This window comes from Polypterus senegalus, chromosome 6 (genome assembly GCF_016835505.1).
Source record: "Polypterus senegalus isolate Bchr_013 chromosome 6, ASM1683550v1, whole genome shotgun sequence".
Classification (NCBI taxonomy): domain Eukaryota; kingdom Metazoa; phylum Chordata; class Cladistia; order Polypteriformes; family Polypteridae; genus Polypterus; species Polypterus senegalus.
Window position 1 is genome coordinate 115,780,162 of NC_053159.1, and position 106,846 is coordinate 115,887,007.

General features: G+C 39.6%; 2 protein-coding genes and 1 long non-coding RNA gene across 4 annotated transcripts in view; 2 read left to right on the top strand and 1 right to left on the bottom strand.

The window, feature by feature from the left end:
• The window catches only part of LOC120531435 (aryl hydrocarbon receptor-like), a 124,994-nt gene extending 117,488 nt beyond the window's left edge, over nt 1–7,506 (bottom strand). For both annotated transcript variants that reach the window (XM_039756856.1, XM_039756855.1), the window contains exon 1: nt 7,200–7,506. In XM_039756856.1, coding sequence (XP_039612790.1) covers nt 7,200–7,258 — 59 coding nt within the window. In that variant the 5' untranslated portion in view covers nt 7,259–7,506. The remainder of the gene's footprint in view (nt 1–7,199) is intronic.
• LOC120531436 overlaps nt 1–9,644 on the top strand; it is a 45,102-nt gene extending 35,458 nt beyond the window's left edge. The window contains exon 3 of the long non-coding RNA XR_005634105.1: nt 9,363–9,644. This is a non-coding gene — a long non-coding RNA (uncharacterized LOC120531436). The remainder of the gene's footprint in view (nt 1–9,362) is intronic.
• Nucleotides 9,645–49,618: 39,974 nt separating this feature from the next.
• ndufa10 (NADH:ubiquinone oxidoreductase subunit A10) lies at nt 49,619–98,830 on the top strand. Its single transcript, XM_039756857.1, has 10 exons — nt 49,619–49,767; nt 52,617–52,785; nt 53,617–53,832; nt 57,061–57,147; nt 68,723–68,844; nt 79,938–80,017; nt 82,796–82,850; nt 91,021–91,106; nt 96,681–96,789; nt 98,586–98,830. Exons 1-10 carry the CDS (start codon nt 49,699–49,701, stop codon nt 98,652–98,654), a joined length of 1,062 nt encoding a protein of 353 aa, XP_039612791.1. The 5' UTR covers nt 49,619–49,698; the 3' UTR covers nt 98,655–98,830.
• Nucleotides 98,831–106,846: the final 8,016 nt, after the last annotated feature.

The following is a 106,846-nucleotide window of genomic DNA, read 5'->3' on the forward strand; positions in this document are numbered from 1 at the left end:
TAATGGCACTTTTTTTTTTCAAAAAACAAAAAAATGTAGACTTTCATTCAATGTGGTAAAAATGTTGCCTGAAATTAAAATTACATTAAAGGGTAATGAGTTGGCATGAGACAACACACTTTGTTCATGATGCAATTCATATTGCAATTTTGCCTTCATGATACAGTATTCTAGCAACACGAGATTTTCATTAAAAAGGTACTATATGTTTAGTGTTACTTATTATTAGACATTCACTAATCAAAACACTGTAAATTAACTATAAATACACAGATTTTAATGTATGGTTTGTAAACCTTTCCTCTATTGTAATAAAATAATACTAATTATTAACATAAAATATTTGCACTGTAGTAGCATAAGATGTGTTAAATGTTAGCACATGCGAGGAAGAATTTCACTGTATTTAATCTGTATACATTACAATAATGAGCTTATAAACCTATAACATTCAGTCAGTGTAGTGCAAAACCATCCAAATTTAAGTTAACATCAAACTTTGCTCCAATAATGACTGTGCTTTTGCCGTACTGACCCTATGCAGTAGGTCCTGATTGGATCTATGAAGAACTTACATTTGCATGCGTTAACTACTAAATACAGGGCTGTTATTAATGGCACGATTATTCAGTAGTGATGAACAAACCCTGCAGAGTTCACTTCATCGTTAGCTTGGCAAAATCTCTGAAATGTTCAGGAACTTTGCAGAACTCTGCGAAATGCATTGAAGTCAATGGAGAAGGCGGTACCTAAACCAGTTTTGAATGGATCATAATGGTGCAATGGTGTTTTACTGTAAGTATCCCAAAGGGCTATGGAAGTATCTGCCAACTATGCTGGACCAATTATTGTAGCCAAAAATGCTATTTGTGCTATGAGGCAGCAGTGCTAACCACTCCACCACTGTGCCTCAAACAACAAAAGGAATGATAACCACAAAAAAAAAAATACAACAAATTGCCACAAACTAGCAATACATATGAATATAAATATTGTTGCAGTAATAGAGTTTCAATCTTTGGACACACTGGCCATGCCACAAAGCAGCTTTGAAGGAGCTACACATTCCACAATTCAGGGTATAGCAAAAAACTATTTTTTGTTTTCACTCTACCTGTGCACATACTTTGTAGTTTTTTCATCCATGAACAATATAAAAGTGCCCAGTGAACAGTAATCAATTTTTTGTTGTTATTTTATGGGATCTCATTCTGACAAGACCCCTTTAAGGCTTGTTTGTCAGTAGCTGCATGTGGCTAATTATGCATGCAAATTAGTCACATAGCGTTGTTGAGCTAGCTCACAAAGGTCAGTGTCATACTGTATGTCTGGTGGCATTACTTATACTATTCTCATTATGGTCAGCTAATGTACCCCTCAAATTAAAAATCTGCAAGGTTTTTTTTTCAGTAATGTGCAATGACCTTATAGTACATATGGAAGTTCTGTGCATGGCTGCTGCAGCTCTGTGATGTATCAGCCAGCTTTGTAAAGCATCATGGGGAGCTGAGAAAAAAATGTTTGTCTCAGCTGGGGAACAAGGTCAGATTTCACTGGTCAACACTATTCTTTAGTTATGACTCTTTCAAACAACTCCCTTTAGTGAATCTATAAAGCAAGCTGTTTTCAAAAACAACTGTTAAAAATACTTCCTCATTAATATTTCACTACTTCCACATTTCTCGAAAGCTTGTTTATTTAAATGCCTTTTATTATCCCTTTACTTGAACTAATTGAAGACACAGAAAACATATACAGGAACTTGTTCCATCTGGGACAATGTATACTGTGAACTAAATATTCATACAACTGGGAGAATCACACACAGAACACATGCATACCCTATATGAAGTGAATAAAAAAATTGGAGCCATCTTAAGGACCATAACAAATGGAAATACCAATCATTTTCTGTCTGTTTAATTCACCACTTGATGAGGAGTTGAATGGGAAAGATTGCTTTCGGAGTCTCAAACCAAATGATCCGGTTCAACTAAAAGACCTGTAATACTAAACACTGTAGAAGTATGTATCCACTGTAATGGGCACACTTGAAAAATGTGTCACAGATGTACACAACTGAGTTTAAAGGACAACACCACTTTCTTTATAATGGTGGCTGAGAAAAACTTTCAATCTTATGTTTTCATGAATGTGGAGAAAAAATGTTTATGATATAATAGAACCCAATAGTGACCAATGCTGTGAAAACAGAAATAGCTATGAAAAATATTCATGAAAAAAGAAAAAAAAAATCTCACATCACTCGTGTCACATAAACCTCATGTCAGTTATCCAGTCATATGCATAAAACGTGTAAAACGCATGCTTTTTGCTAAAATATTATTAAATCTATACTTCTGGAAAAATCAGCACACATCATAAACAGGAAACTAAAACCTAATTTGAGTCGGTTTTTGAATTGAGGACAGTATTCTTGACCAATGAATGAGAGGGGGAGGTAGATCTTCAATTCAGAAAGTCCATTCTAATCCCAACATGATGCTGGAATCTGTAACTAGTATCCACTATTTGAGTGCTATGATGATTAATTAACCCTAAGGATGAAACATTTTCTGCAAGGGTGTTTTCTTACTCGTAAAAATGGTGCTGCACACAAAAGAGAGAACAAAGTAAGCTGCTTATACAGTTAAACTCGGCTGAAAAAAAATATTTATTTGCTTCAGATGACTTCAGAATATCTCAAATGCTGTCCAGCTGTATTCTGCTACATTGCTTCATTAAATAAGAACAGAGATTAGGGACATAACGTACTTGCCCCACTGTTAATTCCCATTGGGAAGATTGAGTTGTTTTCATTTGTTGTTTTTTTTAAAAAAGGTGTACATTGAAAATTAACTCCATATTAGTCTAATAACCCCTTAAAGAAAATTGTACCCAAATGTATAGTAACAAAGATTTCTGGCAACAACAATAACAATAACTGAGGTCAGATGTAAAATATGCCATTTTTTAATCCTATTATTAGAAAATCCCTCACATTGTGCAATGACATTTTTGAGTTCTTCTATCCTAGATATTGCAATGCATGTGCTCATATTATAAAATGGCTTTTTAGAAACAAAAGCATTAATAGTTGAATGTCCTCAAACTTGACAATCTGTCTGAATTGTATCACTCTCGATGCACTGATAATATCAATTTATAATTTTTCTTTAAAAGCCCCCTTCATACACTTTTTACCTTATGCAAGCCACAGAAAAGGATGTATCATAAAATTTGTCATGGTGTTGGAAAGGAGAGCTTGTTATTCAACCAATACTGATTCCACTTTGCAAAATGTGACAGTACAAATTCTGTTTACAATGAAAGAATTTCAGTCATTGCAATAATGTTTTTAAACATTGAACAATCAAGGCAAAGTTAGAGCAAAATCATTTACTGTATGCCCAGCTTCACTCAGTTTGTCTTTTAAAAGAGGAGGCATTTTACACTTCAAGCCATCTCAACATCATGTGAAGTACATTCCATAATCTCTCTTGTGTACTTTAAGTACTGAACAAAACTCCCCACCACTCCCTTATACTACAAAAAGCCTGCCCCACCCCCACCCAGAAATATTCTGCATACCTGTTTATAAACTCAGTAAGTCACATCTGCTTTAGGCCTTCAGCATAGCAATACCTTTTTTGCATTAAAATCAATTTCTCAAGCAAAGCCAAACCAGCATTTGTAAATTTACAAAAAGTTATTTGTTCTGCATGAATAAAAACTTCACCACCTGCAACCCTGTGTTAATGCAATAGCACTTGGTTTCTTATAATTAAGTCATCTGATCTTTCTTTACCTTACAAGTACAAAGAGGTAAGTGCTACAGGTTCCTGATGCAGGAGAAGCTGAGAAAGGGAATCTGTGTCTTAGAAACAAAGGGTTTCATCAAACAAGAGTAAATACTGTAAAACTGAATTGAACATGAGGTAAACTGGAACCATGACAGCATCATAACCACTAGATCAGAATCATTATCATCAAAAATGGAGATAGTCACTCTGTCATAATATGTTGAAATACAGAACTGTGTTTCAACTCATCCAGGTGGAATGCTCTACAATGAGAAAAATTTTAATGAATGCAACATGAATAAAGCCATCCTTGCATTATTGTGCACCACCAATTATCCAAATAGAAACATAGAATACTGGTAAATAAAGGGGTAACGTCATAAGTTTTTAGAGTCATTATTGTCACTTGCATGTGCTGATTAACATCAAACACATTGGAAAAAGACTAAAAATACCACAAGTCTCTAAATGCCAGGGGTCTTTAGATCAATCACTTTACTGTACATTCTTAATTCTGCTCTTGTGTATTAGCATGACACATCTTTACTGTCTTTACTGTTTAGTACTATATTAGACCCCAAAACCAATTCCAAATCCATTTCACAATCCATTCACATCCCATTCTGGTGCAGACTTGTTGAACTGACAGTTACTGGACCGAAGCACAAGTTTTTTAAATAAATATACTCTAGAGTTTTGAATGCTTTAAATGTTTCACTGGCCAGAGAATAGTGGAATTATGTGAATAGTTGATAAAAAATTAAGCACATGACACAGATTATTATAAACACCATAATTTACTCCAGGTCTTGCTTACAGATACCTCACAAATATTCAAATTCTATCAAGTTCTATTAAGAACCCCATATCTGACATATATTTTCAGTGAAACCTTGAAGCTAGAAAACCTAGAAACTTCAATTAGAAGTTCTCAAACACTTACTTTGGGCAACACCATATACAAGGTGCCTGCTGCTCTAATGCTGCTCCTTACTTCTTTCTTTTCGGTAGTCTTTGCAGTATACTAGCTAAGCCATTGGACCGTACAAGGCTCACAGGTCTGTTTCCATATGTACCTTACTATGTAGCCTTGAGCAAGTATCTTAGTCTGCTTTTGCTCCAGATGTAAAAAATATCTGTAAACAGGTTTAAAGTATTCTGATCTTGTAAGTAACCTTAAATAATAAACCAAATGTACAATGATAACATCACTTCCAAGGAGATTTTGATGATGTTATTTTCAAAAACAAGTGTAACTCTTTTCTAGACCATACAACTTTTCTCACATCTATAAGATTATTTTCATTGTGAATGCATCACATTCAAATCATGGCAGAACATTTAACCTTATTCGAATTATTATTATGGTACATTTGGGCAACTTATAAGATCAGTACTGATTACAATGGTTTTTACAATAGGCTTATTGGCAGATATGTAACTTGCAAAGGTCACCTGTAGAATCAAAAGCAGGGAATTAATTGGTAACCTTGCAATTTTTGGTCCAATGCCTGTTAAAGCAAAGCCTAAGCAAAGCTTAAAGGACTGAGTGATTTCTTGTCTGTCAATCTTCAAGTGTTTCCTGTGTTCTATTGTAAAAGATGACCAAACTGCACACCTTTCAATAGAAAGAATAATTAGAATGAGAAGCTGGCACCATGCAGAAATTGTGAAACTAGCATGTATGACCTGGAAGCAGATGGTCATATGTATAATATCTTTTCCTTGCACCTACATGTCTTTCAAAGGTTGTGAGTTTCATTGAACTGGCACATGGTTCAAGTCCCTGTCCTTTGTATGATGCTCCCTAAATTTGCTACATTCACAATGAATGAAAGTTTGCGTCACTGAACCTGCATTTGGTCAAAATATGGATCTCCTAGTATTTTGCGGATTTTTTGGTGTTGCATTGTGACATTATATATTGTATTTTATGGTCAGAAATGAATGTAATTTACTGTACTTTAATGAATGCCTATCTTGTATTTGGTACAAGACAACTGCTATTACTCATCCATTTTGGTGTACATTACAGTGTTATTTCCTCTGTATCCGTTTATATATGTGGTATACTGAAGGTATATTTTGATATCTTATGATTTTGGTCTTTTACTGTGAAGGTTTTCCTGTTTATGGTTCACCATGAAAGATGCTGTACAATATGAAGATTGACTCTAGTATTCCTAAATCACTTGCCCCCAAAGTCAAGTCTGAGGCACACTATCAAATACCATATTTTGAAACTCCTGTTGTTATTCTGTATTAAAGCGTGTGATTTCTGAAAGATCTGTATTTCATCATAGTTCTCATTAAACAGATCATTGTTTGCCGTTTTTTTTTTTTTTGGTAATACACCTCAACCTTACCCAAAAGTGTTTGCTCTCTTAAGTACATTAGAATAGTTGCAATTGAGAGCTGGCATTCGCACAAATGACAATAGGTAAAAATAACCTCATTTCTACTCATTTTCATCTCTTTGCTCTCAAATAAGCTGCTGCTTAAATAAAGATAATGAAAGTGCGAAGAAAATCCGGCTCGCGGGCACCTTAATGGAAATAAATATTAGCTCAATTACGACATGTAATGGGCATGTGAATAAGGAACTGTTTGGAATGAAACTCGACACAATAGTCTCCATGGACCGCTCGTTTTAGGGGCTCCTTTAATTGCAAGCCCCCTACTGGCCAGAGCTCGATTCACACGTTTTTGAATGAGGTCTTTTGGGACGCTCACACGCAATCTCGAGTGATCACTAATGAACAGCAAGAATCTTTAGATGTGCCCAAGACGATCGGATGGCATAATCTCATTCGCCCTTAAAAGCGCCACATTGACGTACGATGTCTGCCTGTATGGACCTTAAATTGATTAATCGGGTTTACTAAATTGGTGGGAAGTCTTTGGCTTTGCCACTTTCAATAGCCGGGCAGCTTAATTCTCGTCCAAAGTACACAGTCCTGACTTTATGTGCAAATAAGATATGCGATCACTAGCATTAGCATTATCTGGGGTGTTTTCGCAAAACAGACTTCCTTGTATCATTCTGCCCGTACACTTTAGATCAAGACAGCGCCGGAGGGCGTGAGTCACGCGTGACCTTGCATAACGGGGACGAGTGGAAAAGTTGGAGTTGACCGCAGGTGAACCTCGAAAGGGTGCCAGTGGGAACGGGAGGGCACGTGGGCACAACGAACAAACAACGCAGAATGAGAAACCGGTTAGACCCCAAGCAGACACCCGCCCCTGCGTAAACACAGTGACGCCCTGCGACGAAGTACAGTCCGTATAAGAACTTTGGTGATTTTAATATTGAAACGCATTGCGCGCTACAAGACACGAGCAAAATACACGCACATACACAACCACGCACACAGCACTCCAAATCGTCTCTCTTACGTTTTCGGCAAGGGCTTCTTCCGCTTCTTGCTGGCGTAAACACCTCCGCTTCCCAACATCGTGCCCTTCTGCACTGTAAGCGTGTCCCACTGGGCGCTGGATCCAAAAAATAATCCGAAAAGATTAGACACGAGACGAATGACACTCGGCAATTCCGTGGGTGGCAAGTATAGGGCGAGACGAAACTCGACTCAGGCTAAAGCTCTGTCTGGCGCCCCAGACTCGCGTGAATCTTACAGTTAATTTCTCTTTGCCCGAGCCAATCCTAAGTGCTGTCTCACAGCCGCGCTCCCCACTGCAGAGCTGCCTGCCTGCTATTGGCTCTGTGTGTCAGGAAATCACTGAGTCACACACATGCACACACACACACACACACGTTATTAAGGTGGAGCGACGCTGAGTTGGCACACAAGGGGCACTGGTAAAGCTAGTAAAGTCCAGAGGTAAGGAAATCTATGGTGTTCCTCTCCAAACGACAGTGAACACAATAAGTCACGACAGCCTCTGTGCTAAAAGCAGAAAGTAAGCAACGAAATTTGAACCAAGACAGTAAAAAGATGATACAGGCAGCATAGGGAACAAAAGCAAAGACCCCGCAGAAAACCTTTTGTATATAAAGTGTCAAACTGGGAAGCCAAGAAGGGAAGACACTTTGTCTTCGCCTAAACAGGTACGCAGCGTATTACCAGCCCAATTCCCATTTTCCCTCCTCACATTTCACTAGCATTTGACATAAAAGTGGTGATTCCAACAGAAATGGAAGTACCGTGCTTTACTTCCTATTTATGTGTACAGAGCACATATTGTCCATTGCACAACTATACACTATTGCACAACTTCTCAGAACACTCGGCAAAAGTTCAATACCATACATTATCCATCCATCCATTATCCAACCCGCTATATCTTAACTACAGAGTCACGGGGTCTGCTGGAGCCAATTCCACCCAACACAGGCCGCAAGGCAGGAAACAAACCCCAGGCAGGGCGCACAGCAGAAGTACAATACCAAAAAAGAAAATGAAAGGTATACATAGCATGCAAGACACACACATATCTATCTATGCAGTGTGTGTATATATATATATATATATATAAATATATATATATAGTTGTATTACGATATTTGCTCCAATGACTTATTGTTCACCAACTCAGTTCTTTATATAAGCTGTAGATTTAGGTTTTCAACTGTAAAGAGCAACATATTTAAAAACTCTTTAATTCCCAAAGCTGTAAGCATTTTAAATCCTCGTACTTGCAGGAATGCTTATGAATTGTAAATTATTGTTGTGTGTACTGTTAAAGGTAATTATTCGTCATACAAATCTTGATTGTGTATATATGTTAACACTGGTTATCCATTTTTGTGTCTTGGGTAATTTCCTTGTATCTCTGTAACAGTGTTTTATGTTTTGTACTTACCTGCTTCAAATTTCAATCTGGGATAATAAATGTCTACCTACCTTCCTACCTACCTTCTTTACAAGTTGTGGGTAGAAGCTGTCTCTGTATCTACTGCTTTGAGTGCCAGTGGTCCTGTAATGTTTGCTAGAAGGAATGCATTAGTAAAACAATTATACAGGATGGCAGTGGTCTTTAATAATCTTATTTGCCTATGTTAGGCAGCAAGTGTAGCATATATCCTACACATGATGCAGTGTGATTTCTGTCATTTTCTGAGCCGCCTTCACAACATTCCACAGGTTTCTTGTGAAACTAGCAGGTACTGTACCAGTATGTGATGTAGCCAGTGAGAAAGGACTCTTCTGCATCTGCGAAAGTTCCCAGGAAAGATGGAGAGATGTGAGCTGTCTTCAGACATCTGAGTATGTAGGGGTGCTAGGGCACCATTTAGACAAGAGCTGAAGTGAGCTGTGCCCATTTCAATTCATTAGTGATAGTCTTTCCAGGAAATGTAAAGCTGCTCACCCTTTAATAAGCCCCTACATTTAAATGGAAGTGTGGTCTGCTGGCTACTTTCCTAAGTCTATGACCAGATCATTAGTTTTGCTGAAAGTAATAGAGATTATTATCCTGGCACCACTGAGTCAGAAGGTAAACCTTCTGTCTGGAAACTGCCTAATTAATGTTGATGCTTTAGCCTATTTTTATTTATTTAATTGTTTTGTTTATTAGCATATTTGTGTTTTTTAAACACAGATGAATACCTGCCTTGCAAATCAAACCTGATTGAGTGATTCAGAGGAAGAGAGTGATGCCCAAGGATTAAAAGAAAAATGACAGGCAAAGCAACACGCCATGGAGCTAAAAGGAAGCCCCAAGTACAAATGTAAAAAAGATTAAAATATCTGTTCATGTGAAGACAGGATTGTCTGCAATGGAGGACAGTGATGTTGGTCATAAATGTGAGAACAGGGGAGGACACACCAAGGTTGTGTATAACAGAGATGAGGGTTATGAGGCCATAAGAGAAATGGATGAAGATCACATTGATAAGAAAAAAAATATAAAGAGGAAATGGCTCCTTGTGGAGAGTTAAATGCAAGGAGGACTGCAGTCTCGGTAGTAATGCATAAAGATGATTACCCTAGTTGTTGATACAGAGAATCAAGAACAAACTCGGTCATGTTTTTGTTAGCATAAAATACAACTTGGACAAATGTATGTACATATGCAATATTATACTCTATTTAAATAGGTCCCTGAATTGTAGCAGAGAGGGAGAAAGATAAAGGAGAAGGAATTGCATCTTAGAAATAAAAATGGACATTTGAAAACTGTGTCACCATCCATGCAAGGCTCCATCCAGTTACAGTTTTATAGATGTACAGTACATTTTTACAGTTTTCTGAGGGTGAATGCATTAAGCAAAGATTGAAAAAGAAATAGTGTAGGTTATATTTTGTCCAACTTGTATAAATGCACCCAGTGGAACCTGTAAATAAATACATATTGTATAAAGGTGAGGGACAAAATCTGACAAAAGTATTTTATAGCATATTTAGGGCATTATAGATGCAGAGACTATGTAACATTGATTTATTACATTGTGGTAATTCTGTCAGGACTTTAAACTGGTTTTCTCTCACAGTTAGAATTGGCCCAGAATGTCACAGTTAGAGTTCATACTATATTTAAATTACATCTATACTTTACAAATAGCATTGGATTCCCTTCAGATATCTCACAGATTATAAGATTTCTCATATGAATCAAATTATATAATTATGCTACTATTTACAGAATATCAGTCAAAATATACCCTTCCATGTACCCAATAAGCATTTAATATCTGATTCCAAAGGTCCTCCAATCTCATTTGTTCTCTGTACTCTATAGGTGACAGGCATTTTCATGTGTAGATCGCCATCTTTGGAATGTGCTTACTGTATACAGTATATAAGGTCCACTGTCATGATAAAGTGTTTCCAATCTGTTTATGAAATGTTTTAAGGCCTTTTTAATAAAACTGCTTGTTTGACTTTGTATTCCTTATTTTAAGCTTATTATTTTGCTTTGAACAAATAATTGTGCTTTTACATGTTATTCTGAATGTGTACTCTCCTTTGGACAATTAGCTGCTGCAAGTTTGGTAGTTGCATGGATGCCAGGAGTTGAGGTTCTGGGAATATATCTCTCAGAATTCCATCATTATTTAGCGTTGGCTGCAGTTGTTTTATAATTTTTCAAAGTGCTTCAAGATGTGGGTTATAGTTGACAATAAGGGAATGCTGTTCTTGTCGTCCTTGCTTTTATATTCCAGAAGGCTATCTCTCAGTATGGCAATAGCTCTTCTCATTTGATTGTGTGTTGTTTTGGGAGCATATCCTTGTCTAATGAAATCTTGTCTAAGCTCCTGCAGCTGTTTATCCCAGTATGTGAATTTTATCATTTGTATAACTGACTTCATGAGTAAATCATGTTGTGTTAGGTACTTTTCACATGCCAATATTCCATCATCATGGATGATGTTTGTACAATGTGCCTCAACATCCATTGTGGTCAGTAAGCTTCCCTTGGGTAAAGGATCTATAGCAGACAGGTTTTTAAGGAAGTCCATGGTGTCTTAGATGTAGCTGGTTATATTGTGGGCAGGGGGTTTAAGGAAGTGATCCACCCATATTGAAACATTTTCTATAAGTGAACCAGTTCCTGAGATTACAGGCCTTCCTCTGTTCCTTTTTGTGGATCTTAGGAAGCATGTAGAAGTAAGTTTTGATGTTCTTAGGAATTAAACTGCTTACATGACCCCTGATGTCAAGAGGGAAGCTACTTACTACCTTTCTTATAGAGATCTGTGGGGTCTTCCTATAGTTTGTAGTAATGCGTAGTATTGGACAATTGCCTTTGTGCCTCCTATATATATATTCAGATGTGTTCATGATAATTAACACACCCTCCTTTGTCTGCTGATTTAACAATGATCTCTGTATTTTCCCTTATTTAGTGTATGGCTCTCCACTTGTGAATAGTGATGTTTTTAATCTGACTTTGCTGTCTGTTTAGGATCTCCATTTTGACTCTCTGTCAGAAGAAATCAAATAGAATTGTCCAGAGTGGAGTTTCTGCCGAGTTCTGGTGTCCATGTAGATTTATTAGTTGGATTGTTGTAATAGCTTGTTGTTGTTGGTCCATCTGTGTCACCATTTTACCTCTTGTGGAAAAATTCTTTAAGTTTGAGTTTTCTGAAAAATACTTCCATATCACTGCAGAGTCTGATTTTGTCAATGGGATTTGAAGGCCAGTTCCTTTGTAAGTACTGAAATGTCTGCTTCATTTGGTGTGTTTGAGGAGAGATTAACAATATATGCTCTTTGTTTTTTTGCTATTAAGTGTCCAGTTTTTTCTTTTTGTTGACAATAAGGAGTTTCTGGAGTCTTTTGTAATATACATGTATCTCCTTTACCATATCCTGCATGTCATTTCCAAGGAGCAGGATGAGGCCTTGGATCTCTTCCTGTGTGTTCTTTTTAATGTTATAGAAAATGTTGATTAGGTGGTTTCTTATCCTTGCAGATGTCCTAGTGCAAAGTTACTCTGCAAACTGTGCATTATAAGTGTTGTAAAAGATGGAGAAGGACACAACATAAAGGTTTGGGGTTTTCCGGCCCCGTATATTGCAGACGATCCATAATAAATTCAAAAGGAAAAAGCAGGTCAAAACATAAACTAAACAGTTCATATACGCGACGCCGAAACATGGCGAAGGGAGGATGGGATCGATGACGTCAGGACAAGATGAGGGAGGAAGGGCGGAAGTAACGTACTGCGGGCAAACCCGGCTTATGGTGGCGGAGCGTCTTTTTTCCTACAAGAAAGCAGAGGGAGAAAGTTAGTACCCCGCCATTCCCTGCCGGCGAATGTCTTCCCAGGTGTGTTAAGATCCGTCCGCGGTCTCCTACTTGCGCGTGCGTGACACAATCCCCCCCTTAGCCCAAGACCGTCAGGTCGGGCGGACCTAACCGAGAGGTTGTGGATACGAGAGAGGGCATCGGCATTGGCCTGAAGGGTGCCTCGACGATAAGTGATGGTGAACTTATACGGTTGTAAATCCAGAAACCACCTGGTGACCCGCGGATTCAACTCTTTATGTAGGGACATCCACTGAAGTGCAGCGTGATCAGCCACCAGAGTGAATTCACGACCCAGCAGGTAATAACGGAGATGAGTCACCGCCCACTTAATGGCCAAGGCCTACCTCTCCACTGCCGCATACTGGGTCTCTCGGTCTAACAGTTTCTGGCTTAAGTACATTACGGGATGTTCGACACCGTCGACGCTTTGGCTCAACACGGCGCCCAGGCCTGTGTCCGAACCGTCGGTCTGGAGAATAAAAGGGAGCCCAAAATCGGGCATCCTTAATACAGGTGCCGATGTAAGGGCCTTCTTTAGGTCACTGAATGCGTGCTCCGCCTTGTCATTCCACACCACGTATAAGGGAGCGCCCTTCTTTGTTAAATTGGTCAAGGGTGTGGCCCTTTCGGAGAAACGGGGTACGAACCGGCAGTAGTACCCCGCTAACCCCAAGAAAGCTTGCACCTGCCTCTTGGTATTCGGACGGGGCCATTCCAAGATGTCTTTAGTTTTTGAACACTGTGGTCTCACCTGTCTCCGTCCCACGAGGTAGCCTAAATACTTGGCCTCCTTCAAGCCAAAAAAACACTTCCGAGGGTTTATGCAGAGGCCGGCTTTAGCTAGTATCGTGAGGACAGCAGAGACCTGCAATAGATGTTCCTCCCAGGTGCCGGAATAGATGACAACGTCATCCAGGTAGGCGGCACTATAGGACTGGTGGGGTTTCAGCACACCATCCACCAGACGTTGAAAGGTTGCGGGGGCCCCGTGCAGCCTGAATGGGAGGACCTTGTATTGCCAGTGTCCACTAGGGGTGCTAAAGGCCGTTTTTTCTTTTGCGGATGCCGTTAAGGGAATTTGCCAATACCCTTTCGTCATGTCAAGAGTAGTCAGGTATCGAGCCGTACCTAGCCGCTCAAGCAGGTCGTCAATGCGGGGCATCGGGTAGGCATCGAATTTGGAGACCTGGTTCAGACGTCTAAAATCGTTACAAAATCTCCAGGAGCCGTCTGGCTTGGAAACGAGGACGATAGGGCTGGACCAGGGGCTATGGCTCTCCTCAATAATGTCTATGTCCAACATTCGTTGCACCTCTAATTCCACTTCAGCGCGTTTTGCCTCCGGGAGTCTATAGGGTCTCTCCCGGACGATTACGCCGGGGTCTGTGACTATGTCATGTGCAGTCAGCGAGGTCTGGCCAGGTGACTCGCTCACTACTTCGGGGATGGCTCGGATTACATGCGTTAACTCCTGCCGCTGTTTGGCAGCTCATCACAGAGGTTAAGGGCAGTCGTGCATGAGAAGAGGGGGAGAGAGACCTTTGGGAGTCGGAAAGCTCCTCCCGATCTTTCCAGGGTTTCAATAAATTTACATGGTAGATCCTCTCAGTCGGTCGACGATTGGGTTTTTTCACCAAATAGTCGACCAGTCCTTTTCTCTCCTTAACCTCGTAAGGCCCTTGCCAGTGAGCGAGCAACTTGGAGTGGGAGGTAGGAACGAGCACCATAACTCGGTCCCCCGGATGGAACTCCCGAAGGACAGAGTTGCGGTTGTAACACCGGACCTGCGCTGCCTGCGCCCGAGTCACGTGGTCCTTTAGGAGGGGTCTGATTTTTGTGAGCCTGTCACACAGTTGCGCCACATACTCCAATATGTTAGAGGAGGGAAGGGCCTCGGTTTCCCAGCCCTCTTTTAGTATATCCAAAATGCCTCGGGGTTGTCGCCCATACAACAACTCGAAAGGGGAGAAGCCCGTAGACGCCTGAGGTACCTCCCGGTAGGCAAAAAGCACGAGCGGGAGGAGCTGATCCCAGTTCCTACCGTCTGCGCTGACTACTTTGCGAATCATCTGCTTAAGCGTCTGGTTAAATCTTTCCACCAGCCCGTCTGTCTGAGGGTGATAGACAGACGCTTTCAGGTGCTTTATTCTGAGTAACTTGGCCACCTCCCTGAACTTATCCAAGGTAAAGGGTGTACCCTGGTCCGTGAGGACTTCTTTGGGTATACTCACTCTGGAAAACAAATTAACTAATTCCCGTGCAATGTTTTTTGTGTTAGTGGAGCGCAGGGGAACCGCCTCTGGGTATCGGGTGGCGTAATCCACCATAACCAATATATATTTATAGCCATGGGTTGAGGGCTCCAAGGGTCCTACTAAGTCGACCCCTATTCTGTCGAAGGGGACGTCGATCAGGGGTATAGGGACAAGAGGAGCACGGTCCCTTCTGGGAATCTGGTGGGTCTGACACTCCGGACAGGATTGGCAGAAGCGCCGGACCTCCTCGTTAATCCCAGGCCAGTAAAAACGGAGCTTAATCCTCTCCAAGGTCTTTTCGGCCCCGAGGTGGGCGCCAAGGAGGTGAGCGTGAGCTAATTCGCATACCTCCCGCCGGAAGGTACGCGGGACTAGCAGCAACTTCCACACCTCGCCCTCGTGGGTCGCCACCCGATACAGCAGATAATTTTCCAGCACAAAAAAGGGCTTGCGTGGTGTGGAACCGTCGGCTTGTGAGCTGTTAGGCAGAACCACCGCATTCCAGGCAAACCGCAGGGAATCATCGTTCCACTGCTTCCTCTTAAATGAGGCTGGCGTGGACCGAAATTGGTGATCCAAGCTTCCTAGAGGGTCTTGTGACCTGGACAGCGGGAGAGTTCCCTGGCTTGTCCCTTCCCCGGCGGATTCTTCCATGTCAGGGTCCGTCGCCGAGGAAGTATTCCCCGAGGTGCCAGCGCCACTCGGGCCTGCCCTAGAGCATGGCGTGGAGACCACAGGAGGGGAGCCTTGCCCCCTCATAACCAGATCCAACGAGGCCCCGGGAGCGGTGTGTGTCTTACCGCAATTTGTTTTTGACCAGCCATGTCCCAAAATCACCGGATAGGGGGGTTCGGGCAACACAGCGACCATCAACTTAGTTAAGTCCCCCTTCCAGGTGATATAGCATTGTGTGGAACGATACGACTTGGTCCCTCCATGCACACAAGTGACTTGTAGGTGTTGCTTCAGCCACTGTCGCGGTAACACATAACGGCGAGCCACAATGGTTATGTTGCTGCCGGAATCAAACAAAGCCACCACCGCGTGCCCATTTAATAACAACACTCCCGTGTTTGGACTCGCCAAGGGATGCGACGGGGTACAGTGCCTCTCCATTGATGCCCACGTGCAGTCCATTGGCTCCGCGGTGACGTTGAGCGGGCAGGTTGGCAGCAGATGGCCGGTCTCACCACACTTGTAACAGTGCGGAGAGGCCGGCTTTTCTTTATACTTTTGCGGCGCTTCTGCAGCATGTCGAGGGGGCTCAGGGGTGGCCGCCCGTCCCTGTCGGTTCCCACGAACTGGCCTTTCTGACCCCCTGACTTAGAGGACCGCGAGCTGACGCTCCAGGACTTCCAGGAGACCTGGCATGTCCTTATATGGATGCCGCCGGACCTGCTGGGCGAGGGAACTGGGCATAGCGTTGACTAAGCCCTCACAGGCCACCTGCTCCACTACTCTCCGGGCCTGGGGTCCCTCTGGCCGTAGCCAGCGCCCCATCTTGCCCCAGAATTCGAAGGCCTGTGCATGGGCAGGTTTTTCAGGGTCGAACTGCCAGTTCCGTCACTCTGCCGCCTGATGGCCCGGCGTGATGCCGTAGCGGGCCAGGATCTCCGGTTTGAGGAGGTCGTAGTTCGCAACCTCCTCCTCGGGGAGGTCATAATAGGCCCGCTGCGCGGGTCCCTTCAGGTAGGGCACTAAAATGGACGCCCACTCGTTCCGGGTGGCCGTCCATTCGAATATGCCCAAATACGATTCGACGTCATCCGCGTCGGTCATAGGTACCAGAGAGGGAGGCGTCGGTCTAGGCGGGTCTGGTCTTGCTCGCTGGGCCTCTGCCTACCTGGCCTTCGTAGCCTCCAACTCCCGGGTGGTAGCGGCTTGCGCTTGCTGCAGGGCTTGCAGTTGGGCGTTCATCCCCTGCAGCACGGTGTTTAGGTCCTGTCCTTCGGTCATGGTTAAGGATCTTCAATCCTGCCGGCTACGCCACTGCAAAAGATGGAGAAGGACACAACATAAAGGTTTGGGGTTTTCCGGCCCCGTATATTGCAGACGATCCACAATAAATTCAAAAGGAAAAAGCAGGTCAAAACATAAACTAAACAGTTCATATGCGCGACGCCGAAACATGGCGTCGGTGGCCATTTTATGAGGGAGGAGCCGGAAGTGGAGGAATGCTGGGAAGGAACTGTGAGGGAGGATGGGATCGATGACGTCAGGACAAGATGGAGGAGGAAGGGCGGAAGTAACGTACTGCGGGCAAACCCTGGCTTATGGTGGCGGAGCGTCTTTTTTCCTACAAGAAAGCAGAGGGAGAAAGTTAGTACCCCGCCATTCCCTGCCGGCAAATGTCTTCCCAGGTGTGTTAAGATCCGTCTGCGGTCTCCTACTCGCGCGTGCGTGACAGTGTGTATGGTTGTATGCCTTATTAAGATCCCTTTCAGGGTAAGATTTTCCAGTTTTGTTAAGAAGGTGTCACTGTCCAGGCGTGCCAGTTTCTTCCACATGGTCTTCAATTTCATGTAGTAGCAGTACATTTCAGTGTCTTGTATGTCTGTGGTGGTTGGGTTTTGTACCGTATTAACCATTATGGATGCAATGAGACGTCAAGCAAAATGACACCTTTTATTGGCTAACTGGATAACTGAACAGATTACAATATGCAATAGAAAATACTTTGTTAGACAAGGATATACTGCCAAAACAACAGACACTCAAATAAGAAGAGCTACTCCCATACCCAGAGACAACCTTCTGGAATATAAAAACAAAGACAACAAGGACCACATCCCCCTTGTTGTCACCTATAACCCACATCTTAAAGCCCTTCAAAAGATTATAAAATAACTTTAGCCAATACTAAATAATTATGAAATGCTGAGAGATGTATTGCCAGAACCAACCCACCTGGCATACAGACAACCACAAAACCTGCATCAACTAATTGTCCGAAGTTCCCTGAGTGAACCAACAGATAATGGTACATCTCTCTGTCTAAAAAAAGAATTAAAATGTATATTCACATTTATAATACCGATTATACAGTTATACCACACAGCCAATAAGAACATGTCATAAAGGGATCATTTTCCTGCAGATCACCCAATGTGGTCTACCTAATTCTGTGCATGAAGTGTCCCAACACTACATTCTATGTGGGAGCTACTGGACAAACACTCCACATGGCATCAGGGATGTTCTTGTAGGAGCTCATTTCAGCAGCAATGAACACTGTGAGGAGGATTGTTTACATCTCTCTGACTGACTCAGACAACCTGACTACAGACTCACATTGTATGTAAAGCTCATTAAAATCTTCAAATACTTTGTTGGACAGTTATCATCAAAAGATCTTGACTATACATTGTTCTCCTCTCCTTCTAAAATTCAGCAAGCTAAATGAATCTTAGGCTAGATAGATCTGTTAATTTATACCTTGAAGGTGACCCACTTAAAGGTTTTCCAATGCTGTCTCTGTCCTAGTGTCTATATAAACAGATATGCATCCATAATGGCTAACGCAGTACAACACAATACAACATTGGGAGGTCTGAAACTTGAAAGTACGCTTTATGAGAAGGACCTCGGAGTCATGGTGGATTCATCACTATCAACATTCAAACAGTTTTCAGAAGCTATTAAGAAGGCTAACAGAATGTTAGGTTATTTAGCAGGATATGCAGAGTACAAATCAAAGGAGGCTATGCTAAAGCTTAAGCAGAGACCTGTTCTGGAGTACAGCATACAGTTTTGGTCTCTGGGCTACAGTAAAATGACAGGAGAAAAAGTCCAGAGAAGAAAAATTAGGCTGATTCCAAGATTTCAGAGTGTGAATTATGGGGAAGGAGTAAATGAGGTGAATCTTTTCATTTTAGCAAACAAAGAGGGGATGATTGAATTCAATGTTTTAAATTTCAAAATGAATTAGTACAGTAGGTCCAGGTCATTACTTTAAAATGAGTTTAACAAGAATACGGGGACACAGCTGAAAACCTGTTAAGGTTAAATTTCACACCAACACTAGAAAGTTCTCCATCACACAGATGACTGTAGACACAAGGAATAAAATACCAAGTAGTGTGGTAATAAGCTGGATTATAGAGGCATTCAAAACTCAACTCGGTGTTATTTGGAGAAATTAGATGGATAGGATTGGCGAGCATTTTTGGGCTGAATGGTCTGTTCTCATGAAATCTTTTCTAACGTTTTAATGTTCTGATGTTCCCAGACAGTAATCAGAATTTGATCACAGGACTCTGGAGTTGGGAAACAGCAGGATAAACAACTAGAACACTCTGCTGCTCTGTAAAATATCCTATGTTTATTAATATTATTATGTACTACAACAAAAGGTTGCACACCCAAAAATGTACCACTCTTGGTACATAGAAAAAATGGAAAGTTGGATCCACAATTTTAAATAGTAAACAATATGAGGGCTATTTTTACATTTAATCAAATTAAGTATATGCAGTTATATGAAAAAGACACCCAGTTAAATAACAAGAAATGTAAAATGAAGTTAGCAGATGAAGCCAGGAACAGAGATGAACCAACGCCCTTATTAATGAAAATGTATGTATGTGGTTTTTATTCATACTGTAATTTCTTTGGACAGTGCAAAAAATAAGGAATGATGAAACAATATTGTGTTTTAAATTGCAGAAAATTTCCATCTTAAATTGTTTGGAGTATAAGTCCCTCCCCTCTTTGAAACTACATGACACAAGTTTCTGCAATGTGAGTGACTGGAAGAGAGTGAGCCAAAGTATTTGTCATGCCTGGTTAAGAAGCACATGATACGTTAGGCAGACTGAAATGCATGGTTTTCCTCCTGCATGTAAGATTCTTCAGATGTATTAACAAGGCTAATAATTTTACTTTGAATCAGACAAGTGGAGCCAAAGCTGTGATGGCAGTTGAATTTAAATGAACAATGCATTTTTCTGGCAAAAGAGAAATACTACAGATAAAACTAAGAAACTAAGTGTTCTGTGATGTCACAATAAGTTGCTTTTTTCCATTTCTTTCATAAAAGTCATTGCTCTTGTTTCACACTAAAGTTATATTTACTTCTAAGACTTTATAATAAAATAATCTTTGCAAAAATATATTTTACTGTTTTTAGAGAAACTCCTTATAAAAGGTTTGTCCAAAACCTTTGTAAGTTAAAAAAGCGACATAAAGCACACATATGTAACTTGAATTTCTCTGTGAATCATAAAATATACATTATTGGTTCTAATCTGTCTCATGATATAAATAAGCCAGTAGTTATCTACTAAGCCATCTAGAAGGTGCATTATCCACGATTTCACAACTGGTAACAATGTGCACAATTAAGAAAATGTTTACAGATATATAAACAATGGCACTGTAATTTTATGTATTACTTTTAGAGAGTTAAATGCTTGAAAAATGTTAACTTTATAAATTGCTACTAAACCTCCTTTGCTATTTTTTAACAAAATATAATTTAAAAAATCATGTCTCTGAAAAATGAAGTACAGTATTGGACTAATTAGGGAATCCATTCCTGGGTGGGTTTATCCATTCCCCGGAATTCGGGAATCCCGGGCTCCCGGGGATCACACAGTGCACAGGCATCTCACACGTGAACGGTTTTAGAACGACCGACACTTATTTTTAATAACACTACTGAAATATGTTGACACCAATAAAAGACTAACCTTATCTACAAGCAGTTCATGCTGTCATACAAGTACATGTATCTAGTTCAGGGGTGCCCAATGCGTCGACCTGTAGATCGCAAAGGTAGTGCAGGTAGATCGCGTTGAATTCAAAACGTTAAGTCTATCATATATCCTCCCTATGGCATTTGCCACTTGATTGACATACTGGTCATCCTGCACGCACGATCAAACGTGCAAGCTACTGCAAAACTCCGGCTGTGATCTAGTTACCCTTCCAATTTATATCGACTAAAGAAGGGATTTTTAAAAAAAAATGTTTGGGGAGTGTATGAACTGGATGTGAAATTGGAAGAGTTTTTTTTTTCTCACAATGTCACAGTGGAAGTGCGTTTGTCTGCTCTGTCAATCTATCATTGCTATTCCAAAGAAGGAAAATGTGGAACACTTTCGAAGTGTTCATAAAAACTACGAAATTGACTTCCTTCCGAAAAGCGATCTGAGAAAGAGAAAGGAGAGGGAACTAAAATCACAGTTAATCGGACAGCTGTCATTTTTCAGCGCCTTGATTTGGGGAACATCCAAAACCTCGCATCAGAGCTGGAGACGCAATGGAAGACGTGTGCGCAACATGATAGCATACTCTACATAGAGCAGATTAAAAATTGTCCGTACGTTTAAGTGCTATCCATTTAGGGAAGATGTTGAGGGTGATTCACACACATCAGAAATGGCAACGCTGTTTCACTGTGGGCCAAAAACCATGCCACTTAATTATTTTCAACTATAACTCTGCTATGTCTTGATCGATTTTTATACTTTTACATGCTATATATGCAAGCTTGGCCGTTGCCGGTTTCCCGGGAATTACAGCAGTTTAATTCCCGGGAATGCGGGAATGAAAAATGTCCCGGGAATCCTAGGCTCCCGGTAATCGGGAGCCCGGGAATGGATTCCCTAGTTTTAATGCTAGGGTGGGCACTCTTGGTATAAATACATATGCTTCTTGGGTCTATGTGGGACTTTCCCAGGGCACTGGGCTTATGAAAGTGACTGTGAGTGTGTCTGTGTGATGAGAATTTCTAGTGATGGATTTATATAAGATGGTTGCACTTGAACTCATAATGCCGGAATTGAGTGAGACAGCAGCATTAACACTTGTGAGCTGGCCGAGGACAGATCTAAACAGAACCGGTACAAACAAGGAATATTTGGGACACCATCCGGGTAGTCTCATTTAATTCCCTGAATTTCTTCTATAAACTTAAATAAGTGCCTTCTGGCAGTAGCTAACATAACCCCACAGGGTACAAAACAGAAAAGAAAATTCAGCTTTTAACTTTAGCTGTAGCAGAAAACCAAGTTCTGTAGAGCTCTCACTCATCTGGAACCGCTCTCAATAAGACAACTTAGTGGAGGTAGCCGGGCTTTTTATAATAGGAGGACCGGAAAAGGCAGAGCTAATTTCCCTCATTGTGAGGTTTCTGGAAGCTGTGGGGAAAAAAGGAGACACAGTTAGTGACAGCACACCCTCTCTTCCCGATGGGCTACCATCTACCTCAAATGAGCCAACAAGGAGATCCTCGGATGCACATGCGTGATACAATGTAGCTACACCAACTTGCATTCCTGTAAATATGAATCAAATACATATATGTTTTCATAAAACTTGTTTATACACATTAACTTTTTCTAAGCATTAATGGTAAAGGTTATTTTAGACAATAAGATATTGAGCAAATTTTGAAAATTATACTGATAAACAAAAGAGTTAATGCCATAATAAAGCTGAGAAATTTATATATGCCCACTTAATATGACAACTGCTTATTTCTGAAAACAGAGGATTTAATCTGGTAATGTAGTTTACCCTCTTTTACTTAGAGGAGCTACAGATACCCTTTAGATTTGATTATTCCCAAATTCCACTGCCATGATCTTTGCACCAATCCAACTTAAAAGTAATTCTCATTGTGCTGAGACTGAATTAGTATCAGGTATTGTATGCTCAGTTGGTCTATACCATATAGTTATTGTAATGTATTCCCATAAAACTAAACAATGAAAAAAATATTATTTTGATATCATTCTTACACATATTACAGTATCTTAACAACATACTGATTCTAGTGCAGGCAATATTCAGAAGGGGACAAGTAACCTCTGAAAAGACACCTAGTTTTGTATTATTATTCCTATTTTGTAATACTTGTACAACATTCATACATCATGCTAAACTTTCTATTTAGACCTATGACTAAAAGTATCCTATTAAAAATAAATGATAATACAAGTTAATTATTGCAATTTGCAATTTGTTTTCTTGGCCAGATTCTTTCTTTGACTTCCTGAGCTTTCATCTGTTTTTCTCCCTCATACAGAAGACATGTGATGGAGTGTTGCCCCATTCTAAGTTAGTTCCCACCTTAAATAAGACATTGCCAAGATTCACTCTGGGTCCTCAAAACCGTAAGCAGAGGGTCAGGAAATGAACAGATGAATCTTTTTGAAAAAACATGCCCGACAATACAGCCAAGACTAGCTAAAGAGAAATGCAACAATAGCAGTATTTTAGTTTTGAAAAGCCAGCCTGAAGACTATTGTCACGATGATCAGCTGTCATATTTTTCCATTGTTAAATGTCTCTGTTATAGTGTTCAAATGACTAAAATGATATTGTACTCAGAGAGCATAATGCATATACTCTATGATGTTGCCATGGAGGCATGCATGTTTCGTTATCAACATTGCTACCAAACCAAAGTGTTAATTATAAAATGTAGAGCACTGTAAGTATGCATTTCTATTGAAATAAAAATACACTGAGGGAGAGAAAGAGAGCGTAGGTAAAAGCCAAAAACAAAACTCGGTGGAAAAAAAGCATGGATAAAAAGTGCAACAACAGACAGGAATAGAAAGGCCCTGACAGTAAAACGGACCATTAAAACTACTGCTGGGATAGGCTTTCCCTGTAACCCAGAATTATAGTATGCAAGTTCAAAAAATAGATGAATGGATTGGTGGAATGACAGTCAACAAGCAAATGAAAAGCAATTAAAGTCAAATTAAAATCAATAAGGTTGCTGGTCCACTTTACTAATTTAAAGAGGACACTTTCCACTGCATTGAAAGTTGCCCATATGAGCAGCAAGACTAAAAAGCACTAAATAATATCACCATTGATTCAGTTCAGCACAAATACTCTGAGTGTCAAGATCATGTACTGTATGTCTGACCCTTCAAGAAATGTTGTGAGGTGTGGTGGTTAAGGCTTTGGACCTCAAACCATGAGGTTATAATTTCAGATGCTGATCCTAATATCGCATGGCCATGAGCAAGTCACTTTACATGTTTGTGCTCCAATTGGAAAAACAAAAGGAAGGTAATCGATTGTGTCTCAAAAGTGGTAAGTCGTCTTGGATAAAACTGTCAGTCAAAAAGGTCAAGTTAAATGTAGAGCCATATGCTTTTGCTTCCTTTTCAAAAAAAAATAATTAATAGCCAAACACATATTCAAATGGTAGTTTCTTTCTCTTTTAAATAGAATTGTTTACAGCAATCACTCTCACATGACACTTTACAAACCAAATGAGACTACAATAAAAATCAATGCAACAGTACAAGGTGGCCTATAAGATCATTTCAAATCTAAGATATATGAGGCAGCAGACACAGTGTGGAGTAGGCAAATGTGTTTAACTCAGAATTGAATATGAAAAATAAACTAAATGCACATGTGAGATTATTGATAGTATAAAACACAGACTACAAAAATAGTACATTTTAAAAGAATTGCATACAAGATCCATCCATCCATCCAGCATCCAACCCGCTATATCCTAACTACAGGGTCACAGGGGTCTGCTGGAGCCAATCCCAGCCAACACAGGGCACAAGGCAGGAAACAAACCCCAGGCAGGGCGCCAGCCCACCGCAGGGCACGCACACACACACCCACACATCAAGCACACGGGAATCAAAGCATTAAAATCCAAGACTGAAAAGCTTAGATTAAAAGGAAAGTCTGAGTGTTCTTATTTGTGGGGTTTCATGGCCAGACTTTGATAGGGAAAAAAGGGAACATTTTGCAGGATATTACATTCAAATTATTGAATTATGCCAAAGGTTCAAAAGGAATCTGTTGTATTTTGTTTATATCCTTTTGAAATTAGAAAGAGGCACCTTTTAACCAGTAACAAACAGACAATAAATGTGTAAATGAATGAACAAATGGACACATGAATGGATAATAGCAGAAACTGATTGACTAAACATCTGATTGGAAAAAGTGCAGCCATGGAGTTAGGTTTGGAAGCCCCTTATACAGTATGTAGAAATATACAGAGCTCCAGATGTAAAAATGAAATTTTAAAATGCATGGTTCATCCTTATTGAGCACAAGCATCAGTTTAGCTCTTGTGCACTTATCATAAACGTGGAATATTTTCCTCATGTAGTGTAAAAGCATGTGCAAGCTGTTCTACTGGGTATATACAGACTGTTCTAAATATGCACATAGAATTATATCACTGTCAATCTCATTAAAATACTTGCTGTAATATTACTAACACCAATTGTTAAAAAAAACAGCAGAGTATATTTTAAATAACTAAACAACATATTTGTCAAGAACTAACAAAGCAAACAATACATTTGAGCCATGGATCTTCCAGTATTGAACCCCCAGGGGTCTCATTGCATTTTGAGGATGTAACAATTATAATGGATGGCATACAATGAGTGGCATACTGGCCAGAAGTGAACAAGGATCCTTACTTAGCCGGGAGGCCAGCACGATGGAAGGACAGGAGAAGATAACTTATTTGGGTTATTTGTTCTCCCAAAACGTTCGGTGACAGCATCTCTCTGGGTTATGGTATCTCTACAGATACCCACAAAGCATGTTGGGAACTGTAGTCACATGGAACAGCCCTTTTGGGTTCCATGGATGCCACAATGGGGTGCTGAATTTATGACAGTATTTTATGAGACTCCCAGCTAATCTGAAAGTGCTTCTGAGAGACAGTCTTCCAGGTCCAGGCTAAAGGAAGTAGCTTTACTTCGGCATATTCGAGTCAAAGTTGGTAGAGGAGCTGGACAACACTCACATGGAGAAAGAAAGGAAGAGAGAAAAGTAAGAATTTGTTCTATGCTTGTGATTTTGAATGCTCTGTGAAGGTAGTTTATGCAATAGGGCGGAGTGGTGGCTCTGAGGCTAAGGATCTGTGCTGGTATCCGAAGGTTGCCAGTTCGAATCCCCATCACTGCCAAAAGAGATCCTAATCTGCTGGGCGCTTGAGCAAGGCCCTTAACCTTCAATTGCTCCAGGGGCGCTGTACAATGGCTGACCCTGTGCTCTGACCCCAAGGGTTATGCGAAAACTAACAAATTCCTAATACAAGAAATTGTATAAAGCGAAATAAAGAACCAAAACAAAAATCATTTGGTTGAACCCTGGAGTTGTGTTTCTGAGATTGTGTTTGGGGTTTGGGGTGGTGCAATGTAATCCTACAAATATATACATTTAAAAATATGAAGCTAGATATTAAAAGGGAACTGTTTCTGAAAAGGCATCCAGTCATTAGTATCCAATCAAGGCTTCTTCAGCCAATGTTTTCGGAATTTGCTTTCCTTCTTTAGGGCCAGGAACACAAACATCCTTTAAAGGCAATTAAAGCATAACCAACCTGTTGACACTTACAGTTGTGCTTGAAAGTTTGTGAACTCTTTAGAATTTTCTATATTTCTGCATAAATATGACCTAAAACATCATCAGATTTTCACTCAAGTCCTAAAAGTAGAAAAAGAGAAACCAGTTAAACAAATGAGACAAAAATATTATACTTGGTCATTTATTTATTAAGGAAAATGATCGAATATTACATATTTGTGAGTGGTAAAAGTATGTGAACCTTTGCTTTCAGTATCTGGTGTGACCCCCCTTTGCAGCAATAACTGCAACTAAACGTTTCCGGTAACTTTTGATCATTCCTGCAGACCAGCTTGGAGGAATTTTAGCCCATTCCTGCGTACAGAACAGCTTCAACTCTGGGATGTTAGTGGGTTTCCTCACATTAACTGCTCGCTTCAGGTCCTTCCACAACATTTCGAATTGGATTAAGGTCAGGACTTTGACTTGGCCATTCCAAAACATTAACTTTATTCTTCTTTGACCATTCTTTGATAGAACGACTTGTGAGCTTAGTGTCGTTGTCTTACTGCATGATCCACCTTCTCTTGAGATTCAGTTCATGGACAGATGTCCTGACATTTTCCTTTAGAATTCTCTGATATAATTCAGAATTCATTGTTCCATCAATGAGGGCAAGCCGTCCTGGCCTAGATGCAGCAAAACAGCACCAAACCATGATACTACCACCACCACCACCATGTTTCACAGATGGGATGAGGTTCTTATGCTGGAATGCAGTGTTTTCCTTTCTCCAAACCTAACACTTTTCATTTAAACCAAAAAGTTCTATTTTGGTCTCATCCGTCCACAAAACATTCTTCCAATAGCCTTCTGGTTTGTCCACATGATCTTTAGCAAACTGCAGACGAGCAGCAATGTTGTTTTTGGAGAGCAGTGGCTTTCTCCTTGCAACCCTGCCATGCACACCATTGTTGTTCAGTGTTTTGCTGATGGTGGACTCATGAACATGAACATTAGCCAATGCGAGAGAGGCCTTCAGTTGCTTAGAAGTTACCCTGGGGTCCTTTGTGACTATTACACGCCTTGTTCTTGGAGTGATCTTTGTTGGTCGACCACTCCTGGGGAGGGTAACAATGGTCTTGAATTTCCTCCATTTGTACACAGTCTGTCTGACTGTGGATTGGTGGAGTCCAAACTCTTTAGAGATAGTTTTGCAACCTTTTCCAGCTTGATGAGCATCAACAACTCATCCCATTGATTGAAAACACTTGGCTCTAATTTCACCTTCAAACTAACTGCTAATCCTAGAGGTTCACATACTTTCACAAATATGTAATATTCTATCATTTTCCTTAATAAATAAATGACCAAGTATAATATTTTTGTCTCATTTGTTTAACTGGCTTCTGATGATGTTTAGGTCATATTTATGCAGAAATATAGAAAATTCTAAAGGGTTCACAAACTTTCAAGCACAACTGTATCTACAAATTCAAAGTACAGTAAATACTCTTCTGGGGTACTCACAATAACAAGACAAAAATTCAACGCAGATGGTATCTTCAGTCCTGGTGTGCCTAATTAGAATTTTGGCTTGGGTCCTATGTATTCCCTGCTTCATTAAGTTCACCTCATCACATTACTTACTCACTTAAGATCAGTTAAATACCTTAAGGCATCTGAGGCAATTTATACCAATTAATGTCATAATATTCCAGTTGAACCATAATAAAACAGGTGTGACAACCCTCAAAAGGATCCCCAGTCCAGATAATATTATCAGGTCCCAATAAGCTGTAATATAAAAAGCAACAATTACAGGACAGCTATACAAGTAGAACAACATTAATATACCACTATCCATCTCATTAAAGAAACCACAACACCAATTTCAAAAAAATAAATAAATAAAAAAACAGGACTCGACAATATTTAAACATAGGAAGCTAGATGATAAAACATATTAATAAAAGATGCATTTATAGATTCAGTTCCCTGTTAATATCTAGCTTCATATGTTTAAATGTATATACTTGGTAGACAGTCTTGTACTGTTATGTCCGCAAAACACAACAAGAAGCTTGAGGGCTCCATATTGGAAGCTGTATAACTAAATGTATTGTTTGCTTTATTTGTTCTTGATGAATGTGTTATTAACTAATTTAAAAAATATAATCTTTTTTTTTCTGCAGTTAGTATTTATAAACGGTTCCTAAAAGTGTGGCCAGTGTGTTAGAGATACACTAAATTATTATGAAAGAATCCACAAGCAAAATAAAGGGCTACAGCTCCTGCTAGGCAGAATCTATGGAAATTATTCAACTTTTAAAACATTTTGAACTGAACTGCAAAGGACAAAAAGAGAAGGAAGTCTGCACCCCATTTGAAAACAACTGAGTACCAATCAGGTGATATGAAGGTTTCTAAAGGTTTTATCTTTTCTCTACTTCTTTTCATCATTTGTATATTCACTCCACAGAACAACTATGTCTTCTAAGAATGCTCTTCCTAAAATTCAATTCTGGATACACCTCTGTATGTTTGGACAGAAGAAAATATTTGTAAAATGAGGTCACAGGAATGTGCACACCTTAACAAGCCAGACTCTTCACCCTCTAAATCATCCTTAGTAAGAGTTTCACTGAAATGAGCGTTTACATTTCTAACTCACTCTTGCCTGTCTTGCAATTCCAGTTTTGGAGTGTGTGTCCTTGCCTCTTCCTGTGAAGGAAATAAATTAAACCACTAGTGACACATATTTCTTTCATGGTTAGTGATCCATTTGTGCTCAGTCCATCCTCAAGATATAGATAGTTGTGTCACAACTTTCAAAACTTTACACTGAACACTGTAACTTCCAAGTTATTCTGATTAATCAATCAATTTAATACAAAATTAACATTTTATATAATGCATTATTTCTTTATTAACAGAATGATAAAATAATAAAATAATTTACACTGGTGGCTCACAGCTTTAGTCACCTTGGACCTAATTTCCAGTTTGAAGTTTCTCTCTGAAAAAAAGAGTGTGATACAAAAAGACCACAGGATCCTCTGCTCCTGGCCACAGATCAATAGTAACATTAATGGACAGATCCTTGTATTCTTATTAGCTTGAAATAGTTTTGATTTACAGTATTTTTAAACAAATCTATATTTTTACATGTATTGTTTTGTCATGGAATCTGGATGTATAGTCCTAAGTTAATATGCACCCTTGCTTTAAAGTCAGAAAGCTTACTAAAGATTAGCAGCAAGTGAGACACTGGTATCAAACCCCTGGTGGCCTGTTTAAATTCAGCTGCTCTGTGAATGACATTTTCAAAGTCCTGGTGAATGGATTTTCTCCAATGGAATGGTAGCTTCCCTCTGATGTCTCTCTTGCTCTCTCTGCTGTCTCTTCTGGTTTGTCTTTCTCTCTGAAGTTGCACTCCACCTTCTGTGCAGCACTGCCATTCCACCTATCGACAGTGCAGATCCTCCCGGCTATGGCACAAGTGTTTATTGTGGAATCACATCATGATCATTCCCAGTTTGCACATCTACACTGTGGCCAGTCGCAAACCCACAACATCAGGATTGCAAGGTCCCTGGACTCACTTAAGCAGTTCCTCTATATGCACAAGTATGTGCATTATGTAATTAATTGTGGAGTTGTGTTTTACCTGTCAGTTTGTTACAGCACTCAGTGAAGACCACTATGCAAAAATAAAAGTGAATTGTATTGAAATTCAAGACAGGTGAGCTTACAAAAATGTATCATCACAATGGTCCATATGATCATATCAGATTCCCAAATAATCCATTCACTCCGTCTTAATAGTTACTGATAAGCAGGCCTTGTATTAAAAACAACTGTTCAAATAGGTATTTCCTTAAAAAAATTAATTCATGTAGTGAGTGTTACCTTGTAATGATTTACCGGGCATAGTCCTCCTTTATGATATGCCACCAATAAGCATTCTGATGATCCTCAAATAGGCCTTTCTTACTTGGCAATATTTCACCTGGGTGAAATTCCACCTTATTTGCTCCAGTTCTGGTCTCTACATATACAGTGTGAACGCTGGCCCCGGCACAGACAGACGGACATCATATTTTGCACCCAACACACTTTATTTACTCTATTTACAACAATATAAACAGTCACGTGCACTCACAAAACCCCAGTGCCTTCTGCACTGATTCCCCCAAGTCCAGGGCCCACAGTCCTGTGCCTTGGATGAGCCTTGGGTGACCACGGGCCCCTACAGGGAAGGGCTTCCATGCCCTCAACCCGTGGCCCCCAACAGAACCAGGATGGACGCCCCCTCGCGGTCTGGAGGAGGCACAAGCCCTCCTCACGTCCTCCTGGGCGTCCCGGCCGGGCTCCAGCCCGCCCGGGGCCAGTGCCCCACCGCTAGCGAGGACACGGGGTCCAACGGCACAACCCGAAAGGGCAGCACGTCCCCAGCGAGGGTCCTACTATGTCCCCAGGGTCCAACACGGCACCCTGGGACATCTGTTCGGCACCCTCGCGGCGCAAACGTCCCCTGTGGTCTGCGCCGCTCTCGCCCCCGCTGTTCCCCCCAGCGGGGTCACTGTAGGCCTCCCGGCGTGGAGCACTCCCGCGGAGCGGCCCGTTCCAGGCGGGCAGGTCCCGTCGACGCCGGCCTCAGCGCCGCCGGGCTTCGGCCTGAAAATAAAGGAAAAGAGGGCCAGAAGCACAGCCAGGACACTCATCCCGGCGCCCGTCCGGTCTCCGTATCGACCGTGCTCCTGCCCCCCTCCGACAGCCCCCAACTTGCCTGCTGAAGTCCTCCGCCGCAGGTTCCATGCCCGTCCGCTCGTCGGCCTCGGCACCGCTCTCGCAGGCAGCTCGCCCATCCGCCCAGGGGATCTCCTCTGCCCGCACAGAGGACGGCCCTTCTCCGGACGCGCGCACCCAGCGCCGCGTCCTCTCCTATCGGAGGAACCGGCATTCACCCTTCGGTTCCTCCTTCTTTTCTTGGACGCGCTGACGGTCTGGGTCTGAGCACAGCAAAGCTCAAATCCAGCCCGTCTGCGTCCAGGCAGAGCGACAGGAGACAGCTGCAGGCTTGGAGCGCAGGGCGCTAGGACCCAGGGCACTCAGCAGCCCCGATCCTACCAGCCCCTGCATATTCGAGCTCCTCGCCGCGCTAGCCGTCTGCACCGCGGCGTCTGCTGTCGGAGGTTGCTTACTTGAGCTGATCGTCCGTAAACGGTCACAGCCATGTTCGGCAAACCTCCCCACTTGCTCTACGGGAACGGCAACACTCACCACTCCCGCCGTGTTCTGCCTGCCTCCGTTCCAGCGCCGCGCCCGATCCTCCGTCTCACTCGGTGTCTTTCTCGACGCGACCGCCATCTCCATCAGCTGCTCACACTGGCGGCGAGAACACGTAGCAGCTCCTCTAAGGACGGCTCGGCGGGCGAAGGACTCCTCCGGCGCACGCCGAGCGCTGGTGGAGAGAGAGACAGACGTCGGTGGGCTTACCTGTCCATCAGCTCCACGCGACGCCTGTCTCCTCTGGGCCACTCCCTCTGGCCCAATCGGGTCTCGGTTTGGCACGAGATTGGCATTCCTTGGGCCCGCCTCTATCCAATCATCGGCGGGGACGCCAGACACACCGGCCAATCCCGTGCCTGTCAGCGGCGGGACATCCGCCCGCGCCATCTTGCCTCCCCTGCTCCGAGTGCGGAGGCGTGCCTCTTCGCCGCGTTGTGACTGCGGCGATTCCTTGAGCCGCAGCGGCTCAATCCGCAGCCCTCTTCGCTGCCTCCGTCTCGCGCTGCCGACAGCCCGTGGCCCGGCGTGCCTCGGCCACGGACGCGGATCCGGTTCGTCCCTCCCTGTCGAAACAAAGGTAAGTCCGACCCCGAAGGGCCGATGATTGCAGGGCAGGGCACTCACCTCCCGAATCCCGTCATGCCTCGGCGTGGCCTTCAGCGAAGCAACGCCGGCCTGGCTGTCCGTCCCGACAGCGCGACTTTCGGAGCCCGCTGCGCTCCGGCGATGTCGGGTCCTCCTCCGCACCCGGGGAAAGCCATTCCGCTGTCCGGTGGCGGTTTCTGAGCGAACGCCCCGCTGGTTGTGCACGGCGCTCCCGCTGCCAGTGTGTGGGTCCGCTGCTGCGCGGGCCGTTCACAGAAATTGATTGTTTGAACCCAGGTCCCCGCCTTGTCCAAGGCGGAGCATCCTGCCGACTACGCCACTGTGAACGCTGGCCCCGGCACAGACAGACGGACATCATATTTTGCACCCAACACACTTTATTTACTCTATTTACAACAATATAAACAGTCACGTGCACTCACAAAACCCCAGTGCCTTCTGCACTGATTCCCCCAAGTCCAGGGCCCACAGTCCTGTGCCTTGCTTCCTGGCCGCCTCCTGTCCTCGCTCTCCAGCTCAGTCCTTCTGCCTCCCGACTTCCACCAATGACTGGAGGGAGGCGGCCCCTTAAATAAGGCTCCCGGATGAGCCCCAGGTGCTTCCGCCATCTGTTCCTTGGCCACGCCCCAGCGTGGCGGAAGTGTCGGCTGCCTTCCTGGCAGCTCTCCGGGCGCCACACAAAGTCTTCCCCCCGGCACTTCCTGGTGTGGCGGAAGTGCCGGGCTCCCGGGATAATTAGGCACCTTCAAAGCCCTGTACCCGAGGCCCCTTGCCTAACCAGGACGGACGCCCCCACTCTGTCTGGAGGAGGCACTCGCCCTCCTCCGGTCCTCCAAGGCGTCCCGGCCGGGCTCCTGCCCGACCGGCCACCGCACGGGATAAACCGGCATCGGCGCCGCCTGGCGGTGACCACGGGCCCCTACAGGGAAGGGCTTCCATGCCCTCAACCCGTGGCCCCCAACAGAACCAGGACGGACGCCCCCTCGCGGTCCACAACAGGTACATCACATAACAATTAATATGCAGTTTAAGTTTAAGGAGTAACGAAAAAAAAATATTTACGAAACAATCAGACATAGGAGTAGAATTACAAAGTCCCCACTGATAAATTAAAAACAAGCTTGTGCCTGATTTAACACTATTCAGCTGGCCTAAAGTTAACACAATGATAAGAAAGTAAAATAACAATAAACATTTTCTTTAAAATGGTGAGACAACACATGTAATGCAGAAGAAAATACATTTTCTATTAAGTAAAAACTTACTTGACAAATGCACAAGTGAGTTTCAGATTATTTCCACATGTCTTACAATATCTTATTAAATATAGCAATGTCATAGCAGGAAAAGGGTTGCAAAAGTACAATTGTATATGAATGTTTTAGAAACCTCAAAAACACTGGCTACTATGAAGTGTCTATTTTTAACAAAACCATTTTGTTAGGCGCGTCCTATGTAATAACACTTCCCACCCATGCTGCCCAAAGTCTTGGCAGGTATTGGCAAAATGACTTTTCCTACAGTCATCATGATTTCAATTAAAACACAAAAACAACTTGAAGTTAACTGCAGAATGTATTCAATAATTGTATGTAAAGCATGTAAACTTCTTTCAGACAGGTTGTTGATTGTAGCTGTTGTTGCTATGGAAATGGTAAAAACACTCTTTTGGTGTGCAATGAAGCCTCCATGCTTCTAACAAAACCTGCATGTACAAATACAAACTTTGGCACAGGATGTGAAAATCTGTGGATGCCCAAGGGCTAATATGAAAATCTTGGCAACAAGACCCAGTAATCGTGCTTGCTGAACTTGCTTGGCATACCAACATAGACAAAGTTTGTAAGCTATTGTCATTTAATGATAATTTATACAATTATGCTACAGATCACAAATGAATTACTTGCAGAATGCATTTTTCTATCTGCTGCAAAAAGGAAGTCATAGCAGCAAAAAATGAACTGCTTTTGTTTTCTATGAGTTGAATTAAGTGGCTTAGTCACTGTTATATTATTATTTATGTCCCTTTTATTCAAATTGCAAATAAACAGAAATAGATCTATTTATCTACATTAACAACCAAAACTGACATTAAAATTAATTATTGAGCATTTAATTGATTCAGAGGCCGAGGTGTTTCCATGTTCTCCTCATTTTTATTGGGATTTCTTGTAAGGGCTGGCTCCCTAATACTGTTGTAAAAGGAAATGTCAAAGGTTTAGGGACCAGCTGAGATTTTGTTTAATGTGCACAAAAGTAAAAATAATTGAAAAGAAAAGGTATTGCAGAAGTGGGTGTCCATCAGTGCTTCATTCTCAAGCTAGCGATTTCAATTGCTCTCTGCTTCGGAGTTCTGTTTGGTTCTGTCTTAAGTCCAGAAATGAACACCAATTTCTGGGGCCTCATGTATAAACGGTGCGTACGCACAAAAATGTTAGGTAAGAACGTTTCCACATTCAAATCGCGCTGTATAAAACCTAAACTTGGCGTAAAGCCACGCACATTTCCACGGTACATCATACCCTGTCGTACACAAGTTCTCTGCTCGGTTTTGCAGACTGGTGGCACCGAGCGTCAAAGCAGTGCTACTGTTCCTGTGTGGTTATCCTTTCTTTTCCTGACGCGGCTTTATAAATACACTGAAATTAACCGCATATTATTTATTACTTTAATGCATCTGATTGCAATTAACCTGTAACAATATAATGGTCCACAGAATGGTCAAACTATTCCAAATACCATAGTTGCTTTAGCGTTGTTACTCTCACTGCACCTTCTTTTTCTTCTTTCAACTGTTCCCGTTAGGTGTTGCCACAGCAGATCATCTTTTTCCATATTACTCTCACTGCACCACTCGGAGCAGCTGATCGGAAAGAGAATTATTGGTATACAGCATCAAAGCACACGCTGCCTCAGCCATGCTTCCTATTTGAACTGCTTCTTATATGACAAACTCTTCAAAACCTTTCCTGTACGGACCTCGCAGTTCAGAAAGACTTTCATCCCAAGAGCTCTAAGCGCAATCAATCACTCCCTCCATCTACTGCTCCTTGTAGAACTGTTTGTACTTATTTGTACAATCACCTCACTGTAAACTTGCACTATAGTTATAATATTGCACAACCTGAGCCACTTTATAAAGCGCGTATTTACATATGATGACAATATCATTTTTAAGATGAAATTCAGCAAAATATGTTTATTATATTATACAGATAAAACTTTAACTTCATTTAAATAATCTATATTGTTAATAATTAAAGGTTGTTCCTGCCTTACACTGTATGCTTCACTGGGACTGGCGTGAAGGATAGAATAATTAAACATGTACTACGAAGATATTTCAATGTTCCCTAAAAGTTTTGAAGAATCGGCGTTATAAGCTTACAAATGGCTTAACGTCTATTACAGAGCTGATAGTGTGGTGATAGGGTATTTGGAGAAAGAAAAGTCAGGACAGGAACTGGAGGTTAGTACGTTTGAAACAGACAGTACTGCAGGGGCGGCTATGCAGTGTCCGCATCTGACGTGGCCATCTGCCATGCATAAGATACCATATTGACATTGGCGGGCGAAGGAGCCACCGATTTTTTCTCTGCCCAGGGCTGCCACGAGCCTAGAGCCGCCCCGGAGTACTGCTGCAATAAATTATTTCATCGAAGGTCGCGCACAATCACTGCGCCACCGTGTTTCCATGTTTAATAACGTGCTTAACTCCTATCATCATGAAGATGATATCACGTATACATCTCAGTATTTTAGTTATTCAGAGAGCTGTAATATCACGAATGTAATGGATTCTGTGTCCTGTCGGAGGAAGAGAGCCGGTTTAAGAAGCAAGTAGTGATTCACACACACAGAGCACATAGAAGATCAAATACAACACAAAGCATTTAACGTGCTACTTTACTTACGATGTGATTTGAGAAACTAGTTAATTAAATGATTTTAAGATGAAGTTTATGATGTTCTACTTTAATGACAAAATAAACTACATGATTAAAGTGGACTTTTCGAGACTGAAGTTGACATTTCGTGCTTTTTCCCACTGTGTGCCTTTTTTTTCTCTGTACCCTAATAAGCTTTCATATGACACTCAGACGGTGAGCTACGACTTGCCTTTTCACGGCGATTTCGATATCTGACATCTTTTTTATTTCGGGCACTGTGCGACTTTGTGAACTTGAGCTTTCGAGTTTCTCCAACACACTATGTCACTCGATCAACTTCCTTTTGTTGATTATACCACTGTTTAAACCAACAAATAGTATGTTTTTCCTTCCCTCCACTTGGTGTATGCTGAAATTCTTACATTTTTCCCTGTGCTTTTCCCATTGTCTTTTCATAGAATGCTGAGCTCTCTTTATATTAATTTGCATATTCAAAGAGGCATAATTCTGGGAGGAGTTGGGGCGGGACAGAAGGCGCGTGCACGTGCGTTACTTTTCACGCTGACTGGGATTTATGTAGTGGAAGAACACAGAAGTTGGCGAACGCACAGATTCCTGTATCTGGATTTTTCTGTGCATAAGCACATTTCGGCTTTTGTGCTTACATCATGTTATAGTGCGAATTCTACACACGGCGTTATGCATGGGGCCCCTGTTGATGCTGTCCTTTAAACAGCCTGCATCTTAAAGCTATAAATTACATCAGAGTTCATCTTGGGAGCTGTCGCTGGTGTTGTTGTGCCTACCTTAACAGCAACATATAGCTGCTCCTGATGCATGCAGCAATGTGTACTAGAAAAAGTGGGTATAAAAAAGGTGCGAATGCATAACATCCCCTTTACTTTCAGGAAATAACCAATCTCTGTTGGCTTTGCCAAAAAACATCTATGCAGAATGTCAAGTTTGCTATATCTACAGTGGCATGCAGCATTATTTAATCCCCTTGAAAGTCATCACAGTTTTCTGCATGACAAAAGATCTGTACACATATTTATCCATTCAGTATTTTTAATGTGAACTCTTATTTTGTAACAATAAATTTCAAAAGTCAAAATAAACAATTTTCTGTAGATATTTAACTGAAGAAAAAACTCAGAAGTTAGTGTTTTTTTTTAAGTATTTAATCCTCTGTGCTCTGGAAGCTCCAGGTTCATACAAATGACAAATTAATCACAAACAGCACAAAGCTGACAGTCATTTGACCCTAATTAAGCATAGTTAGGTTCTACTTGTGAGTCCCTTATATCTTTCTGGATATTAAAAGCACCCTTTGAAAAGGCCATAGTCTTTGTTGGACAATTAATGCAAAAATGAAAACAAAGGAGAATTCTACCGATGTGAGACACACAGTCATTGAAACGCACAAGGCAGGAAAGGGCTGCAAAAAATATCAGAATTAGAATGACCTATTAAGCACTGTTGGATCCATCATCAGAAAGTGGAAGGTTCATCACAACACTGACTCTTACTAGAACAGGCCATCCCTCAAAACTAAACATCAGAACAAGACGTCAACTGGTGAAAGAGGCTACTAAAAATCCAACTGTTACTCAGAAGTCTGTAATGCTCTTTGGCTGAAACTGGAGTGAAAGTGCATGGCTCCATGATTTCAAGAGCTCTCCATAAAACAGACCTGTACAGGAGGGTAGCAAGAAAGAAGCCATTCCTAAGGTTTCACAAAAAAACACATATTGGATTAGCTATAAAGTATTAGAAAGACACAGTTAAGATGTGGGAGAAGGTTTTATGGTCAGTTGAGACCAAATTAGAACTTTTTTGCCAGATTTCAAAGAGGTATGTGTGGCTTAAAACTAATGCCTCAAGAAACACCATACCAACAGTGAAATATGGTACTGGCAGCATCATGCTATGGGCGTGCTTTTCATGTACTGGGACTGGAAATCTTGTCAGAGTTGAAGAGACAATGGATGGACACAAATACTGCACAATATTGCAGGACAACTTGTTCCAGTCTGCTGTGAACATTCGGCTTGGGAGAAGATGCATCTTTCAACATGACAGTGAACCTAGGTATTAGGTAAAAGCAACACTGGAATGGCTCAAAAACAGAAATATTTTGGAATGGCCAAGTTAAATCCCTGATCTTAACTCTATTGAGAATAGAGGCACTATTTGAAATCTGCTGTCCAGAGGTGTCATCCCACCAACCTAGAGGATCTCTATAAATTCTGCCAAGAAGAATGGATAAGAATCACTCCTAAAAAAACTGGCATATACTTACCCCAAAAGAATTGAGGCTGTTATTGCAACAAAAGTGTTTTCGACAAAGTATTAATGTGTAGTGCTTGAATACTTATGCAAACACTAACTTTTGATTTTTTCTTCTTCAGGTAAATATCTACAGTTTTGTTAATTTTGACTTTGGAAATGTATTGTTACATCATAAGAGTTCACATTAAAATACTGAATGGATAAATATGTATTGTATATAAACCTTTTCTCATGCAGAAAAATATAACTTTCAAGGGGTTACATTTGCGCACTTCTGTATAATTAAGATCTCACTTCCTATCTTACTGCTGCAAGTATAAAAGCTGAAACAGTGGATTACATGAGAGGAAGAACTCTTCTAACCTTTGCCTGCCACATGGACAAAACAACTACTTTCATCCGTTTTTCTTTTGGACCATCGGGGCGTGTACAGCCGGCCTGACTTGAAACAGAAAGGCAGAGACATGAGTTTGCACATACATCACACATTTTATTCACAGCTGGGAAGTGCTTTTCCTTGCTCCCCACAGCACAATACAGTCCAAAGTGCCAATACCAAAAGACAGTCCTTCTCCTTTCCTCCTTCTCCTTCATCCTCTCCTCTCCTCTCCTCTCCTCTCCTCTCCTGGCAAACTTCATCCACCTCCTCCCAGCTCTCCAAATGGAGTGAGGCAGCTCCTTTTATTCAGCACTAGGGAGTGCTCCAGGTGGTTCATCAGGATTACCTGGAATCACTCCTAGATGTGGTGGAAATCCATTGAATGGCTCTGCAGCTCCCCCTGGCGGCCCCCAAGGAACCCAATAGGGCTGCATCAAAGTCCAGCTCCCAGCGTGCCCTGCAGGAATCCATGGTGCCACAGCCACCCAAGATGGCTGCCTTCTAGCATCCCAGTGAGGTATTGCCTCAGCGATGCTCTCTCTCCCAGTCCTTCCATTCCATTGGGATCCTGGCCAGGTAATGGCTTAAGGCCGCCCGTCACACTTACAATATACAATATATACTGTACACCACTTTTTTTAAATAATCTATCCTCTTTCACCTCTTCTGCTGCTTATTAATTTGTTACACTTTTCTTTTGCTATGAAAGCATTTCTACATGCCATGTTCATCTTACACAAAATGGATAAAGAGGTCTTAAATATTAAAATTACATGTTCATTTCTCCACAAGATTTAAAATAAACAAGAGAATCACTTGAAGGAAAGAAATAATATGCTCTTCAACAGGGCCACATGGACACACATTGTTTTCCTTTAGTAAATAAAATGGGTTCTCTTTCTTATTTAAGAGGGCTGATTAAATAGTAGCAAGACTGTCCCTGTTTCTCTTTCATAGAGGTAGACATGGGAATGCTCTCCAGGTGTTTATGAACAGCATGCATGGATGTGTGTGAACCTGCAGTTGGACCACCGTATTCTTTAACGTTCTGTCACAGCAAGCGCAAGCACCTCATACGTATCATCATGGCAGATGAAGAAGACATTCCTGTGCCAGTACGACAGAGGTGTCTGATTGAATTTTGCGTTATGCTTGGGAATTTAGCACCGTGTGATTTCTGGGCATTCCCAAAGCTGAAATAACAACTATGAGGAAAGAAGTTCTCCTCATAATATGAACTGAAAAACACCACTGCCGCATAACTAACAGCCTGTTACTTGTCTTTGAATCATTTATGAAGCAATGTAGAAAACATATTCAATGTGAATGATGCTACTTTGAAAAAGAAAAGTGTTCCAAGCCTGTGCAGTCATCTGATTCTGAATAAAAAAAAATCAAATTACTTTGCAATCTGCCCTCATATTTGTCTTCTCTCGTGATATTTCCAATAAGAAATTCTGCTACCTGAAACATAAATTAGTTACACCAATTCGAATAAATCATGTTGTCACACAAAACAGAAAATATTAATTACAGTAGTAGTATATCACTAAAAACATGCACTTTACATTCAGTACTTTTGTCATTTCCAAAAGAGGCATGGTGGCAAAGTCTTGTTATCATTGTATAAGTGGCTGGTGCTTTTAATTATGTCAACATACAAGATTACAATATATTACAATTTTTTTTACATTATTCTAATTTGTTTTACAATTGGAGTAGAGTTTAGATTAAGTATATTGCTCATGGTCACACAGCAAGTAGGAAGCAACCTGGCAATTTAACTTAGAGTTGCCTTTTTATAATCAGTATTGTAAGTATGATATCAGTACTGATTAAAATAAATCAGTTTTAGATCTGGTACTTAATCAATGGCAAAACCTGTTAGAACAATATGTCAGTGGTGTAGGAATCAGGTAAGCTGCTTTATGGACCTAGACCTGGGTTCAACTCTTAGCCTGATAGCTATCAGCAGGAGGTGTGAACATTCTCCTTTTATCTTCATGGGTTATGTTAAATGACAACTAAACTGACAAAACATAAAGTACACGACTGTCCCCTGTGATGGATTCATGATGGTAAGATAAAATCTAGCTCCCTAAAACCCAGAAATGGGAAAAAAAAAGATTTGGAAAATGGAAAGGCTAATGTCAGGTGCAAGTTCTTTTCATTTAAGTCAATTGCTAACCAAATATTGTCATTGTCAACACTGGAATTAAATTAGTTAATTTACACATGCCAATGTAAAAACACTTTATAATTAAATCTTGCCGACGTGCAGCCTTGTTTTAATGTAACTTGACAATGAAAATAGCAAAAACTGTAGTGTGGCATAATGATGTAGAAATCTATTTCAAGTGTAATTTTCTGTTCAATATAGGAAGGGTGAAATTATGAAAAAACCAAGTACACACTTTACAAAAAAAGTGCAGAAATGGTCAGGAACTGAATTAATTAAATTAAACTGCTTTTAGATTTTACTAGGCTAATATATTGCATTCATCCATTTTTATAACCTGATTGGTCCATCAAATGCAAAGCATTAAGTAACCCTAATATCAAGTCTATTCCTGAGCACACACTAGCACTCGTATCAAGCTAATGTAAAGATACCAGTACATCTAAAACAATAATAATAATAATAATACATTTTATTTATACAAGGCGCCTTTCAGAGAACTCAAGGACACTGAACAAACAATAAATAAATAAATAAATACAAAACACAATTATAAACAACTTAAAACATCAAAAAATCTAAAAATTAAAACCAAACAAAACCACTATAATTAGGAGGAAGAAGAAAAAGCCATTTTAAACAAATGTGTTTTAAGTTTACATTTGAAAGATGAATATGATTTGATATTTCGGAGATCCGCAGGTAATGAGTTCCAGTGCTTGGGAGCAGAACGGCTGAAAGCTCTGCTCCTCATGGCGGTTAGACGGGAGGGAGGAACAGTCAGATGGGTGGAGGAAGAGGATCTAAGGTTACGGGATGGAATGGCAACATGTAGAAGGTCAGACAGATATGGAGGTGCGAGGTTATGGATGGCCTTAAAAGTTAGTAGCAGAATCTTAAAATCAATACGAAACTTGATGGGGAGCCAATGAAGCTGCTGCAAGACCGGAGTAATATGGTGAAAAGATGGGATTCCAGTGATGATACGTGCTGCAGAATTCTGGACTAACTGAAGCTTGTGAAGAGATTTATTAGGGAGACCAAAGAGGAGTGAATTGTAGTAGTCCAGCCGAGAAGTGACAAGACTATGAACAAGAATGGCAGTAGTATGAGGAGTGAGGGAGGGACGAATGCGATTAATATTACGTAAGTGGAAGTAAGCAGACCGGGTGATGTTATTAATGTGACATTGGAAAGATAGAGTACTGTCGAGGATGACACCCAGACTCTTGACCTGAGATGATGGGGAAACAACAGAGTTATCAATAATAAAAGAAAGATTATTGGTTTTGGATAATGATGATTTTGAACCAATGAGGAGAACCTCAGTTTTGTCACTGTTTAATTTAAGAAAATTTGAAGAGAATCAGGATTTAATTTCAGAAATGCAATCAATAAGTGAGGGTGGTGGAAAAGAGGAGGTGGGTTTACCAGCAAGGTAGAGGTGGGTGTCATCAGCATAACAGTGAAAATTCTTAGGTATATGGGAGGAAATCATAGTACCCTGAGAACACACAGAGAGACAAGGAGCTAACATGCAAACACCAGAGCAGCATCGAGAACTCTACCGTTATGATATGTCCTCTCATTTCTCAAGTCCTGATATGTTAATTTCCTATTATATACTGCAAATATCACCTCAATAATATTGACATTTTGCATGAAAACAAATCAAGCTTCATTAGCTCAACTGTGCAAAACGTTTGACAGTCTGACATTTTTCCATAATCTCACCATTAAAATTTCATTTTCTATTTGAATACTTTTTTGGACTTAATCAAATTTTATTTTACTTATCTTGTGAATGAATGAATTAGGCTTTGCTTTATGGTTACATTTTTATCCCTACCTATTTTCCATATTTACTGATTGAAAAAAAGAAAAGAAACAAAACATTTTCTGGAATCAAACCATTATACTCATAGTCTGTGTATTTTCGTAAAAAGTTGTTAATTTCTTTTTGCCAAACACACAAAAGCTAGTCAGATGGATTTTTACCCAGTGATGTCCGGGGGAACAATGCCTGATCATGTCACTATAAAAAAAGGCCTTAATTTAAAGCTTAGTTCACATGAAGACAAAGGCCACAATTACTCAGTTTTCTGTGCAGTCCATAATGGTTTCAACAGCTGGTCTGACATGCAAATAAGAATTTCCCTGCATTCTATACATGAAACAGTACTGCTACTATTACTATTGCCAGAAGCAAGGAAGCAAAAGGAAGAAATTAGCATGCCACTGTCACTGTTAGCATTGCCAGACATTATGGATTACACTGTTCTACTGTGTCCTTACCAAAGGCTGTTATGAATATGAGACACAAGACTTCCAATAATAATGATAATGCTAGGCAAGAATTGTGGTAAAGGGGAACCCAGATCAGAGCTGAAAATATCAAACGATCAAGCAACCAAAACACAAGTGCAAAATGAGAATCAGAAGTCAAGAGCAGAAAGAAGTTCAATAAACTGAAAACAAAAGCTGACATTAGGGCCTACTTGTTATCTTGTATCCACCGAAGGATAATTTGCAGTGGAACTGCTGCCCTATTTATACACTTATATCTTGTGATGTTAATGTAGCGGTGATCATAATCACGTGACACCACTTATCACATTGCATAAACAAAGATAAAACAGAATGGAAACAAAACAAAACTTTGTAAAAAGAAATCAAAAAGAATAAAAAGAAAACAAAAAACATATTCTATACAATTGAACATAAAATAAACTGAATTGCATATATAGAACGTGTTAATTGTTAGGCAGGCAGGGTTTCAGCAGGCTGGCAGGACATATGACTGCCCAAGATCTCATCTTCCTCAAATGACCATGCTACAGCAGACAATTCTGCCTGAGGTATTGCTTCAGGAGTTGGTACAACTGAAAGCTTAAGGATACCGATCAGGCTTGTGAGCTTCGGGAGAAACTTAGTAAAGGCCTGAAGAGCATTGATGATTCAGTGCTGCCTGGCAAGCAAAAAATTTGGTGCTTATAGTTTGGGTTACTACCTCGTCTGCTGTGGCCATTAACCATGTATGACATAACCCTCAAGAGTTGAGAAGATGGAAAGGATGATAAGCTCTTACGTGAGGAAGTGGTTAGGCCTCCCTCGACGCCTGAGCAATGTAGCTCTGTATGGCCAGGGGCTACTTCATTTGCCCCTTTCCAGCCTCACTGAAGAATTTAAATGCGCTAAAGTGAGACTTGAGATGATGCTTTCAGAGTCAAAAGATACGTGATTAGAGCTGCCGCACCAACTCAGGAAGCTGGACGGAAATGGAAAGCTAAGAATGCAGTCCAGCAGGCAAAATTTGCACTCTAACACAGCGACATTGTCTGCCAAGTCCAACATGGAAGAAGTGGGTTGGGGTTTGGCAAAGGGCGACCCTACTGGAGTAAGGCAACCACAGCAGACCGGAGGAAAATGGTCGTGCCTGAAGTCCGTCGGCATGAATAGGAGAGAAGGTGGGCCAAGGCTGTGCCACAGGCTAAACAGGGCCAATGGACGAGGTGGGAGAATTTGGAAAAGAGAAAGATCAGCTGGAAAGACATGTGGATGATGGAAGCGGGTAGGATATGTTTCCTCATTCGAGCTACCTATGATGTCCTCCCTACTCCTCAAAACTTCAACCAATGGCTAGGCGAAGAGCCATCATGCCCCCTCTGCTCAACACCAGGTACAATGCGGCACATCCTCACAGGATGCAAAGTAAGCCTCTCTCAAGGACGATATACCTGGAGACACGACCAAGTGCTTAAATGTCTTTCAGCTACTCTGAAAAGCAAGAGAACTGCCATCAATGGCCTGGCATCCAGAGAGACCAACTTAAATGTGCCTTTGTTGTTTGTTCGGGAATGGGAACAAAGACAACACAAGTTTTCCCTGAAGACCAGATTGGTGAGATGGAGACAAAGCAGGACTGGCAAATGCTGGTGGACATGGGCCAACGACTCACAGTCCCACCAGAAATAGCAGTCATCAACCGGAGGCCTGACCTGGTTTTGTGGTCAAGCACACAGCACTAGGTACTGTACCATTGAGGGACTTTTCTTTTAAATCAAATGGTCACTTTATTTTAACAAGCAATGTAAATAACCTGTTTACTCTTTACCCTATTTTCATTTTCTACACAATACTGTAATAACTGTACAGTTCAGCAGGCTAAAATAACACAGTTAGCCACACAAACACACAAACTATACATACAGGTGCTGTCATTGGTTCCTCTGTGGATTGGACTGTTGAATCGACACAATGGCTGTACATGCTGGGGTCTTTGGCACATGTCGTCCCAGTAAAATGCGAGGTGTCACCAATGGTTTACCTTGCTCCTCAGGAAGGCTCTGTCTCCTTCTCCCTGTTCCAGTCTCAGTTCAAGGTGGCCGAGATAACAAAAGTATTTTTTTCTGAGATGTTCAATATGTTGAAAAAATTGTGTGCGGCCAGCATCCAGCGTAATGTTTTTTCTAAATTCTCCACTCCTCTTTTTGTAGCATTATAGTCAGTGGCGGCTGGCCAATAGAGGGCGCTAGGGCGCCGCCCTCCCTGAACCACACACACAAAATAATAATTATATAAATTATTTAAATGTATAATTATATGATGTGATATATTAGAAAATCTTCTGTAAAAAATAAATGTTTTCACCATCACCATATAACTTCTCTGCCTGTCAGCACGTCTCAATTTCAGCTGAGGGGCGATCGAGATATCGCCCAAAGGAGGCGGGTCTTTGTAGAATTTAGTCAAATGCTGATTCAAGATATAAATATATTCAAGATGTGACATAAAATTTAGCCAATCAGCGTCCTCAAATCTTAACTGAAATGGGCGATTTTTCTGTCGCCCCAAGCAGCTAAAATCAAGGATGGTCTGTAGTGGCGCAATTTTCAATTAACATTACGTGACAATGGTGGACTCAGGTGTTGTTAATTCCGGACACGAACCCAACTCTGTTCAATCTCTACTCCAATATCCGTTTGAGAAGAGAACTTTGGCAGAAAAACTGAAGGTAAAGGAGCTGGGTCCAGATCAGCCTAACCTCTTAATCAGACAGCAGATAAGCGAAAAAGGGAAGAAGTACACGCGAAGCTACTCTTCCAGTTGGTACACCAAAAGGCCTGGCTATGTGGATGCGTTTCTGCTAATGCCTTATTTTGTTTCCGTGCTTGTTGTTTAAAGCAACTGGGACAGATCCTGCTTGGACAGTTACGGGAGTGAGAGATATGAAGCACCTGTCCGAGAAAGTAAGAAAACATGAGAACACCAGGACACACATGGATAATTCCGTCAAACTAGCCATTTTGGGAAGAGTAAACATCGCTACTCAGTTAGACGACGGTCACAGGATTGCGATAAGAAAACACAACGAGGAGGTAGATAAAAATCGGTATATTTTATCCAAGATAATTGATTGTGTTAAATTTTGTGGGGCTTTTGAGTTGGCCTTGCGTGGCACGATGAGACTGACTCGTCAGACAACCCTGGCATTTTTAAGGGTTTAGTGGATTTTGTTGCCTCGCTAGACAGTGTGCTAGACAGTGTGTTCCTGTACAAATAAGTAAAAAAAAAGATGCAGTTTTTTTTTCCCACCACAGTTATTTTCCTGTACATGGTTGTCCTCACATTTGTCGTGTGTGTATATATATATATATATATATATATATATATATATATATATATGTATATATATATATATATATACTGAAATAATTGATCAGACATGATTTAATAATGTTCTTTAACTTTGTCTGCATTGCAATAAATCATATTGCTTTGATTTGTGAAGAATTGTTTGAGAAATTGTTTGCTGTACCACAGCCCCACCTCAAAACATTTTCACCAGCCGCCACTGATTATAGTCCATTATCATTTCTAGCCATGGAATCTCCTATCCCTGTGCAGGTCACCTTGTGCACCAAGGATGTGTCATTTGTTTAGATAAACGTGAAGGTTTTCACTGGCCTATTCTGTGTGGCCAGCAGTTGAGATGAGAGCTCTGGCTTATGTTTCCTTATTGTGCTAACCATTGTTACCTTCCTCTTGAGGAGCTACTGTCCCAGCTTGTGTAAAAGTAAAAGTTATTGCATATGGCGTTGTGGCCATGCAGCTTATGTCATGTCCAGGGCAACCCTCATGCCTTAATTTCTCACAGGAGTTCCTCCATCTGACTTCCCTTTGTTAATGGGATGACATCATCTGCTCTTCTGTATCTCTATGCTTCCCCTTGAGCTTGTTATTCATAGCTTTGGACTGGCTTATCATTTTTATGCAGATGATGCTTAGATATATTTCAGTGTTAAAAGTGACACTTCATCACAGCTTACTCAGCTCACAACTTGCCTCAGTGAAATTAAATTAAAATTAAAGCCTGAACAGAGCAAAACTTTTTAAAATTAAATTGCAACATAACTGAACTCCAGCAAAGTGGCACTAAAGTGTAACTTAAGAAAACAAACTCCTCTTCAACCATTCTGGGTGATGATCTCATCAGACTTTCTTTTACTGCAAAGAATCTTGGTGTTACTTTGATTCTTCCTTTCTTATTTCACCCATGTAAGCCACATTAAGAAACTTCCACGTGTGTCACATTTCTTATGCTTGCTCATTCCTCTCCTTTTCTAACGCTCAGAATCTTGTCCCTGCTTTTATCACATCTCACATTGATTATTGTAAGTCACTACTGGCAGGTGTCACATCTAATCTTATATCACAGCTCCAGTTGATTCAAAACTCAATTGCAAGAGTCCTGACACGAACCACCAACAGCGAGCACATCACAGCCATCCTGCTGCACCTTCACTGCTCCCTGTGTCTTATGATATCAAATTCTGTTATTGACCTGCCCACTAAGGTCCTCTCATTCTGTGCCCCTCACTAACCTGCACTCTGTGTGTGACAGCAGGGCCTTCAGCTCTATATGGGGCCCAGACTGTGGACTGACCTCTCAAAATTAATGACATCAGCTGACTCCATTCTTTTTTTTTAACTCATTAGTTTAGAAAGAAATTAAACAGACTTGACATTCCAGCTGAGTCAATAAATATTAGTTGGAGCTGCTTTGAGCATTCCATGTCAAAGTACCTAAACTAATACAGCCGTTGCAGTTTACCGTATATCAAACTGGCTCATTCGCCTTGTGATCGTCTTCTCCGATACACCATATAGATCTGCAATCTGTCGTACTTTTAAACCGCATAACAGAAGGTGTTCTATTGACTCAGCTGGAATGTCAAAGGATGGACGTCCAGAGCAGGGAACTGAGTCACCTGAACTGGAGTGTAGTAGAGTCCGTTCCACCTGTTCTTTGATAATTTCAAAAATAGTTTAATCTATATCGGAGTCTAAAAGGGCCGCCAACATTGTCATTTCTTCCGATAAATCTTCAATTCTCTCTCTGAAATACGTAATATCTTCGGCAGAATCCATTTCATCGGCAGTAGTAAGCATTTTTCTAATTCATTCTTGTGCTATCGATTCACCAATCAGTAACTAGAGGGCGTGTTAGAGCCCACCCTCTCAACTTTGACGAGTGAAAGTGACAGTTTTATTTCAAGCCGTATTTCATGACGGTTTGCAGGAATGTTACGGACAAAATGAAATAAATAAATAAGCAACGAAAAACATATTTCGTGACACATTTATTTATTTATGCTCTCATTTCATGACATATTTATTTATTAAGGCTTTCATTTCATGACACATTTATTTATTTATGCTCACATTTCACAGTACTGTTATTTATTTACGCATTTATTTATTTATTTAATTTTGTCCGAAATATTCCTCCATACCCACAGACCCGAACACAATGTAAATGTTAATATTAATATTTCACAGAAACGATCCGCATTGTTTAGTTTGATGAATGACACGACGTGATGGCAGAGACAATCTGAACTTCACAGTGATGCGTATTATTTGGTTTGATGTTCAGTTTTTCCCTTCTTATTTTTATTGCTTAATTTCTGAACGGGTCCTTGACCCGACGTTACTTTCCGGGCTTTGCCGAGACCCGCCGAAACCTTCCAAAAGTAATTTTAATAAGCCAGGCCTGAAAGGAAAGGTGACGTCACTTACGGGTCTGTAACTGCGGGTCTACAACTGCGGTGACGTATGGTGCTGTGGCTCTGCAAATGGATAGTATTGGATCTTCTTCGTCTTGTTTGACAACTGACGAAACCATCATAAGAAGGAGCACTTTGATCAAAATAGCGGGGACATTGGAGCCATTTGGAAATATGCCCCACGGAAAAGTCACTTTGTTAAATACAATTATCTTTAAAAATACGGCTATTAAAACGTAATACCGATAAAAGCGACAACATAGTATTCCATAATATTTAGATGACTTATTTAATTATGTATTTTTCATATTTTTGACTGATTCATATACAGTATATCGCTGCTTTTGGACAAATGGTGTTCAACAGGATTGAGGGTACACCAATAGAAATTCCTACCGACTTTGTTGCGTGGCAATAAAAATAAAGGTAAATGTGAAATCAATGGGATAACTAATACATTGCGATAATCTTTTCCCGATTAAACAAAAGTAGTTAAAGAGTTATTCTCCGATCAAATGTGTTCTTTTGCGACGCTTCCCGGAGATGATTGGCTGAGTAATAATAAACTGACACTTGTTTTGCTTCACCCACTTTTCCATGTCCGAGCGTCCATCTCTGTCACCCTCTTGTTGCATTTCCGTTGTCTCTGTTTCAAAACCAAGTCTTCTACAGTTGGTTTACGCTTTTAAACAGGTTGCCTTATGACATTTTAGAACCAAAAACACAACTCATTTTATTTTATTTAAATCAAAAGTGTCTCTATTGCATGTGATGAAAATTCCATTTAAACATGATGCACTGCTTGGAGGACACTCCTGTGACGTCACAAAACGGCGCCGGCGCGTCCTTTAGGCCCATAGATTGTAAAAGAGCTGTGAGGGTCATAAGAGAAAACAGATCAGAGGACGTATTGAAATGGCTTTTCGATCTGGAACGCTACTCGTTTTACGTAGCAGCGTTGGTTCCAGGATCACGACACCTGTGGTAAGGCGACAGGGGAAGATGTTAACGTGGTAGACCTGTGTTGACCGACTTGACTTTGGCTGGGGCTGTAATGTTTTTTACGGGATCAGTTGGAGGCATTGAAAACATAGCCGACAAATTCACTCCCGTCACATTAATGAATACTTAAGCAAATTTTATTGTAAGGGATTTTCTAGGTTCTCGGCGCCTGTATTGAATGGAATGCATGTTTCCGTCACTTGAACGTGACTGCCAATCTTATCGCACATGAGTAAATGAAAAGTGCAGCTTGAGTTTAGGTTGATACATTTGTTTCCTTATTGGTTTGATGTATACCTTTACGTAGGAGAGGTAAAAGTTAGTTCACTCCTAGCCAAGTGGGATATTTCCTTGATTTGAATAAACACGCATACTATAATAACTCCTCAAGACGTTATGCATGCTGTCTGCAATCATGGGGTTATTTCAAACATGAAAACAAAGTTAACTGACACGGACAAGATAGTCTGAAAAAGAGGTGGAAATGATTCTAGCCTGGTATTTCCTACGGAAGCGCATTAGGGCCATAGAGAAGAAAAACAATTGGGACACAGTGGAAAAAGTCAATTTCGAGATTAAGGTCGACATTTCCACTTTAATCTCGTCGTTTAAATGAATGTCTACTTTAACCTCAAAATTTCCACTTTAATCCATAGTTTGTGTCATTAAAGTAGAACTTCGTAAACTTCACCATAAATTCGATGCAGAATTTAGTAGTTTCACAAACCCCGTCGTAGCTAAAGTAGTGCGTTAAATGCATTGTATTCTAAAGTGTTCCCCAATTAAATGGGCTTTCTCTTGCACTGAGAGGAGCCGCAGGCAGCGATTGCCACACAGAATTATATTAACTTCATGATTTTGCAGCTTTCTGAACATTTAGAATACAAAGATATCTACTTTATATAATTTTCATGATGAAATGCATTAAAGCATGTATTAAACATGTGAGGAAACCCACCAGGAAAATTTGCAAACTCCAGGCAGGGAATACCCGGGACATGACCCTCATACTGCGAGGCTACAGCTGTGCCCCCAACTCCTCCCCACCCATGCATAATTCTGTTATTAACTGAATACGTTTTTTAAATGAACTTAACAATTTATGTGTAAAATGTGATAAACATGGGGGGCACTTAGAATACAAAAAATTTAACGTGCTACTCTAGTTAGATGGGGTTTGAGAAACAATAAAAAAAATATGAATAAACATCGATTTTAAGATGACGTTCAAGACATTCTATTTTAATGACAAATTACAAGATTAAAAAGTGGAAAGGTTGAAATTTCTAGATTAAAGTTGAAATTTCATCTTTAATCACAGCATAAACGGCAAGATTAGTCAATATGTCGACTTTAATCTCGACACACAATTTATTCTTCTGTGTTGCTTTTTTTTTTTTTTTCCTGTGACCCTAATACGCTTCTGCAATTTCCACTATACTGGTCTGCAAAAAAAACTAAAAAAAAAAAAAATGTCCCCATTAAAACATGTAGGTGTTTGTTAGAGTTAAGGATGCTGAATCCATATCTGGCAACATAATTCCTGTATCATATTTAATTTTTGTGAGATAAAAGTTTGAAAAAATATATAAATTGCACAAATGCTGTAATTGATTTAAAGATAATTATTACTTACCAAAAGTAATCACTTGGCAGTTTTTTCCTCTCATAATCCACTGAAGGTGTTTAATGGCAAAAGAACCAACAGATGTCTGCTAGCATTAACTCCGTTTTCCACTGTAACATCTCACCATTTGAGTGTTGATCTGGTGAAAACTTTCTCCATATTAGTCAGAGAAGTTTTTTTGGGGGAGAAAAAAATCTAAATGAGTCTGTAGGAAATGGATTTTTAAAGACATGTTATACCCAACTGCTAGGCAGGAAGAGAGAAGCTCCTTAACTAGTCTCTTGTAGTTTTCCACATTTTTTTTTTATTCCCAAGAAAACTGAGGCATACACTTTGTATTTTTAATAAAGGCAGGGTATGTATTTGTTTACTGTTTGTACTTATTGGACATGAAAATGGATAGATCAACCCTAACAGCTGCATATGTTTGTAAAAATCTATTTAAACAGCAGCCTTCTTATCCTCTCTTCTCCTATTATACTCCAATATCCCCAAGGAGGTACTGGTTAGGTATTGAGTGAGGGTGTGTTGTATGTTGTACTGCTTTCCCACTTTCTGTGTTATGCAGCCAGGGCAGGCAATGGGTCCTTCTTGATGTACCAAATCTTAAAATAAGGAAAAGAAATTGTTGAATTCCCACTTGTTGGCATATTTTTGTCCGTAACTCTGGATGTTTTAATGTGTTTGTGGACAAAAGTGCTTTTCACTGTACCATTGATATGCAGTATATTCGTTGTTTACACTGCAAAATCATTATGCTGAAATCATTAGTAATTCATCTTAAAATCATCAAAGCAGATGATATTTCAAAATGACCTATTTGCCTGAAAGGATGTCCCCAACCCATAAATTACATGTAAAGGTGCTTATTATAAAATACATTTTAAAGGCACTCTCCATGAAAAGTATAATATAGCAATGATAGTTGATTGAGAAGATCAGACCTGCACTGTGGCATAGTGAGTTATACAGTTCATGTTTTACAGGCAGACTTTTAGGATACATTTCTGGATAAAACATTGTGTGCACTTTGCATGGTCTCCCAAAAACATTCAGTTCAGTTGCAAATCCGGTTTACTAGTGTGTATTTGTCTGTACCCTGTGATGGACTGGATGGTTCACTGTTACAAATGCTGAAGTCCATACGGTTATCTGGACAGGTCTTCCTTTATAATCTATTATTGTTTTTTGTTGCCTTTTTAAGGCCCGGTTTCATCTGAGCTCTCAAAGGAATCTTCAGTATGGGTGGTTGGCTTACATTCTTGGGGAACGAACCACTCCACGGTTCAAGGAGTACAGCAAGATCATCACAGTTGATGGAAACTTAGCCTCTGGAAAAGGGATGCTGGCTCAGAAGTTGGCAGAGAAGCTTGGTAATTTATTTATTTATTTATTTATTGGTGATCACTGTTTTCTTTCTTGTTTCTATGTGACTGTGCTGTACTCCTTTTATACTCAAGTATCCTAAAGACGTGCTGGTTAGGTTATGGGTGAGTGAGGGTGTGTTGTATGTTGTACTACTTGCCCATTTTCTGTGTTATTTAGCCAGGACAGGCAGTGGGTCCCTGTGCCCATAAAATAGATAGGTTGCATTGAAAGTGGATGAATGGTTGGTTGGTTTGTTATATGCGCAAAACTTAAGTAGATTTTTTATTTTTTTTACGAAAAACATTGCTTTGCTCGATTTTTCTTTTTTACTACTGCAACAACATAATACAAGTACTGTTTAATTCTAAAGAGTGGTGCAGTGGTTAGCTCTGCATTCTGATAGCTACTGAAGACCAAGTTTGAGTTCTTTGTGGAATTTGCTTGTTTTTCCCTGTGCTATTTCCCGATTGGATACTCTGCTTTTCCTTCCAGATACCAAAGAAGCACATTTTTATGTTATTTGGTAACCCTGGCTTGACACAGTCAATATGAGTATAGATGTGTACATGACTATGCTCTGCAATCTACTGGTGTCACATTCATGGTGGTTGCACATAGCACTGCCAGGATTAGCTGTGGCTTCAGCAGTTCTTAAACTGGATTAATCAGTTTTGAAAATGGACAGTTGGAGGAATCTATAGAGTACATTTAAGGACACAACTATTAGTGCACGAGAGTGAGATTGTTGCCTTTAAGCACATACACAGCAGTTAAAGAGGGAGTTTACTCAAGTGTAGCAATTATAACTTGTTTCTAATGCTGTGGTTTGTTTTTAGGCATGTTGTACATGCCAGAGCCAGATATATATTACTGGAATAAAAAGACAGGAGGAAACGAGCATCTAAATTTGAAATTTACTGGAAACTGCAGTCTGGAGAAGTTTTACAAGGACCCAAAATGCTTGGATGGAAACTCTTACCGTCTGCAGTCGTGGATGTATGCCATTAGACTCCTGCAATATTCTGATGCTCTAGAACATCTAATCACAACAGGTACATATGTTCTAAATACCTTGCTTACTATAATATCGTGTATCCTAAAGTTTTAAGTTCAGAAACATAAGCACTGTTGTTTGAGTGTAAAGTACTTTTTTATTTTGGCAGTTTCATCCTCTAGCCAACATTCTGTTACCAAGATATATGTATGTCTTTCTAAATCATTAGCAATGCAATATTTCGCTTGTTGGTATTTGCAGGTAGAGCTTTACAATGTGAATGTTTCTTTTCCTCAACTGCTTTATGGGGGAAGATATTAAGATGTCTGCCTTTATTTAAATAAATCAAGTTTTTATTGTCTTTATATATTGCCTGTCTTTCAACCACTCTGCAATATTTATTATGCTGAGGGGGATTTTTGCTGTAATTATGAATTATAATGACCATATGAAGCCTTACATTTGGGTTAATTTATTTCTTGAATTAATTCTTTATGTATTACTAGCTGTCCCGTGTGGCTTCACCCGTGTAGAAGTGAAATAGGACAGTGAGGAGGGCCAGGCCAAGCTCTCTACTCCTGACGTCACTCTTCCTCCTCCCCTCGGCCCACAGCCTCTGTCTCGGATTAGAGTGAATATATCGCTCCAGCAAGCAAACTATGATTCTTAGCGCAATGAGACAAGCCGCAAAATCACCCGGAATGTTCAAGCAAATTCTAGAAAAAAGCCTGATCAAAATTCATTAAGTAGTTCTCTCGTTCACTAGCTAATCAGAGGCAAGGAACGGCCCGAGGCAGACGCGTCAGTGAGGAGGGCCTCTGCCCACTGCGTGTCTCTCAAATTCGCACAAATAAATTGGTACGGCAAGTGAATTGTGATACATGGCGCAATGAGAGAAGTTGCAGAATCGACTGGAATGTTCAAGCAAATTCTAGAAAAACAACAGATCTAAATCCATTAAGTAGTTCTCTCCTGAAAAGCAGAGAGACGTTGGATTATATATATATATATATATATATATATATATATATATATATATAATGTATGTGTGGCAGAAAAGTAATGAGACTGGCAACACTGCAAGCGATCTGGTAACGCTGCGCTGTTGTCCTTGATAGAGCACGTGTATCAGTACCCTCCCATAGCTCAGTGCGAGTTTCAACTCCTTCCGTTAACTACGTGATTTGTGACTGCTATTAGCGAAGTTGTGTTTTTGGTTGTGCGTCACGCAAAATGGAACAGCGGAATTTGGAGCAACGTTGTGCCATTAAATTTTGTGTTAAGCTTGGAGAATCGGCAAGTGTGACGTTTGAAAAGTTAAAACAGGCCTATGGGGAACATTCTTTATCCTGAGCTCAAGTTTTCAGGGAGGCCTTCAACTTCGAAAACCAATGAAAACATCGAACGTGTGAACACTCTTGTGAGATCAGACCGTCGTTTAACATTAAGAATGTTGAGTGAACAATTAAATTTGAACAGATTTACCGTTCATCAAATTTTGACTGAACATTTGCACATGCGAAAGGTCTGTGCCAAAATGGTGCCGAAAAACTGCCCTCTCTATAACAGAAGTTTTGACCTCAAAAGGCATTTCTGTGGTTCCCCAGCCCCCTTATTCACCTGACCTCAGTCCGTGTGATTTTTTCCTTTTTCCTAAACTGAAAAATGTCCTCAAAGGACGTCATTTCGGGACTTTAGAAAACATCCAAAAGAGTGTAACAGACATGCTGAAGACCATACCGGTTGAAGACTTCCAGCGCTGCTACCAACAGTGGGAACAACGTCTCCATCGGTGTGTAGCTGCCCAAGGGAACTACTTTGAAGGGGATAACATTGATGTTTGAAAAAAATAAAAACTTTGGTAAATAAAAATCAGTCTCATTACTTTTCTGCCACACCTCGTGTGTGTGTGTGTGTGTATATATATATATATATAATAGAGAGAGAGAGACAATGCCACAAGACAAATAATGTCAGATAGAATATTTTCATCATATGTTGTTTTACTTTCATATTATTATATCTTCTATTATGAAATTCTTAAAAAGTATTAAGTAATGCTTGTGTAAAGAAGGATAAGTCACCAGTAGAGCATTTATCTACCTAATCTATAAAAGTTGCTGATCAAAGATTAAATCAATGGGGTTTCAGGAGAACACAAAATACATTAATAATTGTAGTGTGTCACAGCATTCCCTTAAATTTAAAGTGCATCACCTCTTGTATATTTTAGGTTTAGGTTTTATTTAGCACATTTAAAACAACTAAAAGTTGACCAAAGTGCTTTACATAGAGTAAAGGCTAACATTAAGAAATAAATGCCAAATAAGGAATTAATAAAAAGAAAAAAAAATGTGTACATGAACAAACATACCAACATACAAACATAAATAGCTTATGTAAAATTATTAAAAAATAAAATGAACACAGTATAAACAATATAAATAGAAAGATTTAAACACTCAAGCTCATAAGCTAATAAGCAAGTGAAATAAAAGTGCTTTTTTTAAAAAGTATGGGAGCTGACCTTATTACGAGGAGCAAACATTTCACAATTTATGAATAGCCATCACATCGGCACGATCGCTACTCCACTTCAACCATGCATGGTAAGCAACAGCCGATTTAAAGACCTCCGCTGCCTGGCTGACGAATATGGAACAAGAAGATCAGCTAAGTAAGGTGGAGCTGACCCGTGTAGAGCTTTTAAAACAAACACCAAAATCTTAAAATTCCCCCTGTAACTAATAGGGAGCCAATGAAAAAAGGCCAGCACTGCAGCGATGTGATCCCTTTTTTGCTGCATTCTGCACCAGCTGTAAGACCGCAATCAGCTGAGTTTACCACAGGTGGACTCCAGTTAAGCTGCAGAAACATCTCAAGGATGATCAGGGGAAACAGGATACACCTGAGCTCAATTTTGAGCTTCATGGCAAAGGCTGTGAATACTTATGTACATGTGCTTTCTCAGTTTTTTTTATTTTTAATACATTTGCAAAAATCTGAAGTAATCTTTTTTCACGTTGTCATTATGGGGTGTTGTGTGTAGAATTCTGAGGAAAACAATAAATTTAATCCATTTTGGAAAAAGGCTGTAACATAACAAAATGAGGAAAAAGTGATGCGCTGTGAATACTTTCCGGATGCACTGTATATATTTTTTTAATAACAAGGGCAAAGATGGATATTAACAAACATTTTGATTCGTTAGACTTGTCACCTCATTTTCTTTCTCCTTCTTCTAATCTTGTTTGTTTATTCATTTTTATTTGCTTTTAACTTTCAGGTCAAGGTGTCATTTTGGAGCGTTCTCCTTATAGTGACATGGTATTCCTTGAGGCAATGCTGAAGGAAGGCTATATCAGAAAACAGTGTAAGTTCACAGAAACACAATCCTTAATACTTCCTGATGGCCTTGATACTAATAATTAAGTTATAGTAGAAAACCAGTTGTTGGTGTGCTCATGTCTTGAATGGAGAAGGATCAAGGAACAGAATCGTCCATTATAACTTGGCATTGTCTTTGTCTGATTCTGCCTTGTAGAATTAGCAGATTTATTCAATGCAGCTCTGTGTCGTTAAATACTTTTCTGCTTAATGTTACTTTATATTGTGCAAAAGTTACATTACTTGCATAATGCCTCACTGTGATTGTAGCACCAAAATCGGAAGTTTTCTTTCTTTTCAACTTTCTTGCTTTTTTTGTCATTCTGGTGTGCAATGCTGTTTTTGTATAAAAAAGGTACTGGTACACATACATTACATTCGGATCAACTTTGCGGTACTGTAAAGGTATATGGAGGCTCAGAGTCCTAGTGCTATGTTTTATTTCTTGAAACATAATGTTTAAAATTTGAATTTGACTAATCGTCAAGTGTACTGTATAATATAGTGCTTGCTTGACAGTTTAAAATGACAGAGAATTTCTGAAACTGAAGAATATAATCCGTAAGTCCACACAGGTGGCACAGTTGTAGTCCTGCTGCTGCTTTGCCCTAAGGAGAACATGGGTTCACTTCCCGGGTCCTCCCTGCGTGGAGTTGGCAAAGCCCTTTGAATAATGAGAAATGTGCTATATAAATGTAATTCTTCTTATTATTAAGTTTATAACAAGCGCTACATTCTGCAAAAAAGTTATGTAGTCCTGCAAAGCAGTCAGTGCTTAATTTAAGTTTTCATCAAATGCAGTCTTCCTAATTTGCTCTTTGCTTTGAGCATCAATGGTTGATCATCATCCTCATATCAGCCATGAATTAACGTATCTTGTAGGATTGAAGTGTGCGAGTGGAGGGCCAGCCAGTCGTATGAAGATAAGTGCAGAGACTGCGCTTGTCAGTAATGTGGCTGTCATTGGAATAACAGAGATTAATTTGCAAAATCCTTAATTTGCAAACTCGGTACAATTAAGAGCATGCAATAGAGGCTGCGGTTTTTCAGAATGTTTTTCAATGAGGTACTGGCAGAGTCCGTGAATTGTATCTCTTTTAGATAACTGTATGTACTAGCTGATGACATGACCAGTTCTTGCAGCCGAGCTGGTGTGTGTTCAGTTCATTGTGTGTGTGTTGTCATATAATTATTTATGTATTTAACTATGTATTTAAAAGCTTTTGTAAAAAAAAAAATCCAAAATAAAGCTCTGCCTCTCTGTCTATCTATAATAATATAGATTTCACACAGCCTGAAAAGTAAAATTAATGTAAGAAGTAATTATATCTGCTTGTATGAGTTAGCTTATTAGGGGCACATTTTTACTGCTAAATATGCACATCATAGTGATTTTTTTTTTTTAATTAAAAGTACTTAGAGCCTCAGTATGCACCCATCCAATTCCACATGCCATCTTAGCCTTTGCAGTGTAAGAAGGGCTAAGATTTTTGCCGATTACAGGGCTGTGAACTGCTGGCTCCTCCAGTGCTTGAAGGTGGTGGTAGTCTATAGTAAATCTTCTCAAACCTGCCTGTGTTTGAAAAAATGAAGGGGGAACTTTGTATCTGAACAAATGGCACTCTGTTTCATTGATGACAATAGTAACTATCCAAAACGAAATGTGAATAAGCTGTTCCTGTATGTGATGCGAGAATTCAAGATGGTAAAATGAAGAATTACGCAGGTTACAGAGTGATGACCAGGGTAATTTAACACTTATTGGAGATGTTTACAATTTTCAGTTTAGTTTTAAAACTTTAAGTTGTAATACACATTGAAATTTATTTGAAACCTGAAGACGAATCAGATGGTTTTAATCTTCTATGGTCACTTGTTTAGACTAGCGACCAAAAAAATATATGCTGTTGATGCTAGTAGTTAAAATGAGATTTGTGTTCAAGTTTGCATTCTGCTTGATACAGTGAGGAATGTGGCAAGTGCACATCTTGTCTCCAATGGGAAAGAACTGGAAACTGTTGTTGAGGAAAGAAAAGTCTGGTCTGTCTTGCTTGGTTTGTTTCCAACACTCGTCTTTGGGACAAAGCAATCTAGGAGATGGTAGAAGGCTTGAAAAGTTAATTTCTTACAGATGTTGTGTCAATATGCTCTACTGGCTCTGAAGCCTGATTTATGCCAGTTATAGAAGCAGAGCTTTTCAGTAGTTCCATTTATTTCAAAAAAGTGATGAAATGGAATATAAGCCATGTATATTATTAATGTTATAATAAAGAAACACATTTAGTTATTTGGCTGCCATTAATCTGTACCCTCTGTTTCTGCTTTAACTACTACAAATTATTCTAGTGAGAACTTCTATGATAAAGAAAGCATTAGATCATAATGAAATTGTTATGAGAATATCTTTGCCTCTGTTGATTTGTAATAGTTTCCACTTTTAACTAATTCATTTATGTTATTATAAAGAACATTTATCAATAAACTCCTTTTTAATATTGCTACAATTTATAGCATAAAACAAACTGGCGACTCTACTGTTGGTACAAAGGCCTTAGTCTTGGAACGGTAATCTATATAATGCCAGGGAAATGACCAAGAAGATATTATATCAGTAATTTATTTACTCAAGCTTAGCAAAGTGGGAAAGTGTTCTTTCATTTACCATGGATAACTGTGGTAAATAGTTTTTCTGACTATTAAAATAACCCACTTTGATATATTTTAGGCAAGAATAAAGATTACAGTGAAGATCTAGGGAGAACTTATTTAAGGAAGTTAAACTCAAGTTTTGTTTAAATTGTTCTTCCACTTTATGTGATGTTACATAGCAACATGGTATAATTGCACAATGTGGAGGAACAGTGAGGTGTGCTGGAGCCAGACACACGATTTTGAAAGCCTTCAAAGAGCAGCAGAGACTAGAAACAGACATTTGCATGTACAGACTGGGCTAAAATAGTTAAATTATGAAATATCAACTGCAATTTGTGTGTATAAGTTTAGGTGTGTGCACTTCATGACTGCTTAAACATGTGAGAATCCTTGCCATTAATAGGCTGTATACCCAACTGAACCCCTAGCATTTCAGTATATTCCTCCTGTCTTGTTCAGAGAAAGTATATCTCTTCCACTGCTCATGTGTGGTTTATGTCCTTCTTAACTGATTAACTGAAAGTTAGCGCCTGATTCACAGGGGGTTATTTGTAGTTTTTTGCTTGATTTTTATTTTGATGTGGATGTCACTATGATGTCGTATTTCAGTATTAAAGGAGAATACTCATCGGTGTGCCTTGTAGAAATTAAATACTGCATGTTGTATAACTTGATAATGAAATTGCAACAAAACATAACTTGTGCCAATTGACACAATCCCATTTTAAGAAAATTCATCCTTTTCATTTATTTTGGGAAATATTATACTTTCATTTTTTAGAAACCTTGGCATAATTTCTTATTCTTCCCTTTCTTATTCAACTCACAACTTGTATATCATATAAAGTGACTTACTTCCTGTGTAATATATCCCGTGTCCACTCATTCCTTACCTAATACTGTGAAACTTATCCATACTTTAATTTCATTCAACACTGACTTCTCTAACACTTTATTGGCAGTCTCTAGAAATATTAGCAAAAGGTTTGTGTGTTCAATAATTTTCATTTTTTCTGTGTCCCTAATAACTAAACATTAAAATGTGTCAATTTCAGGGCTCATAGGCCCAGGACACGTGAATGTGGATTTAGAGGAAAGTCCCTGATGTTGCTTAGCAACTTGTTCTTTATAATCCGAAGGTGGATTTAACAATTTAACACTTGTGCAGAATGGTTGATATATAAATGAAGGTACAAAAGAGAAGACCCTTAGTCAAAATTGACATTTGGTGCGTGATCAAAGTCTTAGAAGAAATATTAATTATCAGAATCTGGCCTCTGGATCTACCCTTGTGAGCATCTGACCTTGTATAATAGGTCGTGCAATATTTTTGAATTGTATTGTTTCATGTGCACATTGGGATTCTTTTACTTGTTTAGCATTTGGTTATATTATTTACTTCTCAATTCTTTTACTTGTTTAGTATTTGGTTATATTATTTATTTCTCACTTGGTTGCTGTGCCCTGAAGAAGAGGTGAATCCTTGAAACGCATCAGCCAAATTTACACATGTCTTTGAGTCTCAGGAATTCAGTATATTCCTGATGTTATATGGTTGTAAGCTTTATGATACAGTATCTACTGTTGTGGACTGATTAGATCTTTTATTGGCTCACATTGTTCTTGTCTATGTTTCTTTTATGGTGATCTTCTAGGTCACTTTTTTATGTTTATAATGTATTGATTTTCTATTGATCATTTTTATGATTTCCTATTGATCATTTTCATTTTAATGTACTCCATCTTTCATTTTCCTGTTTTATGTAACTGTTATAATTTTTATATTGGGTGTTTTATATGATGTGTAATATTTATACATGGCTAATACTTATCTTTTACAGACCATGGGAAAAAAATATGTAATATGATGTAATGTTTGTACCCTATCGGGAGTACATGTAATAAATTGAATGAATCCTCTATCAATTTTGTGCAATTGTTACATTTGATTAATTGAATATTTAGTACCTAGTATATCATTTAAGTGTCTGCTTACCCTTGTTTTGTGAAATTGTATTCTAGTAAGCAGGTGTATCTATTTAATTTAATCTTTAGATTATTATGATAACTATTGGTGCTATCATAATAACCGATATCTATGCAAAGGGACAAAGGTTCAAGTCTTTAGAGTCTTGGTGCTTCCTGTCTTGCTATATGGTTGTGAAACATAGGCGATATCCAGTGACCTGAGACTGAGACTCCTTTGGTACTGTGTCTCTCTGGAAAATCCTTGGGTACTGTTGGTTTGACTTTGTGTTGAATGAGTGGTTGCTCATGGAGTCCCAAATGAGGCACATTACCTGCATTGTGAGGGAGCGTCAGTTATGGCACTACGGCCATGTGGCGCGCTTCCCCAAGGATGATCCGGCTCCTAAGATCCTCATTGTTGGGGAACCGAGTGGCTGAACCAGGCCAAGGGGACACCCACATAACACCTGGCTGCGGCAGATGGAGGGTCATTTCCGGAGGGTAGGACTGGACCACGTGTCTGCCTGGGGGGTTGCCAACCGGGATCCCGAGTTGTTTCGCCGTGTAGTGGGTGCGGAAATGCACTGTACCAGTACATGCTCCCCATCTTGATTGAACTTGATTTAGATTATTATGATAACCTTGGGTGTAACAATTTAGCACATTTATGCTGCTAAATCTGTGTTAAACTGCTCACTTGAAGTTGGAGGCAACATCACCTGCACTCATTTTGCCAAAAGCTTTAAGCCAGGGTCCTTTCTGAGACCCCCTTGTGGCCACATATCCAGGCCATTTGATTTAAGCAGAGGAACAGGTCTTGTAATTTGTGCACTTTAAGTACTTAATATTCTCCTTCTCTCTGTCTAATGCAAAGAATGTGCATTAGTGTGTGTGTGTTTGTAAGTCTTCTCAGGATAGCTCCACCCCTTCCACCAACATCTCTCTCTCTCTCTCCCCCAGGTCTTCTCTCCCTAAGTGCATTAAACACATTTTAATAACGTAAAGGGGCAATGTGTCACTAACCAGTAAAAAAAAAATTCTTGCAGTGTAAAAAGTTTTTTTTCGAGGGCGGGGGCTTTTTATTTTACATTTTTTTCTAAGTTATTTAGCAGTGTTTCTCTTTAGTAAATTTGATTTAATGATGGTTATTAATTGATCAAGGGAGCGATTGATAGTCAATTATGAAATGCAATAAAACTTGGCAGCCATGGTATGGATTAAACTGTGGAGGTCTCAGTAGTACTTATTCTTCATTTCAATTCGATCCATCTATTTCTCAGATTTATATTGGTCCATTTACATTATTATCTCTCCACTTATGTAATGCTAACTTCCAAATTAAGTATTAAACAGAACATATAACAAAAATAATAAAATGAAGTTCTAAGCATTGCTTAAAGATCATATAGTCATACACATGGGTGCAATCAGTAGTTTTGACGCAGAGATGCCTTTTCCCCAAGCAAAATTCCTAAAAGAATTGGCCATAGATTATACTAAGCAAAAATCGGGCACACAATCACTCTTATATTGGACTGATTTTGAATGTAGGAGGAAGCCGTCAAAAAAAATGGTAGGGGACATGCAAAGTTCACAAAATAGTCACCTGAACTAGGAAACAAATCAGACATCAAACATCTGGCTACTGCGAAACCTGGTGAAAATACAAAAGACAATATCACAACCACCAACACAATGGCCCGTAAGCATTAACAGGGGCAATCCACCAGCCATTGACATATGAAACTTGCATTGGCTTGAAATAGCAAAGCATGCTAATAAAATGCCTGAAATGTATTGAAAGTCTGCAAAAACATATGGCTTTTTTGGTACCAGTCGACCAAGCAGCACATAAGGTGAGAGTCATTCTCTCTGATGATATATTATCAATCACTTATTTCAGTAGCTAGCAAGACTCCTAATATTATCCAAAACATTATGTTAGCAAACAAGGTTGGAGGGTTGTGTCAGTATATAGACTGCAAGGTGACAGTTATTGAATTAGAAAAAAAAATCAAATTGCTCAGATATGTGTCTGGTACATAACGTTTGTACCTGCCCAGCATCTGCTCTACAAAGTGGACTTCTGTCCATGAGGAATGGATTTAAAGCTACCACCATCCAACCTTCTGGTGGACAGGGAAAACTTTTATATCAAAGCAAACCTTGCAATTCTGGGTTAGAATTTCAGTATGATTAATATAAATGCCTTGGAAAAGAAATGTGGTAACTGTAACTTGTAATTACGCTAATGGGTGACTATTGGCTATTGATGATCTGCTGTATGTTTAACTTTTTAGTAAACTGGTTCTCCAAATGAATCACTTTGAGTATACTGACCTTTATTAAAACATGTTTTCTTTTAATTGTTTGTTTTGACAATTTTTTTCTTTAAAAAAAATTTATAAAATTAAATCTATACACTGCTTAATTTATGTATTGTTGTTCTGCTATCAATGAGACTAGATAAGTCACCTTCACTGTTCTGACAATCTAAAATGTTCTGTATATTTTGTTGTTGTTTTTTTAAATAATATAAAATGCCCTAAGGATTTCAATCAGTGAGAGCAGAAATTGCCTCTTAAAAATAAGTATTTCCTACCTTCTGTTGGAGGATCCTTACACTGCCCTATACCCTCTGTCAAAATTGCTGGCCTCCATGGTTGTAAGCCCTGGCCCTGTTGGCAGAGGAATATTTAAGAATCAAGAGATTCTTGATGTGAGGTGAAATTGCCAGTATGTTATATCAATGTACTGGCTAGTCATCAACAATATAACTTTTATCAGTTCTGAACATTTCATCTTGTTTGGAGTTGGTTAAGGTTACTTTATCCAAAGCATAGTATAGATCTATACTAATAAAAGGCAAAGCCCTCACTGACTGACTGACTGACTCAATCACTCACTCACTGACTGACTCATCACTAATTCTTGAAGTTCCCATGTAGGTAGAAGGCTGAAATTTGGCAGGCTCATTCCTTACAGCTTACTTACAAAAGTTGGGCAGGTTTCATTTTCGAAATTCTACGCATAATGGTCATAACTGGAAGGTATTTTTCTCCATATACTGTAACGGAGTTGAGCTGGATGGCCGTGGGGGGCGGAGTTTAACGTGACATCATCACGCCTCCCACGTAATCACATGAACTGACTATCAACGCAGTACGTAGAAAACCAGGAAGAGCTCAAAAAAGCGCTGAAGAAAACATGCATTATATAATTGAGAAGGCAGCGAAACAATAAGCGAGCGAGTGACGTATACAACCATATTCATGAGTGCTGGTACTTCGGAAACAAAGCACGGTGTAACCCTAAAGTTTAAATTAAGTTCATAGGCTGCCACTGGTGTTTGTAATTTAGTGCCTGCCCATATAAGGCCATCCGTCAGCGGCAATCCAATAGAAACTGCCACTAAATATTCACGGGTGAAGGGCCGTGCTTATGCAGAGGAAGATGAGATGGTCAGGGTGGTGTTTGGCACAAACTCGGCGAAACTGCGAGAGAAACTTTTAAGTGCCGGGTCTTAGCTGACATTACATACAGCCGTGGACATCACACGAGATGGCACCAGCACAGCTGGGAACCTTCGATGCAAGAACACCAAGCGGCTCACGTGAACTGACGCAGTGCACAGACAAAAAGCAACAGTTCCAAAGAGTGCTGAACAAAAACCAAATTACACAATTGAGAAGGCAGCAAAAAATATGAAGCGTCTGATGCATACAAGCATATTCAAAAGTGCAGCTACTGCGGAAACAAAGCACACGGTGGAAAAAGTGAATGTCCCGCTAAAGGAAGACAGTGTAAAAAAAAAACCCGTGCATGCAGTGTGTCACATCTCAGATAAGAAAGACGAGCTGTTTATTGATGCAGTAAGAAACGAATCGATGAATGAAACCTCTTATCTTTACAACGATTGACAAACACGGAATGTAACTTGAACACAACACATCCTACAAATACGACCCTGATTGAAAGAAATAATGATAATCAAATCCTTGATGACAGCAACACTCAATAACACTCACAAAACAATTACTGTATATTGTATTCCCTTTTCTTTTTCATAACTTCTTTAACACATTACTTCCACTGCGAATAAATATATATATATATATATATATATATATATGTGTGTACCACGATCTACATACTCTCAAATAGACAAGCCACATGCCGTGGTGCAATTGGAACTGTTGCTTTTTGTCTGCGCACTGCGTCAGTTCACGTGAGCCACTGAATATGGTTTTATATGTCACTCGCTCGTTTCTAATTGTTTCGCTGCCTTAATTATATAATGCATGTTTTCTTCAGCGCTTTTTGTAGCTCTTCCTGGTTTTCTACGTAATGCGTGATTATGTGAGAGGCGTGATGATGTCACATGAAACTCCGCCCCCCACGGCTTTCGAGCTCAACTCCATTACAGTAAATGGAGAAAAATAGCTTTTAATTATGACCATTATGCGTAGAATTTCGAAATGAAACCTGCCCAACTTTTGTAAGGAAGCTGTAAGGAATGAGCCTGCCAAATTTCAGCCTTCTACCTACATGGGAAGTTGGAGAATTAGTGATGAGTGAGTCAGTCAGTCAGTCAGTCAGTCAGTGAGGGCTTTGCCTTTTATTAGTGTGTGTATATATATATATATATATATATATATATATATATATATATATATATACAACACTCATGACAAAACAATTACATTGTCAATCATGTTACGTTATTATTAAGATGTTTCCTTTTCTTTTTACTTCTCCGTTGCCAAGCGCGGGTATTTTGATAGATATATATATATATGACAACAACACTCAAATCAATTACAAAACAATTACATTAACAATCATCTTACATTATTTTTTAAATTTTTCCTTTTTCTTTTTCATAACTTCTTTAACAGACTACTTCTCCGCTGCAAAACACGGGTATTCTGCTAGTCTTCAATATGGGATATGAATTTTTTTTTTTTTTTTAAGGATTTTGATTTCTAGGAAACCTCTAGTTCGGATCTTTTTGTTTCTACCAGACTTGACTTTAGCACTTTCATATTTCTTTTTTATTTTATTTAATTAATTTTATTGTAATCATTCCATACAAATCAAACAATTTTTACAAAAAGTAGGATTGAGAACAGATCGACCCCCAACCCAGAGAGGAAGAGCATAACCAACAGGGTAAAACTTAAGGCTTGTAAACATACCTAAATTGATGTTTGATAAGCCAGAGAATGGAGAAGAAAAAGAAATGCAGAAATAATTGCTTCCTGTGCTTTAAGAGCTTATTCTAAAATATTATTGATTAGATCCTGCCATGTTTTGGAAATAAATCTGTACGGATCCTCCTAACTGAGTATTTGATTTTTTCCAGTTTCAAATAGTATAAAACATCGGTTTCCTACTGACTTAAAAGAGAAGAGTTAGAATTCTTCCAGTTTAGCAAAATAAGTCTGTGTGCCAGTAGTGTAGTGAATGCAATCACAGTTTGTTTGTTCTTCTCCACTTCAATCCCATCTGGTAGAACACCAAACACAGCTGTTAATGGGTTAGGAGCGATTGTGACACCAAGGCTGTCTGAAAGGTAATTAAACATTTTGATCCAGAATAATGTTAATTTGGTGCAGGCCCAAAACATGTGACCCAGTGAGGCTGGAATATGACTGCAGCGTTCGTAGGTTGGATCTTGCCCTGGAAACATTTTGGAGAGTTTTAGGCAAGACAGATGTGCTCGATTATATAATTTTGAGTTGAAAATTGTATGCTTGGCGCATATGGAGCTCGAGAATTCTCTGCATTGCTACTTTCCACTCCTTTTCTGATATATTGATTAAGAGATCTTTTTCCCATTGTCCTCTAGGATCTTTAAAAGGGAGGGATTGTAAAATAATTTGACATATTGCAGAGATGGTGTCTGAGTCCTTGAAATTGAGGAATATTTTTTCCAGCTTGGACGAGGGTGCAAGATGAGGAAAATTGGGCAGGTTCTGTTTAACAAAGTTTTTAATTTGAAGATAGCGAAAGAAATGTGTTGCTGGAAAGTTACATTTGGAATGTAATTGTTCATAGGATGCAAAGATGTTGTTTATATAAAGATCTCTAAGGAAGTTAATCCCAATTTTTTTCCAGATATTAAAAACTGCATATGTTTGCGAAGGTTGAAAGAGGTGGTTCTCTTGCAGAGGTGCCACAGATAAAAGCTCCTCCATCTTAAAATGCTTTCAGGCATTTTAAGATGGAGGAGCTTTTATCTGTGGCACCTCTGCAAGAGAACCACCTCTTTCATCCTTCGCAAACATATGCATTTTCATATTTCAATACTATGTTATATAAGGGTAGACTAATCTTGTATATGAACATCCAGATGTGTGAGTGTATGTGTCTGTCTGTCCAGCCTAAGAATGTAATGCTGTGATCTTCCCCCTGACAAATAAATGAATAGGCCGCTGTTACTAGGTGTTGGAGGTGCTTGCTTCAGGTGCTGACGTCTGAGGTCCGATCCCTGTAAGGGGGCAAGGGTTTTATATAGAATGTCATTTTACTGTGAAGTTTTTTAAGGTGTATGACATCAAATGTAAAGCCTGAGGGGACAATGAAAATAATATGAGTGCCTACTTAACTGGGCCAGTGGGACAACATCAGAGGTAGATCCTCATTCCTTTCCCAGAGTAATTACTTTCAATTACCTGACATCTCTGCATTTCAATTTTTTTTTCTGACAATTTCAATAGTTTCTTGGAGCCCAGGCTTTTTACAGCATGGACTTACACAGCTAGTTCATAATATAAATCATGTTGGGTTAACCTTATGGCCAACACAAAAAGAAAATGTTAACTCAAGCAAAACACTGAAGGCGGCGACTCTTATTTCCTATGACAACTAATTCGATCCCCAGTCCTAAAATTTTTCTTTCATGCACATGTTTTATTTGTCATTTAATTTCTGTTTAGGTGTGGATCATTATCATGAAATTAAGGGGATCAGTATTTGTGAATTCCTTCCTCCTCATGTTGCCATTTATATTGATGTTCCTGTGGAAGAAGTGCAAACGAAACTCAAGCAGACTGGAAAGGTAGGAATGCACCTGCCAAACCTTAACTTTGAAATTAAATTATAAACCCCATTTCCAAAACAGTTTGTTGTACAAGTTCAGCACAAAGTGATGGGCCACGGCCCATTTTTTTTTTGTAAAGACTGAGCCTTTGGTGGATGCTCCTTTTATACCTAATCTTGGTACCCACTCCTGTTACCAGTTAACCTGCTAATTGAGGACCTTTACAGAGTGTTACTTGTATTACCTTTACAGTCTCACTTTGCCTCTGTCCCAACGTTTGCGGAGTGTGTTGCAGACATCAATTTCTAAATTTGTTTATGTTTAACAAATAGAATTAAGTTTTGCCTGTTAAATAACAGTTGAAGTGAATTACCAGATTATAGAGTTTAGTTTTTATTGCACTTTTAGAAAGTGTCCCAACTTTTTTGAAAGTGGGGTCTGTAAATATGTTTGAAGAAGTGATCATGTTCTGAAAAGTCCCATTAATATTTGGCAAAAGCATTTACTCTTAGTGTCCTAAAACATAACTGATTATTGTAGCACTACAATCCAGTATTTCTTTGTTACAATAATCTTTTGAAACAGCTTTTTAAAAATATCACAATGTGATTGATTCACATTTACAGTGAAAAGTTTAAGTATTGGGACTTTGAAGTTAAATGTGAATTTGTTATTTGTATTTTTGTATTTGTGTATTTATTTGTACTTGTATGTTAAGTTATTTAGAATCGCGTTTACTGTGTTTAACTGTGTAAAGTTCAAATTAATTGTAAGTAATGGTATACATCTGTTTCAATTAAACTTTTAGCTGCATGCAATAAGTGCTTTCACACACTTCCCCAGATCCTTTCTTGTCACCTGTTTTGGGAATTTTCACACAGCATATTTCCCTTCAAGTTAAATATATACTCAATAAAACCTTAAATCAGTTCTGCTCATGGTCATGAAGCATACGTATGGTATTTTCAACTATTGGAATTTTTAATTTGGTATTGATTTGTGGGGCACTAGATTATTAGCTTGTCAATGGCATTACATGGTTCCAGCATCTGTGTGGGCACAGACAAGCTTAACATGTTTGACCAGTTATATGTAATGTCACTTGTTTTTTTTTTTTTTTCTGCAATAAGCTTCCATAGTCCCACTGTGAACTGTTCATTTAATTATCTGTGTATTTCTCCTATTACCCTTTCAGTATGTCATTGTGTTCGAAGAATTGCCTCCATGCTTCAGACCAGTTGGAGAGCAACATTAAAAACCACCTTTATTGTGTGTTATTGTTTACTTCCATACATGACCTGATTGTTGCAATTTATTTTTCGTTTCATTCTTCTAATTTACTTCATTTACTCAGTTACCATGTTTGTAGGTACAACTGCTTAACAACACACACAGTCTGCTCTAATAAACTACTGATTTTAGAATTTGATACCAGACATGGTTGTTGCAACATCTGAGAAACTACTGCCCTTCTTGATTTTTTCATGCACAACAGTCTCTTGAGTGTTACTGAGAATAGTGTGAATAAACCATGCAGAGATCATCAGTTCTCTGGACAAAAACACAGTGGAAATAAGAGTTCAGAGGCGAATGTACAGACTTGTCCAAGCTAACATAAAGGTCATGAATTCCCATATAATAGCTCTTTGCAACAGTGGTATGCAGAAGGAATTCTTAATGTACATTATAGTGACCCTTAAAGCAAATGGGCTACACCAGCAGAAAACTGCACATGGTCACTGTATTTGGCCTGACAAATCATAATTTCTTCTATGACATTAAAATGGTAATGTCAAAATTTTGCATAAATCACATGTGTCCATCTTGCCTTGTGCCAGCAATACATGCTACTGATGGTAATGTAACTGTATGAGAGGAGTTTTTTTTTTTTTGACACACATTAAGTTGTTCCTCTCCTTCTCATTTATAGGTCAAGAGCTGTGTCTTCAATTCAAACAATCAATCCAATATGAATGTGTTTCCCGTTTGTCCATTTTGATTTTCTATCTAACAATATTTTAGCTGAAAATGCACACATTTTGCATGTAGTGCACATATGATTAGATCACTTGACACATCTAGATTATGCAACATTTTCCTGGGACAGTTTTGATATTGTTTTCTGTTGTCCAGCGTTGCTCTCCCTGAATGAACATTCTATCAGAAACTTTATTTTTGTACTCTATAAAAACGTGAGATTAACTGTTTTTTTTTTTTTCTCAACCAACTTCACAAACCACACAGGGTTAGTAACATATTAAAAAAAAAAATAAAATCATTCTGTGGACTTTTACTTTAAAATACTTTATATTTATTCAAGTATTAGAAACCTTAAAGAAACTAAGGTTTTAAAAAAATGTACAATGGATATTTATTCAAGTAATCTGTCACATTATATACATACCTTCCTCCCTTATTGTGAAATAAAAGTAACAAAATTTTTGTAAATCTCTAGGTTTCTGTTGCTGCTGATAATGTTCTAGACAAGACGTGCTTCAGCACAGTACATAGGGCTTTAACATTAAATTTACATATTTAAATTCTATCTTGAGAAATTGGGCAAAAGAAACCTCAGGTTCAAAGCACTACACAAAAATGCATACAAAAATGGTCCAGCCTTTATGAAAATTTGAACGTTGTCAAATCCATCATCTCATGCAGGTCACACAAGTCAACTCCTACTGCTCATTCCCAAATCTATTGTCTCTTTTCAGACACATTTAAAAATACAAATACATCCCATGTTTCAATATTTTAATACAGCAACACAAAAAACTGTTGTTGTTACTCATGATGAAATCTAGTATTAGTGGGAGAGCAGAATATTTTTCAAAACTGAAAACCTATCTGCCCCGCATTAGCTATGCCACCAGTTCTAATCTGAAAGTTATCGTGGAATGCAGCAAAACTAAATTACCTTTGGAAAAAGGCAATCCCTAGAAAACATGGCGAGCAGAAGCAGAGAGCTGGGCAAATTAGTACATCAAGTACAAGAAAAGGAAACTGAAGCAGAAGAAAGAGAATGTGCAGTGCATGTGACAATTGGGGTAGTGTTTTAAAAAAAAAAAAGGGACTGATTGCTGATCTCAATAACAAGGGTGCCAGTGAGACCCTGAAAGCACCGATTTCTTTAGTAGCAACCGCACTGTCCATTTTATCACCTCAACACTGTTTTTGCTCCACACAACAATCCAACAGCACTATTCCTATTGCAACAGGCCACCCCTCATGATACAACACCTAGTCCTTTGAGAAGGCCTTGGAAACCTTTACAGAAAAAGCAAGAAAGCATTGTGTCATACACAAAACTATGTTGTGACAGATTAGGCTTTTCTCGCACCCTTGTACCCTCAGACCACACGTCAGACACCAGGTAAAAGTCCAAATAATAATATTTATTATAATAATAAAGTGCACAAAGCACCCTCCACTCCCAAATACTTCAATAATCAAATACACAATAAACAAATCCTCTAATCTCCCAGACGCTTAGCCACCCTGCCTCCCAACTCAGCTAAGTGTCTGGGCTTTCCCAGAGTCCTTTAATACCCCATGACCCCGAGGTGTTCGTGCCCCACAGTCCACAAGTCCTTACCACTTCCGGGTCAGAGTAAAAGTCTTTCTCTTCAACCTGGAAGTACGTCATTCCCCCCGTTCACGTGACCAGGGTGCACTTCCAGGTTATAGGGCACATAAGAGTCTACGAGCCTCGCTACAGCGACTCCTTGTGGTCCCCAAGGTATCTAGCAGGGCTGTGTATAAAAACTACAAAGTCCATGAGGCCCTGCTGGAACTCTGGGCACGCCCATGCTGTCGGGAGAGCTCCTCCTGGAGGTGAGGGCTGGCAACTCTTGCTGGATATCCATCACAATGTTTAGATTTAGTTTTTTATTCATGTGTGAGGGAGGTCATTTATTTATTTATTTTTTTTAAGTAGACTATGGAACCTAACATGGACATATTCAATAAAGCTGCAGCTTGTCATTTGGTCTCTGCCTTGTCTTTAAGACTCCAAGATTCTACGTACCTGACTTGGATTAAGCAGATACATGAATGACATGATGTAATACATTATTTTCTGCAAGTTACTGGCACCCTGCCCAGTTATGATTCAAGAAGTCATTTTTTCACATAGTATTATTGCTCAATGACTGTGTCCTACACAAATCATTTTAGTTTGAAATATTTTTGAATGTCCTCAGTAAATACAGTATGTGTTTCTAAAATGACAGATTTGCAGTTGTCTTAAAGCACACATAATGTAAATACCTGGTAAGCAAGAACAAACCTTACAAGATTTTAAGAATCATATAAATGTAGTGAAATAAGAAAAGGGCCTATGTATTGGTTGCAGGAAAAAAAAAACAAAACATGGAACAATTTTACAAACCTAATAGCTGAAGTTGTTAGGTGTTCCAAATGAAAACAGTACAAATGGCTCAAAGATCTCATATGAGTCATATTCTTTCGGGCAGAATGCAACAGTATTAGCCCACAGTACACTTTCTGACATTTATTTGCATAATACCCTTATCTTTTTGCAGTGGTGGCATTTTTAAAAATCTTTTTAGCATTAAGTATTAAGTAACAAAAACATGCCTGTTTGTTGATGAACACAATTTTCTAAACTATTTATGCAAGGAAGAATGAAGAGACTTAATTACCAATGTTGTATACTGTCTACGAATACCAGTTTTCATCCATCCAAAACCCTAAAAATTAATCTCGTGAGCATGACAATTTTATTCTTTGTATCTCGCAATTTTTCAAGTTTAGCATTGACCTTATCTTATAGATTGGACATGTCTCTTTATGAATGAATTTGGCCCAAAATAAGTTGAGGCTTGCAGCACTCCATATTCATGACTGGGAATCAAGAATAGTTTTCCACCTTGACTGAAAGTAGCAAGCCTCTTAAATAATACATTTTCTGCCTTATGGTTAACCTCCATTACAGTGAGGTATTTGCAGTTCTAAAATGGCATTGTTGCAGTACATGCAAATGTAGTCTGAGCATGGACAGCCGGTTTAAAGGAAAAGAGCAGAAAACAAAAACTTAAGCATTAACATTTAGAAGCATGATATTTGGTACTTGAATAGTCAGTGTCACCTTTAAATATCTTCTCCACATTTTCTACCACAACACTTTCCACCCTTCACTTATTATTTGGTTGCCTAAGGGCCTAAGATCCTTGTGAGATTCTTCAGTCTTCCACTGCTGCTTTAATTTAGATCTAGCCCTAAAGGATAAGTTTGACATTTTTCAGGTTAGTTATTTTTCACTATTTTAACATGCTGTAATTTGCCACAGACAACTGGTTTCACTGAAACTATATTTAGTAGATTTTAAAAAAAATTCTTACCAAGTACAGTGGCATGCAAGAGTTGGGCACCCTTACTTAAAATGTCTGTTACTGTAAATAGCTAAGTAAGCAGAAAATGAACTGATCACCAAAAAGGCACAAAGTTAAAGATGACATGTTTCTTTTCAGCATTTTATGCACGATTACTGTGTTGTTTTTGTTTTGTACAATTCTACAGTGAAAAAAGGAAAAGCGCACCATGCAAAAGATTGGGCACCCCAAAGATATTTGGGGTCTTGGATAACTTTTACCAAGGTCTAAGACCTTAATTAGGTCATTAGTGTTCTGACTTGTTTGTTCACAGTCATTGTTGGGAAACCCCAGGTGGTACAAATTGCACAGCTGTATAAATTCTCTGACTCCTCAAACCTTGTCCCACAATCAATAGCCATGAGCTCCTCTGAGAAGATGCCTAGCACTCTGAAAAATAAAATAATTGATAGTTTCAAAGCAGGAGAAGGCTACAAGAAGATAGAAAAGAGTTTTTAGGTAGCTGTTTCTTCAGTTTGTAATGTTATTAAAAATGGCAGTTAGCAGGAACGGTGGAGGTCAAGTTGAGGTCTGGAAGACCAAGAAAAAATTCTGAAAGATCTGCTCATCGGATTGCTAGAAAGTCAAACAAAGCGCCCCATTTGACTGCAAAAGACCTTCTGGGAGATTTAGCAGACCCTGGAGTGGTGGTGCACTGTTTTACTGTGCATTAACACCTGAACAAATATGACCCTCATAGTAGAGTCAGCAGAAGAAAACCGTTTCTGCATCCCAGCCACAAGATTCAGCACCTGTAGTTTGTAAATTAACATCTAAAAAAGCCTGATGCATTTTGGAACCAAGCCCTGTGGACTGATGAAAGCAAAATAGAATTGTTTGGCCACAGTGTGCAAAGGTATGTATGGAGAAAAAAAAAAACCCTAATCTAAACATCATTGAAAATCTGTGGATAGAGCTCAAAAGAGCAGTACATGCAAGACAACCTAAGATTCTTGCAGAATTAGAAGCCTTTTTGCATACACCAATGGGTGAAAATATTCCAAGTAAGAATTGGAAGACTCTTAGCTGGCCTCAAAAATTGTTTACAAGCCGTAATACTTGCCAAAGGGGGCCTTACTAAGTACTGAACATATCAGGTGCCGAAACGTTTGCTTCAGGCCCTTTTCATTTTTTTTTTGATATTTTGTACTTGTGAATGATGGAAATAAAATGTAATCTTGCTAAAAATATTAAAGAAATATTTCATCTTTAACTTTCTGCCTTTTGGTGATCAGTTCATCTTCTGTTCACTTAACTATTCACAAACCGCAGTTCCCAAACTTTTGCATGCCACTGTACTTTTCCAGTTTTGGTCAATAGGGCAATTAGTGTAAATGGGAACCAAAAGGATTAAAACTCTTAAGATGTATCCCTTTTAAATCAGAAAATGTGCCGGTGTGCTAAATAGGGCCTTGTAATTGTCCAGAGCATGAATTGATGCCTATACTATTTTGATGCCTTGTCCACAAATCTTTCATCCAAAGAGGTGTGGTTACTAGTTGCTAACTTTCTGAAGGCTAAAGTTACGCATTTATATGAATAGTGATTCTTTTTCTGTGTATACTTTTTTAGTAGAGTTATATTATCAAGGAATAATCGAGACCAAGTTCATTACTAGGCTGGTCTACACTCGCACCTTAAGATTAACACACAGACACATAGAAACACACACTCAGGAGATTAACTGTGTCTTACACACTTCCTATTAAGGTGCGGCCTAGATATGAATACAAAAGCATAGAAATGTAAATACCATGTGGTATTTATTAAAGTACTAGCAAAATACCAGCGCTTCGCAGCGGAGAAGTAGTGTGTTAAAGAAGTTATGAAAAAGAAAAGAAAACATTTTAAAAATAACGTAACATGATTGTCAATGTAATTGTTTTGTGACTGTTATGAGTGTTGCTGTCATCAAGAATTTGATTATCATTATTTCTTTCAATCAGGTTCGTATTTGGAGGATGTGTTGTGTTCAAGTTATATTCCGTGTTTGTCAACCATTGTAAAGATAACAGGTTTCATTCATCGAAGTGTTCACTACCCAAATCGGTACTCGTGAATCTAAGATGTTTACCAGGCATTCCCGGTATTAAGTTGTGGATTTGCCTGCGAAAATTTAGCGGCAGCGTGTCTATGAACTTAATTTAAACTTAAGCTTTATACCTTGGACATTGACTTTTTCCACCGTGTGCTTTGTTTCTGCTGTAGCTGCACTTATGAATATGCTTGTATGCGTCACTCGCTTCATATTCTTTTGCTGCCTTCTCAATTGTGTAATACGTTTTTTGTTCAGCGCTGTTTGGAGCTCTTGCTTGTTGTCTGTGTACTGCGTTCACAGTCAGTTCACGTGAGCCGCTCAGAGTACATGCATCAAAGGTTCTCAGTTGTGCTTGTGCTATCTCGTGCGATCTTGCGATGTCCACGGCTTTATTTAACGTTAGCTCAGACCCAGCACTTAAAAGTTTCTCTCACACTTTTGCTGAGTTTGTGCCAAACACTATTCTATCCCTGACCATATCAACTTTGTTTGCATAAGCACAGTCCTTCACCAGCAATTTTAACTCCGTTACAAAGTGATCAAAAGTCTTGTTTATACCCTGCGTCTTCTCATTAAACTTGTATCTCACGAGGCAGCCAACTACGTGGGAGCATGATGATGGGTGACGCAACTCCGCCTCAGATGGCGACCGAGCTGCAGGCTAATGCTATATATATGTATGTAAGTAGGATTCAGTTATGATCGATACACGTAGGATTTTGAAATAAAACCTGCTTAACTTTTGTAAGTAAGCTGTAAGGAATGAGCCTGCCAAATTTCAGCCTTCTACCTACACGGGAAGTTGGAGAATTAGTGATGAGTGAGTGAGTCAGTCAGTGAGGGCTTTGCCTTTTATTAGTATAGATATTAATGCCAATAGACGGAAATATAACAAAGTAAAATTTATAGCAAAAGCCTGGGAGAGATATATTAGTCTTGGAAAAGCTTACTGAAAATTATATGTCAAGGAAGGATGTTTTGCTGGGCAACTTTTTAATTCAGCAATCAAAGTGTGTACGTTCTTTCACGTCCAAATGAAATAGTCACTCTCTCTCTCTGATGTGTGTTGCTCTCTGTGTTGCATAGCTACCTATGCTGTTCCTCCCTCAATCTTTCAAACAGGCCATTATTTATTTTGAAATCAAACGTAAGATTTTGGGACCTGCAGCTTTAAAAGCATTTGATTGGCTAGCTATCCTAGTGATTGATTACTGCTCAAAAGCTTTGATCCTATACGTTTCTGTACTGTTTTTCATTCCTTTTTACCATTTAACTTGTAACATGACTGAAAAATAAGTGCATTAATGTTGTAAGTTACTTGCACAATACAGAAAGAATGTATAAGAGAATATGCCTTAAATATAAATTACCCCTGTAGTTAAATAGCCTTAATTCCTGCAAATTCATTTGTAAATTTAGTTCCTTTATAGTTCATTCTGATTCATTTGAGCAAAATTAAAAAAAAAACTATTATCTGGAGTTTCAGAATATGATGATTTTATACTCTTTTTCTTTTTTCTGAGCCGTTAGACACACAATTGCCAGTTATGGCAAAAATGTCAGTGCGCCAGAATATATGAGTGAGGAGTCTTCTGAGTCGGATAAAAGAATAAAGAGAGAGGTGTAATTATAGCAAGACAAAGGAAAATAAATGTGCAGATTAGAGCTGCTGTAAGGATGCCTGTTAGTGTGCATATGGGAAATGTTCCCAGCCTGCATTATTGGATGATGGGCAATTATATAGAGTGGGACTTCTTACAGCCTCCATTGGAAGAAAAGTACACTTCATAGGTCCAAATATTTTCTTATTTTTAGATGACTGTTGGAGCACCAAAATTTTCTAGAATAGTTACTTAGTTAGAACATGTATTGTTTTATGAATTCATTTTAACTCCGCTACATCTGCCTTTGGCTCAGGTTCAAGTCTATAATCTGAAGGTTTTTGGATTTCTTTTACAAAGATTTGTTTGCATCTATGCATTACCCTGGTTGGCACAAAGAGATGGCATCCTTCTATGTACGATTTTGTAAATGTACTACAAGTACTTAGTACTATTGTGGTTGTTTTTTTTATGTGGAAGCTGAGGAAAGTATAATAATCGGGGTTTCAAATTAAGATAAGGGAAACCTGTCAAATACACCATGTTGTAAAGCATACTTACTTTAAAAGCAAATGCAGCTTGTATTCTTTATTTACTCTGCTTTAATTTTAAATAAATTAAGTTTGGTATCCATAACAATACTTTTGGTAGCATTTTTGGCTTTAAAGAGAATACAAATTGAATTAACTTGGTCTTTGAAAATAGGTCAATGTTTTGTGTAAGTGGTGTCAAATTACATAGTATTAGAAATATGTTCGGAGTTTTAGGGAGGCGCTTCTCACCCTGTATGGCAAGTATTTTCAAAACATTTTTGATGTGTCACTGTACTTTAACTGTCACTGTACAACTTTATAAATATACAGTATAACTCTTAACTATTTGTAAAATGGTAAATTGTAATCATTTGTTTTATCTGCCTAGCTTTTCACTGTTTTATGGCTCCTTGACAAAAGCAATTGATAAAACTAAGGGTGACACTTATTAAACCGTTGGGCTAAATTTATTTTGGGCTACATCCTGCATACTGGACTGTGTTCTTTTTACAGAAGTACCTTTCTTGCTTTTTGAAATGTCTTGCTGAAACACTTGAATTTAAGAGGGTGACAATTGTATACAGTATAATGTGTGTTTCACGTTGTTTAAATGACCTTTTTTGTCTGCTATCAAATTATAATGGCTTTCCTACAGTCAAAGGATAATGTTTCTTCCTTGACTTAAACTTTAAAAATAAATAAAAAATACGTTATAGATCTGGGATATTCATCTAGTGACTAAAACAATAAATTTGACCAGTGATTTGGTTGGTGTTCATTGCCACACAATGGTGATTTTTTTTTTTTTTTTGTCCACTTCCCTTTACATACAAAAGTCAGAGCAGTTGTGGTTACAGATAATAATCTTCATCTAGCATGCATTTAATTTTCTTTAAAATAAAGAAGGCAGAAGTAGAAAATACTTTTTCAGGAAGTATGAGAAACTTCCCCCAAAAGGACCATATGCCTCTGGTCCAGACCATATATTCAAAATTCTATTACTGTGATCCTCCTGGTTTATTGCGAAATGTCCAATTTAAAAAGAAAACAATGCTTTATTTTTGTCTTTTTCTGACAAAATTTCTTAGCTTAGATGGAGTGGTGGCTCTGAGGCTAGAGATTTGCGCTGGCAATCGGAATGTTGCTGGTTAAAAACCTGTAAAATGCCAGAAGTGATTTCACTCCATTGGGCCCTTGAGAAAGGCCCTTAACCTGTTGTTGCTCCGTTCCTCAGTATGACGTTAACCTGCATCAGCCCTGCAAGCAGTTCATCCAACTTGCTGGGAAAATATGGGTGTTGGTGGCGTACTGCAAAAAAAATAAATAAATACATAAACCTCACACTGTTCCATTCGAACTTGTGTGGTGCTGAGGTGTCACCTGTTGCATGACTGCGCTAGCGTCCTATTGTGGGATTCTGAGGTGGCATTTCAAGAAATGGTCTTTAATGGTCAAAAGTGTTATTCAGCAACCTGATCTTATCCTGTTCTCTATTTTTAAAATCCCATGTATACTTATTGTGCTTAATTTTTTTTTTTTCCTGCAGCCTTATTTACAAAATGTGTCATCTACTTATTTGAAGGCTATTGAGGACTCCTATAAAAAATCCTTCCTTCCAACAATCAGGTAATACACTAATTTCACACCTTGTTTAAAGAATAAAACATAGGGGGAAATTTCTTCAAATACGAAAAGGACTGAGTTGGTTTTATCTTGGAACGTCTTTTTTTTTCCCCACATATTCTACTTTCTCCCCTCTCTGCTTGTCTGCTTTTATAGTTCATTTGCTGTCTTCTATTTTTTACAAAGCTACAATAGCCAAGTTAAAGTGTCCTGATAGTAAATAATAGTTTTGTAAAGAATGCAAGGTTAATATTTATGATATAATGACTTACTGCATCTCTTTAAATAATTTTACTGCACTTAACTGTCAATAATAAGTAATTATTTATATTTATATACTGTTTTTCTAGCTACTCAAAGTGCTTTAACTACCGCTAAGGTGTAGCATCCACCTAGATGATGAGACAGCAGACATGTTTGCACCAGTACACTCACCGCTCATTAGTTGTTAGGTGGTAAAGGAGTGAGAGAGAGAGAGTGTTGTTCAGTAAGAGAGAGAATGGTTGAGGCTGTGATGGGCAATTTAGCCATGACATCTGGGGCACCCTTCCCCTTTTAATAGATGCTCAATGATCTTTTATAGCAACAGAGAGTCATGACCTCATTTAAAGGACAGCACCAGTTTTTAAAGTGCACTGTCCCCATCACTGCCAAGGAGCATTGGGATCTACAGTGCAAACAGAACACTGGGTAAGTGCCCCCGATGGCCTCACCAGTACGGCTTCCAGCAGAAACCCAAGCTGTCTTTTGTTGTCTCCCATCCATGTACTAGCCGGACAGTCGGTGCTTTCAGGTGTCTCACTAGCATCCTTGTTGTCCAGTTCTTATTTCTTTAGTGCTGTTTTTTTTCAAACACTACCTAACTGTCACTGCAAGCTTAATTAAGACCTACTATACTTCTGACAAAAGTCTGTCAAAAGAACAGTTAATGACAGGATTTAGTACAGGCTTACTTGGAAAGAATACAGAAATGTCCCAAAGCAAATTGCTTCGGTTTTGCATTATAAGAGAGGTCACACAAACTACTGACTTGTTTTACAAGCACAAGACGTTATTGTTGCTTCTTATTGTATCAGTATTTATGTTAGCACAGTACAGTACTGTGGTGTTTTTTTATGCATTCCTCTTGTGTTGGTGTAATACTCTGCACGGATCTTGGCATGACGCTTCTTAGTACATTGCTCTTTACTGGGCCATATAGAGTTGTACTTTTAACATCCTCTGCTACCTTAAATTACATAACATCTCAATGTTCTGACAGTGTAACATGAGAGAGCCCCTGGCAACTCTTCACACCCATAATAATGACAAGGAAAACTAAGACTTATTAAAATAGGTCTGCCTTTATTTTTTTCTTTTTCAAATCCCATTACAAAAGCTCTCATAAAGGAGGGATGAACAGAGGAGAACTTGTTGTGCCACAGAAAATAAAGACAGATATAAATATTTCTATTCCTCTGAGACTTCTTAAATAGGATGTTTCCTTTCTCTTTCAAGTGAAATTTAACTACTTTCTCATCTCTCAATTCCAGTAAAGTCCCCCCTCTCTGTCTCTTGCTCTCTCTTCCTCCATCTTTGCCCATTTTCGGCCTCACCAGCCCTCTTAATACCGGCCTAATGTTTCTCTGTAGCAATAGGTGGTTTCACAACATAATTGCAGAATTACTTCTTGGCCAAACCCCTGAATTTCAACCAATGTTGGTGCTTAGCCTACTTTACTAATTGGAAGTGAAAGGAAACGGCTCCCTCCTGTGGCCCGTACGCTAAATAGAGTGCTTCTAGAAGGCAGCTTCCTGGCTACCTTTCCTCTTATGGTGAACAACACAACACTCCCTTTCCTAGTCATGGACTTCAGGTTACCTTCTGCATGTCTGAGGAGTTGCAGTGGTCTCCTTCTAGTCTTTCATGTCTTCCATCACTGTGCAGCTTTCATAGAACCTGTCCTGGTCTTATAACATACTATGCCCTAGTTATCTTTCTCTGTCCGCGCAGGTCTGCTTTGTGTGCAGATGCAAGCTTCCTTCTAAGTCCAGGAGCTTTCCACTTGGACTTTCCTTGCCTGATGTCATCTTGGTGTGCACTCTTGCTCCTGGTAATCTCTTTCCCAGCAGGGTGACGCCTCACAATAGTAAAATGTAGTAATTATGTATTTAAAAAGAAGCATTTAAAACCCATTTGCACATGCAAAACATATACTGTAAACTATTACACCACTGCAAATATGGTCCAAGTGCATCATGTTGGACCAGTTATGTTTCATTTCTCTGATCAGTTTTAGAATTGTTTGTAGTTTAAATTGTCAGGTAGAAGCATAGCACAGCAATTAATAATGACTAAAAAAAATGTACAAGAAAAATAGTCTGTGCATTGTATATACTGTCTTTCACATTCATGCAGCAAGAATCACAGAGGAATTTAATACTGCTAATCAGTCTAAAATTATTTTAATGTTTGTTAAATCAATGCTACCTTCCCAACCAATTGTGTGCTTAAAGTATGAGTATGTTTAATGTTCTTCTGTAAATGTGTTGATTGACGCTTCATTCTTTCTCAGTCTTAAACATACATTGTTTTGGATGCCAACTTTTTCTGTAGAAGTCATTAAAATTTAATAGTAGACAAAAGGTAATTTAAAAAAGTAGATGCATATATTGTTTTTACCATCTTAAATAAATACTGTATTTCAAAAATGTAACTGTACAGATACTTTGAGCTTAATTATATCCGTATTCTTATTTGAATATCTGAAATTTGTTTTCTTAATGTTTTTTCTCTTTTAAGTGAAACATCTGAAGTGCTGGTGTATAATGCACATCAGTCACAAGATATTGAGAGGGTAAGTTCAAACAAATGAAAATTTGCATTCATCAGCTCTATAAGCCATACTGTATGTGTGTGTGCGTGTGTGAGAGAAAAAGCTATAACAAATATGGAGTCCCCTTACCCTAACATTACCCCTCTCAGACAATTGTATTTTAAGTGCTATAGCACAATGTTAAGCAAAGGTTTAGTGAAAAATGATGGCGGGAAAAAAATATTTACGTATGTGGCTGGTTTAAACTGGTTTGAAATGCATGGTTCATACTTGTATGAAAAATAAGTACATTCTGCAAGGAAAAAAATTCAAAGAACAACTAAAACTGTCATTACAAATAAATTATCACCTCTGATTTTGGGGTTGGTTAAATTGGCACATACCCAGCATCATCCATACTACACCTTGGGATGATATGATAAAGAATACTGTTGAAATGTAAATTACATTAGATAAACTTTATTAATCACATTGGGAAATTCAGATACAATTGTGCAATTTGTGAACCCTTTAGAATTTTCTATATTTCTGCATAAATATGACCTAAAACATCATCAGATTTTCACTCAAGTCCTAAAAGTAGATAAAAAGAAACCGGTTAAACAAATGAGACAAAAATATTATACTTGGTCATTTATTTATTGAGGAAAATGATCGAATATTACGTATTTGTGAGTGGCAAAAGTATGTGAACCTCTAGGATTAGCAGTTAGCTTTAAGGTGAAATTCGAGTCGGGTGTTTTTCAATCAATGGGATGACAATCAGGTGTGAGTGGGCACCCTGTGTTATTTAAAGAACAGGGATCTATCAAAGTCTGCTCTTCACAACACGTTTGTGGAAGTGTATCATGGCACGAACAAAGGAGATTTCTGAGGACCTCAGAAAAAGAGTTGTTGATGCTCATCAGGCTGGAAAAGGTTACAAAACCATCTCTAAAGAGTTTGGTCTCCACCAATCCACAGTCAGACAGATTGTGTACAAAAGGAGGAAATTCAAGACCATTGTTACCCTCCCCAGGAGTGGTCGACCAACAAAGATCCCTCCAAGAGCAAGGCGTGTAATAGTCGGCGAGGTCACAAAGGACCCCAGGGTAACTTCTAAGCAACTGAAGGCCTCTCTCACATTGGCTAATGTTCATGAGTCCACCATCAGGAGAACACTGAACAGCAATGGTGTGCATGGCAGGGTTGTAAGGAGAAAGCCACTACTCTCCAAAAAAAAACATTGCTGCTCGTCTGCAGTTTGCTAAAGATCACGTGGACAAACCAGAAGGCTATTAGAAGAATGTTTTGAAGATCATGTGGACAAACCAGAAGTTCTATTGGAAGAATGTTTTGTGGACGGATGAGAATTGAACTTTTTGGTTTACATAAAAAGCGTTATGTTTGGAGAAAGGAAAACACTGCATTCCAGCATAAGAACCTTATCCCATCTGTGAAACATTGTGGTGGTGGTAGTATCATGGTTTGGGCCTGTTTTGCTGCATCTGGGCCAGGACAGCTTGCCTTTATTGATGGAACAATGAATTCTGAATTATATCAGAGAATTCTAAAGGAAAATGGCAGGACATCTGTCCATGAACTGAATCTCAAGAGAAGGTAGGTCACGCAGCAAGACCACGAACCAAAGCACACAAGTCGTTCTACCAAAGAATGGATAAAGAAGAATAAAGTTAATGTTCTGGAATGGCCAAGTCAAAGTCCTGACCCTAATCCAATTGAAATGTTGTGGAAGGACTTGAAGCGAGCAGTTAATGTGAGGAAACCCACCAACATCCCCACAGGAATGGGCTAAAATTCCTTCAAGCCAGTGTGCAGGAATGTTTAAAAGTTACCGGAAACGTTTAGTTGCAGTTATTGCAGCAAAGGGGGGTCACACCAGATACTGAAAGCAAAGGTTCACATACTTTTGCCACTCACAAATATGTAATATCCGATCATTTTCCTCAATGAATAAATGACCAAGTATAATATTTTTGTCTCATTTGTTTAACTGGTTTCTCTCTATCTACTTTTAGGACTTGAGTGAAAATCTGATGATGTTTTAGGTCATATTCATACAGAAGTATAGAAAATTATAAAGGGTTCACAAACTTTCAAGCACAACTGTAATACAAGATAATGTTTTATTCCTAAGAATCACTAAAGCAGAGAAATGGAGCATATGGGCGCAAGAGAATTTTGTGGATAAAAAATTGTTGAAAATTTGTAACAACTTTTCTGTGACATTTTACTGAACTTTGTTTTTGTAAGTATTCATTTTTGGTAAAGATCAATGAGGGAAAATGCACCTGTATATCAATTACAGGTTATAATAGCAAAACCACATCTTTCTTGAGCATGATTGCTTACTTGGAGTGCTTTAAGGTAATTAAATAATTTTTGAAAATATTACATAATTTACAATGATTATATCAGAATTCACTTTATTAGCCAGACACACTGATGTGTAGTAAGAATTTGTCTTGATAGTATTGGTGCAACATACAAGGAAAACGCAGAATACAAAAGACAAATATAAGAAGATAAAATATAAAATGGTAAAATATAATGCACCATACAAGGGTGATACAAAAAAATAAAGCAATAGGAAGATTAAAATGTCCAGGCAGTCTAGTGTGCAGGTATACGTAGATACTGAGTAGAAGCTCAGTCCGTGGGGAAAAAACTGTTCAGGTGACGTGGTGTTTTAGCTTTCACTGCCCAAAGACATTTGTTGGAGGGAAGACTGCGGAACAGGTGAGTCAGATCAGCCATGATGTTTGCGGCCTTCTTCCTTACCCTGGACTCGTATAGGACTTCAGTGTGCAATAAGTTACAGCTTATGATCCTTTCACAAGCTTTGATGATGTACTGCAGATTGTCCTTAGCCTGAACAGAGGCAGCACCAAACCAGTTACAGATGAGGTCAGAAGGGACTCGATGATGGCTGTGTAGAACTGATGGGCTTTCTTAATAATGCATGTGATTTTATTGTCCCACTTAAGGTTTTGTGAAAGCACAGTACCCAGAAATTTAAATGACTCTGTCATCCCAATGGATTTTTTTTTATTTTGAATGTTAAGTCCAAATTCTAATGGCTGCACCACAATGTCAGATTTTCCACCTCTCGTCTATATATGGACTCATCATTGTTTGAAATCAGGCCTAATAGTGTTATGTCATCTGCAAATTTAACAAGTCTGACAGAAGAATCGCCAGAGGTACAGTCATTTGTATAATGTGAGAGGAGTAGTGGGGGAAAGAACGCATCCCTGCCGTGTACCAGTACTAAGGGTTAATGGGTCAGACATGTATGTGTCAAACCGCACGTACTGTTTAATTTCTGTAAGAACGTCTGTGATCCAATGGTAGGTTGAACTAGGCCGTTTGAACAGGGTGAGTTTCTTATCTAGGAGCTCTGGGAGGATTGTATTGAAAGCAGAGATAAAGTCCACAAACAAGATCCTCACATATGCCCCTGGCTTATCAACGTGTTGGTAAATAAAGCTCAGACCTAAATTCACTGGTCATCCATAGACCAGTTCGCTTTGTGTGCAAACTGAAATGGGTCCAGAAAGTCTTTTGTTGCATTCTTGTGGTAATTCCAAATAAAGTGTTCAAAGGTCTTCATCACCACGGCGGTTAAAGCTACTGGTTTGTAGACATTTACGCCTGTGACCTTTGATTTTTTTTCTTTGCTGTTGGAATGATAGTGGAGGTCTTGAAGCAGGCAGGAACAGTGTACAGATCCAGAGATTGGTCGAAAATGTCTTCAAATACTGTAGACAACTGGTCTGCGCAGTGCTCGAGTATAGAAGGCGAAATAAAGTCCGGGCCTGCAGCCTTTTTAAGATTTTCCTTTTTGATGACACTGCAGAAGAAGAGGAGGAGTGTAGATATGCTGTATAAGTATCTGATGTTGTGTAGCATCCACTCATAGTGGGAGAGTGGAAGTCTTCATTGCAGATTAGTTTGGTATTGCTGCAAGTACAGAGACTGTAGTTACAGAGCTCTTTGATTACAACACACTTAATGTTGTTTAATAGTATGGTTGCTCTATATTCACGCTTGTGACCCTGCTCTGGATTAAGTGGGTTAGACAATGACATATGTGGATGCTACTAGTTGAAATACTGGGGGCCAAAGTTGGTTCTTTTTAGGGATTACATTTTTCAGATTTTTTTTTTTTTTTTTATCTCATCCAAAGCAATTTATAAACAGTACACACTACAGATATTCATGTGGTTAAGTACCGGTGACAACAAACAGATTATAGACCTTAGGGCAGTTGTCCTTTTTTAAAATTAGCTACAATTGCAGAAAACAATGAACTGGTGAGCCACACAGCACAAATCAACATAAAGGTTAACATGGGTGGTAAAAATCATTTATTTGTCTGCTTCATACAACATATCAACCATACCTGTCTACTACACAGCAATATCTCATCTCTTAAAATTGAGATTTGGTAACACATCTGGGTAGTTACATGTGTCTAAATGACAGTTAGAATGCCCTAGCTGACGGCTGTTGTGGCCATTCTTTTTAGTCAGTCCACATCCAGACACATGTTGGTCAGTCATTTCCAGTGATTTGTCTTTATCATATTTATTGTGGTAAACATAGACTCGCAATGATGTATGTTTGCTTAAAGGACATCACAGTTTGCACAGAGAGAAGTCGTCAGGTCAGAAACATTGTGACCAGTACTACTTCTGAGTTTATCTTTCCTACATCTGCGACTGTACATTTAATTTTGCATTGCAGCACAGGAATGCTAATTGATGACTGAGGCCTGGGAGTACGCACTTACATAAAAATGCAAATCAGTAAAATTGGAAAAACTCACTGTTGTCCTTCACATCCTGGCATCTCAGTTCAGGTTTACATGCAGGAGTGCTTTGTCATTTGTCAGTTATTTATGATCACAGGTGTCTGTTTTGGAAAGAGAACGAGTTTTTCATTAAACATACACAATACGTTGATTTTATTCATGGATTCTTGTAACACACCTGGCACTTCACCAAGGTTTTTTCCCCTTTCCCTTTGAGCTTAGTCAATGGAGGCTCTGATTGGGACACTCGAGAGACTGAGTGAGGAGTCTGACTGTCTGGGCTTGCGAGTGTCCTGAATAAAAACCAAGATCCAGGCCTTTAATGACCTCTTGGGCACAGCTATCAGCAGTGTGCCTGTTTGTGGAGAGTGTGTTGACCTTGTTGAGAGGTTTGCTTACCTTGGCAGTAACATTCATGTCTCTGGTGACTCTTCCTATGAAGTCAGTAGACGTTTTGGGAGAGCATGGGGGTCATGAGGTCGCTGGAAAGGGGTGTGTGGCGCTCCTGATATCTGTGCAAAAGGACGAAGGTCCAAGTCTTTAGAGTCCTGGGGCCTCATGTATAACGCCGTGCGTAGAACTCGCACTATAACATGGCGTAAGCACAAAAGCCGAAATGTGCTTACGCACAGAAAAATCCAGATGCAGGAATCTGTGCGTATCCCAACTTCCACGTCCTTCCGCTACATAAATCCCGATCAGCGTGAAAACTAACGCTCGTGCACGCGCATTTTGTAACGCCCCAAATCCTCCCAGAATTACGCCTATTTGAATATGCAAATCAATATAAATCGCCCTTAAGCGCAGCCTTCTGTGAAAAGACAATGGGAAAGGCACGGGGAAAATATAAGAATTTCAGCGCATACCAAGTGGAGGCAAATGAAAAACATACTATTTGTTCAAATAAACCGTGGTATAATCAACAAAATGAAGCTGATCGAGTGACATAGCGTGTTGGAGAAACTTGAAAGCTCACATTCACAAAATCGCACAGTGCCGGAAATAAAAAAGAAGTCACATATCAAAGTTGCCGTGAAAAGAAGAGTTGTAAGCCCACTGTCTGAGTGTCATATGAAAGCTTATTAGGGTACAGAGAAAAAAGGCACACGGTGGGGAAAAAGCACAAAATGTCAACTTTAATCTCGAATTTTCCACTTTAATCACGTAGTTTATTTTGTCATTTAGTAGAACATCATAAACTTCATCTTAAAATCGTTTAATTAACCAGTTTCTCAAAATTACATAGTAATTAAAGTAGCACGTTAAATGCTTTGTTTTATATTTGATCTTCTACTCGTATGTGCTCTATGTGTGTGAATCACTACTTGCTTCTTAAACTGGCTCTCTTCCTCCAACTGGACACAGAGTCCATTACATTTGTGATATTACAGCTCTCTGAATAACTAAAATACTGAGATGTATACGTGATGTTATTTTCATGATGATAGGAGCTAAAGCACATTATTAAACGTGTGTTTCATGAGCCTCGTGCTCATGACAAGCATTTACCTTTTGTCGAAATTTGTCGCTGCGTTTTTAGCTGTGTTGTTGTTTTCTCTTTCTGTTTTATATTCAATATATATTGGCGTGGCCGCCCCAAGAGTCCTTGCTTTTCTTTCCTCAAGTAACCGATCGCCACGCAATCAGCTCTGTAATAGAAGTTAAGCCATCTGTAAGCTTAGCGCCGATTCTTCAAAACGTTTAAAGAACATTGAAATATCTTCGTAGTACATGTTTAATTATTCTATCCTTCACGACACTCCCAGTGAAGAATATAGATTATTTAAATGAAGTTAAAGTTTTATGTGTATAATTTAACAAACATATTTTGCTGCATTTCACCTTAAAAATGATATCGTCATCATATGTAAATACGCGCTTTATAAAGTGGCTCAGGTTGTGAGATATTATAACTGTAGTGCAAGTTTACAGTGGGGTGAGTGTACTTATAAGTACAAACCGTTCTACAAGGTGCTATTGACTGAGTGCATTTAAAGTGAGACGCTAAAGCAGTTATGGTATTTGGAATACTATGGCTGTTCCCCGGACCATTATATTGTTACGAGTTAATTACAATCAGATGCGTTACACTAATAAACAATATGCGGTTAGTTTCAGTGTATTTATAAAGCCGCGTCATGAAAATAAGGAGTAATCACACAAGAACAGTACCATTGCTTTGACGCTGGGTGCCGCCAGTTTGCAAAACCGAGCGGAGAACTTGCGTACGACAAGGCATGAAGTACCGTGGAAAAGTGCGTGGCTTTACGCCAAGTGTAGGCTTTATACATCGCGATTTGAACGTGGAAAAGTTCTTACGCAACATTTCTGTGCGTACGCACCGTTTATACATGAGGCCCCTGGTGCTTCCTGTCTTGCTATATGGTTTTGAGACATGGACGCTATTCAGTGACCTGAGACGAAGACTGGACTCCTTTGGTACTGTGTCTCTCCACAAAATCCTTGGGTACCGTTGGTTTAACTTTGTATCGAATGAGCGGTTTCTCATGGAGTCCCGAATGAGGCACATTACCTGCATTGTGAGGGAGCGTCAGTTATAGCACTACGGTCATGTGGCGTGTTTCCCTGAGGGTGATCCGGCTCGTATGATCCTCATTTTTAGGGTACCCGAGTGGCTGGACCAGGCCGAGGGGTCACTCACATAACACCTGGCTGTGGCAGATACAAGGTCATTTCCGGAGGGCAGGACTGGATCGCATGTCTGCCTGGGGGTTGCAAACTGGGATACCGAGTTGTTTCGCCATGTAGTGGGTGCGGCAACACACCGTACCAGTGCATGCTCCCCAACTTGACTTGACTTTGAGCTTCATATTCAGTGTCTTCTAATCGCATTTGGTGTTAGTCAAAAAGGCCAGTGTGATAATCCAGTGTGGAGTTTCCAATTCTGGATGTCTCTTCCTCATGCAGCATATCTTGGTAGGGAGTTTAGATAGCATTCAAGTACTCTTCTGCAAGACCGCCATCCCACATTACTCTGCTCACAGGAGCTTTGTAATACCCAAGGCATAAAGTAGAACTGCCGAAAGAGGGGGCATAGCTGAAGTGCAAGCAGAAGGCGCAAACACAGACTTGAAATCATTGATTTCAGCAACTAAACAAGTGTTTGCCTTTTTTATGTAAACCATTTCATGTGTAACTGTAGCTAAACTGGCCCAAGCTTGCAAGCTTAGTTTATATGTTGGGAGTCCTGGTGCAATAAGTAACAATTGTCTTGGTCATACTGCCACTTTTAAATTTAAGAAAAGTTTTTGTTTGGTATACAAAGCATGCAGAATTTAGTAGTGTATGCAGATCCTGTAGTGTTTTAGCAAGCAATTGTTTTGAATTTATTTTTTGTCTATTTTTTAATTGTAGGTGACAGAAGATATAGAATTCCTGAAATTCGAAAAGGGTCCATGGTTAGAGCAGGATGATATCTCCTTCCATCACCTCCGAATGCTGTGAGTTTTTTTTTTTTATTATTATTCTTTCCTAAAATAAATGCTGTCTTCTCATGCAAATACAAATATTAATTTTCATAATGCAGGTAAAACGTTCTTCCAAGTAAAAATCTAAATAAATTAACCATTGTTAGTTAAACTGTACATTAAAATAGTTCACTGTTACATGTATCAGGTTTTGATGTATGTGTTTGGCAGGAAAGTAATTTTCATCTTATAATGAATTGTGCTTAGCAAAACTTGTCAGATATTTTGTTCAGGATGAAGAGATGTGTTCCTTTAGCTGAGCACTGATTTGCAGTCTGTGAATGTAAACATATTGTGGAAAATATAGTTAAACCTTAGGAATTCTTTTCATTCTTTGCTGTTATATTTATACAGCTAAATATAGAAAGGTAGACCAGAGGAAACTATTAACTCTTTGATGGCCCATTAAATCTGACCAACCTTCCCTTATCTAAGACCTTTAGTCCATTTTATACATAAAACACTACATATAAATGGTGGAAATTGGCTAATCTACACACTAGCCAAGTAGAAACAGCAACATTTACTTCCAGCTTGTGTAGCTCAAAATACTATCCAAAATGTCAAAGAACAATTTGCAAGAAAAGAAAAACAAATAAAAACAGGCAAGAATAATAATGAATAAATAATGTACAAGAATAAACCAATATGCATTTACATAAAATAGATAAGAATTAATAGAAAAGCAGAGACCTTGCATATAGTATCCTTTTTTTTTCACTAAAAATGAATCTGATAATTTAGTTCAGATTACCAGACAGGACAGGAAAAGAAACAAGAACTGGAGATAAGCTGATGAATAAAACAAAATCTGCAGGAGTTCCAAGGCCAAAAGACCATCCAGCCCCCTCCGTGCATTCTGCTGACCACCAAAGGGTATCTGCATATGCAAATGAGGTTTTTCAGGAGGACAATGCTGTGTGCCTCTAAACTAAGAAGATCTTACATTTATTTATGTGGCTGATGCCTTTACCTAAAGTCCCTCACAACATTTATAATACAATTGGTTACATTTCTTTTGGTTTTCCAGTTGGAACATAGGCAGGTCAAGTGACTTGCTCAGGGTCACACGGTGTCAGTCCAAAGCCTTAACCACTGCACCACGCTGCCTGCCTTAGAATTGTTGCACTAACGCACCCAATATAGTCAGTATAATGCAGTGATTTTTCCCAAACCTGAGCTCAGTTAAGTTGTTTCACCTTGTGCCATAGATGGCCGATCAATTTGAAGTTCAGATCCACCAATGCTCAAGAAGTCAAGGCTATTAGGAAGGCAAATGTGGAATCCACTCCCTTAGGGTGGTACTGCTAAGAGTGTATTTTATGAAAGGCAGTAAGGGGGACAGGCTGGTTAGTTCAAAGGGGTAAAGCATTTTGAAAGGTATTTTAAGCACTGTTATCTGCTGAGTAGATGAATTTATTCAATGAATATAACAACTTTGTTATTCACAATGATTATTTTAAGATAAATATGGTTTTGGAAAAATAAAATCATGCGTTTGCCCTGGCATTTTTCTGAATAATTCTCGTAAATGCTAAACTTAAAGTTTACAGATACAGTGGTACCTTGAGATACGAGTGCCCCAACGTATGAGTTTTTTTTTTTGAGATACAAGCTGTCACTATGTCGATTTTTTGTCTTGAGATCAGAGCCAAAATTCGAAATACGAGCCATCTATTTAATGACACTTGCCTAACACTTGACTTTATGGAAAAGAAACTGATCGTGCAGCGGCGCTATTTAACACTAGAATTACCGGAGCCTACGAAAAAACTCGTAATTCCGTCCCACCTTAAATCGCTTCTTAAAATCGTTCACAGCTCTCCACCAGCGTCTTTTGTCATCTAAATGTGCTGATAAAAATCAGGCTGCAAGCAGCCGGCTATTCCATCCCCCACCGACTTAGAACGTGCACAAACTTCTCCCAGCTCATGCCTTGATTGATTATCTAGGAGTGAAGTGGAGTTTTAGAGTGGAAAGAATAGATTATTATTTGGAATACACGCATTTCACGTGTGTTCCGTTTCTACAGTAATCCGTGTAAACACATTTTTAAAACAGAAACGTTTTTCATATTGTAGTAGTAAATGACAAAATGTAAGCATAAACTATATAATGTATGAAGCCTGAAGTCCAAATATCAAACACTTTCACAAAAGGTACACATATAACAGAACAAGTATGCTGTTATTCAAAAATATAACTGCAGAAAAAAGCCACCTTAGCATGCCATATTGACACGCACGTACTGCAGCTGCCACAGTAGCATAATGGTATCAGCCGCTGACTGGTATCCAAAAGCTCATGAGTTCGATCCCACATGGCTCAGTTTTGAGAAGTAAACTGCTCTTATTCTTACTATTTTAGAATAAAAACATGCATTTGATTTCAGTGTGTAACAGCCAGTAATTTATGATACTTGTAAAGGTTAGTTTTTTTTTATTCACTTTTCATTCTCAGTCGTGTTCAGGATCCTTCCCTACCCCCCATCTGAGAATGCTGTTTTCACATAAAGATGCGCGTGGCTCTGCAGCGTACTTGTGACTGCATTCTCGTACCAATGCTTGCGAACTGAAGTGCCTGCGTGCACTTTTCGTGGCATTACACGCCTATTTTTTAGCATGCCCGTGTCGCTCAAACACAGGAACATATGTTGGTGTACAAGAATAAAAAACAAGTGCACTTTTATTCTAGACTATAAGTGAAGAAAAAATAAAGCAAGTTACAGTAGGCGGTTGATACGACAGCTTGCGTGGTGCAATGCTAAGAACTGCTGATTTCCGATCCATGCTATATAAAATCATCACATTCAAATATTAACAATTTCCACACACCCTTCCTACATTCACGACATGTGTACTTGTTGCAGTGTACACATCTCTCTGGGCTATGGTTCCTATTACACTGAATGAGCACCTGACATTGTACTTTCTTCCCTATATAAATAACATTCGAGTATAGCGCGTCTCCAAATAAATCACATTTGAGTTATAGCGCGTCTTTATGTGAAAACAGCATTGTCAGATTGGGGGAATCGTGAACGCGACTGAGAGAATGGAACTGAATAAAAAAAGACTGAAATCAAATGTATGTTTTATTCTAAAATAGTTAAGTACATGCAATATTATTTGAAAGCGAACAGCGTCAGATCGGGTATTCAAACCCGATCTGACGCTGTTCGTTTTCAAATAATATTGCATTAGTGCGATGATGTTTTTACATATATTGTCTCTTTCATTCATCTTGCGGTTTGTAATCAGTGACCGCGTGTTTTTTCCCCGATCTTGCCAGTTCGCACATGTTGCTGTATGGTGCTGTTTCTTTTGTACTCCAGGACATGCAGAGGACAGAAAAGTACAGAGCAGTAAGTTCAGCGCTATATGCAATCAGACAGACAAACAGGCAGAGAAGGCACTAGATATATAAATAAACAGGGAAGGCACTGTATAATAGATATATAAAAACAGCTAAGGTGATAGGTAGGAAGGAAAGGCACTATATGATAGGCAGACAGGGAAGCTCCTATATAATAATACTGTTATTACTATGTAGATAGACAGGGAGTTCAGCGTGCAGCGTGTATTCAAACCCGATCTGACGCTGTTCGCTTTCAAATAATATTGCATGTACTTAACTATTTTAGAATAAAAACATACATTTGATTTCAGTCTTTTTTTTTTTATTCAGTTCCATTCTCTCAGTCGCGTTCACGATCAAATCCCCAATCTGACAATGCTGTTTTCACATAAAGACGCTATAACTCAAATGTGATTTATTTGGAGACGCTATACTCGAATGTGATTTATATAGGGAAGAAAGTACAATGTCAGGTGCTCATTCAGTGTAATAGGAACCATAGCCCAGAGAGATGTGTACACTGCAACAAGTACACATGTCGTGAATGTAGGAAGGGTGTGTGGAAATTGTTAATATTTGAATGTGATGATTTTATATAGCACGGATCGGAAATCAGCAGTTCTTAGCATTGCACCACGCAAGCTGTCGATCAACCGCCTACTGTAACTTGCTTTATTTTTTCTTCACTTATAGTCTAGAATAAAAGTGCACTTGTTTTTTATTCTTGTACACCAACATATGTTCCTGTGTTTGAGCGACACGGGCATGCTAAAAAAAATAGACGTGTAATGCCACGAAAAGTGCACGCAGGCACTTCAGTTCGCAAGCATTGGTACGAGAATGCAGTCACAAGTACGCTGCAGAGCCACGCGCATCTTTATGTGAAAACAGCATTCTCAGATGGGGGTAGGGAAGGATCCTGAACACGACTGAGACTGAGAATGAAAAGTGAATAAAAAAAAAAAACAACCTTTACAAGTATCATAAATTACTGGCTGTTACACACTGAAATCAAATGCATGTTTTTATTCTAAAATAGTAAGAATAAGAGCAGTTTACTTCTCAAAACTGAACCATGTGGGATCGAACTCATGAGCTTTTGGATACCAGTAAGCGGCTGATACCATTATGCTACTGTGTCAGCTGCAGTACGTACGTGTCAATATGGCATGCTAAGGTGGCTTTTTTCTGCAGTTATATTTTTGAATAACAGCATACTTGTTCTGTTATATGTGTACCTTTTGTGAAAGTGTTTGATATTTGGACTTCAGGCTTCATACATTATATAGTTTATGCTTACATTTTGTCATTTACTACTACAATATGAAAAACGTTTCTGTTTTAAAAATGTGTTTACACGGATTACTGTAGAAACGGAACACACGTGAAATGCGTGTATTCCAAATAATGATCTATTCTTTCCACTCTAAAACTCCACTTCACTCCTAGATAATCAATCAAGGCATGAGCTGGGAGAAGTTTGTGCACGTTCTAAGTCGGTGGGGGGATGGAATAGCCGGCTGCTTGCAGCCTGATTTTTATCAGCACATTTAGATGACAAAAGACGCTGGTGGAGAGCTGTGAACGATTTTAAGAAGCGATTTAAGGTGGGACGGAATTACGAGTTTTTTCGTAGGCTCTGGTAATTCTAGTGTTAATGACACTTGCCTAACTCATTTCAGAAACATGCTAAAGAGGAGGACTAAACAAAGCTCCTTGGACAGGTTTCTATTGAAACGCCCTGCGAATGAAAGTGACGAAAGCGTGGCAAAAAAGAAAAAAAACTAGTGAAGAAGAAAATTAAGTTAAGCAAAAGTGAAGTGAAAGAAAAAAACCTTACAATACACTAATTGGCTTCACCAATATCTGTTTATTTCTTTAGATTCTCTTTAGGTTTTATTTTGTTTGTATACAATATTTGTTCATTATAAATTCATTTTTCTTATGTTGAAAACATTTAACAAAAAATTGGGGTGGTTTTTTTGGGGGCTGGCACGAATTAATCTCATTTCAATGGGGAAAATTGATTTTAGATACGAGCATTTTGACTTGCGAGCTCGGTCACTGAACAGATTAAACTCGTATCTCAAGGTATCACTATATTTTAAATTTTGTGTATTCATATAGTTTTGAAACTTGATCCTTCTAACAAGTTTTTCTAAATTCCTTGCTTTTTGCCTTCATTTTTAGGGTAGAAAATAAGGAGAGGGTGACTGACCTCATTTGTATCCCGAAATTCCTCCCAGAGATTACAATAGGAGCTCATGAATATGATGAAGCCTATTATGCTTATAGATCGGTAAGGATGAATGGCCAGAGCGAACTGTCCCTGCATTTCTTGGGTGTTAAATATGCTGTGAAGTATTTGTTCTTCTTCATATTTATTTCAAATTGTTTAGAATAACTTGATGTTTCCCCCATAATATTTCATGATGTACAGTTCCATAGAAAGGTCTGATCACTGCAGGCCAAATAACCTATTGCTCTGACATTTGAAGTGAAAAATAGTAATTACAACTTCATCAGCAAACAAATGAAAATAACATTTTTATGAAAATATTGATGTACAGTTATGATTTATGCGATGGACTAAAAAAATGTAAAAAGATATGAAAGAGTAAATGAGGCATTTGTAAAAGTCTAGGCACCTTTTCAGTTATAAGGTTTTAGAACTCACTGGGTTCATTCAGTTTGTTTTTGTATGGACATCTTCACTGGGTGCAAGTGTAGAGCACATTAAGTCCTCGGATAAAATTACGTAATAAAGACATAGGTTTATTTAAACAGACAGGAAAACAAAGAGGTTTTAAATGGATTAAAATAAATGGAGACCAGCAATATCTGTCCATTAGTTAACTGTTGAACAATGTTGGAGAAAGATGATCTGCTGTGGCAATCCCTAACAGGAATAGCTGAAAGAAGTAGTTAACTACTGAACAATGGCTCATCAGTTAGCATCAATAAGGTTGTCAATCTGGTCTGGCTTAGCTTGTTAGATGTCTGGTCAAGAATTGTCTTTCTGAATTGTCTGCTGCTGACAGTTCCAGAGCGACTCTTTAAAATTTGTGTAACACTCAACAACCTCGGGCTCTTCTAAGTAACTGACTGAAAATCAGAACATTGAGATCTTTTAATGGCCTTCCCCTGCTTTGTGGACATCAGTGAGTTCACAGTCTGAAATGGCATTAAGGTAAGTCAGTTCTGGGGAACCAAGGGGGTCCACACAAGAATTGGAAGACCACAAAAACAGACGGGTAGAACAGCTTGTATACTTCAGCAGGAAAGCAAAGCAGAAGCCCCAGAAGACTTCAGGGGACTTGCAGGCGAGTTTAACTGAGAACAGAGTGGTGCTGACCTGCTCTGCTGTGCCACATTACTTGCTTACATGGACAGGACCTTCAGAAGGAACCCTCACCTGTCATCTCAGTATACAAAACAACATCTTTATGAGGCAGTGCTGCGGAGGACATCGAGCTCTGGTGGGTGTTGTGTTGGAAGAGAGAAAGGAAAGGACGCCTTGGCCTGCGTTTAGTGGGGGAGCTGAATCTGTTATGCCTTGGGTTGGTTCGGGAGTTAATGGGCACAGGGAACATTGGAAGAGTACAGGGAAGAATGGATCCCACGAAATCTCAACAATTCTGTGAGGAGAACGTCTGACAGGAAACTGAAACTAAAAAAATGATGGCTTCTACAAGACAACGAACTAAAACACACTTGGAAATTTAGTGGGAAGCACCTCCAGAAACATGAGGTGAAGGTTTTGGAATGGACCTCACAGTCGCCAGACGTGAACATCATGGACAGTCTTCAGTTAGATCTTAAATGTGCTGGGCATACAAGACAAGGCCACCCAAGAACACTGCGCAGCCTGATGGGAAACATTTCCAAAAGAAGAATCCGGACGCGTTTGCAGGGGCTGTTAGTAAGTACTGACTTGCTAGGATACCCAAACGTGTGCCAACTGCCACATTTACTCCTTTTTTAGTTGATCAAATAAATTGTAACTGTACATGAACATTGTCATTAAAAAAAAATCATTTTTTTAGTTTGCTCTCAAGTTGTAATCTGTCATTGTTCCTCCTTTTTGTTTCCCAGCTTCCTGGCAAGAAATACTGTCCTGGATACAATGAGGACGTGGGGGACAAGTACATCTGGCTGAAATAAAGCTGCACCTGCCATTGTAGTCCACGCTGTAACAGGGAAAGCATTCAGCCATCGCAGAGAGTGCCGGACGTCTAGCCGGCTCCCATCCTGTGGTACTGTTGTTAATTCTACACCATTCTGGGATTCTTGATTCCAGCTGTATTATATAAATTAATAAATGAAAATATTGCCAAGTTTTTTTTTCCCTCATATTTTTTTGTTTTTAATGCTTCCTTGTATTTTTGATTCCTAAACTGTGCTTCTTGCTTTCAAAAATCAAAGATTTGTTTTGTTACCTTCTACACACATCTCATTCACACACACACACACACACACACGAGGTAATCGTAATATCGCAGCAAGCGTTCAGGATACTTACTCCTGCTTTCCTCTCTTTGGTGCTGGCAGAAGCAACAGTTCTTGCAATGCTTGATTTTGTTTTAAACCAATAAAAAAAAAAAGTTTGAATTCGTGTAAGTTGCCCTAATTCAGGGCGTTCTGAAGAAATGTAATGACTTGCTCCATGAGAGAGAAGTACGTAAGAAATAAAAAGACTTGCATCAAATATTTAAACATTTAAATTGAATTCGACATTTTAAAATTTTAAAGTTTAAATATTTGCGATTGTAATATTAATTTGTCGTGTTTTCATGCTCTTATAGCTAGATGCCTAGTAAAGGATCAGAAATTAAAAATAGCATACTCGTAATCACTGACCTTGAAATTGTTAACAACAATACCCTGCATGCTTGTTACAATTTGTAATTTTTAACCTTCTGCGAGTGATTCTTAGGGCCAGTTTATACTTCACGCTCAGAACGCGTACGCGCCCGCATCATGGCTGCCACACATCCCCAGCGTTCATTTGATGCGTCCTCTGAGCAGGTCCTCAGAAATTTAACACATGCGCAAGTTGCAGTACCAGAAGAAAGTCGGGGAGAGCAGTGTGATCAAGTTGAAACGTGACGTCAGAGTCTCTGGTTACCAGAAAGCCGCTTTGCAGATCCTACGAGATCGGTGTGCACGCTTCAATGTTTGAATGGTTCGATGTGGTCAAGCAACATGCCGACATACAGATGCACTCGTGGTGCTTTTATATTCAAGCATCGCATATTCCCCAATGTAGTGACAACGATACATTTCAAAAGTCTCACATACTGTCTTCTGTGCTGTCTTTTTTTTTTGCACCTTCACAGCAGCATCACAATGTACGGCAGAGTATTTGAGCCACAGAGAAAAACATTAACGGCATGGTGAAAAGATGTATTTTGTGATTAAAGTGGAAATTTCAGCTTTAATCTCGTAGTTTATTTTATCATTAAAGTAGACGTCAGTTGTTAATCGCTATGTGCATTTGGGGCTTCCTCCTGACCTGACAGCAGCAATCGCCACACAGAACACATTACATTTGTGATATTCCAGCTCTCTGCACATTTAGAATCCTTAGACTTGTACTTGATATCACTTTCATGACGAAATGCATTTAAATATACAATCAAAGTAAAAAGTATGTGAACCCCTAGGCGTTATCTATATTTATGTCTAATTCCCATATAAAACATGGTTGTATCTTCATGTAAGTCACAATAATGAACAAACACAGTCTCCTATAGCTAAAGATACACAGATTTTCAGAGAATTTTTGACCATATTGAATAAATCATTCAAACTGTGAAACTGAAAGCTGGAAAAAGTAAGTGAACCCTAAGCTAATTTTTTTAAAAAGCTAGTTTATTAATCTCAAGGGGAGATTCACATACTCCAGCAGCAGCATACTGATAAAGAACAATATTACATTAAAGAGTGATAACAATGAAGGTAAAACAGACAATAACTTTGTATAATGTTAAAGTTTACCCCCCAGTGGATTTGAAGAGTCACATAGTGTGAGGGAGGAACGATCTCCTCAGTCTGTCAGTGGAGCAGGGCAGTGACAGCAGTCTGTCGCTGAAGCTGCTCCTCTGTCTGGAGATGATACTGTTTAATGGATGTAGTGGATTCTCCATGATTGACAGGAGCCTGCTCTGCGCCCGTTGCTCTGACATGGATGTCAAACTGTCCAGCTCCGTGCCTACAATAGAGCCTGCCTTCCTCACCAGTTTGTCCAGGCATGAGGTGTCCTTCTTCTTTATGCTGCCTCCCCAGTACACCACTGTGTAGAAAAGGGCACTCGCCACAACCGTCTGGTAGAACATCTGCAGCATCTTATTGCAGATGTTAAAGGACACCAGCCTTCTAAGGAAGTATAGTTGGCTCTGTCCTCTCTTGCACAGAGCATCAGTATTGGCAGTCCAGTCCAATTTATCATCCAGCTGCACTGCCAGGTATTTATAGGTCTGCACCCTCTGCACACAGTCACCTCTGATAATTACACGGACCATGAGGGGCCTGGGCCTCCTAAGATCCACCACCGGCTCCTTGCACTCAGAATGTAGCACATCTGGAGTCCATTTAATGAAACAAGTTCAGTGTTGTGGCCTAGAATTACTTTGATTGATAAAACACACTATAAAGTTTGAGTTTTTGACAAGAAGCATATCCACATGGAAATCATGCCTTGCACAAAAGAGCTGTCTAAAGAGCTGCAACCGAGAATTGTTAATCTACATAAGGCTGGAAAGGTTTACAAAGTCATCTCAAAGATTTTAGATATTCATCAGTTTACTGTTAGGCAAGTTGTCAATAAATGGAGAAAATTTGGTATTGTGGCTACTCTGCCTAGAAGTGGGCGCCCTGCCAAGATGACCCCAAGAGCGCAACGCAAAGTCAGCAATGAGGTAAAGCAGAACCCTAGAATGACAGCAAAGGACTTGAAGAAGTCATTAGAACTGGCTAACATCTCTGTTCATGAGTCAACTATACATAAAACATTGAACAAGAAAGGAGTCCATGGCAGGACACCAAGAAGGAAGCCACTGCTATCAAACAAGAACATTGCTGAACGCCTGACAAGTTTGTGAAATAGCACTTGGACACTCCACAACGGTACTAGGAAAATGTTTTGTGGAGTGATGAAACCAAAACTGAAATATTTGGGACGAACAAGCAGAACTTCATTTGCTGTAAAAAGGGCACTGCATATCAACATCAAAACATCATCCCTACAGTAAAGTATGGTGGAGGGAACATCATGATTTGGGCCTGCTTTACTGTGTCAGGGCCTGGGCAGCTTGCCTGTGTTACTAATCTGTTTTTTTTTGTTTTTTTTTTAAGTCTTGTAGAAAGGAGTAACTGTGCCCTCACACATCTCATTATGTGGTGAATTAACAAATGTCCTAAAAATAAGGGGTTTTTGGGTCTAGAGGGCCAAAAATAAGGAGGAACTACAAAAAGCTCGAGAGCTGACATCACGGCAAGTCAAACATATTTAAGGTGTTCTTGCACCGGTAACTAGACAACAAATTCAAAATGAGTGCCATAATAGAATCCATTTACAATTTGAACAAAAAAAAGAAACATAAAGGTCAGTTTATACCCAAAGAGTTACCATCTTTTCACTTTTTCTTTTATAAATCAGGCATAGGTTGTGGTGTGCTTATCATTAAAGGGGTTTCATCTTAAAAAATAGAGAAACTGAACAGCACAAAAGAACACAATATTTATTTACATGAAAATGCTGCAGCTGTTAGCACTATTGTTTTAAATTTGAAATCTTCCAGAGTTAAAGATTTTAATGAAAATAGCTGACACATACTGTTACAGAGTGTAGATATGTCACCCCAGACCACCACTGACCCACCACCAAACTGCTCATGCTGAATGATGTTACAAGCAGCATAATGTTCTCCATTGCTTCTCCAGACCCTTTCACTTCTGTCACACGTGCTCAGGGTGAACCTGCTCTCATCTCTGAAAAGCACAGGGTGCCAGTGGTGGACCTGCCAATTCTGGTATTCTATGGCAAATGCCAATCGAGCTCCACGGTGCCGGGCAGTGAGTCAAGGCCCACTAGAGGACCTCTGGCCCTCAGGCCCCCCTCATAAAGTCTTTCTGGTTGTTTGGTCAGAGACATTCACACCAGTGGCCTGCTGGAGGTCATTTTGTAGGGCTCTGGCAGTGCTCATCCTGCTCCTCCTTGGCCAAAGGAGCAGATACTGGTCCTGCTGATGGGTTATGGACCTTCTATGGCCCTCTCCAGCTCTCCTAGAGTAACTGCTTGTCTCCTAGAATCTCCTCCATGCCCTTGAGACTGTGCAGGGAGACACAGCAAACCTTCTGGCAATGACACGTATTGATGTGCCATCCTGGAGAAGTTGGACTACCTGTGCAACCTCTGTAGGGTCCAGGTATCGCCCCATGCTACCAGTAGTGACACTGACTGTAGCCAAATGCAAAACTAGTGAAGAAACAGTCAGAAAAGATGAGGAGGGAAAAATGTCAGTGGCCTCCACCTGTTAAACCATTCCTGTTTTGGGGGTCATCTCATTGTTGCCCCTCTAGTGCATCTGTTGTTAATTTCATTAACACCACAGCAGCTGAAACTGATTAACAACCCCCTCTGCTACTTAGCTGACCAGATTAATATCCCATAAGGTTCATTGGCTTTATGCTATACTCGGTGGTCCTTTCATTTTTTTTGGAGCAGTATACATTACTTTTTCTGGGCCTGTACGGAGAAGGAGAGGCCTGACTTCACTGCCATTTTCATTTGTCTCCTCATCAAGAAACGTTTCTTACAAATAAGCAGCCTAGCGAGTACAACACCGGAGTAGTGGCTGCCCTCCACCATTCACATATGATAAGGGGACCAAAACGGTGCAGGGAAGTGTGTGTGTGTGTATGTGAGGGGGCTGCGCGAGACCCACCATGGCCGTTACTAATCTGCTACACCCACATCAAGATGAACTCAAGCTCCACAGGACCAACTGACAACAACCATGGCGAAGTCAACGTCTCAGTGCAGTGGGGGATGTAGGGCTCAGCTGAAAATGGCCTGACAGAGCAGAAAAACTGCAATAATGACAGAGACCCGAGCGCTCGGCCTCAAGGCTGTCAACGGCACCTCCTAAATGCTGACGTGAAGGGGGTTAACACTCGTGTGATCGATCCTGTTAGAGCTCTTTGTTTCACTTTGACATTAGTGTCTTTTCTTCTGTGGTCCAGTGCTGTATAACAATAAGAGGGGACGACATCCTGAAGACTTTTCTAGGCTCCATCTATCTAAATACCAACAGCAGCCTTCTTCCTGCCACCAGTGCAACGGCGCATCCCCAACCCGTCCTGTAGACAAAAACTCTGAAGGTGAAAGAGGTGCCTACAAAATGACACTGCAACGATGGCCAATTTAAATAAAGTGAGCCACGGACATCCGTACAATGGCAGCTACAAGTCTGAGACCAACGGGCTCAGTTCAGAGATGGGCAGCTCCCTGGGTAAGCGGGTGGGCCCTGGAGTTTGAGGTCATTTTGAGATGCAGAGCTACAGCGACCACCCTGCCCATTTCTATGGCCCACCTGCAGTCTCTGCCTGCCCATCGGTGCCTAAGTGAGGTCCCCTGACTGGTCAGCCGCTCAAACTGGCTCTTCACTCCTCCTGTGACACTTGGCGGACCTCGTCATTGAATGCCCAGCCCTTAATTACTAGCAGCCCCCCCAACTTCATTTTTTCGATACCTGCCTGTCTGTCTGTAGGGGGGCAAAAAAACAAAAATGTCTGAATTAGCATAAGCCATCCTGCATTGTTCAGGTTGTCCATCAGAAATGTAATGACTTAGTTCATGAAGTACACAATGAAGAAGAACAGTCGCTTTAGTCTAAAGGTTGAAATATTCCCAAATGTCATTTTTCACCCGCTGTTAGAATCACAGAGGCTGGCTACCTCTTCAAGGTAATCTAAAGTGACAGCCCACATGCTTACGTTTGAAAGTTGACATTCGTAACCTCCTGAGTGTGGCTCTTTGGGGGCTAGGACCACCCATAAAGAATCAAATATCAAAAAGAATATCCTATTCCTGATCAGCAACCTCAAAATCACACAAACAGCATTCCATCCATCATCCAACCCGCTATATTCCTAACTACAGGGTCACGGGGGTCTGCTGGAGCCAATCCCAGCCAACACAGGGCGCAAGGCAGGATACAAACCCGGGGCAGGGCGCCAGCCCACCGCAGACAAACCACATTCCACATGCTTAATTTACTAAACTCCATTTTTTTTCCCCCCAAAGTTTTGTGAAAAGGAGTAACTTTGACCCCTCATATCCCATTAGGGAGTGTGAAGCCCTGAGGTCCATCGCTGTGGCCTACACAGCCCCTTCTGTCCAGTAGATACCAGTTGGTTTACTTTATCATAAGGCATCGGTCATCAAGTAGGTTTGTCCAAGGACCAGAATTTCAAATTAAATTAAATTGCTTTATTCGGCATCCTTAGAGATTATTGTTTAAATTGGGTGGAATGCGTCGGTTTTTGGGATGGAAACCTAATGAATTGATATTAATAGGCCGTATCTCAACTGCTTTGGAATGACTCTAAATAGCATAGAGCATTTTCACCTCTCTTTCTTCCTTTCTTCATTCATTCATTTTTTTTGCAGGCTGGATGGGAGGCCTTGGTGGGCCGTCAGAATGTGCTCCAGAAATGACCTAAAAATGAGTTGGTTTTTTTTTTTTAGGTCTAGTGGGCCAAAAATAGGAGGGAACTGACGCCCCCCCCACACCCCACCCCACAAAAAGCTCAACGCCTTGTGTAACTCGACATCAAGACGAGTAGAACAGATATTTATTGTTCTCATACCGGTGAGTCAGGAGGTCACAGTGAAATTCGTACCTGTATGTGTGAGCACCGAGTCACCGCACCCTAGCGCCATGACACACATCTCTATTTGATCCCACAACGCTGGAGACGCCAGATGTTCTATCACCTTTGCGGTGAAGCGGACTATGAGGGAGTAGGAGACAGGTCAGGGTGGGGTTTATTTTAAAACAGCTAAGGAAAGCAACGGCTACGACTTCCAGAAGCTAGTAAGGTGTAGGTCTGGCTCAGTGAGGTTAATGCTTTGCTCCGGCACGGTCGCTTTTGTTCTGCATGTGTTAAAAGGCCTGAAGATGAAGGCATCGCTCTATGTAGTTCGCCGAGGGAGCTCCACTCGGGTTTACTGCCATCACTCATTTTTAGAATGTGGAGGAGCCAACATCCGAGTCTCAATGGAGATGTGCTCTTCATCATGTGAACGTGAGGGAACAGAACGAGGAATTGCTCTTTCAGAGTGAGACAGGAGTGCTGACCAATAAAAGGATCTACAGCGTATTTTATTAAGAGAGTTTATAATGATTTATCAAAGGAGGCACAAAGTGTTTACCAAGCACTCCACGACGGACGCACGCACGATTTACCAAAGCTGGATTGATAGACCTTCACTCTGATGAGAATGTTGGCTTAAACCTGCACCTCTCTACGACATGTGCTGCTTCACATGGCCAAGTAGGCTTGGCAGCACCTGAGCAAGCGGTGGATTACAACCTCCCTGCATCCATCCATCCATCCATTATGAAACAGCCCTTGATCAAGTCAGTGGTTACAGGAGCACTTCTTACATTTCTATCTATACTACCTGTGTAAGCCCGTACTGTAGAAAGCACCAATATGGTTAGAAAAAAAATTGAAATGCAGAGTCGGCAGTTTTGTTTTCTGGATGTGCTCGCCCCCCTTGGCTATCAGCGGCTAAGCGAGTTTCTCGCTCCTCTGAGGTTTCATTTTGTCGATGTGCTCGCCTCGCTTGTGCGTGACTGACTAAGTGAGTTTGTCTTTCCTTGGTGGTTTTACTTTGGTGATGGAGTTGCTTTCTTGATGGGTTGTTTGGGTTTCCTGCCCAAGTCATGTGACCCTGAACTGAATGGCAGATGAAACGACTCGTCCACAGTCATGCAAGTCAGTAGTAGCAGAAATTAAACTAACAGCTCCATGGGTCACAGGCCGATGTCTAATCTTATAAGGCACTGCCACACTGAAAGGAAAATCTGATTAGCTCATACTAGGGCATGGAGCTGAAAAAGAGGTTTGTTGCTTCAGATGCAGGGCCTTAAGGGCATCCCTCAGCCATTCTTCATCTTTATGTCGCAAACAAAGCCTGCGTTCACTTGTGTTACGTAGCAGTTAAGTCTCTAGGCTATGGTGCTCGCACAGGTCCTTTTTAAATCTCACTAAACCAAATCAAATAGTTGCTATGGTCTCCCTCTTCCTGATGCGTTACCCTATCATGGCCAATGTTTTGTAGC

Bases quoted from the DNA above. Each gene is read 5' to 3' on its own strand.
- ndufa10 (XM_039756857.1), top strand. From the start codon at position 49,699: ATGGCTTTTCGATCTGGAACGCTACTCGTTTTACGTAGCAGCGTTGGT. The intron at 91,107-96,680 runs GTGAGTTTTTTT...CTTCATTTTTAG, and splicing joins TTCCATCACCTCCGAATGCT to GGTAGAAAATAAGGAGAGGG. The intron at 96,790-98,585 runs GTAAGGATGAAT...TTTGTTTCCCAG, and splicing joins CCTATTATGCTTATAGATCG to CTTCCTGGCAAGAAATACTG.